Genomic DNA, 133321 nt, shown 5'->3' with positions numbered 1-133321 from the left:
TTTCTCATCCACCCATGATTGATTGGAATATTATTTTTGTATAATGCTGGGTACACACCAAAAGATAATCGGGCTGATTTTGCGCCGATTTCGCCCCTTACGACAATCCTAGCTCGGTCCCGATTATTTTGATGGTTCTAGAGATTATCTTATCAGATTTTCCTGTGGTGTGAAGTGTGTTAAGAGTGTCCGAACCTGCTCGGAAGAACGTCGGAGCCGTCCCGATCGCAAATTGTAAATATTCAACATGTTGAATATTTACGATCAGAAATCCTGATATGTGGGGGGAACCCCGAGGACAAACGCGTGCATACTCACGTGAAACAAAATAGTATCCAATCAGAAAGCACACTGAGAGAACACGGAAGCGTAACAAACACAGTCATGGCGCAGCACAAAGTGATGTGGACAGCAGAGATGGAGGATCATCTAGTTGATTTGTGGCAAGAGCACGAATGTTTATACAACGTGTCGTGTAAAAACTATCACAATAGAGTAAACAAGGAGAAGAGTTGGTCAGAAATAGCGTCTGCAATGGATGTACCAGGTAGCTATAGCAACAGAGTAGATTTTGTTTGTGTGTGGGTACTGGTTTGACCTACATGACGAGGACCCATATTTATTGAAATGTAAAAATGTTTAAAAAAAACTTTTTTGGCAAAACCATATAGTCAATTTGTGGTTATCATGGTTTAACTACAATATCCATGTTTAATTTTTGTAGTTAAACCATGGTATGTTTTAGTGACAGGGTCAGCGTGTGTGCATTGCCTCAACCTTTATCTGACAAGTTCACAAAATTTGCTGGTGAATAATTGCAGTGGAAGAAGTAAAGACGAGGGCCACAACTTTAAGAACCCAGTACTCCAAACTTCTTAAAGCCAAACCCAGTGGGAGTGGGGAAAAGCCACTCACAAGCAAGCAAAAGTGGCTGCTGCAGTCACTGATGTTTTTGAGAAAACATGTCATCCAACGTGCCTCTGAAAGCAGTGTAAGTGCTATTACTGTAGTTTTGTTTTCCTGCATTTTTTAAAATCTATTAATCACAGAATACATCACGTTTTTTTTTTTTTTTTTTTTTTTTTTTTTTTACAGCTTCATCAGTCAATTAAAGATGCCCTAGCTGCAGTGAATGACCCCACAAGTGATCCTGGTGATGACACATCTCAGATGTCTGAGGACATGACTGTGGAGCTGTCAGCAACTGTGTCTCAGCCATCTACTTTGCAGACTTGTGATGAAGTTTCTACTCCTACACTACCCAGCTTTACACAAAAGCGAAAGAAAAGCCAATCTACTGATTCTATTGAATTGGAGAAACTCAAAGTTTTGCAGGAAATGTCTACTGCTTTTCAGGCGGGTAGAAGCAGGCCAGCTGCTGATAGTGACAGCGCCTTTGGGGCACAAGTTACAGAGGAATTGAGGTTAATAAGAAATACTCTGATAAAAACTAGAGAAAAATTATGAATGATTTATATGAGGCTCAGGAGTTTGATCAGCCTGATGTTTTGCCATCTACCCAATACCAGATGCCAATTATATATCCTCCACCCCCTCAGTACAGATGCCCCCCTCACAGCCAGCCCCTCTACACACATACACACCTAGACAAGCACATCACCACGTCTCCACCATCTCATACTTACGCATCTACTCAAGTGCTTCAGAATCAGTACCAATCTCCTCCGAATAATCAAGACTAACTTGGCAAGAAAACAATGCTGATGAATATGCACTGTAGACTGTGCATAGCACATATTTAGATTATCAGCCACTCTGTTTTCTGATGGCTTGATTGTTCGTATTTAGGTTTAAACTAACCACTGTTGTGGCAAACAAAAAGGCTCCTAAAAACTAGAAATTCAGTTTTGATGTACCTGTGACTGTTCGGTCATGTTGTATACCAGTGTAAACCTTGTATTTCAACTGTTTTTGTAACTATTATTTTCTTAAGTTTAAGCTTGGTTTTATTTTAAGATGTAATATTGTTTGGAGAACTTTTTATACGTCCATTTCAGAAGACAAATTCAATGTCATCTTCAAATGTTTACATTTTATACAATACCAGCAAGAACAAAAGCACTGGAAATATTTTATTTTTATTTTTATATAAATACATTTTTGCAAAGTTAAGGCAGTTCAGTGTCAATTTCTTGCCTAGGTAGCACACTAATGTCATTCAGCAAAATAACATTTTTCCACAAAAATAAATACCTTTTGTGTCAAAAGAAAATACCATCTTTGCAGAGCTTAGAATGAATCATAAATAAGCCTGAAAAATCAGCAACCTAGCTGATTTTTTTTCTCCAATGTAGGTAACAAAATGTGCAACACTTGAATTAAAGTACAATTGAACAAAGCACAAGAAACTGTAAAGAAAACGTCTCAGGTTACGTATGTAACCCTAGTTCCCTGAGGGAACGAGACGCTGCGTCGAAACGCTGTGAGAACGCCTCTGTTTAAATGCGTCGTGAAGCGCCTGTAGAACCATTCCATCGGAAAAAAGATCGATCGTCGGCGTGATGACGTCATCGACCGGAAGCTATAAAACGTCCGTGAAAACAAACAGGAACTAACTTCTGATAAAGCCTGAAGTAAGTGATCACGGACACGCCGGGAGTATGGCAAAGCGACGCAGCGTCTCGTTCCCTCAGGGAACTAGGGTTACATACGTAACCTGAGACGTTCCCTTTCGGGGAACTCGAGCTGCGTCGAAACGCTGTGAGAACGCTTATACCCACATCGCCATAGGACCAAGTGTCTCGTATGTGTGAAGCCGAAGCGCACACGGTTACGAGAGTACCTGTGCCCCTACTGTAGATGCCAGGTCTAGTTCGTAGAACCTGACGAAGGTAGAAGGAGACGACCAACCGGCCGCGTTACAGATATCATGGAGGGAAGCCCCCGACAAAAGTGCTTTAGAAGCAGCCATACCCCTGGTTGAGTGCGCCCGGACAGCCAGTGGAGATGGCTGCCCGGTAGCTTCATAAGCAAGTGAAATGGCCTCGACCACCCACTTGCTCATCCTCTGCTTGGATACTGGGGCCCCCTTCTTAGGGGGTCCAAAGCAAACAAACAATTGTTCAGTTTTTCTCCACAGGGCAGCTCTGTGGACATAAGTATCCAGTGCCCTCACAGGACACAGCAGATTCAATCTTTCCTGGTCTGACGTCATAAATGGAGGAGGACAGAAGGCTTGTAGAGTGATGGGGCCCCGTGGGCTCGTAGGAACCTTGGGGACATAACCCGGCCTGGGATGCAGAAATGCTTTCACCATCCCTGGCGCAAACTCTAGACATGAGGGCTCTACCGACAGAGACTGAATATCTCCTATCCTTTTAAGAGATGATATGGCCAAAAGGAAGATGGTTTTTAGGGTGAGGAACTTATCCGAAACCTCCTCCAGAGGTTCGAACGGAGGTCCGGACAAGCCCCTCAAAACAATGGCCAAGTCCCATGCCGGGACCCTCGAGTGCATAACTGGCCTCAACCTTAATGTGCCACGAAGGAAGCGTGTAATTAGAGGGTGTCTTCCCAAAGACACTCCACTGCAAGGGACGTGGACAGCACCCAAGGCCGCCACGTACACCTTAAGTGTGGAGGGGGTCAACCCTGCAGAGAACCTCTCCTGCAGGAACTCCAGCACTGTACCAACCGGGCAGTTAACTGGATCCCACTGGCGTTCTCTGCACCATGCTGAGAAAAGTCTCCATTTCAAAGCGTACAGCTTCCTTGTGGACGGAGCTCTGGAGTGTAGGATGGTCTCTACGACCTCGGCCGAGAGACCCTCCTCTATGAGCCTAGCCCCCTCAGAGGCCAGGCCCACAGTTTCCACATCTCTGGGCGTGGGTGCAGGAATCTCCCGCCCGCCTGAGAGAGTAGATCCCTCCTGGTCGGAATCTCCATCGGAGAGCCTTCCAGGAGAGATATCAGGTCCGAAAACCATACTCGGGTCGGCCAGTTCGGAGCCACTAGAAGTACCTGGGCCCCGTCCCGGCGTACCCTCTCCAGAACTCCTGGAAGCAGGACAATCGGGGGGAAGGCGTACAGAGGCAGCCTCGGCCACTCCTGTACCATGGCATCCAGCCCCAGCGGGGCCGGATGGGTCAGAGAAAACCACTGCGGGCAGTGAGAATTCTCCGCCGAAGCGAACAGGTCTATCTCTGCCTTCCCATAAACCTTCCAAAGGAGCTCCACCACCTCTGGGTGGAGTCTCCATTCCCCGGGCCTCGGCCCCTGTCTCGACAGGCTGTCTGCTTCCTGATTCAGGGCCCCCGGGATATATACTGCCCTGATTGACAGCAATTTCCCTTGGGCCCACAGGAGGATCCGGTGTGCCAATTTGTCCAACGGACGAGACTTCAGACCCCCCTGGTGGTTTATGTAGGCCACCACGGACGTGTTGTCTGTTCTGACTAGTACATGGTGGCCCCTGAGGTCGGGCAGGAACTGTTTCAATGCAAGAAACACTGCGAGCATCTCTAGCCGATTTATGTGCCAGTGCCGCTGATGCTCCTGCCATAGACCCTGGGACGAGCGACCACTCATGGTCGCCCCCCAGCCCGTGAGAGAGGCGTCTGTCGTTAGCGTTACGCGACGAACATGAGCCCCCAACACGGGACCCTGAGATAAAAACCCCGGGTTTTTCCACATGACCAGAGCACGTAGGCATCGCCGCGTGACTTTGATCGTGCGGAGCGGATTTCCCCTCGGGGAGAACCCTTTTGTCTTGAGCCACCACTGCAGTGGCCTCATGTACAGTAGGCCAAAAGGTATCACGTTGGACGCTGCTGCCATGAGACCTAACAGTTTCTGGAACTGTTTCACAGTGACGGCTCGGCCTAGCTTCTGTTCTTTGGCGGCTGCCAGGATCGATGCTATGCGTGTTGGCGATAATTGCGCCCGCATAATTACCGAATCCCAGTTCACACCTAGAAAAGTGGTTCTCTGAGCCGGAGAAAGCACACTCTTCTTGGCGTTCAGCCTCAACCCCAGCTTCGACATATGGGCGAGAACAGCATCTCGATGCTGAACCGCCATCTGCTCTGTATTCGCTAGAATCAGCCAGTCGTCGATATAGTTCAGTATGCGGATGCCCTGTAGACGCAGCGGCGCCAGAGCTGCATCCACACACTTGGTGAACGTGCGGGGTGACAGTGCTAGACCGAAGGGAAGTACACGATATTGGTATGCCTCTCCCCCGAAGGCAAACCTCAGGAACTTCCTGTGATGTGGAAGGATGGAGACATGAAAATACGCATCTTTGAGGTCTATGGTGACAAACCAATCCTCCGATTTGACCTGCGCTACAATCTGTCTGAGTGTAAGCATCTTGAATTTTAGCTTGGCCACCGAGCGATTCAATAGCCGCAGATCTAATATCGGGCGTAAGCCCCCATCCTTCTTCGGCACGATGAAGTAACGGCTGTAAAAGCCAGACTCCCTGCTGGGAGGGGGAACCCTCTCTATAGCCCCTTTTTGCAGGAGTGTCTCTACTTCCTGTGCCATTACCAGAGCCTGCTCCGGGCCCACCTCTGTAGGTAGGACACCGCAGAAAGGAGGTGGCCGACTTCTGAATTGAATGGCGTACCCCCTTTCTATTATCTGCAGGACCCAACGAGATATATTTGGTAGACGTTTCCACTCGTCTAGAAAATCTACTAAGGGAACCAGCCTCTCGAGGCTGGCCTCTGGTGTACTTTGAGCAACAAGCGCAGTGCCCTGAAGCGGCGGACCGGCAGGGAACAACTGACTTGACTGCTCGGGGACCCCCCGAAGGGGGTGCGGACCACCCTCGGGTGGCCCGCGGAGACCGACTGCGCCCCGGCATTGCGGCAGGGTTGGCAGCGCGGCCCCCCGAGGGTGCCGTAGGGAAACGGGTACCGTAGGCAGGGGTAAGCACCGTTTCCCTACGGGGGGAACCACCCTCAGCGTCCTGACGCTTCTGGCGTCAGGAACGCTTCGACGAGGCCTTCTTGGCGATCAGGACTGTCCGCAGATCAGCCCTGCCCCTCGAAGGCCTCGTCTGAGAGCGCCGCCCCTCGTCCCCACGCTGAGGGGGAGCTCGGGCAGCGACGCTCTGTTTCTGCTGAGCCCTGTAGGAGGAGCTCGTACTCGGCTTGGGCTGCTTGGTGGTATCAGCAGCAGCCCCAGGGACCTGGACCCGGAGAGGGAGGAACTGCCTGAGCGCCGCAGCTTGCTTTTTCGACTCCTGGAACCTCTCGGTGACAGTGTGAACTGCGTCACCGAAGAGGCCTCCAGGAGAAAGCGGCGCATCAAGCAGAAAGGCTTTCTCCCTCTCCTTGATGTCTGTGGGGTTTAACCATAAATGCCTCTCCGTAGCCACCAATGCTGCCATGGAGCGGCCAACACATCTGGCCGTCTCCTTGGTGGCCCGGAGAGCTAGATCGGCTGATGATCTTAATTCAGCGATAATATCACCCCCCACAGCATCACTACCGTCCAAATCCCTTAGCAGGTCAGCCTGGTATGCCTGCACGATAGCCATCGTGTGCAGGCATGCAGCCGCTTGACCCGCCGCCGAGTACGCTTTACCCACCATCGCCGACGTTGTTTTTAGAGGTCTGGTGGGTAAAGTCGGGGCCTTCAGGGACGATGCCGAGGAAGGCGAGAGATGGCTCGCAAGCGTCTCTTCAACCTTTGGCATCGCCCCATAACCATACTGTCTCAGCCCGCAAATGTTGCTGTAGACCGAAGTCTGCGGGCTGAAGACACGATATGAAGCCGGTCTCTTCCACGATCTTGCCACCTCGGTGTGCAAATCGTGGAAGAACGGCAGGCCCCGTCGCTGAGGTTCTGAAGCGCGAGACGGCAGGAAGCGTTCGTCTAGCTTACTATGACGTTTTCTTCCTGCCTCAGATCTTTCAGTGGGCCAGTCGATGTTTAATCTGGCCACTGCTCGCGTCAAAACCTCAACTAGCTCCTCACTAGCAGGGGACTGAAGTGGCGAATCTTCAGTATCGATACTTTCAACGTCCACCTCCTCAGAGCTGGACAGATGAAGTACCGGCGGCTCTCTCGGGGGGGAAGAAACCGCCATGCGTGCTTCCATGCCCCGAGAAGAACCGCTGGATGGAGCAGGTGAGGGCAGAGATAAGGCAGCGCCCGTCTCTAACCCCTCTGCAACATCCAATTGTGATCCCCACGACTGCAGCCTCCGCTCCGCCTCGGCGGCAGCGGGACCAGAGCCGCGGGGAACACGAGCCGAGGCACCCTCCTCGAAGAGTGCCCGGCGGGAGCGCAGCGTTCTCAGTGGCATACGCTCACAGTGCTCGCAAGCAGCCCCCTCGAGGGCTGCCTGGGCATGCTGCGCTCCCAAGCATGCAACACAGAGAAGATGTGTGTCCCCGCCCGTGATGTAGCGTGGGCAGGGAGGAACACACTTTCTGAAATTGCTGCTTTCACTCGCCATTCTATCTATTTTATTTTCTCTTTTTTCTGTTAATATATGGAATATTTAACAAAAAGGGTGGAAAATCTCTGCTTTTTTATATAATAGACAGACAAAAACACCAAATAGACAGACAGGTTCACACAGATCGCTTGCTGAAGGCTCAGAAGCTAGTTCCTGTTTGTTTTCACGGACGTTTTATAGCTTCCGGTCGATGACGTCATCACGCCGACGATCGATCTTTTTTCCGATGGAATGGTTCTACAGGCGCTTCACGACGCATTTAAACAGAGGCGTTCTCACAGCGTTTCGACGCAGCTCGAGTTCCCCGAAAGGGAACAGAATAAGTAGGCTCTTGTATCTTTGCTCTAACAGTCTAAATGTAGTTTTCCTGCCAGGGAACCTGACCTGCAGGTGTAACAAAGTAGCTCTTCAATTTGTCTCTAATTTGTTTGGCAGCCATGGAGCTGTTACAAGGTCTTCCTGGTTGAAGTGGGAGCATGACTCCCAGACCATCCTTTCTCCAGGTACCCTCTACGAGTCTGTGGTCTGCATCTTCTGTATCAGCTAGGCCTGGGCCTGTGTAGGGGTCAGAACGAACATCACACAAATAGTTGTGGAGACACACACAAGATAAGACCATCTTCTGCACCTTGTCTGGGTTGAGCATAATTGTGCTGCGGAACACTCTCCATCTGTTGGCAAGTATGCCAAACCCATTTTCCACCACTCTGCGTCCTCGAGAAAGTCTGTAGTTAAACACTCTCTGTTGATGGTCCAACTGGCGAAAGGGGTATGGCTTCATGAGGTCAGTGCGCAAAGGGTATGCATCATCTCCAAGCAACATATAGGGGACTTCGATATTAGAGCCTGGCAGATGTTTGGCTTTCGGGATACAAAGGAGGCCCCTGTCGAAAGCTTGCTTGAAGTCTGACTCGGCAAAAACTCCAGCATCTGATGCTCTGCCCTGTGCTCCTACGCTGACCTTCCGAAACTGGTACTTGGCATCAACAACTGCCATCATCAGCACAGAGAATCATCCTTTGTAATTGTGGAAGGTGCTTCCACTATGTGCTGGTGGCTGAATGTTTATATGTTTCCCATCAATTGCGCCAATGCAGTGGGGAAACTGCCACTTTCTCTCGAAATCTTCTGCGATTTCCAGCCATTCTTCTTCTGTATTGGGAGTCTGAAATAATTGTGAAAAGTTAGGTCAATTTTAAATTAATGTGAAGATATAATTTGCAGCCCAATTTCATCTGAAGCATTAATCTTTTTAATTTTATCATTTATTTCTATAATATATGTAGCTTGTGGTTTTAGTGTTTTATTATTCATAACACAATAGTAAGTACGTGTAAACATTTTATAATGTCCATTATATAAAAAAAATAAAAGGAAATAAAAGGTTATCTTAATGTAATCCTGAAAAATTGGTTTTACAGTGTTTCTGAATTGCTAAAACATTTTTTTAAACCATCACTCGTTTCTCAAAACGTTAAACACAAAACCACATTTTCAAACTACATTTACTGTATGTACTATGACTCTTCTGACAAAATCAAACAATGCTACTGTCCTCTGTCTAGTTATCAACAATCTATAAAATATTGTCTTCTGTGTTCAGAAGAAGAAAGACACTCATACAAGTTTGGAACAATATAGTGGCAAGTAAACGATAAAAATAATAAATTTGATTTGGGTGAACTAACCCATTAAATATTATCATTGTTTTGTTGTACAGTAGTTTTATTGGTGTGATGCATACTTTTACACATTAAATAAGCTTACCTTCAGGTATTCATTGGCAAGAGTGTGGTGCAGGGCTTCACATGTTTGACTCACAATCTTGGAAATAGTGGACTCTCCAACCCTGAACTGGTAACTTAAGGATGCAAATGATTCTCCTAAAGAAAAAAAAAAAAAAAAGAAAACGTTAAAAATTAAAAGAAAAAATTAAATGTGATTTACACAGCAACCTTCAATATGAACAACAAACCTGTCGCCAAAAATCTGAGTGTAACTGTCAATCTCTATTTGACAGTAATGGCCAATCTCCACTTGGTGTCATGTCTGGTTATTAGTGGGGCCACTTTATTGAGAATAAATTCAAACTCCTCTGCATTCATTCGAAGAAGCCCCCTGCTCTGTCATCTACCTGTCAAAATAATGATACACATTTAAGTCAAAGGAGTTATAGACAAGTACCCATTGTGTTTATCCTAACGGTTCACTGATTTGTTAAGCTCAGGCTATGGTATCAACAGTTCTATTTAATTCTAACATATCTTCAAACATTCTCTAACAACATTACATAGTCATAAACTGTAAGAAACGTAGACTATAAAAACACTTTTTTAAAATGTATTTACTAAGGCAATTTCAAAGAGAATAATATCTATTTTCCAACAGACACCTGAGAACAACAATTATTTAAAAAAATAAAATAAAAAAACATAGCAGTGTGATTTTTTTTTACCATTACTCACCTCTAGCTCACTCTGTAACATGTACAGACCATGTTCCCGCCGTCTCCACGACTTCACCCAAACCCTTTTCTCTTTTTTTTGCGTGAATTTTCTGTGAAAATCATTCCAATCATTCAATCGCAATTTCTTCCTGCATATCATCCGCCATGCTTATTCTGAAGTCTCGCGAGATTTCCTGTGTTTACATCCGGGACTCTGGTTGAAAATCTGTTCGTGTGTGGTGTGCTGTCTTTGTCACATCATGGCACACCACACACTATAGGAGCAAAACGGTTAAATCTAGGATTATTTATCCTCATGTTTGTGGTCTATCACATTTTGAAAATCTTATAAGATGTAAAAAATCTTTTGGTGTGTACCCAGCATAACTTGGCCCACCCGATCAGTGGATATAAGTGCGAAACACACACACACGTTCAAAAAATAATATTTCACTATTTGAGATTCAGCGGCCTGTCGACTGGCTTACATTTTGGTAGCCCATCTGGAAAACACATAGCTACGGAACTATTATTACAAATAAAAGACATTTTACTCACATAAGTGTGTTGCACTATTGCTGTCAGATCCAATAGAAAAGGCACATCATTGTGTTTTAATCTCAATATGTCTGCAAATCTAGCTCGACCTGAGACTTGTTTACAAACGATTCCGCAGTGAATTTAAGCAAACGCGTAAAATGTTTTCACCACGTGAGCTGGAACTTCATTAAAAATAAATGAAGGATCACACATTCCTAATATTAGGATCTGAAGGAAGTTTATATGCAGCCACTGTGAATTTTCTCTTCCACAACTAGGAATAGCGCAATATCTTGTTATCTTCTTCGGCATGTTTATTGCTGGTGGCTAGCACAATCTGAACGGCTCCATGAGTTGGAGGGCAGGGCTAGTGATTTAGACGTTCTGTATAGGCAGTGTTTTGCCACACGATGACATCAAGAAGCAGCACACGATCGTTTTCTGGGCCTGGTGTCTTTTTTTTTTTTTTTTTTTTTGTCTAACAAGGAAGTTAGTTTCAGCTCTGAAACTTACAGGATATACTTATATTACTATGACCTTATATCAAAAGTTCAAGGGAAAGTTGATTTCTCAATTCATCACCCCTTTAAAAGTACTTCCTCTGCTCAGTTATACAGTACAATAAATACAAATAAGCACAAGTCAACCTGCCATACCAAACAAGACCACAGGGAGATGCCAATGGACTGCATATAACTACTATACATATCTGTAACGAGGTTCGTGGAATGTGTGGGTGTGGAACATAGACAGTAAAAGAAATGGACACAGCGATCCCATAGACTTCAACAGCGAGAACTGAAGTCAATTAGAAGCACTCACTTCCTGATGGCTGAGCATACTGCGCAGGCTCAGACTGAGCTTGACAACGTAGATGTGACATAAGCAACCTGTCGTACAGTTGTAAGTCTTCTAGTAGTTTTGTAAAAGGATATCTGAATAACATTGTTTAAATGTTTTGTCCCGTTGCTTCTGGCTCACTTTTGGCTTCTCCCCATTCTTCTCCCTTGACTTTATCGGACTTTGTCTTCACGTCCCCCTGACTGTCTGATAGACAGTAAAAGATTGCCTGTGAGCGTCTTCTCCTCTCTATACGGTAATTTCTCGACTGTATGACAGATGAGTCGCATTGGTTATGTGTATTTTTACAAAAACAGGTTCTACGGGGCAAGATACAAGGTAATGGAGCCTTTTATACATTGTCGTGTTTCTTTAGACATAAACAATGGACAAATTGAGTCTTTAAACACCAGAGATGTAAAGTTATTCACTGTCAGAGTGACGCAAAAATGAATGGGATTCAATGGGATAATAACAGCAGGTGATGGCTTGGTTAGCAATGGCCGCTCCTATGGGTGGTACGCTTTCTGACTGCTAGATTACCCCCTTGGTGTGTAAGGAAGAAGACCGGGTCGGCGTGACTGGGACTCGTGACTTAATAACACAAGTTCAATGATACAAACATAAAGGGCGCACAAACTCAATGACTCTCTCTAGGGATGCAACAATACAGTTAGTCCACGGTTCAATACATACCTCAGTTTTTTTACCACGGTTTTCGGTTCGGTTCAGTTTTTTGCTACTCTAATCTTAGACGACAGGAACAGAAAGGTGAAAAGAGAAAGATGTTAAGGAGAAAATTTTTTTATTGTAATACGCTTTTCTTTATTTTACTTAAATGACTTGAAAAACCTTACTTAAACTTAAAACTTTACTTAAAAAACCCTTGCACACATTCCTAGTGTATTGTATAATATAAAATAAATATATATAAAGATTTACAGTGGTAGCTCAGAGATGTACAGTAGCATTTAAGTATGAAATTGAATGAATAAATGTAGGCTAAAATTTAAACTTCATAGTCTTCAATATACAATATATATTGACTGAAAGCTACTGTATTATTACTTTATTCAAGAGCAGTGAGTGATTTTTTTTTTGTCCATTTTAATACCTCTATAATTTTAGAGGTGAACTGTCCCTTTAAGGATAAGCATTCACAATCACTAGTCTGCGCTGCTAAGATCTGCTCGCATCTCATACAGACAGGCGATTTTACTTTCACTTTAGACATAACCAACTGTGTTTATATGTTGTATTTGACAGTATTAGCGCAGTACGACTACTTAGTCCTGTAATCACATGTTTGACAGGCGCGCACGCACAGCACATGTAAAACGCCAATAAAATGTTTAACCGGCAAGGTTTTAAAACGCAGCTGATCACCCCCTAACTTTAGTGCATATGATTGGATACATCCCTTATATATATATATATCTCCCGGGCGATCACTCGGTTTTTGTTCCGGTCCAGCTCTCTCATTCATGGCCAGAACATGCGCAAAGTCCCAGTCTAATTCTCTCGTTCGACGCTTTCCCCACAGGGGCTTGAATGCGGTCTCCATGCCAGTTACTCCAATCCAAGGGGGTAATCTAGCGCTCGGAAAGCGTTCCACCCCTAGGGGCTGCCATTGCTAACCAAGCCATCACCTGCTGTTAGCATCCCATTGACTCCCATTCATTTTTGAGTCACTTTGACAGTGAATAACTTTACATCTGAGACGTTTAAAGACTCCATTTGTCCATTGTTTATTTCTAAAGAAACATGACAATGTATAAAAGGCTCCATTACCTTGTATCTTACACTATCGCCCCGCAGCAGCTGTTTTTGTAAAAATAGGCTAACGATTGCGTCATAACCAACGCGACCCTGTCGCACAGTTGAGAAATTACCGTATAGACCTGAAGAGACGCTCGCAGGCAATCTTTTACTGTCTATGACAATCGGGGGGACGTGGAGACATGTCCTGGAGACTAGTCTGATAAAGTCAAGGGGGAAGAATGGGGAGAAGCCCATAGTGAGCCAAAAGCAACGGGAGAAAATATTTAAACAACGTGATTCAGCTTTCGCTTTCCACATCTACTAGAAGACTCACAGCTGTCAGACAGGAGGCTCACGTCACATCTACGTCGTCAAGCTCAGTCTGAGCCTGCGCAGTTCGCTCAGCCATCAGGAAGTGAGTGCCCCTAGGTTGACTTCATTCTTTCGCCGTAGACGTCAATGGGAACGCTCGGTCCATTTCTTTTACTGTCTATGCTCCAATCAGACACCAGTGTTCATCATCTGCACTTGACCCACTTACTTACCGCGCTGCTCCGTTCTCCCCCCACCCTGGAGAGGAAGTCAGCCACAGACATCTTAGCACCTGGCCTGTGGACCACCTTGAACTTAAAAGGCTGTAAAGCTAGATAACAGCCGGTGATCCGTGCGTTGTAGGGGTGTAACGATACGCGTATTCGTATTGAACCGTTCGGTACGAGGCTTTCGGTTCAGTACGCGGTACGCATTATGTACCGAACGGTTCTCGGACTAATTAATTAGACTTGGAAAAATAAAAAAGAGTGTGAAATATAATAACATGCGTTCAACAATAACCAAAACGACATAACAGGCAATGCCCCTGACACCGCCGAAGTGAAAAAACAAAACAAACAAAAAAAAACACCAAATATGTTTTAGGCTGCTCAGTCAGGTGCTCGCTTACTCAGTAGGCTACGCGCTGAATGCTCGTGGCAAAATGGCTATTGCGTTTAACAAACCAGAAATAGAAGATCCTCCAATAGCCAACAGGTCTGGTGTTTGGGTGAACTTTGGATTCTTTGTAAGCTATGATGGTGTTGGCAAGAGTGATGTATAAAAAAACAACGGTATGTCGCATTTGCTACATGATGGTCCAGCAGCGGGAATAATTAATAACATGTCAACTCATTTACGCCGACAACAAGACGATAAAAAGGAGAAACAGCCACAAACTATCCCACAAACTATCCCCGCAGCATTAAGACAGACATTTCCAACTTATTCAAATGGCAAAAGACATCACCGCGGCGAGTGGCCCATTTATAGCCGCGGATATAAGACCTTACGCCCATTTTCACACAAACTCCGTCTGCAGTGCGTAGTCTATGCGGTGCGTATTTTTTCCGTACCCATGTTAACGGTTGCGGACTACAAACGCAGCATATTTGAAAGCACAACAGGGTGTGCGGCTCCTGCACCGCATACGCAGCGCAAAACGCACTGCAGACGGAGTTTTAAGAACATGCTTAAAGTAATTGAGCCCCGTTACAATGTTCCTTCACGAGCCCATTTCAGCCAGTAATTCCTGCTTTGTCCCAAAAAACAAAAGCACAAACATAGAACCAATTGGCCAAAGCAACAGCGGTTGCTCTGACAACAGACGGATGGATGTCAAGGGCTACACAAAACTACCTGACTGTAACGGCACATTACATTACCAATGAATGAGAACTGAACAGCCACGTTCTTCAGACACGCCCCCTTGAGAGTCAGGCAAGTGAGGATTTGGCCAAAGGGATGACAGAAGCAGTAGTGTGTGAAAAAAGTGTGGAGAGAGCTAATGTAAAGAGCTAATGTCTTATTCCTGTAACTACATAGAAGATTGGTAAAGTATAACTCCATCATTGTTCAATGTAAAAAAAAAAATTCATACTTTGTTAGTTTTAATAAAAAAATAATTAAAAAAGGTAATTTATCTGCCAATTTTTTTTTTTGCTGTATCTAAAACATACCGAACCGTACCGAACCGAACCGTGACACCAGTGTATCGTATCGAACCGAACCGTGAATTTTGTGAACCGTTACACCCCTAGTGCGTTGGTATCCTTCATGCAGTGGAGCCACAGCAAGGGGGTGTGATCCGAACAGAGGGTCAACTCCCGTCCCAGGAGATAATGGCAAAGGGTGAGAAGGGCCCACCTGATGGCCAAACACCTTCTCTATGGTGCTGTACATCGTCTCTCTCTTAGAGAGCTTCCGACTGATGTACAGCACCGGCTGCTCTGCACCCTCTATCTCCTAGAACAAGACCGCGCCCAAGCCACTGTCCGAGGCATTAGTCTGTAGAAGAAAAGGGAGAGAAAAGTCAGGAGCCTGTAGAACCGGTCCACCGCAAAGAGCAGCTTTTACCTGAGTAAAAGCCTGCTGGCACCGCTCCGTCCACTGAACTGTATCTGGTACCTCCTTTTTATTTCAATCAGTCAGCGGGCTGGCGAGGTCCGAATACTTAGGCACAAACCATCTGTAATATCCCGCCAACACCAGGAACTGTCTAACCTCTTTTTTTGGTCTTGGGTCTCAGACAGGCCGCAATAGCTGCCGTCTTATCAATTTGGGGATGGACCTGACCAAGACCCAAGTGGAAGCCCAGATACTTCCACCTGCCCAACTGCACACTTATTTGGGTTGGCCGTGAGCCCTGCCCTTCACAACCACTTCAAGACAGCTCGCAACTGCTGCATATTATGCTGCCAATCCCCACTGTAGATGATGATATCATTTAGGTAGGCAGCAGCATACGCAGCAAGTGCTCAGAGAATTCTGTCCATTAGACGCTGTAATCCAGGTCGCAGAAGCCCTGAAAAAGCAGAAAGAAAAGGGTGACAAATTGGTGTAATCCAAATGGCGTGGTGAAAGCTGTTTTTTCTTTGGACATGGGAGACAAGGGGATCTGCCACTATCCCTTTAAATCCCGAGTTGAGTAAAAACGAGCACAAGCCGATCAAGCAAGTCAATCCTTGGCATTGGATAAGCACCAAATTTCAACACCGTGTTGGTTACGATAGTCCACACAAAACCGGATTGAAACGTCAGGTATAGGCACTAAAACTATCGGGCTCGCCCAGTCACTGTTGGACTCCTCTATTACCCCCATCTCTAGGATTGCCTCTAAAAGAACAACTTTCTTTTTATGTTCAGGTAAGCAATACAGCCGGCTGCGTACAACTACTACCTCAACATGGTGCTGAATTTGATTGGTCCAGCCAGGTGGGGGAGAGAACACATCAGCAAACTCTGCCTGTAACCATTTCACGTCAGTGAGCTGCAAAGGTGAGAGGTGGTCTCAACCAGGGGCCAGGGGCCAGAGCGAGAGATTGAGGCTTTTGAATCGCCTCTGGCCTGAGATCCGCTTCTCCGCTCACTACTGTTGCTAGCATCACTGACTTCACCTCAGACCATTTTTTAAAAGGGTTGAGGTGGTAAATTTAATGTACCCCTTCCCTATCTGACCGGATTACATCAAATGTTCCACCAGTCCATCTGATTGTGGGTAATAGATGCTGGTGCGTATCGTTTAATGCCCAATAATTCATAAAGTTTGCGGATCATCCGTGATATAAACGCTGTGCCTTGATCAATGAGAATCTCTTTTGTGATTCCTATACCCGGGAGATTAACGAAAACAGTGTACCCGCAACACTTTTTGCCAAAATATTGTGGAGTGGAATTGCCTCAGGATATTGTGTGGCATAATCCACCAGGACTAATGCAAAGCGATGCCCTCGTGCCGACCTTTTTAATGACCCGATGAGGTCCATGCATCAACAGAAGCGGGCACAGTGGTGTTTTGGGTTGGCCAGTGGGTTCACCAACTAACATACACGACAAGATGCACACCACTTGCGTACATTCCTGTGAATGCCCAGCCAGAAAAATCGGGCCATTAGATGGTTTACTGTAGCCGTTTGTGCTAAATGCCCTGCCATTGGATTAGAATGAGCCATCTGGAAAAGCATTTCCCGGCAGCCTTTAGGTACCAACAACTGTTGTATCTTGGTTTGACTGGATGTCTTGGGTCACCCAATACAACTTGTCTTTTATAATTGCAAAGTAAGGATAGTAGAGCGGTTGGTCTTAGCGGTTGACCGTCGATGGAATGGACCTGACTAAATGGATGTTTGAGCATCTCATCCTGGAACTGTTCCAGGGAAAAGTCATCGTGGTCTATGAGAATGGGACTCAGTAGAGCGCTCTGTTCCCCCGGAAGAGCTCCCAGAGGTCCCTAATCCTCCTCCCCCACCTGAGCAACCGTCACCTTCCTTTTCCCTCTTTTTCCCCAAGAGACATCCGTGCACAAATGCCCCAATAATTTATAAAATACTGGCCAATTGGTTCCCAGAATTTTCGGATGCCGGAGGTGCGGGTTAACTGCAGCCTTAACACTATACGTTTGTCCGGGAAACAGTGCCCTGATGAACTTGCAGCCTAATGACAGGATACTATTTTTATTTTTATTTTTTTACAGAATACAACCGTAGATATGCATGTCATACTACGTTAGTTTAGTTGCTTACAGATCACTCGCTTGATCCTTCTAGCAAACGTCACCTTCTCCACCATATAAGTTAAAACGATGGTCATTTGACAAGGCTTCTAATCATTTTGTAAAAAATATATATTTATATTTTTGAGAAATTAAGTATGTTTTTGCATGCTTGTGTGGCAGGATGAGTCGCGTCATCTTATTGGTTGGTTGGAGTGTAGTTGGTGGACCAATTGGGTGATAGTAACTGCACTATTTAAGGACCCTTATTTTGACGGGTAGGTATGGGTGTGACTTGAGTTGCTTCTCTCTCTCCCTCTCCTTGCCGTTTCCGTTCCATTTCCCATTCAGGTATGTAGAGTTTTTGTTTGTGTAGTGATGCATATCACGAGGCTAATATGCGCTATTTATAGCTTAATTTAGAGCGGAGCTGGTGGTGTTTGCCGTTGTGGCGGAGTTAACTTGCAGGTATGTTTTAATGCTTAACTTGTAACCAGCACAGTTTTATTATTTATTGTGTGTTGCTCTCAGTAACAGCAACAAGGGCAGGTGTCTGTGAATGCTGGTTGCTAGATCAAATTGCGACACTGGTAGTGAGTAACCATACAGCTGTGCGTTCAGTGTTTGACATCATCCGTGAGTATGTCGCTCTTGTCTTTCATATTTGTTGTGTTGAAATGCTTCTAATTCTCTAATTTATATACTCTTTGGTTAAAGGGGAACATTTAAGTCAAGTTTCTGACTAGTCATCTCAAGTGACGCAGCTGCTGTTTTGCTTACGGGTCTTTTCTGGTTTTGATCGTGTCATTGACGGTCATTTGGACTGTGTACTGCTCTGGTGCTTACGAGTCGTCTGAGCTGTAAAGTGGGCTTCGGATGTGTCCCAAGGCAGCTTATCAGCCTATGTGGTGTCCTCTGGAGGCCTGAGTGTTAGAGCTGCAACAGTAACTGTATCATTTTGGTGTTTGGTGGATTTTGAAGAATTGTTATTGATTGTTGTTTTCTTTAATGGTTTTCTTTCTTTTTCCAGGGCCTGTGAGGTAGTGAGTGGAACTAGGGAGGCTAGCTGCTTCATTCTGCGGTGTTTCACAGTGTACTGTGTGCTGATACAACTTCCCTTTGGTGGGTGTGTGGTGTTTGCTTTTTTGTGACTTGAGGTGGGTTTTTGATGACCTCCGAGTTGCAGCTGGCCTGCCTGGTTCCCACTATTGCTGGCCCTGGGTTTTATAATCAGCTGGTGTGTGGTGAGCGTTCTGGCGCAAAATTCTTTTTAATTCTTTGCCTTCAGTTGGTGAAACTTATCTGTGTGTCTTTTACTGGAAGTTATTTTCCCTGGCCCCCCACCAGAGTGGCGTAGTCAGATACAATTTAAATGGTGGTTAACATCTCCCTCCATGTATTTCAGAGTACATGTATTTCACAGTCACTGTGTAGCCTACATTGTGATTACCCTTATATAAACATGCAATATCGTTGACGAAAAACGATGAGTATAAAATGTATTTAAAAAAATAAAAACTTAAACTAAAAGCACTGGTTTTGGTTTTGTTTGGGGAAAAGTGAGGTAGTGGCGCTCATGCTTGTGGACGATCTGAAAACACCAATAAAAAAGTAACCTGTATTTTAGCAATCACTATTTGAGATTTTCTTCTTAGTGTCATTCAGTCAGTCTGTGTTCTGTCAGGACTTACAAGACGCTTTGCTGAACAACTGAACTTGTGTGAGCTGCTAAAATAAGCCAATCAGAGCAGAGCTCAACATTTAATATTCATGACCCTTCCAAATAAGGCAAAAACAGCATTATATCCTAGGGACAATTTATAGGATTTTAAATGGACCTGTAAAACTGTATCTGGACAATTTTTGCCCTTAAATAAGCCACATACCCTCTATGTAGATATCAGAGAACAATTTAACAAATCGTTTTAACTCATTCTAGGGCACCTTTAAGCTTATCTGAACATAGCATTTATTGATTTAAAATCCAGATTTGGATTTAAATAAAAGACTAGATATACAAAGACGGTTCACTCCTATTACTTATGGTTGGGAGAAACTGAAATGCACAATATGTTGTCCTGCCTTATTGAAAGAGCCACTGGTGGAACAGTCTTACTTGGTTTAACTTGTGGTGCTGAGAAAACCGCATACGGCTCTGTCTGCTCTCTAATCACTTTTCTGAACTTTGTCATATGCTGATTGTCCTGTACAGCAAGGGTGGTAAGTAATGAAGTAAAAATACTTTGTTACTTAAGTTTTTTTTCTGGATCTGTACTTTACTTGAGTTTGTTTTATTTGCCTCTACTTTTACTCTTACTTCACTACAATATTGAAGACAAAGTTTGCTTTTTACTCTGATACATTTCTCCATGCCTGCTCCAAGTATTTATTACCCTTGCTTTCCAAACCAATGGAAAATTGGTATTCTTTGCGGGAAAAAAGAATGCGCAAGCTCTTTCACTGAAGTCAAGGGAGATTCTAATCGTCTTCACCCTAAAATCTGATTAAACGTATTGGGAGTTGATGTTACTATTGTTAGTCAAGGGATTTCAGAGGATTCCACAAAGGATGTACCAGCAGCCATATCACCCTGTACCCCAAGACTGGTTTCCCATTGAAGCTAAGCAGGGCCGAGCCTGATCAGTACCTGGATGGGAGACCAACTGGGAAAACCAGGTAGCTGCTGGTTGAGGTGTTAGTCAGTCCGGCAGGGGGTGCTCACCCTGTGGTCTGTGTGAAACGCCCCAGTATAGTGACGGGGACACTGTACTGTCAAAGAGCACTGTCCTTTGGATGAGACGTTAAACCGAGGTCCTGACACTTTGTGGTCATTAAAAATCCCAGGATCCCATACACTGACTGGCTTAATCACTCTGTCTCCTCTCCACCAATCAGCTGGTGTGTGGTGGTTGTTCTGGCGCAATATGGCTGCCGTTGCATCATCCAGGTGGATGCTGCACATTGGTGGTGGTTGAGGAGATTCCCCCTTCCATTATGTAAAGCGCTTTGAGTAGAAAAGCGATATATAAATGTAATGAATTATTATTATTATTATTATTATTACCTTGTAAACAGCTAGCTAACATTAGTCAAGTTAACTAACACATATTGATAGCTAACAATTTTTAGGCTTGGGGTTGTGTGTGATTAAACGGTAAACTGGATGCAGGAGAGAATCAAGCTAGTAAGCAGGTTCTCTCTGCATGTTGCCGATCGGTCATGGATGATCCAGTCACGGCTAGACTTGGAAAAGTTGACTAGTCAGGCTTGCCACACTAACATTAGCAAAATGTGTTTCCCAAACTTTTTTATTTTGTGGCACACTATTTACTTTTAGGGCTGGGCACCGAACAGTGATTTCGTGAACTTTAATGGTATCGAACGAAAAACTCTGATACTATGAGTACCAAAAAATGATTTCTTTCAGTACCAAATTTCGATTCCAAAAGCCAAGCAGCTGTGTCTGTGTGAGCCTGTAGCGTTGCATGTAAGGACCTAAAGCACCAGCGATTGGCTGTCCACCACCACGTGACGGAGGATTTCTGAAGATACTCGCAGTCACACAACAAAAGTGTAGTTGTTTTTTCTCATATGTTGTACCGCGTCGTTTTACAGTGCCAAAGAGGTCTAAAGTGTGGCTACACTTTATAAAAGCGAATGCCGAAACAGCAAAGTGCAACATATGCAATCAGTATTGCAACCAAAGGCGGCGGCGTACTCACGGTGCTCTGAACTGTGCCCAAGCGTGTTTGAGCCCCAAAGCCCGGTTCGTTTGACAAGTGTGAGTACTCTGTTCCATGCCCTGGCGCAGTTTGTTTGGCCGGCCCTGGTCCACAAGAGGTGGGCCAGAGCGTGGTTCAGTTGGGCTTGAGCTCAGTTTGCATGCAGTGCAAGCGCTAACCGCGCCAGAGCACGGAACAGTGGTGCACTACTGTCATCATTATGACAGCAAACAACAAATTATTACTACTTGGATACACTTTTCAATTAAATCAAGTATATATTTAGGTTTATAACAGTCCTGGTTATCACTTTAATGATTAACATGAAATTATGTTTTTATTAAACAAGGTTCAGGAGGAGCATGATCAAATAATTGACACAGGTGGAGAGTACTCAGCTAATCAACAAAAGAAGTGTGTATATACGCAGCCGGCTTACCTCCATTTTGTTGACAGTTTATCAGCATGGGCAGCATGGGCATTTCCAGCAGTTTCCGACTCAACGCTGCTCGAAGCAATTCTACAATGCTAAAATCTTTTCCTTTCATATTTATACACTACCCTAAACCCGCTTTCGGCCGATTCCATCAGAATTCATGGTAAACAAATATTTTTGCTTGTCCCTGAGATGTAATTGTGTCATTTGCCACGATTCATAATCACGATTCTGTTTTCTAACAGGTCTAATTGATTCATAAACTTCAATAAGTGATTTTCTGTTAATAACGGAGCACCATGATGAGAGAGTCAGCTGTGAGAACAGAGCTCGGACAGTGTGAGTGCACATCACACAGACTTGCAACAGGGAGAACTAAAACAGTTCTTGTCTTATGATGTATAAGGTACACATTAAGCTTTTCTTGCCACCTCTGTGTAAGTTACTACAGACATGCACGTAGTTGCTGTGGGGATGAAAAATAAACATACTTGCTGGTAAACCGAGTGAATGAATTGTGAGGCTAGACCACTAAAATGATGGCAATGCAATGGCGCCAAACAATCAGCCACTAGTTGGAATCAGCTGAATCAATACCTTTGTTTCAATACTTCTCAACTTGACGCATAAGCTCGGTCACAATAGGCTAGACAGTGCAACTATACTTGCAATTACGAGTATTCATAGATGTGTTCAAAATAATGTATTTTGAATCACGTTTTCTTAAATGTAACACCAATGCCTTACAGTATGGAAGGCTATTGTATAACAAGCGTATTATGATTGTTGTATGCCGTCTTATATTTTGGACACTGCAAAATTCAAAGGCTATTTAATTAAATAAATATGATGCAATCACATTTTAAAATCCGAATGTGGTGCAGTGTGTTCTACTAGCTTGCAAAACAATGCTTCAATTCAGAGCATTTTCAAAATCAATGATTAACTGGGGATGACTGACGCAAAACTGACGTTTTGACGCTGTGTCAAGATCCCAAAGCGCAGATGTTTTGCATATTAGGATATTTCATATATGAGACCTATATGTCAAAATATGTATTATACATATATAATATATGGGATACATTTATATGTCAATATATGGAATTGTTCCAATTTCTAATATGTTTCATATATGTTTTTACTTTATATATCACATATATCGCATATATAGATATTTCATATATAGACATATATTACATTTCCGTATGGGTGCAGTGTGTTCTTCTAGCTTGCAAAACAATGCTTCAATTCAGAGCATTTTCAAAATCAATGATTAACTGGGGATGACTGACGCAAAACTGACGTTTTGACGCTGTGTCAAGATCCCAAAGCGCAGATGTTTCGAAACCCTGCTGTGAACTGTGATTTGAAACGCTCATGTCACATGACTACCGCTAAATGAAGCGCCAAAGTGTTTCATCAGGTGCGCCTGACGAAACTTTCGAAGCTTTGATTGAAAGAGGTGGGAACAAACCGCACATTCATAGCTGATATATAGATATGGAGGCTCCACACAAGATATGTCATACATCTGTGGTGTGGGAGCATTTCCATTTGGAAACTCCCAATAAAGTGAGATGTATGATTTGTAATAGGCAGCTAGTCTACTGCAACAATACATCATAATAATGCGCCATTTGAGGAACACTCATCCTGCCATTAAGGGTGCAGAGGATGGTAACATTCCTGCTGTACCTAGGCCTGCTACTGACACTGCTGGGCCGTCTAAGCAACTTGTCTGTCTTGAAATGCGTTTCATCTTTTATCTTTATCTTCTTTCAAAAGGCAGACAGAGGGAATTGGATGAGGCTCTTGTAAACATGGTGGTGGAGGATGAGGGTTTCATGGCCTTTATGAACAAGCTTGATCCAAGCTATGTTCTCCGATCCCGGAAGGCGCTAAAAACGATGGTCACCAGAAGGTACAACGATACAAAGGAGACCGATATATGCTCCTCTGATATTGCTGCTCTGATATTGCTCCTCTGACAAGTTTTGAGTATGACATTATTGAAGAATCATTGTCACTACTGACACCTTTTAAAAAGGAGTTGAGTTGTCAGAGGAACAGAGGGTGTCAGCTTCGAAACTTATACCAAACTACAAGATGTTGCAGCACAAGCTTGCAGAGAAAAAAGGACATGCAACACCGGAATCAACTATACAATTAGGTAGGCCACAATGACCATTCTATGTAATTGGCTATAAATGTCATATTGTTGTACATAATATAATTCATTGTGGCAAGGGGGGCGTGGTTCAGCGAGGTCTGCAGCGGGAGAGAGAGCCGAGGGACGAGCGGTAAGTGAGTGGGTTGGAAGCAGATTAATAACACCTGTCTCTTGTTCCAGTAATGAGCGCGGAGAGGGTACAAAACACCGGTGGACCCGGAGACGAGGGAGAGAGAGAGACCGGACGGTTGATGCCACACACACCCAGAGACTGAGAAACCGGAAGCCGGAAGTGCCGACCCGGAAGTGATCGTTGTTTATGTGAATCCACACCGTTGTGTGTGTGACTTGAGTTTTGAGTAAAGAAATAAAGAGAAAGCATCAACCGTCCAGCCGACCCCCGTGTCCTCTTCCTTCCTCATACTATCGAACTTGTTACACTGGTGCCGAAACCCGGGAAGGAAGCAGGACAGCGCCGCCGCCATGCAAACGCCCTCCGCCTCGCCGTTTGCGGACATCATCACCTCCCTCGCGGCCCTCCACCAGGATCAACATCAGGCTATGCTGGACCTTCGGGCGGACCAAGAGCGCCGCTTCGCGGCCATAGTCCAAGGCCAGCAAGAGGACCGCGAGAGGTTCCGGAGCTGGATCGATCGGGAGGTTCGCGCCGAGGCCGCCGGGCTGGCCAGCGCACCGGTCCACGTGCCCCTGCATAAGATGGGGCCACAAGACGACCCGGAGGCCTTCATTGATCTCTTCCAGAAGGCCGCAGAGGCCTGCGGGTGGCCCCGGGCACAGTGGCCGGTGCGCCTGATACCATTACTCTCGGGAGAAGCCCAGGCGGCCGCCCAACAACTGCCGGTGGCGAACCTCCTGGACTACGAAGACCTGAAGAGGGCCATTATTCAGCGGGTCCCTTCGCGATGGCCCAACAGCTCCGGGACTCGTGCCACAAATGGCTCCTGGCCGGTGGAAGCGACGTGGACCACATTGTCGATCTGGTGGTACTGGAGCAATTCATCGCTCGGCTACCAAAGAAGACTGCCGAGTGGGTCCAGTGCCACCGGCCCACGTCGCTGACGACGGCCATCAACCTGGCGGAGGACCACCTGGTGGCGTGCCCGGGGGTCGGCGAACCCCTATTAACCTCTCCCTCTCTCTCTCCCCCCTCTGTCTCTCCCTCTCGCCCTGTCCTTCTCCCTAGGTCCCGCCCTCCGGGCCCTCCTCGCATTCCCCCCAGAGGCCGGGGTGGAATAGGCCCTGGGCACTTCGGGAGTTCGAGGGCCCCGCCCAGGGGGGCGGGGCTGCTGGGGTCAGGTGGGGATAATGGATCCGGTTCCACCCCCTCTCCGCGCTCATTTTCCAACCCACTCCCCTGCGGCGGGTAGGCCTGGGCTGGCCTGCTGGCGGTGCGGCGACCCGGACCATTTTGTGGACCGATGTCCGATGATTGACGTCGGGACAATGATCCGGGTCCCGGACATCCAGCGGACCACCCCCGATCAAGCAGAAGAGAGTACCAAATTCCTGTGAGTATCAAGGGGGGTACATATCAGGCCTTGGTGGATTCAGGATGTAACCAAACCTCGATCCATCAAAGCCTGATGCAGCCTGGGGCATTGGATACCGGCCGCGCGGTTAAGGTGCGGTGTGTGCACGGGGATGTGGTGGAGTATCCGCTGGTCCCAGTCACGATACAGTTTAGGGGAGAAAAGCATAGGGTTGAGGTGGCGGTTAGTCCACACCTCCGGCATCCGCTAATTCTGGGGACGAATTGGCCCGCCTTTACGGCTTTATTGGGGTCGTTATGTGCGGATGCCGCTTGGGAGAACAAGGCTAGGATCGGGGCGGCGCGAGTGCAGCTTGGCGAGACTGACACGGGACCCTTGGGGACAGCTCCAGAGGAACCGAGCGGGATCAAGAGACTGATTCTCTCGGACCGCGATGACTTCCCTCTGGAGCAGTCACAAGATGAGACCCTAAAAAATGCCTTCCAGCAGGTCCGCTCTATCGACGGCCAGTCTCTCCAACCCGCCTTGCCCGTCATGTCTCCTTATTTTGCCATAATTAAGGATCGGTTGTATCAAGTGACCCAAGACACTCAAACAAAGGTAGATACAACCCAATTATTAGTACCAAAGAGCCGCCGGGAAATGCTTTTCCAGGCGGCTCACTCTAACCTGATGGCGGGCCACCTGGGACAGGCGGCCACACTGAATCGCTTAATGACCCGATTTTTTTGGCCAGGAATTCATGACAACGTGCGCAGGTGGTGCGCGTCTTGTCCTGAATGTCAGTTGGTGAATCCACTGGCCTCCCCAAAAGCGCCCTTGCGCCCACTTCCATTAATGCAGGTCCCCTTCGAAAGAATTACGATGGACCTCATCGGGCCATTAGAGCGATCCGCACGCAGCCATCGTTTTGCGTTAGGTATCGTGGACTACGCAACACGATATCCGGAAGCAGTGGCCCTCCGCAACATCTCAGCGAAGAGTGTTGTGGACGCACTGTTTCGACTAATCTCCCGGGTGGGGATTCCAAAAGAGATCCTCACTGATCAAGGCACGGCGTTTATGTCACGTACATTAAGCGAACTATATGGATTATTGGGCATTAAGTCCATTCGAACAAGCGTTTATCACCCACAAACGGACGGCTTGGTCGAACGGTTTAATCGCACACTTAAATCCATGATCCGTAAGTTCGTACAGGAAGACGCCAAAAATTGGGATAGGTGGTTAGAACCCCTCTTATTTGCCGTGCGGGAGGTCCCCCAAGCCTCCACGGGGTTTTCCCCCTTCGAGCTTCTCTACGGGCGCCAGCCACGGGGGGTGCTGGACGTCCTGCGAGAAACTTGGGAGGAGGGGCCTTCTTTGGCGAAGAATGAAATTCAATATGTGCTGGACTTGCGAACAAAGCTCCACACCTTGGGGCGGCTATCTAGGGAGAATTTGTTGCAAGCCCAGGACCGCCAGAGCCGGTCATATAACAGGGGTACGAAGCTACGCAAATTCACACCGGGAGAGAAAGTGCTCGTACTACTCCCTACGTCGAGCTCTAAATTAATGTCAAAGTGGCAGGGGCCGTTTGAGGTCGCACGACAGATCGAAGGCCTCGATTATGAAGTGATACGATACGATCCGATAGGAACGGGGCACGTCAAATATACCACCTCAACCTCCTTAAGAAATGGAATGAGGTGGAATCAGTGTTGTTGGCAACGGTGATCGGGGGAGAGGATGATCTCGGGCCAGAGGCGAGCATCAAAGCACAATCGGTCGGGCTGGCCCCTGGGGGAGATCATCTCTCACCGTCCCAACTCACTGATTTATCAAAATTACAGGCGGAGTTCGCCGACGTGTTCTCGCCCCTACCGGGACGTACCAACTTAATTCAGCACCATATCGAGACCGAGCCGGGCGTGGTAGTTCGCAGCCGGCCGTATCGCTTGCCTGAACACAAGAAAAAGGTGGTTCAGGAGGAATTAGGGGCAATGCTCGATATGGGAGTAATAGAGGAGTCCAACAGTGACTGGGCGAGCCCGATAGTTTTGGTCCCTAAGACCGACGGCTCGGTCAGGTTCTGTGTGGACTATCGCAAGGTGAATGCAGTGTCGCAAATTCGACGCTTATCCAATGCCGCGGGTTGACGAGTTGCTTGATCGGCTGGGCACGGCTCGCTTTTATTCGACATTGGACTTAACAAAGGGCTATTGGCAGATCCCCTTGTCTCCATTGTCCAAAGAAAAAACAGCTTTCACCACGCCGTTTGGATTGCACCAATTTGTCACGCTTCCTTTCGGTTTGTTCGGGGCACCCGCTACCTTCCAGCGCCTCATGGACAGGATTTTGCGTCCCCATGCCGCATATGCTGCTGCCTATCTGGATGATATCGTGATTTACAGTCACGATTGGCAGCGGCATATGCAGCATGTCAGGGCGGTCTTGAGGTCGCTGAGAGGAGCGGGGCTCACGGCCAACCCGAAGAAGTGTGCGATTGGGCGGGTGGAAGTAAGGTATCTGGGCTTCCACTTGGGTCATGGACAGGTGCGTCCCCAAATTGATAAGACCGCCGCGATTGCAACCTGTCCGAGACCCAAGACCAAAAAGGAGGTAAGGCAGTTATTGGGGCTGGCGGGATATTATAGACGGTTTATACCAAATTATTCGGACCTCACCAGCCCTTTGACTGACCTTACTAGAAAGGGGCTACCAGATACGGTCCAGTGGACGGAGCCATGCCAGCAGGCCTTCACCCAAGTTAAGGCTGCTCTATGTGACGGGCCGCTTTTACACTCCCCTGACTTTTCTCTCCCTTTCTTGTTGCAGACTGACGCGTCGGACGGGGCTGGGCGCAGTCCTGGCCCAGGAGGTGGAGGGGGGAGAGCGGCCGGTGCTGTACATTAGCCGCAAGCTCTCAAAGAGAGAGGCTAAGTACAGCACCATCGAAAAGGAGTGCCTTGCCATCAGGTGGGCCGTTCTCACCCTCCGCTACTACCTTCTGGGGCGGGAGTTCACCCTCTGTTCGGACCACGCTCCTCTCCAATGGCTCCACCGCATGAAGGATACCAACGCGCGGATCACCCGTTGGTATCTAGCTCTTCAGCCGTTTAAGTTCCAGGTGGTCCACAGGCCGGGTGCTCAGATGGCTGTGGCCGACTTCCTCTCCAGAAATGGGGGGGGGGGGGGGGCCGGACGGCTCCCTGGCCTGAGTCGGGCGGTGGGGGTATGTGGCAAGGGAGGCGTGGTTCAGCGAGGTCTGCAGCGGGAGAGAGAGCCGCGGGACGAGCTGTAAGTGAGTGGGTTGGAAGCAGATTAATAACACCTGTCTCTTGTTCCAGTAATGAGCGCGGAGAGGGTACAAAACACCGGTGGAACCGGAGACGAGGGAGAGAGAGAGACCGGACGGTTGATGCCACACACACCCAGAGACTGAGAAACCGGAAGCCGGAAGTGCCGACCCGGAAGTGATTGTTGTTTATGTGAATCCACACGTTGTGTGTGTGACTTGAGTTTTGAGTAAAGAAATAAAGAGAAAGCATCAACCGTCCAGCCGACCCCCGTGTCCTCTTCCTTCCTCATACTATCGAACTTGTTACATTCATATGTTTTGAACAGGCTCACATCTGCAAGAAGGTCTACACTCCAGATATTGGGAGTATGAGTCCTTCAGAGCCTTGGCACTTGCCACACTGCTGGACCCAAGGTTCAAAAATGTTGCTTTTGGAAATGCTGCCAAAGCCCAGGAGGCTGAAAAGAACATCACACTGGAGTGCGCTTCGCTGATGCATTCAAACACAGCAACTTCTGATGAGCAGTTTCAGTCTTCATCTAACTCTATGGACATATGTCATGTGAATAATTATATCACTTATACTTTATATATGCTGTCAGTTTATGCTTTGTAGCTAATTGTTGATTTAATTTTCATTCAGAGCCACAAATGTCAACACCACGCCCATCATCATCATGATCATCAACATCATCTTCAATACCAACAGAAATCCATGGCAGTTTATGGGAACTGTTTGATAGCCGTATCCGTGAAACCCAGACGACACAGTGCAACAGCTGATGCAACATTAGAAGTGAAAAAGTACCTCAAGGATGCATTTTTGCCCAGAACGCATGATCCACTCACTTACTGGAAAGAGAGAGCAGTATTTTTCCCTCATTTGTATGTACTTGCTACAAAATATTTGTGCATGCCAACGACAAGTGTGAGAGAATTTTTTCAAAGGCTGGAGAAATTATATGTAAAAAAAGTCCTTCAAAAGCAGAGCAATTAATTTTTTTAATATGACGTAAAAACTGACACATTTTGGCTGTATTCATTTTATTAATACTAATTTTTCATGACAAAAACACTCAAGTTATTGACAACAAGAAGGCTACAGGTTACAAAACCAAGAAGTTGTCAGACAGATGTTAGGTATATATATATATATATATATATATATATATATATATATATATATATATATATATATATATATATATATATATATATATATATATATGGATCACTGTCAAGGTTATTTCAGAATAATACATGCAAGTGTCCACTAGATGGAAAAGGCCGCAACCCCTGCCGTCTTATTAATTTGGTGACGCACCTGCCCATGACCCAAGTGGAAGCCCAGATATCTTACTTCCACCTGCCCAATTACACACTTCTTCAGGGTTAGCCGTGAGCCCAGCCCTTCTCAGCAACATGATGACAGCTTGCAGATGCTGCATATGATGCTGCCAGTCCCCACTGTAGATGATTATATCATCTAGGTAGGCAGCGGCATAAAAATGAGCGGTACCCAGCCTATCAATCAATTTGTCAACCCGTGGCATAGGGTAAGCATCAAACTTCAACACCACGTTGACTTTTCGATAGTCGACACAGAACCGGACCAAGCCGTCAGGTTTAGGTACTAAAACTATTCTACTCAAGTAAAAGTACTGTGACTTCAATGAAATTTTACTTAAGTACAAGTAAAATTACTGGTCTAAAAATTTACTCAAGTAAAAGTAAAAAGTAGCTCATTTAAAATGTACTCAGAGTAAAAGTTACTTAGTTACTTTTTTTTAACCTTTTTTTAACAGTGGGTGTGGGGGACTCTCCCCTGTAGGGTTGTGATAGGATGAGATTTTCACGATATGACAACTATCTCAGAAAACATAAATTAAACATTTACTGTACCTATTATTAAATGATGGTTATTATCACTAGTTAAAATGATGTTAAATGAATGAAGAAGATTGGTCTTTTTTTATTTGGTTAAACAAATGCTTTATTATAACAAACTTAAAACCATTTGTTTATTTTGTTTATCAAAATTTAAACAAAACGTCTAATAAACTAAATTCAATAAATTACTATGAATTAGATTAACAACTTATTTTTATCATTAATTTGTAAAAATGTTTAAGAATAATAGAGTCCATATGTAGTAGACGGAGCAGCTCATTCACAGAGACAGAACAAGCAGATCATATATTCATATAGCAATGTTTTGTGCTTTAATGTTCACAGACCATGTCGCGATTTGATTTATTTCTAAGGCCTACAGCTCTACATTCGAGTTTTTCGTTCATCCTCCAGTTTGCACGTATTATGCCAAATCTACGTTATAATGTAAAGTTAATGTTCATGACTGGATTCCGGGATTCCCTCTGCATCACAGAAATCAATCGGCCTATGTTATAAACATAGCTTTATTTGCACAGAGGGATGTGCCCGAACATGTTCTATGTGTTTCTTCATTTGCATCCACATTTTGTGCAAATTTGATATATCCCAGGACAACACCACATTATTTTTTTTCTATATCCAAAGTATTTCCATACTAGCCAGGAGTTCACGACGGCATTTTGCTTTCACCTGGGTCTGCGTCACTGACGTCTGTCTTGTGCGTCTCCATCTGATATTTGCGCGCATGTTCTCTCCCGCGTCCCGCGCCCTCTATTCAATATTAGTCATTTCCGGATCGCGGTTTTTTTCCTCCCCTCTTTGCATTAATGATTTATATTTACTCAGTAACAGATGTGATTTAAAATGTAGCGAAGTACAATACTTTAATCAAAATGTACTTAAGTAAAAGTAAAATTACAGATTTTTAAAACTACTTTAAAAAGTAGAAGTACACAGAAAAACTACTCAATTACAGTAACGCGAGTAAATGTAATTCGTTACTTTCCACCTCTGCCAGTCACTGCTCGACTCTTCTATTACTCCCATCTCTAGCATGGCTTCTAATTCTGTCTGAACCACTTTCTTTTTATGTTCAGGCAAGCGATACGGCTGGCTGCGTCTCAACGTGGTGCTGAATGAGGTCAGTCATGCCAGGTAGGCATGAGAAAACGTTAGCAAAATCTGTTTGCGTTCCATAATCCACTAGGACTAAAGCAAAGTGATTCAGTTATTAATAACGTTCCAGGCTGTTGGCTATAGCGTTTTGTTTGAGGTAAAAAATGATATAAATACGGATCGATTTCTCACACAAACTGATCGTTTTGTGTCTTAAAGGGATGATGAATTGAGAAATCAACTTTCCCTTGAGCTTTTCATATATAAAAGGTCATGGTAATATAAGATTATCCTGTAAGTTTCAGAGCTGAAAACGTCTTTGTTAGTCAAAGAAAAGCTTTTATAGACATACCAGGCCCAGAAAACGATCGTGTTCGCATCTTGACGTCATCGACTGATGAAACACCACCTCTACAGTATAATAAGCACGTGTAATTCAGTAGCCCCGCCCACCGACTCATCGGATCACGCTAGCCAGCAGCAATAAATATGCTGAAGATTATAGCAAGATATTGCGTTATTCCTGGTTGTGGAAGCACCTACAGTGTATGGAAAGAACACAGTCGCTTTATAAGCTTTCCTTTGGATCCTTATATTTGGAATGTGTGGTTGAACTTTATTTTTAATGAAGTTCCAGCTGACGTGGGGAAGACATGGTGTTCACTTAATTTCACTACGGGATCATCTGTAAACAAATCTCACAATGCTATTTCTTCTATATTTGATCCGACAGGAGAAATGGTGCAACACATTTATGTAAGTAAATAGCCCAATGTCCCGGGGCTGTTTTTTCCAGACGGGCTGCCAAAACGTAAGCCCGCCAGCAGTCAGATGAATCTCATTATATTCTTTTCTTGATGTGTGTGTGTGTGTGTGTGTGTGTGTGTGTGTGTGTGTGTGTGTGTGTGTGTGTGTGTGTGTGTGTGTGTGTGTGTGTGTGGTTAGCGCTTATATCGAACGATTGTGCAGGCTAATATATCTAATCCAAAAATAGTAGTCCAATCAATCGCGGGTGGATGAGAAATAAATCATTGTGTTTGTTTTATAAAGACGTACTTCAATCATTCCGGTTGCTGCTTTCAAAACAACCCCTCCCTCATGTGAACTGAACTGACAGGGGCATAGATATGACAGGAGCTGAAGCTCATTAAATATGCAAATCTTATCCAATCCTTTCTGTGGGCATTTACTTCCAAGTCTCCAGTGCGGCACGCCCATCAAAACCCAGCATTTTGGAGAGACCCTCAAAACCAGTGTAGAAAATAGCTATTACTTATTAGTTATGATGTTTTTGAATGTAAAAACCACACAAATGTCATTAGTTGACCTCAGACAACAGTATAAAAAAATTGTAAAAGCCAGTTCATGACACCTGTAAGATATCAATGTGTCATCAGCCACAGAGATCTTTGTGTATGATGTGTAAGCATGCGGTTTTTTTTTTTTTGGTTTTTTTTGGTTTTTGGTTTTTTTTTGTTACCCATTCACTTACATTATATGACTGCCACACAGCAATGGTTGGAGTTAAACATCTTTATTTGTGTTCTACTGAAGAAACAGACGCATACAGTTCATGTTGGATGCACTGGGGGTAAGCAGATAAACATACAATTTTCATTTTTGGGTGGATTATACCTTTAAATAAATTGTCCACATGTGTACACTTCACATTAAGGTTAATGTTCACAGGTTACTAATGTTTAGCACTCGTTGTAACGCAATGCCCAATGAAGTGAGTTGCAGTGAGAACCCAAGTGCAGTTTTTTTACAAATGTGAAATGAATACAAACTAAGCAAAGACAAGCTTTGTCTTTGCTTAGTTTGTATTCATTTCACATTTGTAAAAAAAACTGACTTAAACATTAAAATAAAATATAACATTCACCAATAGAGGGTATGCATTGACGTCACTTTCTCGCTGGAACACGCCCCCTCAGGTGTCAGGCTGGGTGGAAGAAGAGCTGCTGCGTGACTGGAGTTAATAGAGGAAAACACTAGTAGAGCAAACTATTACCAGTTTAGTTTAAACTAAAGGTTGGGCTCCATATAGTGTTCCTTACAACTTATTAAAGATTCAGTGATCCATGGATAATGACATGAAGCCTTTCATGACATTTATAATATTTATAACTGTTAGTCATAAAAAAATTTGAGTGAATCCCGCATGTATATGCAGATGGGTCAGTGTGTTAAAGCGTGTATGTTACCGCTTGTCAAGAATGGAAAACAATTTATAATCACTAAAAGCTGTCACTCATTCAATAAACGCAATCTCACAAAGTTCCGCAGTGAAGCTGGTATGCAATGAATCTCTTATTTTCACAATAGCTGTGTCTCATTTCAGAAGGCTGTGTCCTCCGGAGGTTGCATTTGAAGGCTGCATATGTCATAAGGCTGTCTCCTTTCAAAAAAGTGAGAAGGACACTCCAAATGCGACATTCGAATGCGTCCTTCTTTCACAGGAATTCGGAGTGTGCATGAGGTGTATCCTTCACGGCTGGAGATGACCTACAAATCTTTGCGGCGCTGTTAACAACCGTCTTTTTTTTTTAATATTATATGAAAAAATGGCACCACTGCAAGATATACATGCAAGCGTAGGTAAGCTCTATTACTCTATTAGATAGTTGTGGTAAACAGGATTACAACTGTTTAGTGCTTTTTTTAAAAAGTTTTGAACAGTATATTGCTGTCAAGACAAGAAACATTTCATAGTCATTTTCAAGTTATAAATAATTTTCATTCCTATAACTGGCGTGAGAGCTCAACGAGGTTGAACGTGTTGGCATAGCAATGTGATACTTCCTGCCTGTGTCCCCTACGAAGGACGACTCGTTTAATTCTGATTGAGGACACTCCTTATACTGCATCCTACCCAGGATGTGTCCTATGGAGGACGCAGCCTTCGAAATGTAATGAAATGAGACACAGCTAATGTCTGCACTTACAGAGGATTGACATGCGTGTTAACTGAACTCAGCACCTGGACAAACACTTGAATGGTGAGTGGATTCCAACTTCAACACCTGTGATTGGCCAACTGCGTTGTAGATATCTACAAACATGTCTGTGATTGACTACATCACTCACCGAAGCAAAAACACGTTAGAAATGTATTCATTAAACGAGTGCAAATACAGATACACACTGGATCTTTTGCTAGCTCCTTTCCACTCATAATATGCTATTACGAATTCTTACAGAGGATTACATCCTAGACAAGCAGTTATGGGCAACTTTTCCCTCTAAAAGGGAAGCAGGTGGCAGTGGTTTGAGTGGGAAAATTGGACGCTATTATCAAGTCCGGAACAGCGGGGTCCGTGGACAAGCCTCCCCCTACCCCTCTGGCGCCGGGCTTGGTTTTGTGTGTTTTCGCTGCATTCATGCTGTAAACAAAAGCTGCCTCTTATTCTTTTTATCACTCAGTAGGGCATAATCGCAGTTGCTCCAGCTGACGGTGATGTCACATGTATTCCCTCTATAGTGAGGGAACAAAGCTAGACAAGAGATGATGGTAGCATGAGGGCTATATATACACTGAGACTGACATGGAACAGGTGTGAATGATCAAACAATGATCCAATAAGAAAACCGGACACATGTCTAGACCAACCAATGATAATAACACAATGAGACTAGGGAAGCACATTACATGGGCTGCGTCCGAAACCTGGAGAATGCTGCCTTCAGAGGACACATTTCAAGGCAGGAAGGCATCAAGCCATGTCCAAATCTAATGTTAGCGTCACTTCCTGTCTCCTGAGATACCTTCATCTGATCGAGTTTTTAAGGCAGCATATATGTATCCTTCCTTCACTTGCCTTTGATATCCCACAAACCTGTGCTTTTCATTCAGTAACAGTTCAGCTGGGAAAATAAGATGGTGTCAGAATGTTGCGTCTGCTGGTCAGTTTGTGTGTAAATGTAAGTTTTTTTTTCCCAACATTTCTGATGTCAATCCATTTCTGATGTCATTTCTAGCGTGAAATTACTAATGTAATATTTCAATATTTGTTTAGTTCTCACCAAAGCTTTCTCTATTTTGCTGTAGATCATTAAACTGTTACACTGCCTTAGAAGACCGTCCAAAATCAGTTTCGTGAGGTGCCTTCATTTACAAAACGCTGCCTTACAAGCCAATTGTCTGATAAGGCAACAAGGCAACGAGTCAGCTGCCTAGGTTTTCGAACGCAGCCATGATCACATAAGGACAAGGGAATCACATGACAAACAGGAACCATGGCTGTGAAATAAAATACATGAAACTATAAAAGTGAGCCCAAAACCTAAAACGGACTTGACTGAAATAGATTAGTTGGTTTATAGTAAATAAATGGTTCACAGGTGTCTACTTTACATAAGGTGCACTTTTTACAGGTAATTAATGTTTATAATACATGAATAAATGGTTCTCAGGTTTCCATCCTACATTAAGGTTAACTATTAATGGAAAAAAAAATATTCCAATATTAATGTCTTAAAAAAAAAGTTACAGTTGTACTTTTGTTTTTTGTTTGTTTGTTTTTTCTTTTTTTTTCTTTTTCCAAAATAAAGTTGGGGTTCTTGATAAACAAGAAGTCAGTTTTTATACATTACTGTGGAGAGGCATCATGACCTTTTTGCAGAGTATCATGGGCAGGGCTTGACATTAACACCCGCCAGCCCACCAAATTTGGGTAGATTTCAGCTGTGGCGGGTAAGGCAGCCCCTCCCACTAGTCACTTTGGCGGGTTGAAAATAATTTCAGCCTACAGCCAAATGAAATGCCAAGACCGTCGTATCACAAAATTAAAATTATATTATAATTCTTTATCGATCAACTTGCAGTAGGCTAAGTGAAGGCGGGATAGGCGGAATCGCGCTGAATGACACATAACAAAAGCGTGCAGAAGCCCTGTCACGCACAATCAGTTCTCCTTGTCAGTGTTGGGCAGTAGCGTTGCTACATTTCTGAAGATCAAGCTCAAATTGCAAACACAACTGCCGCGGATATACATCACTTTCTACGTTCCTTTCTGCCCAGACGCGCACAAATGCGCGCAAGCCTTTCAAAATAATCCTTTGGCAATGAGCGCGGAAAGACGGGTTTGACGAATGCACTGGATACGTGCACTAACTAGTTGACGTTTGTTCTCGAGCGCTCAGTTCGCTGTTGCACACGCGTCATCCGCGCGGTGACAAAAGAGAAATCGTCTTAAGAAGTTTTAAAAGAATCTATTGTGTCGCTTGAATAAACACCTCTTATTAAAAGCCTCGGGGTCCAGCCTGGCCACCTCTTGATATGAATGAATTAAACTTTTCCATGGAGATAGAACACACACACACACACACACACACACAAATATAGGCACGTTTTTTTTTTTTTTTTTTGTTTTTTTTTTTTCATATTGGTACTGTTTGGAGCAGGTCTTAATTCTTTTGCTACTGTACTTTGAGCTGAGTAAAGTTATAAATTAACTTACAGTTTCCTGCAAAAGTGCCCAAGTCTAAATTGCCCAAGGATTTTACTTCTTTTTTTTTGCATTCATTATCCTTTATATGAGACTGGGTGTGCACGGTAATTAGGGCCAGTGTATTTAAGTGTGTAGACAGGAAACTTTCGCACGTAGATTGTCATACCCGCCCCTCTTCCAGTTATCGGTGTCACTATAGAGGGAATGCATCGACGTCACTTTCCCCCCGTAACACGTCCCCTCAGCCGGGGTTGAGTGGCAGAAGAGCTGCTGCATGACTGGAGTTAATGGAGGTAAACACGAGTAGAGCAAACGATCCTTACAACTTACCAAAGATTCAGTGATCCATGGATAATGATATGCAGCCAGGAATCGTGTTTTCATGACATTTTTAGGAGCCTCATTTCGACAAGAATATTTATAACTGTCATTCATCACATTTTTCAAGTGAATCCAGCATGTATATGTGGATGGGTCAGTGTTTTAAAGCATGTAGTGGTGGTAATATACTTTATATTCACTAAAAGCTGTCACTCATTCAATAAACGCAATCTCACAAAGTTCTGCAGTGACGTTGGTATACAATGAATCTCTTATTGTCTGCACTTACAGAGGATTGCTGCGCGTGTTTAACTGAACTCAGCGCCTGGACAAACTCTCGAGCGGTGAGTGATTCCAAATTCAACACCTGTGATTGGCCAATTCCGTTGTAGAAGTCTACAAACATGTCTGTGATTGGCTACATTACTCACCGAGGCAAAAACACGTTGGAAATGTAATCATTTGACGAGTGCAAATACAGATACACACTGGATCTTTTGCTAGCTCCTTTTTGCTGATAATATGCAATTATTGCGAATTCTTACAGAGGATTACAGATCACAAACAAGCAGTTATGGGTAGCTTTTCACTCTATATTATCCAATATTATCCAATATTAGTAGAGAAGAGGCCCAACGGGTTAGGACATTGCTGGTTAAGTACCAGGCGGTGTTTTCAGCTCATGAGGGGGATTTGGGCTGTACCAGCATTATATCCCACGAAATCCCCCTGTTAGATAACGTTCCGGTCCGACAACACTATAGGCGGTTGCCACCATTGGAATACGAGGTCGTCAAGGCCCATATCAATAAGTTACTCGAGGTGCAGGTCATTAGGGAGAGCTGCAGTCCCTATGCGTCCCCCATTGTTTTGGTGCGGAAAAAGGATGGTAGCCTTCGCCGCTGCGTGGACTACCGCCAATTAAACCAAAAGACTCGTAAAGACGCTTTTCTGTTACCACGTATTGAAGAATCGTTGGATGCCCTTTCCGGAGCCTATTGGTTTTCTACTCTCGACTTAGTCATCGGCTACAATCAGGTTCCGGTCGTCGAGAAGGATAAAGCCAAGACAGCCTTTTGTACTCCTTTTGGATTATTCAAGTTTAACCGTATGCCTTTCGGCCTCTGCAATGCCCCAAGTACATTTCAGCGCCTTAAGCAACGGTTGTTTGGGGAACAGCACTGTCAATCCCTGTTACTTTACCTAAATGATGTGGTGCTTTTCTCTTCTTCCATTTCACAGCATCTGGAGCGATTAGAGGGAGTGTTAAGCCGATTGGGACAGGAAGAACTCAAAGCCAAGCTAGAGAAATGCACTTTCTTCAAGCAGGAGGTTGGCTATTTAGGACATTTAGTGATCTCCAGTGCTGGTGTCTCCACGGATCCGGGAAAAGGCCCAGTGGCGACGTCCAAGTCAGGTGGCGGAACTGCACTCGTTCCTTGGCTTCACCAGCTATTACCGTCGTTTCGTGGAGGGCAATGCGAAGATGGCTGCACCCCTACATAAGTTCGTAGCAGAGTTGGCTCGTATAAAGGCTCGGTAAAAGACCAGACGGGACTTCGCTGCGGCCTGGACGGAGGCCTGCGAGCAGAGCTTTGAAGGACTGAAAGCTAAACTTACCTCCACTCCAGTATTGGCTTATGCCAATTTTGCACTACCTTTCATCCTGGAAGTGGATGCTAGCCATAGTAGCTTGGGAGCAGTTTTGTCCCAAGAACAGGACGGTAAGGTCCGGCCTATAGCCCAGGTTCTAGTGACTGAGTGGTTCTGCAAGTTCGGGGTGCCAAGTCGTCTTCACTCCGATCAAGGTTGTAGTTTCGAGAGCAACTTGATTCAACAGCTCTTCCACACCAACCACACCTTACCATCCTGCTGGCAATGGCCAATGTGAACATTTTAATAGGACAATGCACAATGTGCTGCGTACCCTGACTGCCTCAAGGAAGAGGGACTGGGCCTCCTGCCTCCCGCAGCCAGCCCACCAAATTTGGGTAGATTTCAGCTGTGGCGGGTAAGGCAGCCCCTTCCACTAGCCACTTTGGCGGGTTGAAAATAATTTCAGCCTACAGCCAAATGAAATGCCAAGACCGTCGTATCACAAAATTAAAATTATATCATAATTCTTTATCGATCAACTTGCAGTAGGCTAAGTGAAGGCGGGATAGGCGGAATCGCGCTGAATGACACATAACAAAAGCGTGCAGAAGCTCTGTCACGCGCAATCAGTTCTCCTTGTCAGTGTTGGGCAGTAGCGTTGCTACATTTCTGAAGATCAAGCTCAAATTGCAAACACAACTGCCGCGGATATACTTCACTTTCTACGTTCCTTTCTGCCCAGACGCGCACAAATGCGCGCAAGCCTTTCAAAATACTCCTTTGGCAATGAGCACGGAAAGACGGGTTTGACGAATGCACTGGATACGTGCACTAACTAGTTGACGTTTGTTCTCGAGCGCTCAGTTCGCTGTTGCACACGCGTCATCCGCGCGGTGACAAAAGACAAATCGTCTTAAGAAGTTTTAAAAGAATCTATTGTGTCGCTTGCATAAACACCTCTTATTAAAAGCCTCGGGGTCCAGCCTGGCCACCTCTTGATATGAATTAATTAAACTTTTCCATGGAGATAGAACACACACACACACACACACACACGCGCACACACACACACACAAATATAGGCACGTTTTTTTTTTTTTTTTCATGTTGGTACTGTTTGGAGCAGGTCTTAATTTGCAAAAAAGAACTCAAAGCCAAGCTAGAGAAATGCACTTTCTTCAAGCAGGAGGTTGGCTATTTAGGACATGTGATCTCCAGTGCTGGTGTCTCCACGGATCCGGGAAAAATCAAGGCCCAGTGGCGACGTCCAAGTCAGGTGGCGGAACTGCACTCGTTCCTTGGCTTCACCAGCTATTACCGTCGTTTCATGGAGGGCAATGCGAAGATGGCTGCACCCCTACATAAGTTCGTAGCAGAGTTGGCTCGTACAAAGACTCGGTAAAAGACCAGACGGGACTTCGCTGCGGCCTGGACGGAGGCCTGCGAGCAGAGCTTTGAAGGACTGAAAGCTAAACTTACCTCCACTCCAGTATTGGCTTTTTGCACTACCTTTCATCCTGGAAGTGGATGCTAGCCATAGTGGCTTGGGAGCAGTTTTGTCCCAAGAACAGGACGGTAAGGTCCGGCCTATAGCCCAGGTTCTAGTGACTGAGTGGTTCTGCAAGTTCGGGGTGCCGAGTCGTCTTCACTCCGATCAAGGTTGTAGTTTCGAGGGCAACTTGATTCAACAGCTCTTCCACACCTTCCACACCTTACCATCCTGCTGGCAATGGCCAATGTGAACGTTTTAATAGGACAATGCACAATGTGCTGCGTACCCTGACTGCCTCAAGGAAGAGGGACTGGGCCTCCTGCCTCCCGCAGTTAGTTTTTTGATACAACACTACCTCACATCAGTCGACAGGGGAGTCTCCACACTTTCTGATGTTTGGTCAGGATCCCCAGCTCCCAGTAGACACTTTGTTGGGCAGAGTGCACGAGCCAGAGGCTGGTACGGTACATGACTGGGTTCAAGAACATGAGGCCCTGCTGCAGGTCGCATTTGAGGGGGCCAGAGAGAGACTAGCAAGCGCTGCCGCACGTTGTAAGGACTATCACGATAAGAGTGTGAAGGAAGCGCGAGGGGCAGCGAGTTTACCTGCGTAATGTTGGCGTAAGGGGCCGTAACAAAATTCAAGATCTTTGGAGCTCTGCTGTTTACCAGATATTAAAGGTGCCCAAAGAGAAGGAAGTGGTGTACTCAATTGCACCAGTGAATGATCTGGGGAAGGTACGACATGTACATCGGAAAATGCTGAAAGCCCGATTACAGTCAGAGCCCCAAGACACCCCTCTGGCTCGCCCATCAGTGACAGTTGTACCACCTCAGGAGGATGTTGATGATGATTTATGGCTATTAGTACCTAACTGTGGCAAGGGGGGCGTGGTTCAGCGAGGTCTGCAGCGGGAGAGAGAGCCGCGGGACGAGCGGTAAGTGAGTGGGTTGGACGCAGATTAATAACACCTGTATCTTGTTCCAGTAATGAGCGCGGAGAGGGGATAAAACGCCAGTGGAACCGGAGACCAGGGAGAGAGAGAGGGACTGTTGACGTAAGTGCCGACCCGGAAGTGATCCTTGAGTTTATGAAAAGTCACACCATTGAGTGTGTTGCTGTGTTTAGAGTTGAAAATAAAAGTTAATACGTCAACAGTCCAGCCAACCCCCGTGTCCTCTTCCTTCCTCACAAACGAACTTTGCTACACTAACACTTTGGATTGTCCCAGCACGGAGACTGGCCCTACGAGATATCCCTGTATTTGTTTAACAGTACCAGAGGTTTCAAGGTTGCCTCTGGTTACTCCAGATTTCCAGGGGGCAAGGCCATCGACTCTCACTGGTTTGATTGATCGTTTAGGTCTGACTTTGACTGAGGAGACCCGACCATCCTTACGATGGACGGCTCGCTCCACGGCCGGGCAACATTCTAACTTGTACCATCTTCCACAGACTGTACAGGGGGCCGCTGTTGGGACTGTTTGCTCTTCCAGGGCTGCGCCTCAGGCCGCTCCGGCTCTGTTGGTAGTAATGAATAATTAATTTTGCCTCTTTTTGTAAAAGTGTTCACATTTACTAATTGTCAGGGTGCCGATAAAAGAAAGGGGGGGGGGGGTGGAATGTAGTAGTAGGGGTTTTTATTTCTTTCTTTTTTTGCGTTCATTATCCTTTATATGAGACTGGGTGTGCACGGTAATTAGGGCCAGTGTATTTAAGTGTGTAGACCGGAAACTTTCGCACGTAGATTGTCATACCCACCCCTCTTCCAGTTATCGGTGTCACTATAGTGGAGGTAAGTGACGGAGGTTGTGCACGCCTTTGCTTGGTTGTAAAGTCGTTAAAGTATGTTTCTTTGTCTCTGAAGTGATCGCTGTAGTCGTCTCAGTGACGTGCCCTGGGAGTTGCGTTAAGCACCCATTGAAAGCTTTACGGTACGTCGGCGATCACTATTGTGGTGCGGGTTTTATTGTTAGTTGGGTTTAACCCTCTTGGTGCCACGGTCGAGTTTACTCGACAAGATGCGTCACTGAATAAAACGGCCGATTTTGTTAAATAGGGTGTCAAATTTCATTCAACCTCCCCTCCACTAGATGGTAGACATGTCGTACTTCATCCCTGACTCATTCAAACATCATTATTCTATAAAAAATATACGAGCAAGAGCTCATTAAATCAGTGTAAACAAAAGCGGAGCTGACGTGCGAGTGAGCTGTTTTATCAGAGCATTGTCAACGTCAGCGAGTATTTGCATTAGATTATTATTACTATTATTATTTTCTAATGGCATCAATAAAGCTTACCCGCAATGAAGTGTTGGGTCTTCTATTCGCGGACCCTGATTCTGAAGGGAAATATGAGATGACGGTGATTCTGAAAGTGAAACTAAACGTTACACTAAGCACAAATGGTGAATCATTTGCCCATTGTAGATGGTCCTTTGCCCAATGTCAGTGGTGGGAATAATGTTTCCCGGGGTCCAAGTGTTCATCGCGAAATTAGCAGGTGTGTTAGTGTTTGGAATGAGGCGGGAGATTTGCACCACCGACCTGTGTTCCTTTTCTATTTTCTTGGGTGTAATTCCCAAGGTGGCATAGTCAGTGATATCTGGATTATACTATATAATACCGTGCACAGCCGGTTACATTAATATTATGGATCACATGTTTTTGTTGCCAAATTGATTTTGACAATTTTTGAATAACTGAAAAAGTATCCATGTCTATCTGCTTGAATTTTATTGATCACTGAGATAGCATTGTGTAACAACAACGAGCTTATGAGTTTAATGTCTCGGGGAATAATTAACTCAAAAGGGGTTCAATATTCAATATTCATGAATTTATGAATATAATTTGCCAGTCATTCATTACGTATTAAAAATTTCCCGATAGGGAAAATTGTTTAATTAAATACAAGTAACCCTTTATGAAATTGCTTGAAATTATCCTACTAAGTTCGTCCACCAAATTAGTAATAGACTTTTCAACTCAATTCTCCATAAGGGATCACTGCTTTACGAGCGCATAAGAAACATTAACTTTACTGATCAGGACAAGTTCAATATTTCAAATGGTCATACAGTTTACTTTACTAACATAGTAGCATAAGCAGTTAGGTAACTTAGATCGCAAGTTTCATTGACTTTGTGTATGTGGGAGAACAACAGACCCAACTCATTAAATGTCTTTTTGGAGGTTTAATAAACACAGACTAAAAATAACACTACGATTCACACAGAGAGTACACACTAAATATGCATCAAGAACGTAGACATGTAGGTATTAACGAAAGAATACATAAAAGAGAATAATGAATAGACTGAAATTAGAGAGAGATAAAAGAGAGAGATGAGAGAGAGAGAGAGATGAGAGAGAGATGGTACAAAGCATTTAGAGGTAAAAACACAGCTTTCCTTCAGTTCAACAACTACGACCTTCACGGAGCTTGTCCCAACGGGAAAATACACACCTTCTTTACAGCAGTTTGGATTTTATAAGAAGAAGAATACTTGCATTTCTTTTGGTTTCGTTTTGGCTTCTCGCTTGTGTGTGTGTGTATATTTCTGCGTCTCAGGTAGTTCTCTCCGAGGTCGGGAGGTGACGTAGTTTTCCTTTAGCGGCGCTTCGGGTCTACCTCCTGAAGAAGCCCTTGGGCTTAGGTTGATGGGACGAGGAACAAAGGATTGTTGAAGACCGGATTGTAGAAAAGGAGTTTCTTGAAGAGGAGTTTCCAGAAGAGAAGAGTTCAGAGGAGAGTTTCAGAAGTCAAGCCGGGAAAAAGTTTCAGAAGCGAAGAGAGAGTTGTTGTGGTCTCCACTGGTCTTTTAAGAGAATTAATCCACGCCCCCTTCTGGCTAATTCACCCAATCCAGAGGGTGCATTCTGAGCGGGAAAAGTTCTCTTTGTCTCATTTTATGGCCTATTTTGCATGTTTCTGAGGTGTCATAAAGGGGTGTTGATTTTGTATGGTTTTACTCCCAAGTCAGCTAAACATATTAATGATACATTTCACAATCCCATTTTGTGCATCGTTGAGTAAGTCAAAGAAATAGGAATATTTAGATATCAAACACCTTATGGCTGGGAGATATTAAAACAGAGATACAATTTTACACAGGAATACAAGCATTTAAAATGAGCTTACATTGTTTCTATGCCATGACTGAGTAGGCCTGAGTCAAGGAGCATGCATATACACACCAAGCTACCTCGTATACAGTCTAGAATAGTCTTAATTAAAGCTTCATAAGGAATGTGTGTGTGTGCTTGTGAGTTTTGTGTATTGACAGGAGCCTTGGCGCCTTTCGGTCTGGGGAATGAAAAGGGGGGGGAAACAGGGTTCGAGTCGTGTGACCCGACCAGGGCCTGTGTTATTTGGACGGGGTCGTAAAACTGCCGAAGTTGTCACTTCCCCCAGACTCTGTGGCGTGGCTCTTAATTTACATGCGGCTAAAAGATACCCCCCCTTTTTACAATCAACATTGGGTTCCTCTTTGATCCTCATTGTAAGAGACCACAGACGCTACAATTGATTAGAATGAAGTTGGTTCAATATAAAATTAGAATAAATAAAAATTAGCTTAGATGTAGTAAACTACTTTTGCCAAGTTGCTGTAGCTTCGCTTGCTACATTTCCCAGGGGGTAGCTTCAGTGTAGTGAAGTTTAATTTAATGTAGAGTATCTTAGCTCACTACATTTCCCAAGTAGCTTGCCCAACCCTGCTCCTTGGGCCTGTATAATCTAATAGACGCATGCACACACAAATGTCCATTGTGTGTGAAGTATCTCGCATGAACACAGTTGGTTATGGTTTAATTATACGCAGACAGGTGGGTAATTACTGGATGTGTGTCAGAATATTACATCCATGCATTCGGCAGCCCAGTCTGTCATTTTAATCAAACAACTACAGATGTTAAATAAATGTATAAATATATAATAAATCTACCGTTATCTGAAAAAATGTTTTTTTATTTTTTTATTTAGGTCCTAGAATTTTGTTTTGGTGTAATTTCCTGTAACTTACCAGCCCTTGCCCATCTGCATGTAACGACAACAACTTATGAGTTTAATGTCTCGGGGAATAATTAACTCAAAAGGGATTTAATATTCAATATTCATGAATTTATGAATATAATTTGCTAGTCGTTCATTACGTATTAAAATTTTCCGATAGGGAAAATTGTTTAATTAAATACAAGTAACCCTTTACGGAATTGCTTGAAATTATCCTACTAAGTTTGTCCTGCAAATTAGTTATAGACTTTTCAAATCAATTCTCAATAAGGGATTACTGCTTTACGAGCGCATAAGAAACATTAACTTTACTGATCAGGACAAGTTCAATATTTCAAATGGTCATACAGTTTACTTTACTAACATAGTAGCATAAGCAGTTAGGTAACGTTAGATCGCAAGTTTCATTGACTTTGAGTATGTGGCAGAATAACAGACTCAACTCATTAAATGTCTTTTGGAGGTTTAATAAACAAAGACTAAAAATAACACTACAATTCACACAGAAAGTACATACTAAATATGCATCAAGAGAGTAGAAATATAGATATTAACGAAAGAATACATAAAAGAGAATAATGAATAGACTGAAATTAGAGAGAGATAAAAGAGAGAGAGAGAAAAAGAGAGAGAGAGAGAGAGAGAGAGAGAGAGAGAGAGAGAGAGAGAGAGAGAGAGAGAGAGAGAGAGAGATGGTACAAAGAATTAGGGGTAAGAAGCAGCTTTCCTTCAGTTCATCAAATACAACCTTCACAGAGTTAACTTGTCCCAACGGGAAAATAACACACCCTCTTTACAGCAGTTTGAATTTGGAAGAATAAGAATACTTGCTTTCTTTTTGGTTTCGTTTTGGCTTCTCGCGTGTGTGCGTGTGTTCCTGCGTGTCCGGTGGTTCTTTCCGAGGTCGGGAGGGAAGCAGCTTTTTCTCTAGCGGCGCTTCGTGTTCTCCTCCTGAAGAAGGCCCGTGGGGCTAGTAAGTTGATGAAACGAGGAGCAAAGGGTTGTTGAAGACCGGATTGTAGAAGAGAAGATTTCGGAAGAGAGGAGATTTTCAGAAGAAGAGGATTTTCAGAAGAGGAGTTTTTCAGAAGAGGTGAGGCCTGCTGGCACCATAGTGTGGTGGGCCTCGGTTTCTGGTCCCACACAGCACATGGCTCTGTGTCTGGAGCCCCTCCCTGCTTGGAGGGACTTGTTGGTTCAGCCAGGGAGAGAAGAAGAGAGGGAAGTAAGAGAGAGCGAGGGCATCCGAGCACATCCCTTTTAAGGGTCTGGAAGTAGTCCCACCCTCCAGGGTTAGACTTAACCAATGAGATTGTTGGGATTTCCAGGCGGGAAGTTCCTCAGAAGATTTTATGGCTCTTTGTTTCAAAACTTGAATCAGTGGGTCTCTGACCATTCATATTCTAATTAATGCAACAAACACACCCTGCATTTTCTGAATAAGTGATATACATGGAAGTGTAAGTCGTGAAGTGAGAATTAATTTGATAGGAGACATGACATTTACATTTACATTTACATTTAATCATTTAGCAGACGCTTTTATCCAAAGCGACTTACAAAAAAGGGGAGAGTAATAGAAGCAACGGAACAGACAAGGCCAAAAACCTGTAAGAGCTGTAAGAAATCTCAATTAATTAGCACAATACACAATTTTTTTTTTTTTTTTTTTTTTTTTTTTTTAAAAAGACAGACATCTACAACAAAAACTCACGTCCGCACAGTGCCGAACACTGGATTTTGATAGCTAAGATAGCTACAACCCATTAGGACTAAGGCTGTTGCCCCAGCTGTTGTCGTTAATGCAGATTCAGTGGCCCAATGGGTTGGTTTTGTATTCTAGCTAAACGCGCAGCAATAGCCATCTACAACAAAAACTCACGTACGCAATATACAGAACACTGGATTCTGATAGTTATGATTACTATGTAACATACCCGCCTGAAGGCGCAAATCCGGATGAGAGACGTAGATATGATCCCGGAGTGTACGCTTTTGGTCGTTGCTGTGGTGATCAGTAAGTGCTATTCTGTATTGGTCAAGTGCAAATGGAAAAGATGTGTCTTAAGATGTTTTTTAAGAATGGCTACAGACTCGGCAGCACGAATTGAGATCGGCAGGTCATTCCACCAAGTAGGAACGGTCCAGGAAAATGTCCGTGAGAGCGATTTCATGCCTCTTTGGGATGGAACCACGAGGCGCCGCTCGTTCGCAGAACGCAAGCTTCTGGAGGGTGTGTAAGTCTGAGCAAGTGAATTTAGGTATATTGGTGCCGAGCCAGAGGTTGTTTTGTAGGCGATAACTAGTGCCTTGAATTTGATGCGAGCAGCCATTGGCAACCAGTGCAGTTTGATGAAGAGAGGCGTAACATGCGCTCTCTTCGGCTCATTAAAGACCACTCTCGCCGCTGCATTCTGGATCAGCTGCAAGGGTTTGATAGTGCATGCTGGAAGCCCAGCCAGAAGAGCATTACAATAATCCAGTCTGGAGAGAACAAGAGCTTGAACCAGGAGTTGTGCAGCCTGTTCTGATAGGAAGGGTCTAATCTTTCTAATGTTGTATAAAGCAAATCTGCAGGACCGGGCTGTTGCAGTAATGTGGTCAGTGAAGTTTAACTGGTCATCAATCACAACTCCAAGGTTTCTTGCTGTCCTTGATGGAGTTATGGTCGATGAACCAAGCTGAATGGAGAAATTTTGATGAAGTGCTGGGTTGGTTGAGAAAACAAGTAATTCTGTCTTTGCAAGATTGAGTTTAAGATGATGCTCTTTCATCCAGTCAGAAATGTCTGTCAGACAGGCAGCGATACGAACACTGACTGTAGGATCATCTGGTTGAAATGAGAAGTAGAGTTGAGTGTCATCCGCATAGCAGTGATAGGAGAAGCCGTGTTTCTGAATGACAGAACCTAATGATGACATGTAGATGGAGAAGAGAAGTGGTCCAAGGACTGAGCCCTGGGGAACCCCAGTAGCTAGATTATAAGACTTAGACACTTCACCTCTCCATGACACCCTGTAGGACCTACCAGAGAGGTAAGACCTGAACCACTGGAGAGCAGATCCTGAGATCCCCGTCCTCTTAAGTGTTGACAGGAGGATCTGGTGGTTAACTGTGTCAAAAGCAGCAGACAGATCCAGCAGAATGAGCACTGAGGATTTGGAAGCTGCTTTTGCCAGTCTCAGTGCCTCAGTTACCGAGAGCAAGGCCGTCTCAGTCGAATGGCCGCTTTTGAAGCCGGATTGGTTGTTGTCTAGGAGGTTGTCCTGTTCAAGAAACCTAGAGAGTTGATTGAACACAACTCGCTCAAGGGTCTTTGCAATGAAAGGCAGAAGGGATACCGGTCGGTAGTTTTCTAAAAGTGCTGGATTCAGAGAGGGTTTCTTAAGCAGTGGGGTTACCCGAGCCTGCTTAAATGCTGTGGGAAAGGTTCCCGTGTGAAGAGAAGTGTTGACAATGTGAGTGAGTGCAGGAGTGATTGAAGAAGAAATAGCCTGAAGGAGGTGAGTGGGAATAGGATCAAGTGGACAGGTAGTAGGGTGATTGGAAAGGATGAGTTTAGAAATATCTGCCTCGGAGAGTGGAGAGAAGGATGGAAGCGTGTTCGTGTTAGTTGTTGAGATGTGCGTGTCAGTTAGTGATGAGGAGAACTGTTTGCTAATGAGAGCTGTTTTGTTGGTGAAAAATGATGCAAAGTCATCAGCTGTAAGAGTTGATGAAGGAGGGGGAGGAGGTGGACAAAGGAGAGAGGAGAATGTTTTAAAGAGTTGGCGAGAGTCAGAGCAATTGTTGATTTTGTTGTGGTAGTATGTTGTTTTAGCAGTCGAGACATTTGTAGAGAAAGAAGAGAGAAGAGACTGATAAAAGGCAAGGTCAGTATTGTTTTTAGATTTATGCCATTTCCTCTCTGCCGCCCTGAGTCCAGAGCGATGTTCACGGAGAACTTCAGACAGCCAGGGGGCAGATGGGGTGGGGCGGGCTGGTCTGGATGAAAGGGGGCAAAAACTGTCTAAGGAGGATGTTAGAGTGGAGCAAAGAGTGTCAGTAGCACTGTTAGTGTCCAGTGCTGAGAACTGAGCAGGTGGAGGGAGTGAAGATGAAACCATAGTGGATAGGCGAGAGGGAGAGAGTGAGCGTAGATTACGCCGAAAGGTAATCTGTGTAGGAGTATGTTTTGTATCAGGAGTCAGTATGAGGTTAAGAGTGATGAGAAAGTGGTCTGAGGTGTGTAATGGAGTAACTAAAGTGTTGTCTGTGGAGCAGTTGCGTGTGTAGACCAGGTCTAATTGGTTACCTGATCTGTGAGTAGCCGTAGTAGATACTAACTTAAGGTCAAATGAAGTCAGTAGAGTGCTGAAGTCTGCAGCTAGGTGTTTATCAAGATGGATGTTGAAGTCGCCAAGCAGAATCAGTGGAGTGCCATCCTCAGGGAAGCTAGAAAGTAACACATCCAACTCCTCCACAAAGTTACCGAGGTGACCTGGAGGACGATAGACCACTACCACATGGATTTTAACAGGGTGAGTAATAGTGATTGAGTGCGATTCAAATGAATTGGCCGGTAGAGACGGTAATGGATCAAATTTCCAATCATTTGAGATAAGCAAACCAGTACCCCCACCCCTCCCAATAGGCCGAGGAGTGTGTGAAAAAGTATAATTGCTTGAGAGTGCTGCAGGAGTGGCAGTGTCCTCTGGTTTGATCCAGGTCTCAGTTAGGGCCATGAGGCTAAGCTGAGAATGAGTCCCAATAGATGAAATAAAGTCTGCTTTGTTTACAGCCGACTGGCAATTCCAGAGACCAATTGGAATAAAGAGACATATATGACATATATGAGATATGTCACATGACATATATGAGGTTACCTGAACTAGTAAGTTGTTAAGACAAAGACAAAAAGATGCAAAATACCATACAGAAGAAACATTTTACAAAACAGTTATGTGTTTACATATAATGTCCTGGGGTGCATGTTCATTTATAGATGGTTTGTCTATAATTTGAGGCAAAAGCTCTGTGTCTTAAACTCTTTGTGTCTGAAACTTCATGTGGCCAAATTCTTTTGGGCCATAAAACATCTTATCAGATGCTTTCCAGGGTAACGAAGAATCTTTCTCTGTTGTGTTGGGGGAAGGTCTGTTAGTAAGCACAAAGCTTTCAAAACATATTTGTTAAATGTAACTGGCGATTGTGTGTTTGATTCGCCTGAGTTGCTACATGCACATCCCAGCTGATATACAATGTAGTCTTGATTTGGGTGGTCACTCTGCATGTGAAAGTTTGAAAGGGTTTTATATAGTCAAAATCAAGTAATTTAAGGATGCCAAAGTCAACTTTAATCATATAAAATGCAATTTCCATTCCGCAAAATTGTGGCCAGTGAAAATGCTGAGTGAAAACCACTAGCCACAAAAAGCAAAAAAGTTAATGTCAAGCCCTGATCATGTGTAAGACATGTAAGAGTAGCTTCGGGTAAGCTACATGGTAAGACAAGTGACAAGTCATGAGAAAACCACAAGTACAACATGCTTTATTCTCACTACAATAGTCTAGTTCCCTTTCGAAAGGGAACTCACGCTGCGTCAGCTGACGCTACAGGGAACGCCTTCAGCGTGACAGGTGTCTGAAATCGCTATCAAATCACAATCCTACTGACCGTCGGCAGCTGGTGATGTCATCACCGTGCGACCAGGAAGTATAAAAAGGCACCGTGCCAACATGACAACATCCTTTCGTCTTCAGGGACTGTTTTGTCTGGTTCGCTGGAAAGTCAAAAAAACATGAAGTGCACACGCAAAATGAAGGGAGCGTACAGGAAGTGCGCTGATCCGTGTCCCAGGTTTCTCACACCTGAGGACACACACACCCTTTGTGTGCTCTGCCTGGGGGAAGAGCACGCGCGGGAGGTTCTCGAGGGGGCTTCCTGCGCAAACTGCGAGCGTTTTCCGTTGAGGACGCTCTGCTCTCGCTTGGCCTTCTTCTCGAGGGAGGAAGAGCCAGCATCTGGGAGCGGTCCCGCTCAAGCTGAGGCTGAGCGGCGCCGTCTGTCCTGGGGCTCCCAGATGGACCTGGCTCATCGTCTGGAGAGTACAGTTCTCGCGGACGATCAGCCAGGTCGCGAGAGCAGGCTGACGGAGGAGGAGTCGGATGGAGACTCCTCCTCGTCGTCAGTCCGTGCTTTTCCGGTCGATCAGAGGATGGCTGTGGATGAGGAGGGAAATGAAGCTGAGGCTGAATCCTCCCAGCCATCCTGCCCCGTGTATAGGGAGCTGATAGATGTGATGGGGCGCGCGGCACTGAGACTTCAGCTGCCGTGGCAGAGAGCCAGGGGAGAGGCCGCCCGCCCTGACAGACTGGGCGATCGGTTTCTCCCCGACCATAGCCGCCCAGCTCCCGGGAGCCTTCCATTCCTCCCCGACCTTCACGAGCAGGTCGTGGGGGCATGGAAGAAACCCTACTCGGCGCGAATCCATCGACATCAGCGTTTTAACTTCGCTGATGTCGAGGGATTGGCCGAGGCAGGGTATGTGTCGATGCCGCCCATCGACGAGACGTTCGCGAACTATCTCGCGTCTGGGCGGCCGTCGACACTAAGAGCTCCTGCCCTGCCGTCTAAACCATTGAAGACGACCTCGCATCTTAACGGCAGGGCATACACGTCGGCAGGTCAGGCGGCGGCGGCCTTGCACACGATGTCAGTGTTGCAGGCCTATCAGGCCGATCTGCTGAGGGACCTCGATCAGGGGGAGGGCCTACCCCCTGATGCGATGGCTGAGTTGCGCCGCACCACGGATCTCTCTCTCCGGGCGGCCAAACACACAGCAGTCGCCATCGGACGATCGATGGCGGCTATGGTCGCCACGGAGAGGCATCTGTGGCTGAACCTGGCGGACATCGGGGGGAAAGAAAAGGCCTTTCTCCTCGATGCCCCGGTCTCGCCCTCTGAACTTTTCGGCACCTCCGTCGAGGCGGTGGTGGGAAAGTTCAGAGAGGCGAGGCGAGCTCAGCGGCGTATAGAACATGTATTCCGCTGAGGTCCGGGGTGGCGCCCAGGCAGGAGGGTGTCCCTGGCTCTTCGGGATTCGAGGATCACCGACTGGGCCAACGCAGCAGCGTGGCCTCTCGTGCGCCCCCTCCGTGGAGGAGTAGGACGCAGAAGAGGCGGGACACCCGCAACAGGAGGAGGGACATCGGGGAGAAGAATAGCTTCCAGCGCCGGAAGCAAAGAGGTGGTGAATCTCCGCCCCCGAGGGCGCGGAAGTGAGTTTAGTGTCCCCTCCTTTGTTTTCTTTTCTTTTCTCTCCCCGGGCGCGCTTTACACCAGGCCGCGCGGGCCGATGATGAGCGGATGTGAGACTCTGACGGCCTGCCAAGCCGGTGTGTGAGAGCGCCCCACCCTCAGGTTAGTGCGACGAAGCATGCATGTTACATGAAGCGATGAGGCACTGAAGACAGCGGGTGAGTCCCCTTTTAGGGCAAACATTCTTCTTTTCAATGCCATATGTTTGGACTCTATGCTTCCCTGAGGGATATTTTGTCGAAGGAAAGTATTAACAGATGGAAATGTGGGCCTGTAGTTCCCCGGCAAAGGTGGCTAGAACGATGTTTGTATAAACACAGTGGGTGTTTGTAGGCTGATGTTTGCTAGTGTAGCAACAGTAGGTTATAAGGCTGCTTCTCTTCTGGATATGTGTAATATGAGCAGATGAGGCCACCGCACATGCCGCGGGCATGTAGCGGCGATATAAACTGATGAATGTTCTCCTGGCGAACGTTTTTAGCTGTAGCCACCTCTGGGTAGCGGTGGCACCTCTGCTAGTGAAATATCTAGATGAATTTGTGAGGTTAGGCTAGCGCATGAACTACAGTAAGGTCTGTCCCAGTCCTTCTTAGGGCCGTTGTTGTGGGATTATCAGACCGATGCTAGTGCATCAAGTTGGCCTAGGCTGTTGATGGGATGACGGTGGCGTCTCGCGGTGGCATATCGCCCTGGCAGTTGCCCCGGGCTCCTGTCGGTATCCCCGCAGGAGCTTTTTATCCCTACCCGGCCTCCCCGTAGTAGGGTTGTCCGGCCAATGCCCACCCCCCTTCTGCATTTGGGGGTTGTTATTAATGCAAAAAGGTGTGTAGCAGAATGAATCGCGACTCAGCCAGTGGTCGTGGGGACGGGGTAGGCGTCTCTTCGCGGTGCGCAGTCAGACTGGTTTTGCTAGCCCCGCCCCCCAGAGCTAGTGCGGCCGCCACTTCGGGGCGGCCCCCCGGCTTGGTTCAGGAAATGGCCGGTTGTGTGTGTTCAGTATATTTCACTTTTTGCTCTGTGTCTTCTGCTTCACCTTTTAGGCTCGGGTCGAGCTGTACTTCGCAACCATCTGAAACCATCGGTTGGTAGGATGCTCCCCTGGAGTCGAAACCAGCCTGTCACGGCTGACGCCCTTGCGCGGACCTGGAGGCAGGTGGCGTAAGTTGTACTTCCCTCGCTTTAGAGGGTACAAGGCATTTTATGCTGAGTGCACTGCTGTGGGCATTGTGTTTTAGGTCCACGCTGGTAGGCGCTGCCTGAGAGACTGGGCCGTCGCAGAAGGCTGCTATGGGCCGCTGGGGCGGACCGACAATAGAAGGCGGGCTGGCGGGAGACGCCAGCCGAGGCAGTCCGGGCAGTTAACTCTGGGTCAGGTGGTAGGCCTCAGTAGGCCTCCCTGCGGGTGAGTGTCGGCTGCAGCAGAAACCTCGCCATAAGTAGGCCCCTAACGGCCTCCCTGTGGATGAGTCCCCAGGTAGTGACTGGATACCCAGTCCTCATCAGCCAGCAGACAGCCACTGTCGGCCCGACTTTAAGGGCTCGCTGAGTTTCAGCACGCCTCACATGGCGTCCCCTGAGGGGGTGACCTAGGGTTCCGACCATTGGTTGACAGGATCTAGGCCGCTTTTGGCCTCCTGTAGGGTGAGCCCCGGTTCCCAGGTCTTGCGACAGTGTGCGTGGGTGCTAGCCAGGCGGCTAGCATAGTCTGCTATCAGGGACGGGACGCTTCAGGCCGTCCTATGATCGTTTCCCGGCCCTGCGGGGTTTCCGGTGGGATTTGCCATCGGATAAGCACCGTATGTCACCGATCTAATAGGGAGCTGCCATTCGGCAATAGGCCTCTCCAGGCCGCCCTAAAAGGTGGGAGGGGATTCCCGGACCAGGTCTCGGTGACAAGCTAGCCATTAGCATAGGTGGCTTCTGGCGTTATGGCCTCATGAGCCCCTGAGGAACCAGTAAAGCCACCTTCCTGCGGCTCTTAACAGCTAGCACTGGCGGTGCCAGGTAGAGGCGCCTCCTGGCCTCCCTGGGGGGGAAACGGTTCCCCTAAGCGGGAACGTAGAACTGGCTTTGGGCTGACAACTAGCGGCTGCCTGCCGTTGGGTCCCGGCCTGGGCCGGTATAACTCAGTGGCGGGCTCGTGCCCTAGCACAACGAGTCTCCGTTTCTGCTGCGCAGTCCCTTCAGGACAGGGAACTGGCTAGCCTACAGCATGGTTTACCTACCAAGCTGGCTTAAGAGCTCCCCTCATTGAGGGTCGTCTGCGAGCTTACGGCCGCTTGAGTCTGATCAGACGGGCAGGCCCCCCTCGGGGCCTCCTGGGTAGATCAGTCCATAGGCCTTCTTTAGGCCTCCTGAGCACCCCTGTAATAAATGTGCTCAGTAGATCCTAGGATCGAGCAGAAGAGACTCCCCTCGATGGCAAGGGTAAGAAGCACTAAGCTGAGTACTGCTCTCCAGGATTCCCGTCTCCGAGTTCCGGTCTGAGGAGGACACTGCCACTTTGCAGTCCCTCAGTCTGGATGCTCATAAGTAGAGCGATGTCCGGAGGCTCTGTTTTGACAGACAGGGTTGGCCAAGCTGGGGTGTCCCACAGAAGTGATGCCAGGTGAGGCCTCCCTGGTGGCATTCGGTGAAGGGTTTTCCCGAATTAGTGACGGCTGGTGGCGCCCTCGGGTCCCCTAGCCACATTCCCTTAAGGGACTCCTTCCTTCGAAAGTAGTAGGTCCCAGGCCCTCGAGCAAGCCGAGAGTAGGAAACCTCAGTTAAAACTTGTTTAGGTTCTCTCTTAGGCATATAGCTCGGGCTATGACCGTAGGGAATGATGTCACTGGCAGCCTGTGTGGCGAGAGGGGGATTGGTTCAGACTTTCCGCGAACACTCGTCCAGTCAGTTCTCACTGCCAGTAAGGGGCGTGCACTCCCCTCAGCATGGCGGCGTGGGTATATCGTTCCCCGTAGCGTCAGCTGACGCAGCGCGAGTTCCCTTTCGAAAGGGAACGTCCCCGGTTACGTATGTAACCTTAGTTCCCTGAGAACAGGGAACGAGACACTGCGTCACATGGCCATGCTTCAAGGTGTGCCTGCCCACAGTCCCTTCAGACGAAGCGGATGTTGTCATGTTGGCACGGTGCCTTTTTATACTTCCTGGTCGCACGGTGATGACATCACCAGCTGCCGACGGTCAGTAGGATTGTGATTTGATAGCGATTTCAGACACCTGTCACGCTGAAGGCGTTCCCCGTAGCGTCAGCTGACGCAGCGTCTCGTTCCCTGTTCTCAGGGAACTAAGGTTACATACGTAACCGGGGACGTTTTGCTGCATCATGAAATAAATCAGGAATCTATTAGGTATTTATAAAATGTGAGTTAAAAATGTCTCACTATTTGGCAGGTATTGTGTTAAAGTCACCTTTTTATACATACAGTTATAACTCTATCAACAATTCATAATGCATTTCTAACTCAGTTATTACTCATTAATAGTAATTAATAGTACTCATTTATAGTAACTATTGATCTTTGTATCAATACATTTTCTTTTGCGGTATGATGTAATTGGATTTTTTTTTTTTTTTTTTTTGCCCAAACCCCCTAAAGGTTCTTTTTTAGGTTGTCCTCAGGTTATTACCTCATTGTGAAAAGGTAGGCCAAGTCTTTGAACATGGACAATGTGTCTTTGATGTATAAATTTGAGTGTGTATTAGCTGACTTAAAGTTCGAAATAAGCTTTTTGCAGTTACTGCTTCCATTACGGCTGAATGAGTGTCCACAGAAGATATAAACAGAATACCAGACCATCCGTTCTGGCACTACTGAAAGACTGTGTGTTAGATTGTGTGTTATATTCCATAACAATGTTCTCGCTTGCTATATATTGCTTAATTTGAGGTACCCAGTATGAACAGTTGTACGTTTTCCAGTTTGAACTGTCTTTAAGAGAACTAATCACTGTATATGATCCATTAACAGCAGAATGCATTTCCTGAGTTGATTGACTTGTTAGATTGACTGGTCCATGAAACCAGTGGATGTGTCCATCATGGTTTGACCTCTCAACCTTGCAGGTCACCCTTTTCCCATCTCTTTGTATCTGGACAATTTTCTGAGGACACTCTGAGGGAAGAAAAAGAATTCGATAAATATTGACTTGGGATGCTAAAATTAATCTTAAAGAATATAAACAAATATGAGGTTTGGCTAACATTTACCAATGCAAACAAAATAAATAAAAATGATTCCCTCAATTTTGCATGGACATACAGTACATCATCATGTTCTTAAAACCGCTTGATTTCATGATGAAGGATTTGTTGAAAGAATAAAAAAGTTCTCCAATCCCTATGATAACATTTTAGTCTACATACCCAGTGTCACATTGGTATCAGCACTTGTGTGTCCATGGGAGGATCTGAGTTTGCAGATATAGCGTCCAATGTCATCTGGTTTTGGGTTGGCAATAGTTAGTACCAGCTGTTTGTTTTCCATATATTGGCAGGGGAAGAAACTTCTGTTTGCTGTATTGCTTTCCGAGCATATTGTTTTATTTGATCCTTTAATCCAGCTTAGATGAGTAACCTGAAATTCACGGTCCTTTCCATTAGATAGAGATACATTGCAGTGCAGAGTGATGGCCTGGTTGCAGTAGGATACTACAGGTTTGGTAACTAGTACACTAACCATGCCTGCATAAGAGAAAGACAGGGTAACTTTTTATAATAATGTTTAGTTATACGTCATTTATAAGTTATTAGTTAATGATGAACTAATAATTTACAAAACATGAATATACATTCATAAATTATTAATAAGTTATATAATAACATTTTAAGTTTTGTAATTCAGTTATAAATAATTTATAAGTTATTAAGTTAATGATGTCGTAATAATTTATGAATGACTGTATTCATAAATGACCATTCACATTAGTTATGTTAAGTCCTTTCATTTGTCAACCCAGACTTGGGTTCTGTGTGGAGGTTGTGGGACTTAGCGATAGGATGTGTAGCGGTTGCACCTTTCACTGAAGCTCACATCCAGTTGTGCAGTGGTTAAAAGACTCCATGTGTGCCATGAGAAGGCAGCTGTCTATACCCTCCCAAGTCAGCACTAATATGATGTGTAAATACATGAATAAATAATTTGCAAAGCTTCCTGCATACCCTAATCTAGAGTTAGTAACATGTTACATATCATTTGTAGATCTTTATAAATTAAGTGCAAAATGCATTTTTTTTTTGGAACAGAGATGCCACATCGGAGTGTGGCATTTCTGTGCTTCTACCCGTTTGAGGTGAGGTTAGCGAGGTGCCATGTGTCAACGCCCAGGAGGATGCAACACTATCAGCAATTATATCACACTGTAGCCCAAGACTGGTTTTCAACTGAAGCTAAGCAGGGCTGAGCCTGGTCAGTACCCAACTGGGAAAACTAGGTATAAACTAGGTAAAAACTAGGTCCTGACTCTCTGTAGTCATTAAAAAGCCCAGTATGTCCTTCAAAAAAAGGGGTGTAACCCAAGCATCCTGGCGCAATATGGCTGCCGTCGCATCATCCAGGTGGATGCTGCACATTGGTGGTGGTTGAGGAGATTCCCCCCTTCCATGTAAAGCGCTTTGGTATTGTATGAGGAGGTCTGGAGTGGCAGAGAAGTATGTTAGAGTGGTGCAGGATATGTATGAGAGCAGTAGGACAGTGGTAAGGTGTGCCATAGATGAGACAGAGGACTTCACGGTGAAGGTGGGACTGCATCAAGGATGGGCCCTGAGCCCCTTCTTGTTTGCGGTGGTGATGGACAGGCTAACAGATGAATCTCCATGGACTATGATGTTTGCGGATGACATTGTGATCTGTAGTGAGAGCAGGTGGAGGAAAGTCTAGAGAGGTGGAGTTTTGCTCTGGAGAGAAGAGGAATGAAGGTTAGTCGCAGCAAGACTAACCATGAGAGGGAACCAAGTGGAACAGTGAGGTTACAGGGAGAAGAAGTAAAGAAGGTGCAGGATTTTAAGTACTTAGGGTCAACAGTCCAGAGCAATGAGGAGTAGACATGTGCCGATTTTTTGATAATGCGATTTATCACGATAATGAATATGCACGATATTGTTATCGTGGGCACTTTAAAATATCGTAAATAATTATTTTAGTAACAATTTGTAATTTTTTTATAATGCACTCAAGAATACTTTGCCCATCAACCGTATAAAAGCTCTGCGTCAAAGGGAAGCGCTCAGGTGTAAATGAGAAGCACATGAACAAGTGAAGGAGACGCGCTGCTGAAGTGCCGCTCACTGACAGCAGAGGGCGCTGATGAACTGCAGAATGCAGCGGTTACCTAGGAAACCCGCAAACAAACAAAAACAGCCATTCGTTTTTTGTAATCTCAATGTTGATCATCACACCACCAAATACTTAATACTTAAAGACTTAATAGGCTATTTATTTTCAAACTTAAACATTTTTATGTTTTAATCTGGACTACAACATCCCCTAATAATTAGAACTGTTCTAATTATTTGTTCTTGTTCAGTAAAACTTTGAGACATACGACTTCATTAGTTAACATGTTAATTCATTATTACCAAACTGACAATGAAAAATACTTATAAAGAATTAATAATTCTAAGAAATGTTAATTTCTTAAGGCTGGAATACACTACCCGATTTTTGCCCCGATTTTCCCCCGATTTAGAATCTGAACAAGTTGACGCTAGTTGACAAAAGTCAGAGCCAGTCTGCAGATTTGAGCCGACAGATTCCATGAAAAATCGCGTAGTATATCATGGCCATAGACTCCGATTTTTTAGCTTCAGATTTTGATTCCATCCAGTCGGAGGATATCAAACATGTTTGATATTTTGAGCCGATTTTAGAACACATGACGCATCGCTACTGAAACCGGAAATCACTGACTACAAGCCAACGAAAATCAACAAACAAGAAATGGAGACCAGCAGGATCACAAAGTGAAAATCCACCACGGAATAAAAACTTATTCAAGTCTTGCTCCTTCACCACGGAATAAAAACTTATACAAACAGCCCTAGTTCAGTTGTCAGGGCACTGATCACTGATCAGGGAGTCAGCCCATTGACTTATGTCCTGATCAGTGCCCTGACTAGTGAACTAGGGAGCTGATTGAGACGCAGAGTCTGTCTTTGCACACCAGAAGCCTCTGACGCGCTGCCTGCTGCTGTACATTTACAGGGAAGCCATATACTTCATGTTAAATAATATATTTGCCTATTGATACAGCAAAGATAAATAAAAATACTAATAATATTTAGCAAACCAAACTCTGAGGTAAACATTTGTCTTAATTTATTCATTATGTCACTTACCATTAGCCTACGGGTTTTACATTAACGCTTTCCCGGGATAACGTTAGCCTACAGGTTTAAACGTGATCAAAGCGCGTCAATAGCTGCGAATTATTAATTGTAGCCAGGCCTATTACAATAAATGTTAACAGATTATTAAATAACGTAAACAAGGTCGCGGTACTCGATGCTCACGCATCTTGTCTGTGTGGGACTCGTGTAGGAATCAAAACAGCAAAACTATTGTATAAGTAACTTCAATATTGTCAACGAAAGTAGTTCCAAACAAAGCCACACCAGAGCATGTGCTTCTTCGAACAACAGTGTTTCTTTAATAAAAAACTTAATGTTATAAATAAATAAATAATTTAATTATCTATTTATTCATGAATCCGAAGCTGTCCTATATACATGTGTTGCAATAAAATAAAATAACAATAAACGAACAGAACACGCTTACAGATTAGACACAATATTTTGACTTACTGGCCACGTCTAGTGCGTTTTGGTTCTTTTTGTTGACTTTTTGCTCAGCGCACAGATAGTTGCTTCAAAAATTACCGCGCTCATCTCCTGATCATCGCATGCTTGCTGTTATGTCTGTTATGCGTGCATCTCCTAGCAACCAGGTGCTTGTTTCAGTTTGTGTTCCAGGCGTTTTTAAAGTCTGGTAGTGTATGATGCCTAGCTTTTCTCTGTAACCATTTACAAAGTCGGCAAGTGTATGATGCCTAGTGTTTTTGAAATCTGTTCAGATTTTAAAAATCATGTAGTGTATTCCAGCCTTTAGTTACTGTTTAATAACATTAAAAAAATAAAAATAACTTTTTAAATGGACCTAAGATAAAACTAACAATGATCAGTATTTCTTAACTAACATTAACAAAAACATTATACTTTCTGTACCAAATGTAGCTATTGCTCAATCTTAGTTAATGCATTAAATAATGAGACCGTATTGTAATTTGTTAGCCTACCAGATGTTCTTTATAGCCTAATTCTTTTGCACTTTAATCTGTTTGAATATTGTACTTTTACAGCTCTGAAAAAAATTAAGACTTAACATTGATTTCTCATTGATTTCTCAATGAGTGGTCTCTTAATTTTTTTTCAGAGCTATATATATTTTTGGTGCATTATTGTATTTAAACATACAGTTATTTTTGTTCTTACAAAAATAGTTCTTAAAGCTGTTATGCTATAGCAACACTTTTTTTTGCAACGTATTTCAATATCGTGATAATAGCATATATATCGTGATAAAACTTCAGCAATTAATCACAACATGAAAAATTGATATCGGCACATGCCTAATGGGGAGTGTGGAAAAGAGGTGAAGAAGCGTGTGCAGGCAGGTTGAAATGGGTGGACAAAAAGTGTAAGGTCTGTTGTGTGATAAAAGAGTACCAGCAAGAATGAAAGGAAAGGTGTACAGGACAGTAGTTGTGAGACCAGCGATGTTGTATGGTTTGGAGACAGTTGCACTGAGGAAAAGACAGGAGAAAGAGCTAGAGGTAGCAGAGCTGAAGATGTTGATGTTCTCTTTGGGAGTGACGAGGATGGATAGGATCAGGAATGGGGACATCAAAGGGACAGCACATGTGATATGTTTTGGAGACAAAGTTAGAGAGGCCAGGTTGAGATGGTTTGGACATGTTCAGAGGAGGGAGAGTGAATATATTGGTAAAAGGATGCTGAGGTTAGAGCTGCCAGGCAGGAGGTCAAGAGGAAGACCAAAGAGGAGGTTTATGGATTTAGTGAAGGAGGACATGAAGGTAGTCGGTCTGTGAGAAGAGGATACAGAGGATAGGACTAGATGGAGGCAGATGATTCGCTGTGGCGACCCCTGAAAGGAACAGCCGAAAGAAGAAGAAGAAGAAGAGGAAGAAGAAGACGAAGATGAAGATGAAGATGAAGATGAAGATGAAGAAGAAGAAGATGTAAAGTGCTTTGAGGACCCAGAAACGTTGCTATGTATTTGTAACAAATTATTATTATTACTCCTGGTAGAGTGAGCTCATAACCTGAATTGGCAGGGGGGGAATCCCTATCCAGGGGGCAATCCTCTGCTAAGAGACAGCCTTTTCCTTCTGCTGGCCTCTGTAACAGACAAAGAGCTTCTTTGAGGTCCTAAAACTTTGTGTTCTGTCCACATACAGATGCAGAGCATGGACACGGCAGAGCAAAGCCTGGGATGGGTCTGCCTCTTCCCGAGGCAGTGCTTAGCCTATAGGTGCACCACTTGGTCCCTAAAGGGAGTGGTAGGACCCTTGGGCACATAGTCAGACCGAGGTCTCGGTTCCATATGGGTGTCACCCAATCCAAACTCTAGGCATTATTCGTCGACCAAAAATACATGCAGGTCCCCTACCCTCTTGATCGAGGCCAGTGCAGTCAGCAACAAAGTCTTCAGGGTATGGAGGGAGGTCGAGGAGGATTTAACTGTCTCTTTGGCTCCTGTGTCAATATCAAACCACACATCGGTACATTTGAGCAAGTTTTCTCAATGATATTCACTCATCTGGGAGGGCAGGGTACTGTCAAGTTTTGAGTTTGTTTTTATTCATGTTTATATTTCTGTTTAAGTGTTTTGAAGACAGTTTGTTAATTTGTCTTCCTTCACCCCTTGCCTGTCTGTCTCCATGGTTTCTAATTGATTGTTTTAGCTATGTTCAGGTGTGTCATGTTTATTTGCTTCTCAGTTCTGTCTATTTAAAGGGTTAGTTTACCCAAAAATGAAAATGATGTCATTAATGACCCTAATGTCGTTCCACACCTGTAAGACCTCTGTTCATCTTCGTAAAAAAGTTTAAGATATTTTATATTTAGTACAAGAGATTTCTGTCTCTCCATAGAAAACATATGCACAGTATACTGTCCCTTTTCAGAAAGACCAGAAAGGTAATAAAAACATAATCAAAGTAGTCCATATGTGACATCTGTGGGTTACCTTGAATCTCTTGAAGAATTGAAAATATATTTTGGTCCCAAATAGGATGTGACGGTTCCAAAATTCAAGTAGTCAGTACAATACCATACAAATTTGATGGTGCTCTGTACCAATTTTGGTACCGCCGCAAAATTATATATATTTTTTTAATTATTAAATTCAATGAGTTTATTATTTATGAGGATACTTATTATAAGTAAATAATACATAAACATTTAAAGACTGAAGCCTATGCTGTTTAAAAATTTAACATTGTTTAAAGAGCAAGTGAAAAATAAGCAACCATCTAGGAATAATTATTAGTAAAGGTGTATTATTATTACATAGAGACGTAGCTTAATCTAAGCTACAACAGTAGCCTAATATATTTTGTTAATTTCTTCATGTTACACCAAACTTTTATTTTGACGGGTTGCCGTGAAGACCTTTGAGTCTGTGTTCATGATATGAACGTTTTCTCAAATGAAACGGTAAATTCTCATGAAGTGATGGTTCATACGTTCATGTCCTCATATAGTGACACACGGCAGTTCATGTCCTCATATAGTGACACACGGCAGTTGGCAGATAATACAAGACAGCGAGCGTCACGCACGCACGTGCATCGGCACCCGTCATTCACACAGAGACGCAGAATATGCAGGAGTACTATTTAAATAGTATTTTGCAGTTTAGTATTCACAGACACAAGTATATATTTGGCTACAGTCTGGATCCCTGCACTTAGATAAACACGGAAGCAAATGAACGCAGCTGCGGGTACCGGATATACTCGGGAGTCAGTACTACCGTTACTACAGAAATGCTGGTATTGTCACGTTTTGTAAATTTCAGTACCGACTTGGTACCGAAGTACCTCGACTTGTGACATCCCTAGTCCTAAAATAACAAAAACTAAAACTTTATTCAGCATTGTCTTCTCTTCTGTGTTTGTTTTCAATCCGCGTTTGCTGAATATAGTCATAGTTTTTGTGGTGTTGTGCAAGCTACTTGGAAAATGTAGTGAGCTAAGCTACCAGTTACTCTACATTAAATTAAGCTTCACTACACTGAAGCTACCCCCTGGGAAATGTAGCGAGCTAAGCTACAGCAACTTGACCAAAGAAGTTTACTAGATCTAAGCTAATTTTTTTTTTTTTTAATTTGATATTATATTGAACAAACTTCATTCATATCAATGCTATCTCAGTGATCAATAAAAGTCAAGCATATCGACATGCATACTTTTTCAGTTATTCAAAAACTGTCCGAAATCAATTTGGCAACAAAAACATGTGATCCATAATATTAACAAAACCAGGTACTGATACTTTTAACAAGAGGTGTTTATTCAAGAGACACAATAGATTATTCTCAAACTTTGCAGTTTCTCTCGTCACCGCGCGGACGATGCGCGTGCAACAGTGAATTGAGCGCTTGAAAAAAAAACGTCAACTAGTGCAAATGTGCATGCGCCGAACCCGTCTTTACGCGCTCACTGCCAAAGGAGTAGTCTGAAAGGCGCGCGCGCGCGTCTGCACGAGGCAGAAAGAAACGTAGAAAGTGAAGTATATCCGTGACTTATCAGTTGTATTTCCAATTTGAGCTTGATCTTCGGAAATGCTTGGGAAAATGTAACGTTAGCTTGTTGTGGACGCTACCGCACTACTTCAACAAAAGAGCTTCGCTACTGAAAAGCTATTTGATTGAGAAAACAGCGATGCTACTACCACGCTACTGGAAAATGTAGTTAAGCTAGTAGCATCATTACTTGTAGCGACGCTACGGCCCAACACTGAGTTCCCTTTCGAAAGGGAACTCGCGCTGCGTCAGCTGACGCTACGGGGAACGCCTTCAGCGTGACAGGTGTCTGAAATCGCTATCAAATCACAATCCTACTGACCGTCGGCAGCTGGTGATGTCATCACCGTGCGACCAGGAAGTATAAAAAGGCACCGTGCCAACATGACAACATCCTTTCGTCTTCAGGGACTGTTTTGTCTGGTTCGCTGGAAAGTCAGAATGAAGTGCACACGCAAAGTGAAGGGAGCGTACAGGAAGTGCGCTGATCCGTGTCCCAGGTTTATTACGCCTGAGGACACACACACCCTTTGTGTGCTCTGCCTGGGGGAAGAGCACGCGCGGGAGGTTCTCGAGGAGGGGCCTCCTGCGCGAACTGCGAGCGTTTTCCGTTGAGGACGCTCCGCTCTCGCCTGGCCTTCTTCTCGAGGGAAGAAGAGCCAGCATCTGGGAGCGGTCCCGCTCAAGCTGAGGCTGAGCGGCACCGTCTGTCCTGGGGCTCCCAGATGGACCTGGCTCATCGTCTGGAGAGTACAGTTCTCGCGGATGATCAGCCAGGTCGCGAGAGCAGGCTGACGGAGGAGGAGTCGGATGGAGACTCCTCCTCGTCGTCAGCCCACGCTCTTCCGGTCGATCAGAGGATGGCTGTGGAGGGGGAAAATGAAGCTGAGGCTGAATCCTCCCAGCCATCCTGCCCCGTGTATGGGGAGCTGTATGATGTAATGGGGCGCGCGGCGCTGAGACTTCAGCTGCCGTGGCAGAGAGCCAGGGGAGAGGCCGCCCGCCCTGACAGATTGGGCGATCGGTTTCTCCCCGACCATAGCCGCCCAGCTCCCGGGAGCCTTCCATTCCTCCCCGACCTTCACGAGCAGGTCGTGGGGGCATGGAAGAAACCCTACTCGGCGCGAATCCATCGGCATCAGCGGTTTAACTTCGCTGATGTCGAGGGATTGGCCGAGGCAGGGTATGTGTCGATGCCGCCCATCGATGAGACGTTCGCGAACTATCTCGCGTCCGGGCGGCCATCGACACTAAGAGCTCCAGCCCTGCCGTCTAAACCATTAAAGACGACCTCGCGTCTTAACGGCAGGGCATACACGTCGGCGGGTCAGGCGGCGGCGGCCTTGCACACAATGGCAGTGTTGCAGGCCTATCAGGCCGATCTGCTGAGGGACCTCGATCAGGGGGAGGGCCTACCCCCTGATGCGATGGCTGAGTTGCGCCGCACCACGGATCTCTCTCTCCGGGCGGCCAAACACACAGCAGTCGCCATCGGACGGTCGATGGCGGCTATGGTCGCCACGGAGAGGCATCTGTGGCTGAACCTGGCGGACATCGGGGGGAAAGAAAAGGCTTTTCTCCTTGATGCCCCGGTCTCGCCCTCTGAGCTTTTCGGCACCTCCGTCGAGGCGGTGGTGGGAAAGTTCAGAGAGGCGAGGGCGCGCTCAGCGGCATATAGAACGTGTATTCCGCTGAGGTCCGGGGCGGCGCCCAGGCAGGAGGGTGTCCCTGGCCCTTCGAGGTCCGAGGATCATCGATTGGGCCAACGCAGCAGCGTAGCCTCTCGGGCGCCCCCTCCGTGGAGGAGTAGGACGCAGAAGAGGCGGGACACCCGCAACAGGAGGAGGGACATCGGGGAGAAGAGCCGCTTCCAGCGCCGGAAGCGGGGTGGTGAGTCTCCGCCCCCGAGGGCGCGGAAGTGATGTAAATGTGTCCCCTCCTTTGTTTTTCTGTTATGTTCTTTTCTCTCCCCGGGCGCGCTTCACACCAGGCCGCGCGGGCCGATGATGAGCGGATGTGAGACTCTGACGGCCTGCCAGGCCGGTGTGTGCTCTGCCCGCACACAGTGCATCGTCTCTGGGAATAGCGGGATTTCACGGCCGCCTCCAAAAGCGGCCTTGTTTGAGAATGAAGCGCCCCACCCTCAGGTTAGTGCGCCGAAGCATGCATGTTACATGAAGCGATGAGGCACTGAAGACAGCGGGTGAGTCCCCTTTTAGGGCAAACATTCTTCTTTTTAATGCCGTATGTTTGGACTCTATGCTTCCCTGAGGGATATTTTGTCTACAAAAGATGAAGAAAAGTGTAACAGTGGGCCTGTAGTTCCCCGGTAAAGGTGGCTAGAACGATGTTTTGTATAAACACAGTGTGTTTATGTAGGCTGTATGTTTGCTTGTGTAGCAACAGTAGTTTATAAGGCTGTTTCTCTTCTGGATATGTGTAAATATGAGCAGTTGAGGCCACCGCACATGCCGCGGGCATGTAGCGGCGATATAAACTGACGTATGTTCTCCTGGCGAACGTTTTTAGCTGTAGCCACCTCTGGGTAGCGTTGGCACCTCTGCTAGTGAAATATCTAGATGAATTTGTGAGGTTAGGCTAGCGCATGAACTACAGTAAGGTCTGTCCCAGCCCTGTTTAGGGCCGTTGTGTGTGGGATTATCAGACCGATGCTAGTGCATCAAGTTGGCCTAGGCTGTTAATGGGATGACGGTGGCGTCTCGCGGTGGCATATCGCCCTGGCAGTTGCCCCGGGCTCCTGTCGGTAGTCCCGCAGGAGCTTTATATCCCTACCCGGCCTCCCCGCAGTAGGGTCGTCCGGCCAATGCCCACCCCCCTTCTGCATTTGGGGGTTATTATTAATGCATAAAGGTGTGTAGCAGAATGAATCGCGACTCAGCCAGTGGTCGTGGGGACGGGGTAGGCGTCTCTTCGCGGTGCGCAGTTAGACTGGTTTTGCTAGCCCCGCCCCCCAGAGCTAGTGCGGCCGCCACTTCTGGGCGGCCCCCCGGCTTGGTTCAGGAAATGGCCGGTTATGTGTGTGTGTGTTCAATATCTTTCACTTTTTGCTCTGTGTCTTCTGCTTCACCTTTTAGGCTCGGGTCGAGCTGTACTTCGCAACCATCTGAAAGCATCGGTTGGTAGGATGCTCCCCTGGAGTCGAAACACTGTCACGGCTGATGCCCTTGCGCGGACGGCGGACCGCTGGACGACCAGACGGCCGCCCTGGAGGCAGGTGGCGTAAGTTGTACTCCCCTCGCTTTAGAGGGTTCAAGGCGCTTTATGCTGAGTGCACTGCTGTGGGCATTGTGTTTTAGGTCCACGCTGGTAGGCGCTGCCTGAGAGACTGCGCCGTCGCAGAAGGCTGCTATGGGCCGCTGGGGCGGACCGACTATAGAAGGCTGGCTGGCGGGAGACGCCAGCCGAGGCAGTCCGGGCAGTTAACTCTGGGTCAGGTGGTAGGCCTCAGTAGGCCTCCCTGCGGGTGAGTTCCGACATCGTGGCCCATGTGAGCGGGGAGGGTTCTCCCCAACGATGTCGGTTGCAGTAGAAACCTCGTCATAAGTAGGCCCCTAACGGCCTCCCTGGGGATGAGTCCCCAGGTAGTGACTGGATACCCAGTCCGCATCAGCCAGCAGACAGCCACTGTCAGCCCGACTTTAAGGGCTCGCTGAGTTTCAGCACGCCTCACATGGCGTCCCCTGAGGGGGTGACCTAGGGTTCCGACCATTGGTTGACAGGATCTAGGCCGCTTGAGGCCGCCTGTAGGGTGAGCCCCGGTTCCCAGGTCTTGCAACAGTGTGCGCGGGTGCTAGCCAGGCGGCTAGCATAGTCTGCTATCAGGGACGGGCCGTTTCAGGCCGTCCTATGATCGTTTCCCGGCCCTGCGGGGTTTCCGGTGGGATTTGCCATCGGATAAGCACCGTATGTCACCAATCTAATAGGGAACTGCCATTCGGCAATAGGCCTCTCCGGGCCGCCCTAAAAAGACCGGACTGTACGTAGGCATCAAACAGGCCTCCCTGGAGGCGAGCCCCGGGAACACAACAGCTCCCAACAGTTTGCACGTTGGCTGACAGGAAGTAGGCCGCTCTAGGCCGCCTGAGGGTGAGCCCCCGAGCTGGGACGCTCGGTAGGCCAGTGTATTATGCTGTCAGGCCTCTTTTGGCCTTTTTGGGAGGGATTCCCGGACCAGGTCTCGGTGACAAGCTAGCTATTAGCATGGGTGGCTTCTGGCGCTGTAGCCTCATGAGCCCCCTGAGGAACCAGTAAAGCCACCTGCCTGCAGGCCACCTGAGGGTGAGCCCCGAGCTGGGACGCTCGTTAGGCCAGTGTATTATGCTGTCGGGCCTCTTTGGGCCTTTTTGGGAGAGGATTCCCGGACCAAGGTCTCGGTGACACGCTAGCCATTAGCGTGGGTGGCTTCTGGCGTTATAGCCTCATGAGCCCCCTGAGGAACCAGTAAAGCCACCTTCCTGCGGCTTTTAACAGCAAACAGCTAACACTAACGGTGCTGGGTGGAGGCGCCTCATGGCCTCCCTGGAGGGGAGACGGTTCCTTGAAACAGGAACGTATAACTGGCTTTGGGCTGACAGCTAGCGGCTGCCCGCCGGTGGGTCCCGGCCTGCGCCGGTATAACTCAAGGGCGGGCTTATGCCCTAGCACAACGAGACTCCGTTTCTGCTGCGCAGTCCCTTCAGGACAGGGACTGGCTAGCCTACAGCATGGGTTACCTACCAAGCTGGCTTAAGAGCTCCCCTCATTGAGGGTCGTCTGCGAGCTTACGGCCGCTTGAGTCTGATCAGACGGGCAGGCCCCCCTCGGGGCCTCCCGGGTAGATCAGTCCATAGGCCTTTTTTAGGCCTCCTGAGCACCCCTGTAATAAATGTGCTCAGTAGATCCTAGGATCGAGCAGAAGAGACTCCCCTCGATGGCAAGGGTAAGAAGCACTAAGCTGAGTACTGCTCTCCAGGATTCCCGTCTCCGAGTTCCGGTCTGAGGAGGACACTGCCACTTTGCAGTCCCTCAGTCTGGATGCTCATGAGTAGAGCGATGTCCGGAGGCTCTGTTTTGACAGACAGGGTTGGCCAAGCTGGGGTGTCCCACAGAAGTGATGCCAGGTGAGGCCTCCCTGGTGGCATTCGGTGAAGGGTTTTCCCGAATTAGTGACGGCTGGTGGCGCCCTCGGGTCCCCTAGCCACATTCCCTTAAGGGACTCCTTCCTTCGAAAGTAGTAGGTCCCAGGCCCTCGAGCAAGCCGAGAGTAGGAAACCTCAGTTAAAACTTGTTTAGGTTCTCTCTTAGGCATATAGCTTGGGCTATGACCGTAGGGAATGATGTCACTGGCAGCCTGTGTGGCTAGAGGGGGAGTGGTTCAGACTTTCCGCGAACACTCGTCCAGGCAGTTCTCACTGCCAGTAAGGGGCGTGCACTCCCCTCAGCATGGCGGCGTGGGTATATCGTTCCCCGTAGCGTCAGCTGACGCAGCGCGAGTTCCCTTTCGAAAGGGAACGTCCCCGGTTACGTATGTAACCTTAGTTCCCTGAGAACAGGGAACGAGACGCTGCGTCACATGGCCATGCTTCAAGGTGTGCCTGCCCACAGTCCCTTCAGACGAAGCGGATGTTGTCATGTTGGCACGGTGCCTTTTTATACTTCCTGGTCGCACGGTGATGACATCACCAGCTGCCGACGGTCAGTAGGATTGTGATTTGATAGCGATTTCAGACACCTGTCACGCTGAAGGCGTTCCCCGTAGCGTCAGCTGACGCAGCGTCTCGTTCCCTGTTCTCAGGGAACTAAGGTTACATACGTAACCGGGGACGTTTTTGTTATTTTGGAACCAAAATGTATTTTTGATGCTTCAAGATATTCTAACCCCTGTGGGTTACACAGATGTCACATATGGACTACCTTGATTATGTTTTTATTACCTTTCTGGTTCTTCTGTAAAGGAACAGTATACTATGCATATGTTTTCTATGGAGAGACTGAAAGCTCTCGGACTAAATATAAAATACCCTAAACTGTGTTCTGAAGATGAACGGAGGTCTTTCGGGTGTAGAACGACATTAGGGTGAGTCATTAATGACAGTTTTCATTTTTGGGTGAACTAACACTTTAAGCTCTGTTTTTTCGTCCTGTTTAGTTGTCTGTCATCGTTACTGTTTTAATAAATTAAACTGGGAGCAAACTGCAATTGCCAATTACATCAGTCATGGAGGAATTTAAGACCGGTGGCCAAAGTACAGTTGGCTATGATGTTGCATGATAGTGATGATCAGGCTGTGTGACAAGCGAACATCATAGTGAAGAGACGGGATGGAAGTGGAAGGCGAGCAGAGCTCTGAAGGAAGCAGAGGAGCGCATACAACATGCAGACATCATGGGCGCGGTGACTCAGGGGAGGCTGGGCCTTAAAGTCATCACCTGAGCAAGCTGGAAGGAGGCAACAGCAAAGGACCGGAAAGGAATGGTGCAGAAGATTGGGCTGTGGAGGAAGAGAGCAGACAAGCCAGGGCAGTAGCCAGGGGGCAAGGTGTCAGAGCTGAGTGGTGAAATCCTGAATGGCAGAAAAAGCTGCTGTCAAGACCCATGGAGGTGTCATGGGCTAGGTGATGAAACACAGGTAAGGTGTAGTAGCCACTTGGAAACCCAGTGAAGTCAACAGATCTAAATCATTAAGTTCCTTCGGGTGAAGATGTCTGAGGGGAGTGACTTCAATGCAAGCCATCCACATAAGGAGCAAGACTTAACTCCTGCCAAGCATTGTGGCTGCGATATACCCTATCGTTTAAAGGGGGGGTGAAACACTCAGTTTCAGTCAATCTCATGTCAATCTTGAGTACCTATAGAGTAGTATTGCATCGTTCATATCTCTGAAAAGTCTTTAGTTTTATTATATTTATAAAAGAAAGATAGGCTGTTCCGAGTCTTTCCAAAAAAAAAACGTGGATGGAGGCGTATCGTGTGGGCAGAGCTAAAGAATCACGAGTGCGTGTAGCTATTGCATGAGAGTGTCTAATAAACCATGGCTATCAATCAGATTCAACTAATGCATATATGATATGAAATAAATTGAACAGGAGAAGCAGCAACCGCAGGACGTCCGTCTCTGTGGTATGTACTGTATTTAGTGACTTGTCAGCATTTGTGTGCTTTTACTCATGGTTTATGGGGACATGATTTGGTTTATGGACTATTGTATGCAACTAAACCTTAACAGTAGCAAGCAAAACGGTTTTGCACGTCAGACTAGTGTATACATAGAAAAAAAATGGAGTAGCGCATTTAAATGAAGAAGCATGCTTTGTTAGAACGTACCCTAGGTTTATCTTTGGGGTGGTTTTACAATAAACAAACAGACAGATAGTGGTCAGCTAAACAAATGTATTTAAACACACACCATACATCGCATGCTCCATTGATAAATTAACTATAGACGATCATGTTGTTTAATGATGTTTACTTACGCGACGATAGCCAACAACATAGACATTTGAAGCAGTTTTACTCACCGCCTGCTTCCAAAGCAGGACCATGAACCTTTATCGTTGGGACCACTCCATCAAAAACACACTTCTTTGGTGACATTGTTGATTTCGTGAAGTCCTGTGACAGCAGCGAGTGCAGCGTTTATGGGCGTGCATTTGCTCTCTCGCTATGGTGGCTGGTCTGCGCACCCTTCCGGGAGAAGAGCCCATACAAGGAAATTCCACCCCTTCTATGTCACACAGACCCATACTCAAAAAAAAAATTCCGAAACTTGTGAGAAACCAGAAGGAGTATTTTTGACACAGAAATACTCCATCAAACGTCCAACTTATTTTTTGAAACTTTTTCCATGTGTAGTGGGATACCCCTTTTAGGAAGGTGTTGGTGTGAGTAATTGGATGGCCCCTTTAAGAACGGTGTGTGGACTGCAGGGTTACGTCAGGTAATTACGTACCTATATAAGCACAGGTGAGATTGGTTCCCTCATCTCATTGTATTGATGTGACCTGTTGGTGTAGGTCTAGTATCTCCTTCACTCCTCTGAAAGGTATGTGTTCACTTCGAGGTTCATAGATGGGAGGGAATTATGAATTTGGAATGTGGTTTTTTTTGGGGGGGGTTTATTCACTAAATTGGTGGTTTTAATGTGGTTGTTTGTGTAATTTTAGATTAGGCGGGTGCATCCAGGCATTGTTAATGAGTATGTAAGTGTCCTGTACACAAAAGGTAATTTATTTTACTTTTGCCTTACTCTATTTGTGATAAACTATCGAGAGAGAAGCGTGGGGAGGGAGAAGAGAGCAGACGAAAATGTTTATTTGTTGTTTTACAGAAATTGCCAGCTGCTGCTTTGCTGTGGCTTTAAGTCGCGATTCCAGTGTTGGGACGCAGGGCTTTCGCCGTGTGCGCGATCGCATTGAACATCCTTGGTCCGCTATTATCCGGACACCGTTACTGTGAATACGCTGAAACAGCGTCGCCTGGGTTCTGTCGCCACCTGGTGTCCGCCGGTGCAATTTTTCTATGTTTGGGTAATTGTTTGTACATTGTTTAGATGTGTGTACCTGTGTGTGTGTATTGAAGTGTGACTTATTGTGTTCACTCTGTTACTTGTGTTCTGTGAAGTTTTTTTTTTGTTTGTTTACTTTTGTTATTTGGTTGGTTGTTTTATTTCCTTCTTTGACTTCACTTTAATACTGCTCAGTTAAAGAACAGAGAATTTCTGGTGGGGGGGATTTTGGTTTTGTGTATGGTGTTGAGTTGGTTTGAGGAATTAGATTTTTTTTCTTTTGTGGTTTGTTGTTTGGGTGGTTTGACTTTTTTTTGTTTCATAATTTGAGCAGTTTGTCTTGTGGAAAGATCTAACGTCAAGGAAAGTAACCACCGTTATTTTATTTTTTATTTTTAATATTTATGTGTGAGTTAATTTGAGTTGCTGTATATTCATTTATCATCATTGTTGTTCTTTTTTTTCTGCTTATTGGTATGTTTGTCCAGTGTAAGGGTGGTCGACTAAGGTGATTCGATCAACCAAAGCCCATTGGGTTGCTGTAACAACAGGACTGGTATTCTCGTCCCCATATGTGAAAGGTTTGGTTAATACCAATTAATGTTGCTTTGGCTTACGCCTACTGAGTGACATTTTAGCATAAAGTGTTTTATTATTGCTGATGTTGAGCTCAATGTGTTTTTAGCAATTTTTGAGAAATAAATTGATTTGTGGTATTGTCTCTGCTTGTCCCATTTCATTCAATTGAAAAGCCTGTTATTGGGAGGGTCCTTGGTATGGGCCTTATTAGTGTAGGTTGAGATGGCGCCCATCACATTTGGCGTAGTCGGGCAGGGTTTGTAAGAGACAAGCAGAGACTTCCACAAAAAAAAAAAAAAAAAAAAAAAAAAAAAAAATTGTATGTTCTAATGTGGGAGGGTGTTTTCGTTACAGCAAAGCAGTAGCTGGTAAGACGCAGACTGGACTGTGGTAGTGGATTAGACTCGGGTTAAGTGGTAAGGCTTCATTTTGTTTTTTCCTCTCCCTCTCCTTTCCTTGGGATCTGGTGGACATGGAAGCAGAATTGGAGGAGTTGCGAAAACAGGTGCAGTTACTGAAGGGAGAGAATGAGCGGTACCAACAACAGGCAGGTCAGGCTGTGGGAGTGGCAGGCCCGTCAACTGCATCTGTTCCACCTGCCCCTAGCCCTATAGTGGAACGGGTGGTTTATGTCCCTAGGGAACGGAGGGGTCGCATGTTTAGTGGCAGAGGGGAAGATAATGTTTTTGAGTGGGTGGAGGAGATACAAGCTTGCTTACGGGTCCGACATCTGCCTCTGGTCGAACAAACCTTATTTATTTTTGACCATCTAGAGGGTCCGGCCAAGAATGAGATCAAGTATAGAGCAAGGGAGGATAGGGAGACGCCAGAACAGGTCTTCGCAATCTTAAAGGAACTGTATGGGTGTCCACAGTCCTATATTGCCCTGCAGCAAAACTTCTTTTCCCGTAAACAGCTGGAGGGAGAGTCTTTGCAGGAGTATTCCCATGCCCTTTTTGCATTAATGGATAAAATGGTACAGCAGACCCCAGGGGGTATGACTAATTCAGTGGTTCTACTTAGGGATCAGTTTGTAGAGCATGTGCTTGATGGTGGCTTGCGACGGGAGCTGAAACGTTTTGTTAGATTAGACCCTGAATCCACTCTTTTGGATGTTCGTAAAGAGGCCATTAGATGGGTGGAGGAGGGGTTTCATTATGAGATGAGGGAGAGGAGTCATTCAGTTCCAGCTTCTTCTGCTCTTCAGTATAGAGTGCAGGGACGAATAGATTCTTCTGGTCCATCGGACACTAATGTTTCAGAGCTGACTGAATTGAAGAAAATGATGAGGGCCCAGCAGGAACAACTTGATGAACTGACTCGAAGTTTACAGCAAATGCAGTCTCAGAATGTAGGCAGCTATCCTAGGCGGCTGGGCCCTATAATTTGTAGGCGATGCAATCAACCTGGGCATATTGCTCGGAATTGTACATTAGGACAAACTCCATTTCGAGACCAGCAAGTTCGTTTATCAAACAGTGGTGTAATGCCTTCTAATGGGCAGGCGGAAAACTGCAACCCTCTGAACTGATGAGCCACAGTTCAGAAGGGATAGGGCCTGGCTCAGTGGCTTCTGCCCCCAGTCGTAATGGACTTTCCACATTGTTAGGTAAATGCCCCTCTGTTGTAGTTAATATGGGTGGTGTTAATGTTCCATGTTTATTGGATACAGGCTCCATGGTAACCACCGTCACAGAGAGTTTTTTTCTAGCACATTTTGAACCCTGGGGTAAGGAAAGGTTGAATGACTGTGGATGGTTACAGCTTCGGGCTGCTAATGGTCTATCTATTCCGTTTGTAGGCTATTTGGAGCTAGATTTTGTTATCTTGGGTAGGCACATTTACAACAAGGGTGTCCTGGTCGTAAAGGACCCTCCCCAGGTCCTTTCAAAGTCAGGGTTGCCAGGTCTATTAGGGATGAACGTGATAGGGGAGTGTTTTCAGGAGTTGTTTAATCAACATGGCCCAGACTTGTTTGATCTCCCTATAGTAAAAGAAGTTCCAGCATGGACATTGGCAATGCAGTATTGTCAGAGTGATGGCTTTCGGCAGCAGGAACTCACTGGGGGGCCAGTTCGTGTTAGAGGTAGACAAGTAGTCCGTATTCCAGCTAATTCTTTGCAATTTGTCCCAGTTACTTGTGCTGCGCAGTGTGGGTTCCTGTCCATGGCTCTCTACGAGCCCTTGAGTGCAGGGAATCCCCTTCCATCTGGCCTACTGGCATCCATATCCCTGGTTCCAGTGAGAGGTGGTATTGCTAAGGTCCCTATGGTTAATATAAGCGAACTTGATGTCTTCCTGCAACCACGTCTAGTGGTGGGAACGTTGTGCCATGTCCAGCCAATTAGCTGGCCAGAAGTCATTGCTACTCGTCCTGGCGCGACTGATGACCCGCAGGCCGTAGTCTCCTCCCAGGTGGGATGTGTCAGTGGGGTAGAGGAGGTGATCCAAAATATGGATCTGTCGTACCTCTCTGTAGGGGAGCAGAGTCAAGTGAAGGGTCTGTTAAGTAAATATAGGTCTGTATTTTCAGAAAACGATTCTGATTTGGGATGTACCAACTTGATTACACATGAGATCCCATTAGTGGATTCTGCCCCTATTCGACAGCGGTATCGTCGTATCCCTCCATCTGATTATGCTGCGGTCAAAGAACATGTGCAACAATTGCTTGCAAGTCAGGTGATCAGGGAAAGTAGCAGTCCCTTTGCTTCCCCCATAGTCGTGGTTAAGAAGAAAAATGGTAGTATACGGCTGTGTGTCGATTATAGACAGTTAAATCAGAGGACCAGGAAGGATGCCTTCCCATTGCCCCGCATCGAAGAGACCTTGGATGCCCTTTCTGGGGCTCAGTGGTTCTCGACTATAGATTTGGTGAGTGGGTATAACCAAGTCCCTGTGGCAGAGCAAGACAAGAGTAAGACCGCTTTCTGCACACCCTTCGGGCTATTCGAGTTTAATCGGATGCCCTTTGGGTTGTGCAATGCCCCAAGTACATTCCAGCGATTAATGGAACGCATGTTTGGGGACCAACGATTCCAAACATTGCTGTTGTATTTAGACGACATTATTGTCTTCTCGACATCAGTAGCCCAACATCTAGAGCGCTTGGAGTTGGTGTTCAGTCGCTTGCAGCAGGAGGGGTTGAAGGCTAAGCTAGAGAAGTGCTGTTTTTTCCGTCAGGAGGTCCACTACTTGGGGCATGTGGTCTCAAAAGAAGGAGTTTCTACTGACCCAGATAAAATTCGCACCGTTTCTGAGTGGAGGCGGCCTAGCAACGCTGCAGAGTTAAGATCTTTTTTAGGCTTTGTGAGTTACTACCGGCGCTTTGTAGAGGGATTTGCCAAGCTGGCTGCCCCTCTGCATCGCCTGGTGGCAGAGTTGACCGGCACAAAGAAAAAGAGGGGTTCGGGTAGACCCATAGAGAGCTGCTGGACTCCAGAATGTGAGCAAGGGTTCCAGTGTCTCAAGGAGAAATTGGTAACTGCTCCGGTGTTGACATATGCTGATTTTGCTAAGCCTTTTGTCCTTGATATTGATGCTAGCCATTTGGGATTGGGGGCTGTGCTTAGTCAGGATCATGGTGGGAGGTTACGGCCAGTAGCTTATGCTAGTCGAGGGCTTAGGCCTACAGAGAAGAACATGGAGAACTATAGCTCCATGAAACTAGAATTTCTTGCCCTTAAATGGGCAATGGCAGAAAAGTTTAAGGATTATCTTCTGGGCCATCATTGCACAGTCTATACAGATAACAACCCATTGAGTTACCTGAATTCAGCAAAGCTGGGTGCCACTGAGCAGCGCTGGGTGTCACAGTTGGCAATTTTTGATTTTGAAATAAAGTACCGCCCTGGTCGGGTTAATGGAAATGCCGACTCATTGTCAAGGCAGTATTCCTCTGGGATTTTGTCACAGTCCTCTGGTACACCACTGCCTGAAACACTCCGCACAAGTGACATCCGCCAGGGGGTAGATAGTGGGCTGATAGGGGTGGAGCAGCATGTGATTGCTGCCTTCCCAGTCCGATCTAGGCAGGAGCTCCAGCAGATGCAGTTGGCGGATCCAACTTTGAAGGTATTTCTTGATTTTTTTTCCCGGAGTAAGTACCCATCTAAGATGGAGCGGCAGTCAATGTCTAGGTTGGGGCTGGAACTCTTGCGTCAGTGGGGCCGGTTGTTCATTAAGGAAGGGTTGCTGTACCGTCGCCTCCAACTTCCTGATGGCGGGGAGGAGATAGATCAACTGGTATTACCAGAGGTTTTATGGAACGAGGTTTTTAGGCAGTTACACAATGGACATGGCCATCAAGGCAGGGAACGAACCTACGAGTTAATTCGTAGGAGATGCTATTGGCCAAGCATGAGTGCCTATGTCCAGGAGCATTGTCAGAACTGTAGGCAGTGTACCATCTCAAAGTCTAGTTATCCAGTGGCTCGGGCCCCTATGGGCCACCTGTTGGCAGCCAAGCCTAACCAGATATTGGCCGTTGATTTCACCTCTTTAGAACCATCTAGCGATGGCCGGGAGCATGTTCTAATTATGACGGATGTATTTTCTAAATACACATTGGCGGTGCCAACTAGGGACCAGAGGGCAACCACGGTAGCCAGTGTCCTTGTCCAGGAGTGGTTCTATAAGTTGGGTGTGCCAGCCAGACTTCATTCCGATCAGGGTCGGAATTTTGAGAGTGCAGTGATATCCCAATTGTGTCAACTTTATGGGATTCAGAAGACTCATACGACCCCATATCACCCTCAGGGTAATGGGCAGTGTGAGCGCTTCAATCGAACACTGCACGATCTTCTCCGTTCCCTTCCAGCCGAACAGAAACGTTCCTGGACTCGACATTTGGCACAGGTGGTTTTTACATATAACACCACTTGCCACCATACCACGGGTGAGTCTCCTCATTTTTTAATGTTTGGACAGACTCCACGGTTGCCTGTAGATTTTCTCCTGGCAGGGGTGGAAGACCCTACCCGGGGTAGTGTGGAAGATTGGGTGGTTACGCACCGGGAGGGGCTAAGAGTAACCTATGGAAGGGTAAAAGCCCGTCTGGAAGCAGCGGCAGAACAGAGGAAGACCCTGTATGATCAGACAGTAAGGGGTCAACCCTTAATGGAGGGCCAGTTGGTACATTTGCGTGAGTGTGGAGTTCGAGGCCGGAATAAGATTCAAAATCATTGGTCGTCTGCCCTGTATAAAATTGTGAGAGCTCCCCGAGAAGGTGGACAGGTGTATAGTGTATCGCCATTGGATGAGCCATCTCGTGTTAAACATGTACATAGGTCTTTGTTGAAGCTGGCTCCTGAACCAGTACAGCAGGTTTATCATATGGATTTGGGGCTTCAAGGACAAGATTTTGGGGAACATTTGTGCGATGGGGACCCTGTGATAGTGGTTACTGAGCCTTTACCGCCTACCCATATAGATAATGCTTTGGTGGAAATAGTTCCGAATGCGATAGCTGGTCGTACTCTTCCCTTGGCCTCGGTTCCAAATTCAGAGGTTGGAGAGCCCTCTGTCGTGGGGGCAGAGGACTTGCGGAGATCAACTAGAAGCACAGCAGGGAAGCACTCAAATCGTTATCATTTACCTAGGACCCTCATTGGTAATGTATCTGCTAGTGTATCTATACGGGCTGAGAACTCCCTCCCAGAACACAGTGTGGAAAGCCCTTTTCGTCCTTGGCTGTAGAAGTTTTAATCATTGGGACAATGATTGAAAATTTGGGGGTAGATTGTAGTGGGATACCCCTTTTAGGAAGGTGTTGGTGTGAGTAATTGGATGGCCCCTTTAAGAACGGTGTGTGGACTGCAGGGTTACGTCAGGTAATTACGTACCTATATAAGCACAGGTGAGATTGGTTCCCTCATCTCATTGTATTGATGTGACCTGTTGGTGTAGGTCTAGTATCTCCTTCACTCCTCTGAAAGGTATGTGTTCACTTCGAGGTTCATAGATGGGAGGGAATTATGAATTTGGAATGTGGTTTTTTTTGGGGGGGGTTTATTCACTAAATTGGTGGTTTTAATGTGGTTGTTTGTGTAATTTTAGATTAGGCGGGTGCATCCAGGCATTGTTAATGAGTATGTAAGTGTCCTGTACACAAAAGGTAATTTATTTTACTTTTGCCTTACTCTATTTGTGATAAACTATCGAGAGAGAAGCGTGGGGAGGGAGAAGAGAGCAGACGAAAATGTTTATTTGTTGTTTTACAGAAATTGCCAGCTGCTGCTTTGCTGTGGCTTTAAGTCGCGATTCCAGTGTTGGGACGCAGGGCTTTCGCCGTGTGCGCGATCGCATTGAACATCCTTGGTCCGCTATTATCCGGACACCGTTACTGTGAATACGCTGAAACAGCGTCGCCTGGGTTCTGTCGCCACCTGGTGTCCGCCGGTGCAATTTTTCTATGTTTGGGTAATTGTTTGTACATTGTTTAGATGTGTGTACCTGTGTGTGTGTATTGAAGTGTGACTTATTGTGTTCACTCTGTTACTTGTGTTCTGTGAAGTTTTTTTTTTGTTTGTTTACTTTTGTTATTTGGTTGGTTGTTTTATTTCCTTCTTTGACTTCACTTTAATACTGCTCAGTTAAAGAACAGAGAATTTCTGGTGGGGGGGATTTTGGTTTTGTGTATGGTGTTGAGTTGGTTTGAGGAATTAGATTTTTTTTCTTTTGTGGTTTGTTGTTTGGGTGGTTTGACTTTTTTTTGTTTCATAATTTGAGCAGTTTGTCTTGTGGAAAGATCTAACGTCAAGGAAAGTAACCACCGTTATTTTATTTTTTATTTTTAATATTTATGTGTGAGTTAATTTGAGTTGCTGTATATTCATTTATCATCATTGTTGTTCTTTTTTTTCTGCTTATTGGTATGTTTGTCCAGTGTAAGGGTGGTCGACTAAGGTGATTTGATCAACCAAAGCCCATTGGGTTGCTGTAACAACAGGACTGGTATTCTCGTCCCCATATGTGAAAGGTTTGGTTAATACCAATTAATGTTGCTTTGGCTTACGCCTACTGAGTGACATTTTAGCATAAAGTGTTTTATTATTGCTGATGTTGAGCTCAATGTGTTTTTAGCAATTTTTGAGAAATAAATTGATTTGTGGTATTGTCTCTGCTTGTCCCATTTCATTCAATTGAAAAGCCTGTTATTGGGAGGGTCCTTGGTATGGGCCTTATTAGTGTAGGTTGAGATGGCGCCCATCACACATGTTTAGGATATGAACCCAAGTCTTTAACAGTGTAAAAAGCTCAGTATGCATGAAACAGCATTTCACCTCCCCCCATTAAAAACAAACCATTCTAAAGTCCAACTGAAGAGCCACAAACCCTAGTCATCTCTTGTTTAAAATGCATTTCCCAAGGCACATTATACAATGCACATTTACACCATCACGTTAATAATAAAAAATGTATTAATAATAATGTATATGATGCACCATAATTACAATGTTTCAAAAGTCCAGTAAAAATGTTACTGCCACTCATCAGCAGCAGCTGTCACAGTTACTAGGCAGCAAGAACAATCCTCCAAAGGTTGGACCATCCCATTTAACAATGCTCGTTCTGACCTTAGTGGCTTTCAAAGGTGTGTCCTTTTAAGTCAGCATCCTTCGAATATCTGTATTGGGACGCAGTTCCTAAAGGCCTAATGAAGTGACTTGAAATTACGCATCAATGTGTTGATGTAATTTCCCCTGAAATGGTTAGAAGTTCCTCCCCTTTTTTGAAACAGTCAATAGCGTTTTGTTAATGTACAGTTTGACTAGAGCCTTTCTGTTTGGTTAATTCAGTTTCCTCTAACTGTTTATCATCATAATCTCCTCCATATCGCTTTGAAATGCAGCATTCTGTGCAGAATTCAAATGGGTGCAATGTTTTGTTGTCTGCACTTTAGTGGCAGGCAAAACAGTTCATAGTTCACATTACCGATAAATCCCACACACTTCACACAAAACCCAAGTCTGTATTGATGAGTGAAAGGACTTAAAATAACCCACTGGAATCCCATGACTCTAAGTCAGTGGGTGCGTTTACATGCACACCATTAAGCTGATAACTCACAAATATCAGCTTATTGAAAAAAAAAAAACAGTTTTCCCCGTTTACATGCATACCAGTAAATTGTCAATGCAAGTAAACCGCATTAACATGCGGGTTATTTCCTTGTAGTGACGTCAAACATAATAATGTCCGTATCTGACTCGGAGTATTCCAAATGTTATGTCAGTGGTGATGTTAAATAAAGCATGCACTGTTTCAGTGGGAGATTCAAGGCTCATATTATCCCTCATGTAATTACAGATGCAACGTTTCTACTGAACCTCTTCTACTTCTGCTGCATGAGATCAGAACACATCTTTACAATTTTCTGGGTCTTAAAAGAGTCTGGGTTTGTGATATATATGTCCTTATTTCATACAAAAGGTTAGCTCGCTCTGTCTGGATGCATTTAAATCTGCTCTAAGTTTGCGTTTTTGTCACCTATCACACATGCACACTTCAATAAGCAGACAGAAAGCAGGTTAATGTGTTTACATGCAGCGCCAAATCAGGGTAAGAGGCAAAAAAATACCTGTCCCGACCGGTTTATGCTTATGCCGTATATAAGCCTATTCAGATAAAAGAAAATGGGTTACCGTGTTTACATGACCATGTTCGTTGTCGGCTTATTAGGCATAATCGGCTTAAGAACGTGCATGTAAACGCACCCATTTATGAATGAATGAATGAATGAATGAAGCATTTAGCCATTGGCTTGGCTTGCTCAGTTGGGGACACTAAAATTATGATCCAAATTATTTAACTAAATATACAAATAAAATTAATTAAAGATGCACTATGTAGTATTTTTGCAGTAAAATATCCCAAAACCACTAGGCCGTGGTTATTTATATTTTGTTCAGTTGAGTACCTACAATATCCCAAATGTTTCCAACTATTTGTAAATTGTGAGAAAATTGCTATTTTAACTAAGGACTGGGACGTTTCAGCATTGCGTTTGAGGGAGTCGCCTGTCAATTGCTTCATATCTGCACTACCCTTGGTTTCGGGTTTTACTTGCCAGGAGCGCTTTACTCTTAGCAGTTTGAACAAGTGAACGCATGGAGTAACGTCATAACATCATTTTAAACACACTTAAAAGTATCTAATATGATCAACAGAGCTCCATTACCTCATAATCATAACCGCAAGAATGGATCAGTGCAGGCGCCCGGCGAATGTGTCCCGTCCCGTCATAATAAGAGTCCTGGTATTTGTTTAACAATCGCTCCAGCAGCTGTGCTCAGGTCCACAATACTCGGCCCTGCTTTGCTTTACACTACAGTAATGTTAATAACCACATGCATGAACGTGATTTCTGCCCGAGTCCTATTTTCCACCGGCTGTGATGTGAAGACTACAAGTCCCAAGATGCTACACTCAAACTTTGCATCATCAAACTATGCATTTGTTTTGAATAGGCGCCCTCCAGTGGACGGAAAGCTGCATAGTGCACCTTTAATTCTTATTTAATTCTATAAACTATAATACTGATCTGCCAACATTGTCGCTGTATGATAAATTAAAATAATCTGATAACATCACTGTTTTCTCCAGAACGACTGTATAGTCAAATAAAATTTTGTTGCAATATTGTCCTGTTTAACTTTGTGAAGTTGCTTTGAAACAATCATCATTGTAAAAGCGCTATATAAATAAAGTTGATTGATTGATTGATTGATTTATACAGCTCTTTTTATATGTACTACTGTACATATAAAGCGCTTTACACTCATGACAGGGGTCTCTCCTCAACCACCACCAGTGTCAGTGGCGGTTCTAGACAACGGGAAATAGGGGGGACAGGCAGGGGCCACTTTTGCTTTTAGAGGGCACACATTAACATTTACCTTGACTAGTAGTTAAATAGGTAGTTCACATAAAAATTAAAATCACCCTTTACTCATCCCCATGTCATTCCAGATATGACTTTCTTGAACCTAATATCAACATATTTATTTTGTATAAGTCTCACATTTCTCACATGCTATTCTGGGTAGAAAAACAGAACTTGTGTGATTTTGGACTCGTTACTCATGTTATATTGCTTGCACTGTCAGTTTAGTTCGAAACAGGGCACGGTTCACATGAATAATTGGTAATGTGAAAGTTGTGATGGGGACTGGGGGAGCTGAGCTCAGGGTAACAGAATTCGAGACTGCCTAAAGGAGGTGGTTGGAGTTTGGTTGCGCAAATTGCGCTCGAGCTGTGCCGCATTTGAATGTTAAAGGAGTACTTCAGCACTGGGAAGATGAATCTATATTTAAACTGGGTCATTAATGTAGTAGAAATGTGAAATATTTTTTTAATTTGATGTAGATGGAGATGGAGAGACAGAAAATTTATTTTTGTCTCATGGGGATGAAGGACAACAATTCCCAGAAAGTTTCGCTGCCCTACTCTTAGAAGAAAAGGTTCTATATAGACGCTACGTAGTTGGAACCCCTAAAAGGTTCACTGCAAAAAAATGCTTTTCTTACTTAGTATTTTTGTCTTGTTTCTAGTCCAAACATCTAAACATTCTTAAAGCAAGAAGTATTTACTAGACAAGCAAGAGTAATTGTCTTATTTTGGGGAAAAATAACTCAAAATTAAGAGAGTTTTTGCTAAGATAAGAAATGCATTTTTTCTTTGATAAGAAATTATTATTATTATTATTATCATTTGCAGTGTTCTACATAGAACCCCTTTTAAGTGCCAAAAGGGTTCTTTCTTGTCATTATAGAACCCTTTTAGCATAAAAGGGTCTTAGAAGTATACTCAACTATACTTCTATATAACCTTTTAAGGGTTCCAAATATGTAGCGCTGATAGAACCTTTTCTTCTAAGAGTGTACCAGGCCACTCCCAAAGTCACCGCTACTAGATTACTGAATCACTTTCACTTTCCCACAGCGACCAACCGCGTTCATTTTCATAAAATCAGTTCAGTTAGAGAACAGACACTACAATTCATAAAATGTCTGTTCAATATAATGTGATTTAGCTGTTGAGGAAGTGTCACAGCTCAAACGCTGCAGGAGTCAGATTACATTGACAGTCATGGATGAGCTCGTGATGAGAGCTGAGGTAAACGCGACTGGGGCATTAGTGGTGCTGCGCTTAAGCGTGCATATTTGGTTCCTTAAAAGGTTGGTGCCATACAATGGTGCCATTGTACTGTGGCTGCCGTCACATCATCCAAGAGGACGCTGTACACATCTGGTGGTTAAGGAGAGACCCTGGACATGAGTGTAAAGCGTTTTGAGTGTACGGTAGTACATGGGAAATGTTCTACATAATTCATGTCGCTCGCACGTTAGCGGTTGGATGTGCACCTCTTCTGATGGTGAGGATTACATCACACAGACAGTTCATGGATTGTCGGGGAGTTCTCGCATTCCACTCCATCTCGCACACAGTTGACAGTGTGAGCTTTTTAAAGTATACTATTTTGGCCTTGAAGGCCCAGGTATAATTCATTTTCCACATCCAGACGTGTCTCACGCACAATCGAACGAACACAGATGACTGAGTCCAATACGCATGCAGTATAATGGTTGTGACCCTTCTGTTACTTCTGTTGTTCTTGCACATGCGCTGTTGTATGCGCATTTTCCGTCCAGTCTCAAAAGTTGGGCTGCATGCTGATGGGATGTTTTCGGCTTAAGTACAGTTACATTTGGAATGCGTGCTTCTAAGTGAACTTTGTGCAAGTCACTCATAAGCTGTGGTATGCACACTGTAGACCCTCAGGTTGACGAGAATTACGTCACGCGGATGGTACACAGAATGTGGACATCCAAAGTATACCTGGAGCTTAGGTCTGCATTTTTAGGGTCGTTACAAACTGTAATGGTGCCATCATAACCTGATGGTAGGTCTGGACTCTGGATGCTAGTTTTTAACCTCTGTTTGAGCCTTTAGAATCCTTTGAATATAAGGATGCTGCATTGTGATTGGTACTGGTATCAGTAAAGCACATTTGGTGATCCTCATGCACTATTGGTGGCTCCCAAGCTATGCTTGGTGGTGTTGCGCCCAAACGTGGCGTATATGCCTAAAAGGCATGTTGGTAGTACGCTCTCGTTCGAGCGGCCTGCCCTGTAAAATCTCTGACTCAGAGGAAGACAGGAGACTTGCTTTGTGCTTGTGCCATTTGCAAGTTGTAAGCAGGTGCATTGGGCAGTTGTAGGCTATGCACTCACCTGACCAGCCTTTTTGTCACGATTTCCAACTTAGCCCATGGGGAGCCACTCTCTGAGCGGGCGTGAATATAGGTCCCATAGTCATGTGTTGTACCGAGTGAACTGACTGAATGGAAACGTTAAACGTTAAGTTATGCATATAACTAATGTTCCCAGAAGGAGGGAAATGTGGTACAACAACTCTGGGCCCTGCGCAGTCGGGGTACGGTGAAGAGCTGGACTGAACAAAGGGAATGACACATAAGACGGCATTTATATGCTGTGGGCAGGTGACCCCACCCACGTTGTCATGCGTCATTGGCCTTTCAAGCGTGAATAAAAGGTTTCTTCAGCAGATGGCGCTAGAACGAAATATCCCAGTAGTCATGTGTTGTAACTAGCTATTCTAACTAGCTAACTAGCTATTCACTGCCCAAGCCCCTGCTGGAGAGAACGGGCACTTGCTGCGCTGATGCTTACTAGCTTTCCATTACCAGTGCCCCTGCTGGAGAGAATGAGAACTTGCTGTGGTGATGCTAACTAGCTTTCCCTATCAGAGCCTCTGTTGGAGGGAAAGAGAACTTGCTGCATTGTTGTTAACCCCTTGCCTGTCACCCCCCATTTTGGCAAATGAGGCATTTTGACATACCCCACATAAAAAGACTGGTGCTCGCAAGCCTTTATGAGTAAACACATAAGTAACATATATCTAGAAAGCCAATGCTTAAGAGTTTAAAATTCAAGACTCAGAATTACTCAGACTGTTAGACTGTTAAATATGAAGACATATAGGCTCAAAAAAAAATTTAAAATATATTTTTAAATGTATACAAATATTATGTGACTTCTAGTATAACAACTTATATCCACAACTAATGTGAAGCCAGAAGTGTGGCCGTGCTTAATTTCAAATCTGAGGATGAAATTTCTAAAATCATGCATTTTATGAAGCATAGTGTAAGACTATGTCATGTGAGTGTTTAGCAAAGGCTAAGAGAAGATGCTAATCATTATGTTATTGGCCTGTAAAACACATACTTGCAGTCTACTAACTAGTCTTTCAACTGCAATTCACAGTCTATTGTTTTCAATAGACTCATTATTCTTTTACAGTAATTCTTTATCGACCGATATTGATTTTTATAACCGATACGATGCCGATAATTTGCATGTTTATGTGCTGATAACTGATATGTAGAACCGATATTTACTTATTGTGTTATTTCTGTTTTTTTACAATTACAGCAACAGCACTGAACTGAACTTTTTAAACACTGTAATTTTTGCAGTTTCACTCCCTTGCATACAGAACAAAAGACATTTACCGATATTTTTTTTTTTAAATACAGTGTTGTTTTAAATACAAGTCTTTTTAACATTAATGCTGTTTTACCTTTTTATTTATAAATACAGCCATATTAACAACCGGCAAAATACATTTATAAAGTCTAGTGATTTCAAATGGAGAACATAAATGAGACCCATAACTATGAGCATAAATATAAGCATTCATTTTAAACTACAGTTTTAAAAGGTTTATATGTTTAATAGACTAAAGAGTGAATATTCTCTGGAATATGCAAACACTGGGTGCATTTACATGCACACCAGTAAGCTGATAACTCCAAAAAATCAGCTTATCGAAATAACCAGTTATCCAGTTAATATTCCTTGTTATTATTAATAATATTCCTTGTCCTAAGGTTATTTCCTTGTAGTGACGTCAAAAATAATAATGTCCATATATCTGACTTTGAGTTTTTCAAATGTTACGTCAGTTGTGATGTTAAATAAAGCGTGCACTGTGTCAGCGGGAAATTCATGGTTCATATCCCTCATGCAGTTATGCAGCGTTTTGACTGATCCTCTTCTAGGCTACTTCTGCTGCATGAGAAAAGAGAACACCTCTTTACAATTTTCTGGGTCTTAAAAGACTGCATTTGTGATATATGTCCTTATTTCATGCCAAACGCTAGCTTGCTCTGTCTGGATGCATTTAAATCTGCTCTAAGTTTGCGTTATATAGCGCATGCGCACTTCAATAAGCCGACAGAAAGTAGGTTAATGCGTTTACATGTGGCGCGAAATCAAGGTAAGAGGAAGAAAACTACCTGTCTCGACCATTTTATGCTTACGCCGTTTATGACATTATAAAAGAAAACGGGTTACCGCGTTTACATGACCATGTTCATTGTCGGCTTATTGAGCATAATCGGCTTAAACGCACCCAGTGTAAAAGCTATGATGTATTCGTGGGTTTGTTTATTTTGCTTAAAGAGTCAATCTCATTTAGTACGGTATCAAAATTAATGTTTGTATCAGTCTATGAAATGCTGATTTCAGAGCGCTGTTTTCATCTCTGTCTTTAACTTAAGCCCCTTTCACACTGCGATTCCGGCAAATACACGGATAATGCGACCCGGCATTTGTTCCCGGGCCGCTAGATTTGGCCCATTCACACTGCCAGCGAAATAACGTAATATGTGCGCTTTCACACACAACCCGTAACGGTCCCGGGTCGAGTTGACACGTGACATCCGGATGTGACGTATAATGGCGAGCGATCTCAGCTTCAGTGCGGATAGTAAGGAGCTCCGTGGTCTCGACTTGTGTCCAGTTTGCGAACATTTCTGCTTGTTTAATTTTAGTTTCTTTTGTATCCAAACACTCTCTGCGTTTAAAACACTGACTAGCTCTTCTGGCACTGCAGGGTTGTATTATTGAAAAAACAAGCTCTAGGAGTCGCACGATAACTACGTACACGTTGCGGCATTAGTTTCAGCTTTTGTTCACACAGCGCTCGTCCCGGGTCGAATCCCGCAATATTACTAGGTCCCCGACCCGGGTCGAATTCGGTAATCAATCCCGGGACATGGTTGCTTTCACACAGAAGGCGACCCGGCAATGTTCCGGGAATATTGCGGGTCCGACGTGCAGTGTGAAAGGGGCTTTACACGTCTCACAGAGATATAGGCATAATAATTCATTTTCACAGAGCTGTAATTAATTCAATGTTTATTATAAAACATTGAAATGTTATATAATGTTAAATGTTATATACAGTGACTAGCCTATATGCTGGAGGAACGACTCGGTGAGAGAACGGCTGAACGCAACTGAGAATAAACACAGAGAAATAAATCAGTTTGGCGCTTTTATTTCCAACATGCTCTCATTCATGGCGTAATAATTCATTTTCATGGAGCTGTAATTAATTAGATGTTTATTATGTTTATTATATGTTATATAGCAGTAATTTAAGGAGTTTTAAACAAGTTCATCTTGTTTACATACGGTGACTAGCATGTTAAAGCAACAACTCGGTGAGGCTGAATGCGACTGAGGAAGAAATAAATTTGTTGCTTTTATTTCCAACATGCTCTCATTCATGGCTGTTTTATTTCATTCATGTGAAGTTACGTCTTTCTGACGGATTACCTGACTGACTCCGTCAGTAAGTTTGTTTCTACTCAGGGCCAAGTTTAAACTACATAACTATACATAATCATCTCATAACATCTTATTTGGTCATCTCAATTGTGCATTACTGTTATGTTAAACAAAGTTTATTAATTAAGGGATGCAGGTTATTTTACCTTTGAACACCGCTGTTGACTCATCTCCCCTCAGACGCAGTCCTATAATGGCGCACCTGTGTGCAATTCTCAAAACGTCCACAAGATGGTGCCATTTATCAGGAAATCCGATATTGCAAACCGATACCCGATTATGGGAAAATGCTTAAATATCAGGAATCCGATATATCGGTCGATCACTGTTCAAGAATAATAACCTATTCAGGCATTCTGGATTGGCCATCAATCCCACATTCATTCCAATTTACATTAAAACCTACTATCTGAAGTATTTTGGCAACCAGACAAAGAAAAAAAAGCATGCTGTTGGTACCTTATGTGAAATAAAATATAGCTCCTGGCGTGACAGGTGCATTAGAGCTATAATTAGCATCAAGCTACATAACACAAAATAAAAGTTTAAAGTTATATTTTAACTCCAAACTCTCTTTAAACAGCCAGCGAGTGTTTGTATTTACTTCCGATCGCGACATACTGTGGGATTCAGTGATGTTCAATGATGTTAAAATGTTTATTTAGCAATTTATATAGAGCTAATCGCTACACCTGGTTAGCATGTTAATGGACACATTCTTTATACATATGAAAATACACCAAATCACATGCAAAACGGCTCGGGTTATGTATATAACCCTTGTTCCCTGAGAGGGAACGAGCACTGCGTCGGAACGACGAAATGGGGATGCTCCCTAAGCATCAGCGGCTCTGAAGTCTGAATAGAAACTAGACCAATCCGATTGGCGTGCGTGATGACGTCATTGTGACGTCAAAATAGCCTTTACTCCACCCGGGGCAAACTCCAGGCAAGTTGGCGTTACCGCCAAGGCCTGGAGATCTCCCACTCTCCTAAGAGAGGTAATAGCGAGGAGAAAAGCTACTTTAAAGGTCAGGTGTTTTGGTTCCGCCAGCTCCAATGGTTCGAAGGGGGCCTCAGCCAAACCTCCGAGAACCACTGCCAAGTCCCAAGTAGGAACTCTGGACTGAGCCACAGGCCTCATCCTCCGAGCCCCACGGAGGAACTGTACAACCAACTGGTGCCTACCCAAAGGCCCATCACCCAGAGGTGTGTGGAAAGCCGCAATGGCAGCCACGTACACCTTGAGTGTGGACGGGGTCAGACCCGCGGAGAAACGATCTTGGAGGAACTCCAGCACTGAAGCCACCGGGCAGTTAACTGGGTCCACCTCACGTTCCCCGCACCAAGTGGAAAAGACATTCCACTTGAGGCTGTACAGTCTTCTGGTAGATGGAGCCCTGAAGCTGAGTAAGGTCTCTACCACCCCTGCCGACAGGCCAGCCTCTAGGTACCTGGCCCCATCAGGGGCCAGACCCAAAGGTTCCAAATCTCCGGACGGGGGTGAAATATCGTGCCCGCCGCCTGAGACAGGAGATCCCTCCTCAGAGGAATCTGCCATGGTTGACCTGCCAGCAGAGCTATGATATCCGAGAACCAAACCCGGGTCGGCCATTGGGGCGCCACTAGCAGTAGGCTGACCCCTTGTTGACGGACCCTCTCCAGGACTCCCGGGAGCAGAGCGATCGGGGGAAAGGCGTACAGACGCAGCCTCGGCCACGTCTGCACCATGGCATCCAACCCCAGCGGGGCTGGATGCGTGAGAGAAAACCACAGTGGACAGTGGGACGTCTCGCGAGACGCGAACAGGTCCACTTCCACTGGGCCGAACCTCTCGCATATGGCCTCCACCACTTGCGGGTGGAGCCGCCACTCCCCGGGCCTCTGCCTTGACAGGATGTCTGCTCCCTGATTTTGAACCCCTGGGACATACATTGCCCTGATGGACAACAGTTTCCCTTGGGACCATAGGAGAATCAGATGCGCCAGTCTGCATAGAGGGCGCGATCTCAATCCTCCCTGGTGATTGAGGTACGCTACAACAGCCGTATTGTCTGTCCGTACCAGGACATGTTGGCCGCGGAGGTCCGGGAAAAAGCTCCTGAGAGCTTTGTAGACCGCCATCATCTCCAGGCAGTTGATGTGCCAGGAGGAATGACGGCCCTCCCACGGGCCCCTCGCAAAGCGGCCGTCCATGACCGCGCCCCAACCAGTGAGGGAGGCGTCTGTTGAAACGGATCTCCGGCAACAGGACGCTCCCAACACTGGCCCTTGGGACAGAAACCAAGGTTTCTTCTATATGACTAGGGAACGAAGGCATCTGCGCGTTACCCTGATCATACGGAAGGGATTCCCTCTGGGGGAAAACCCCCTGGTTTTCAGCCACCACTGGAGGGGTCTCATGTGCAGCAGGCCGAACGGTATCACGTTGGACGCTGCCGCCATGTGCCCCAGCACTCTCTGAAAGCGCTTCACAGTGACGCTGTGGCCTAGCCTTATTCCCGAGACCATCGCCCGTACGGTCTCGACTCGCGCGGGAGACAATTGTGCCCACATTGTAGTCGAATCCCATACTATCCCTAGGAACGTAATCCTCTGGGATGGCGTCAACACGCTTTTCTTCGTGTTGAGTCTCAGCCCCAAGCACTTTATATGGGTCAGAACGACATCTCGATGCCGAACTGCCATATCGTACGACTGGGCTAATATGAGCCAGCCGTCGATGTAATTCAATACACGGATGCCCAGAAGCCTCATTGGAGCTAGAGCTGCATCCATGCATTTCGTGAAAGTGCGTGGGGAGAGGGCTAGGCCGAAGGGAAGTACTCGATATTGGTATGCTTCGTCCCCGAAAGCGAACCTCAGATACTTCCTGTGACACGGAAGGATGGGGATGTGAAAGTATGCGTCCTTCAAATCTATCGTGACGAACCAGTCCTCGGACTGGATCTGACTCACGATGGTGGGGATCGTGAGCATTTTGAATCTGAACCTCCTTAGAGATCGATTCAAATGCCGTAGATCTAGAATTGGACGCAACCCCCCATCCTTTTTGGGAACTATAAAGTACCGGCTGTAGAACCCGGACTCCCTTTCCAGCGGAGGAACCTGTTCTATGGCTCCCTTCGCCAGTAAGGTTTTTACTTCTAGTTCCATTACCCGAGCCTGCTCTGGTACCACTGCAGTCCAGTTTAACCCCCTGAATTTCGGAGGGGGGTGACCGAACTGCAGTCTGTAACCTCTCTCTACAGTCTGCAGGACCCAAGTAGAAATACTCGGAAGGCATTTCCATGCGCCGAGATAATCTACTAAGGGAACCAGCCTCTCGAGGCTGGCGTCGGGTGTTTTACACGAGGCTCGTCCCCAACCCCCTGAAGCGGCTGACCGGCAGGGAGAAGCTGGGAACGAGTCTCTATGTGCGGACGCGCGAACTGTCCCACCGCAGGTCTTTCCAGAGGCGGATGGGACAGCGTGCGTTCGGAGGAAATCGATGTGGCCCGAAGCGTCATAGACGGCGGGATTACCACACTGATTTCCCCAGGGCGCCCCGAAGAGAACAACCTCGGTTGTCTCTTCGTGGGGGGGACCGCCCTTCCTGCCGTGGCTAGGACTTCTTCCCGGCAGCCTTCCGCGCCTGAAGGACGTTCCTTAGATCGCCCTTAGGAGCGGTTGGCTGCTGGTGAGAGCGCCGCTTCTGTTGCCAAGCTCCCGGAGGAGGGGCTCTAGAGGCGACGCTCTCTTTTTGCATCTGCCGATGCAAGGAGCTGGCAGACGGCTGAGGCTGCCCGCTAGGGCCAGCCTTTCCTGATTTAGAGCGGCGAGGGAGAAATTGCTGGAAGGCCGCTGACTGCTTCTTCGCCTCCTGGTGTCTGGAGACCACGGCGTTAACCGCGTCCCCAAACAGTCCAGAAGGCGAGATCGGGGAGTCAAGGAGAAAAGATCTATCTTTCTCCTTTATCCCCGACAAATTCAGCCAGAGATGTCTCTCCACAGTTACCATTCCGGCTAAGGAGCGGCCAATGGCACGGGCCGTCTCCTTGGTAATGCGGAGAGACAAATCTGCGGCCTTCCGCAGCTCTAAAATGTCCTCCGGAGAGGGACCTTCCCCCTCGTCTAGCTCCTTCAGGAGGTCGGCCTGGTAGGCCTGCAGAATGGAAAGTGTGTGCAGGGAACTACCAGCCCGACCAGCCGCCATATAAGCCTTGCCCACCAAAGCCGAGGTGTCACGACATGGCTTGGTGGGCAGCACCGGAGCTTTCAGGGACGATGCCGATTCGGGCGAAAGATGGCCAATCGATCTTTAATTTGGCCACCGCCCGGGTCAACACCTCAACCAGCTCCTCATGGGCGGGTGGATGAAACGTGCAGAGTCCCGCTTCATCCCCCGCCTCGATGCCCGCGCCCTCCGGCTCCTCAGAACCGGAGAGAACGAGCATCTGACCCTCCACCCCGGGGGAAGATGCCGCAGAGCGGGCTTCCACACGGGGAGGAAGATCATCGGAACTGTCAGAGGAGGATTGGGAAGGTGCCGCAGCAGTCCCAAAACCCTCTGACAAATCCCGCTGTGAGCCCCATGATCTGCGACGCCGAGCCGCCTCAGCGACCGCGGGTCCAGAACCACGGGGCTCACGAGGCTGGCCGGCCTCATCGAACACGGCCAGCCGAGAGCGGAGCAGCCTGAGTGTCAGCCGCTCGCAATGCTCACAGGCGGCTCCCTCGAGAGCCGCCCGAGCGTGCTGAGCACCCAGGCACTGCACACAAAGCATGTGTGTGTCCGAGCCCGAGATGTAGCGAGGGCAAGGATGCACACACTGCTTATACTCTCTCTCCATACTTTCACACTTTTTAAACTAATCACACACACAACTCAATCGCAACTGGACAGAACAACAGTAAATAGACAGACAATGTAACATAGAGCGCCTGCTGAAGAGCAAAGACTGCCGCCATTATGCGCCGGCTCCCCTTTTATACTTCCGGGTACGCCGTCACAATGACGTCATCACGCACGCCAATCGGATTGGTCTAGTTTCTATTCAGACTTCAGAGCCGCTGATGCTTAGGGAGCATCCCCATTTCGTCGTTCCGACGCAGTGTGAAGTTCCCTCGATATAGGGAACACACACAAACCATATGCCATCGTATTCGTGTATAATAACAAAAAATAACTTAATGTTTAAATACAATAATACAATGCACCAAAAAATATATACAGCTCTGCAAACTTAACATTGAGAAATCAATGTTAAGTGGTCTCTTAATTTTTTCCAGAGCTGTAAAAGTACTATTTTTAAACAGATTAAAGTGCAAAAGAATTAGGCTATAAAGAACAACAGGTAACAAATTACAATAAGGTTTCATTATTTAATGCATTAACTAAGATTGAGCAATACCTACATTTGTTACAGAAAATATAATGTTTTTGGTAATGTTAGTTAAGAAATACTGATCATTGTTAGTTTTATCATAGGTCCATTAAAAAAGTTCTTTTGATTTTGATTTATGTTATTAAACAGTAACTAAGAAATTAACATTACTTAGAATAATGAATTCTTTATAAGTATTTTTCATTGTCAGTTTGGTAATAATTAATTAACATGTTAACTAATGAAGTCGTATGTCTGAAAGTTTTACTGAACAATTACAAATAATCAAAAAAATTCTAATCATTAGGGCATGTTGTAGTCCAGATTAAAACATAAAAATGTTTAGGTTTGACAATAGCCAATTAAGTCTTTAAGTGTTCAGTATTTGGCGCTGTGATGAACAACATTAGGCTTGTTTGAGATCCATTAGCGCTGCGCAGGCCGATGACATCAAAGTACTGCGAGAGAGATTCAAAAGCATAAGGAGTAGTTTGCTCTACAATCGTTCTCGTGGTACTTTAACGTCATATGCTGATCAATCTGCGCAGCGCCAATGGATCTCGAACAAGCCTATTGAGATTACAAAAAACAAATGGCTGTTTTAAAAACGTCACTGGCGCAGTTGCTTTTATTTGCGGGGTTTCCTGGGTAACCGCTGCATTCAGCAATTCATCAGCGCCCTCTGCTGTCAGTGAGCGGCACTTCAGCAGCGCGTCTCCTTCACTCTCTCATGTGCTTCTCATTTACATCTAAACGCGTGTCCCTTTGAATCAGAATACAGCAGTGTTGCGCATTTAAGCAGTTGATGGGCAAAGTATTCTTGAGTGCATTATAAAAAAAGTAAAAATTGTTAATAAATTATTATTTACGATATTTTGAAGTGCTCATGATAACAATATCGTGCATATTCATTATCGTGATATATCGCATTACAAAAATCAGCAGGTCTAGTAATATGATTGTCAGCTCTACAGCGAATGAGAAAGCTCTAAGATCATAAGTGACATGCAGCAGGACGTAAACAGACTCATAGATCGCTCTTCAGAGAAACAGCTCTTCAGATCAGCATAATTCAGTGAGAAATTAATAGAAATGTTATTTTATATGACAAAATATTTTGTGAACGTGTTGATAAATTTATATTTGTCCAAATATGTGCAAGTTTTGACTAAGTGCCAATGGATGTTGTTTAGAGCATGTATGTGATCAGAAATAGAACGGAGAACACGTGACAGGCTTTTGATTCTTGTTGATATTCCATTCAAAATATCGTTCATAATGGATTGATTATAATACAATCCTGACGTAAGTTAAGAAATGATTGTCCCTGCAACCTTATTTTTTCATAAACATTGGTCAAATAACGAAGCTGAAGGCTTTAATCTTTATACCAAGTTTTTTTCAGATGAAGTTAGTGTGTGATGTTTTAACGTGCATTGAATGTTGACATCAGTAATCTGAGGCCGTCTGCGATCTTTGACTGGTAAGGAGTTAACTAGCCATCCACTGCCCAAGATGGATGGCAAAATTGCACACAATTCCATCGCATATTTCTGCTGGAGAGATGTGGTACTTGCTGCACTGATGTTAAATAGCTTTTTGTTGCCAAAGCTCCTGCTGGAGAGAATGAGAACTTGTTGTGTTGATGCTAACTGAAAGCCTGCTGCTTAAGCCCCTGCTGGAGAGACTTGAGTACTTGCAGCACTGAGATTAATTGGCCTTTCAATGTCCATGCCTCCCCTACTGCTGTGCTGACACTCACTAGTCTTCCACTGTGCAAATCCCCCCTCTGTCTTCTGTTGGAGGAAATCTGTAGCCTCTGCCCTGGTATCAACCATCCTCTTACGGCCCTAGCCACATACTGGCTCAAATCAGGAACTGCTAGATTGGCATCGATTAGGCTTCTATGGCCTAGCCCTTTGGAGAGTAACTCTCATTCTTAAGACTCTTTTTAATAATTTAATAAAAATAACTGTTTTTGGAGTTGTCTCTTGAGTCTGACTTCTTTTGTGGGGATATGGTTTGCTCATGTTTAGTTTTAGGTATAAATGTGATTGATTTCAAGAATGTATAGGCTATACATTTATTAATGAGTGTAACTCACCAACTGCTGCTGATATATATGAGATGAAGAGCATAGCCAAAAATTGCATACTGAAGATATGTCGGCTTTAGGACCTGAAACAAACAAAACAATAAATACATTAAAAACTACACAAATGGAAAAACTCATTACTCCCGTATGAATCAACGCCCCTGCATTTTTAGATAAAAGATGCGTCTAAGTTGGACTAATACCATACTAACCTGAATGACAAGCAATTAAATGCAGTTCCCTTTCAGTCAAGTTTAACGTTACGTTGACGTCACCGGTGTACTGGGAGCACTTCTGGGAGCCCTATCAGCTTCGAGTGTATATAAAAAGAGCCAGTGCACATTGGTGTGCGAGATTTGCATCTCATGCTCCCCTCCGCTGTCACATGCCTGTCCTGTCTTGTGTGCACATGTGGGTTTTGTCATGTCTCCGGTCTACTGTCAACCCCGCCCTTCTTGTTATCTGATTATTGGTTAATTTGCCCCACCTGTTCCCTCTTGATTTCTTCCCCTTATAAGCTCCTTGTGTTTGTCAGTCTGTGTTGGATCCTTGTGTAATGTCTGCGTCTCCCGTCCTCCCCGTGATTCTGTTCTGGTATGTTTTTGAGTTTATGTTTTGATTACGTATTTTTGCCCCCTTGTGGGTTTTGTTTTGTATTTATGTTTTATTTTATAATAAATTACCACTTCTTTGCACATGAGTCCTCGCACCATTTTCCTCTGTGTTTGTGACGTGACAGAACGATACCACCAATTAGAGGACTCAGCAAGATGGAAGTCTTCCATCTTTCCCATCTCCCTGCCCCTCTGCTTCACCGATGGCAGGACGACGGCGCAAGCTCCTCTCCCTCCGGCAGGAGGGAACCAGCGTGAAGGAGTTTGCGCACCGGTTCGTATTTGCAGCAGAGGGGCTCAACATCAGCGCGACATAGCTCAAGGACATCTTCAACAACGGACTAAATGAGCCTGTTAGCGCTTGGGAGATGGGAATGCTGGGGATTTTATCATTTTGGCAGTTTGTGGGATTTATGTACAATCGTGGTGGTGGAGGAGAGTTATGGAAGGGTGGCCTTCCTCCGCTTGGTCCTCCTCCACTTATCCTCACAGACTGCCAGGTCCCCAGTCCTTCGATGACCCCTTCGGGGAGAGGGAGGAGGAAGAGAAGGAGGGCTCCTTCGGTGATTGTTCCGGTGATCCCAGTGCCGGTGGATTGTGTTCCGGTGGTCCCAGTGCCGGTGGATCGTGTTCCGGTGATCCCAGTGCCGGTGGATCGTGTTCCGGTGGTCCCTGTGCCGGTGGATCGTGTTCCGGTGGTCCTTGTGATGGTGGATCTTGTTCGGGTGGTCCCTGTGCCGGTGGATCGTGTTCCGGTGGTCCTTGTGCCCTGAGGCGTCCTGCTCTCCGTGCGCCGCTGAGGCGTCCTGCTCTCCGTGCGCCGCTGAGGCGTCCTGCTCTCCGTGCGCCGCTGAGGCGTCCTGCTCTCCGTGCGCCGCTGAGGCGTCCTGCTCTCCGTGCGCCGCTGAGGCGTGCTGCTCTCCGTGCGCCGCTGAGGCGTGCTGCTCTCCGTGCGCCGCTGAGGCGTGCTGCTCTCCGTGCGCCGCTGAGGCGTGCTGCTCTCCGTGCGCCGCTGAGGCGTCCTGCTCTCCGTGCGCCGCTGAGGCGTCCTGCTCTCCGTGCGCTCTCCGTGCGCCGCTGAGGCGTCCTGCTCTCACCGCGCCGCTGAGGCGTCCTGCTCTCACCGCACCTCCCTGGCGCCCCCTGCACTCACCGCACCACCCAGGAGTCCTGCTCTCACCGCGCCGCCCTGGCCGCCTGAACTCTGCGGGCCGCCTGAACTCGGTGGGCCTCCCGACCTCGGCGGGCCGTCCTGGCCATTCGAACTTTGTGTGCCACCATGGCCTCCTGAACTTTTTGTTTTCCCCATGTTTCCCTTGTTGACCCCTCCCTTGTCTGTTCCTTCCTTGTTTGTTTCCCCTGTCCCGCCCTGGTCTGTCCCTCCCGTGCCCCCCTGGTCTGTCCCTCCCGTGCCCCCCTGGTCTGTCCCTCCCGTCCCGCCCTGGTCTGTCCCTCCCGTCCCGCCCTGGTCTGTCCCTCCCGTCCCGCCCTGGTCTGTCCCTCCCGTCCCTAGTGGAGCGTCTGGTAGCCGCTCCTTAAGGAGGGGGTAATGTCACATGCCTGTCCTGTCTTGTGTGCACATGTGGGTTTTGTCATGTCTCCGGTCTACTGTCAACCCCGCCCTTCTTGTTATCTGATTATTGGTTAATTTGCCCCACCTGTTCCCTCTTGATTTCTTCCCCTTATAAGCTCCTTGTGTTTGTCAGTCTGTGTTGGATCCTTGTGTAATGTCTGCGTCTCCCGTCCTCCCCATGATTCTGTTCTGGTATGTTTTTGAGTTTATGTTTTGATTACGTATTTTTGCCCCCTTGTGGGTTTTGTTTTGTATTTATGTTTTATTTTATAATAAATTACCACTTCTTTGCACATGAGTCCTCGCACCATTTTCCTCTGTGTTTGTGACGTGACATCCGCAGTGCGGGTATAAATACAGAAGCGGATGCAGCGCACATTTGTCATTCACTTCGAAGCAAATGTTACTGTGCTGCTGAAGAGTGTTCCAATTGAAATGTACAAAGAGAACGAGAAGGACAAGAAGCTCAAGTGCTGGGGTTAAGGCCTGCAATCTCATTGGAGAGAACAAACTGCTGGTTTCACAGCAAATCTCTGTTGGTTCAGTGAGTGCATACACAGGGATCCACTATTTCCTGGTGTTTTGCCGCAGGCATCACCCTGAGTGCTTCAGCACTCTTTAAGAGCTTTTTCCCCCTAAAAGAGTACATGGATGTGACACTGCATCTTTTTTAAGATGTCATTCCACCTGTGTTTTTTGGATGCGATCGTTCTATATCCTCATTATGACGGCCATGATCACTGTCTCGCATGTCTGTGCATAAGTATGCTGAAACTGCGTTCGTGGGTGGCTCATGGTTGAGAGACCTCTCAGGCGAGCATGACCACGTTGGCGCTCTGTTCCTTTTCACCCTTCTTGTAAGGGCTTGAGTGTGCCGTGTGCCATTGAGCTGACAGCTGACAGCTGACAGCGCGGGTTGTCACGGCAACCCAGCGCATCACTGAGTGTTCTAGATGCACAGTCGAGACTATGAAACCTCAAACAGAGTGCCTTCGCCTTATTCCCTGATCTAGTTTCTCTTTGGTGCACTAGGAAAGGGCTTCTTCGGCTAATAAGCCTTGGTGACCTGAGTATTACAGTGGGGCTTTTCCTGCTGAGTATGTCTCCGTGGGCCCTCACTCCTCTATTGCATTGCAGCATGCTGAGACTGTGTTTTTTTTGTGTTGCTCATGTTCTCTCATGAGAGCATGACCACATCGGTGCGTTGTTTGTCTTGCCTTTTTTAAAAGGGCTTGATTGTTCAGCACGCCGTGTGTCATCAAGTTTGACAGTCATGCTCACTGTCTCTCATGCCTGGCAACTACCTAACGTTTCGTTCGGGGCTCCCACGGAGGATCAGATGTCGATTGCTGCATCGGAGAGAGGTCTGTTTTGCTCTGTAACCCATATGGAAAAGTTTAGCTAAAAACTAAGGATAGCTAAGGATCATATATGCTGCAAAAACCACATATACAAATTGCACAATATTAATGTATTTTCAATCGTATATGTCCTGTATATGCCCAAAATATATATGCTGGATTATGTTAAATACAACCCCTGCAAATCAGTTATTTTACTTTAGTAAATTAGTTAGCAAGTAAAACAAATAAAAATGGGTAACCCTTACACAAAGAAAATATATTTCCTTATGTGAATGATATTATTTAACAGTATATTAAAAGTATACATGAAAAATATATTAAAATAGTTTATAATACATGAGGAATTGCTGCTTTTCATATATGTGACCCCATCTGTGAAACCCCGGCTAAAGTCGCAAAATTTAATTATGAGATTTTGATCGTCAAAGTGTCATAGCCATAAAAAAGACGAAAATAGGTAATTTGTGTTTATTGCTGTAAATTATAAATTATACCAAGGGGTTTGAGATACAATACTCATTTTTTTATTCATAACATTATAAATACTGAAATTAGTGATTTTATTGACACTACACTTTATACTTTTGCACAAAAAAATATCGGATGCGGGCTCCCTGAACGTCGATTTTAATCATCTCAGGGGGGTTTTATCACAACAAGACCAGCTGATTCGTATGTTATTCAGTTCAGGAACTTCTTTTTTTTACCATTTGGAAGAGAAAGACATCAATATCAATATGGCATGAGCGGCAATCAGGTCATTGCGACTTTAGCCGGGTTCAGATGTCTCTGGAGATATTTTCGTGTCATCGCCAATATTTTTATATTTTCTTCTCTGTTTTGTAGCTCAACAATGTGCCAATAATAACCATATTAATTTAAAGTCATATTAGGCCTGCTATGTGTCTATTTAAAAAATGTTGTGGATGGTGGTGCGTCAGATTGATATTGAGCGCGGGGTGCCGCGTAAAGGTACATTCACACCAAACGCGAATGGAGCGTCGGGAGCGAATGATTTCCATGTTAAGTCAATGGAAAGGCGCGTTGACGCGCGTCTGGAGGTCCTGTGGCGCGTTAGACGCGCTTCGTGCGGCGCAATGGACGTGATTCCGCCTCATTTGCATGTCCAGTTCGCGCGAATAACGCAAATTTGAAGCGAATTGAGCATCTTGCGCGAGTGGTGAACTTTGGCGTCAATTCACGCGTTAACCACGTTGTTAACCAATGAGGAGCCTGCTTGCTGCTGCCACGTGATGAGAAACCCTGCATATAATTAAAAAATACTGATATTTTGTCACTAAATATAGTTTTAATGCTTTTCAGTTGATAATGTAATTGTTTAAAGCTGAAATATGTGGTTTACCTAGGATGTTTTACTCATTGACATAGCATATGAGCCTATTTAAAAAGAACACTCTTACGTTTTTGGAGTTGTGAGATCCAGGCGATCTCCAGGCGCTCAGCGCTCATCTCCATGCCCAGAGCGGCATTAACTGTAATAACTCCGTGTTGCAAGGACCAATCCGGTTAATTTTTTTTTCTATAGACTGTACTTAAAAAACGTAAAAATTTGTCGGAGTTGTCCTTTAATGCTATTTCGCTTCAAATGCTCGATTTCTATGCGCGTCCAATTAGCTGCGGACGCGCGAATGGATTCAAAATGTTCACGCGTCAAACTAGATGCAATAGATGCGATTTTGATGCTCAATTCGCACTTGGGGCCCTATCTTGCACCCAGCGCAATTGACTTTGTACACCGACGCATGTGTCATTCCTATTTTGCACCCGCGCAAAGCGTGCTTTTCCCTCCACAGAAGCACGTCGCTAAACTAGTGAATGAACTTGCGCTCCCTGGGCGGTTCAGCGCAAAAAAGGAGGCGTGTTCCGGCGCAAACAATCCCTGGTGCTATTTTGCTGTTCCATTAAACAGTTGCGCGTTGCACGTTGTTCATTATGCTATTTTAAGGGCGCATGCTTGACCATAATGTATAGCGTGCACAACGCGCATACACTTTGCTCATGAAATCTACACAGATGCAACAGTTATTTTTGCAAATCATAAATTGTTACACTAAAAAAAAATATTAACACATTGTGGTGTGCCACGAAGATGTGAAAAAATAGGCATAAATCTAGCTTACAAATTATTCAGGCTTATTGTAGTAATTAAGGATCAGACCTGTTTGCCCAATAGTGGCAAGACATATATATATATAAGGACATCTGACAAATTGGTTTGTCCGTCAAGAACCAGAAAAAAAATCGACTGAAAAAATAAAAAAACTGTTTAACCGACGCTATTTCGGGTGGGTTTCTCCCATCCCCATACAACACAACTTCTCTGTCTTTCACTCCCTTACGAAAGGAAAATATATTTACCAATTAGTTGAAATATATTTTAATATATTGTAAATATATGGAATAATATATTGATGCTATTATAAAATATATTATATATTCATGTAATATATTGCAAAATATACAAATGATTGCCGCTTTCAATATATTGCAATATATTGAAAGATATAAATATTAATTCCCATATATGTTAATATATTTCCTAATGTATTGCATGACATTTTCCAATATACTGCAATATATTTTTGTTTCGTAAGGGCTGCTCTTACAAGAACATCAGGCTCCTCGGCTGTGAACCGCTGCTGGCGTGCGCCTGGTAAATACGCCATAATAATAGCAATCCATAATGGAACTTGCGCACCTGCTTTTAAAGGGAATGTTGGATGCCGCTCTGATTGGTTTATTCACGTTACGCCCAAACCACACCTATGAATAATGAAGCTACTTCAGACCAACCCATTTTAGATTTGCGCTGGGCGCAGGAGCCATTTATCCCGCCGGGAAAATAGCAACAGCGCCGAGACCCGCCCACAAAGTTACTTGCGCTCTGCGCTTTGACACTTGCGTTTCAGATTGTTAAAATAGAGCCCTTGGTGTGAATGTAGTGTAAAAGGTTTCAGCGCACACTTTGCATCGCTGTTCATCTCACATCTGATGTCGCATCTTTAATATAGGTTGTAACTTGAAAATAATGCTTTATGTATGTTTCTGTCAATGGATACACGTGCTGGCTCCTCAGTTATACATTACAACAACAGCGATAATAAAAGAAAAACATGGGCAAATGGTCTCTCTTAGTAAACTTTGTTCAGTGCATGTGAGTGCTGCCGTATCCTCGAACATGAATACGGGTGTAGAGCCAGAAGATGCGATTGAGAACTCACGTGCGATCGTGATGTGAGAAGATTTGTCTCTGTGCGGTCATCCGAAAGCGCGCACATGCACGTCTCAGTGCGCAACTATTGAGTTCTCTTTCAAGTTTTGCGCTTGGACGGACAAACTCACACAAGAAGTAGCCGATGTCAACATGTCCATCTTGATGAGTATCCAAGCAGACATAGTCTGAATATGCCTTAAAGGGTTACTTCAGCGATTAGCATATGGCTTTGTATCAGTAGAAACCCTGGAGTATATTCAAATGATTGTGCTTTCCCCCCTCATATCTCCCTGAGACAAGAGATTTATGCATTTTATTTCTAGACAAATTCCTCCTATGATGCAAATTGACGATTTTTGCATCATAGGAGGAATGTTTGCCCAAAGGCTAAAGACTACAGCCAGCAGAGGGAGCCATTTCCGCATGTTTTGAACTCGCGCATGGGGGATGGGAGATACTCAGCTTGCAGGGAGAGCTCAGCTGGCAGGCACTCATTTAAACGGAGCAATGGTGTGCAATGTAAGTCTTTTAACTTCTCAAATTAATTTCTATGAAAGTTAAGCTTGTAAAGGCATGAATTGAAACGCGCCAGACTGAACTCGCGTTGTGAATGTATGCCGCGAGTGTAGTCTCGATTACCTCAGCTCTCATCACTCGTGCAGTTAGTGCTCAGTGCTGTGATACTCGCGCGGTGACTCACTCCTTATATTGAACAGACACGTTCAGTTTTTAATTGTAGTGTCTTCTCTAACTCAGTCACTGTAATTAAGTTGGTGGCGTTGGGGAATGGCACAGGGCAGCGAAGCATTCTGGGAATTGTAGTCTTTCATCCCCATGGGACAAAAATACATTTTCTGTCTTTTCTCAGTCTAGAAAGCACCAAATTCAAAAATAATTTCACATTTCTACTGCATTGATGACCCAGTTCAAATACAGATTCATCTTCCCAGCGCTGAAGTACCCCTTTAAGTAAACATACAGTCGAGAAAGCGATACCCCTGGGTCTCAAAGGGGCAGTAGCCTTTACTGCTGTCTGTTTAATGTAAAAGAAGATAAGGACATCACTCACTGCTCTTGATTGAATAGCTTTTGTAAGTTTAATAAGGATTAATATTTAATTTAAACAATTAAATATGCAGTAATTTTTCATTTGATTATTTTATTCAATTTATTTACCTAAAAACTAATGTTAGACCTACCTGAAAAGAAAAGAAAAGAAAAAAGCCTTATTGGTAACACTTTATAATAACGTTCAGTTGTAAGTGGTTAGTTAATGATGAACTAATCATTTACAAAACATTCATAAATGGAGGATATGACCATGGAACTTCACTTCTTTGACCTTAAATTCCAATTTTTTTAAGCTAAGCCTCTCTGCAACGCTCCAACAGGGCCTGAAGCTTGAGATCATGATCATTTTCAGCTTGCTGGTCTGTGTCACCACAGCCAACGATAAGAATATTATCAGCAATGGGCTCAATCCCCTTTAAACCTGTTAACAGTTCATGCTGTTTCCGTTGATACACCTCAGGTTGCCACTGAGACACCAAATGGGAGCTATAGCCACCGTTTCCTGCCCCATGGGGTCCAGAATGTGGTCATGAAGCTGCTCTCTTGGTCCAGCTTGCACTGTAAAAATGTATGTTTGGCATCAACCAATGTGAAAATCCTTGCTTTAGGCAGTTTGTATAGCACATCCTCCAGAGTTGGCATTATGTAATGAGAGCGTTTCAGAGCTTTGTTCAGGAACTTTGGGTCCAAGGAAATCCTCAGCTTGTCTGTTTTTTTTACAATTACCATGTTGCTGATCCAATCAGTTGGCTCTGTTACATTTACTGGTCTAACACTGGTGTCCAGCTCAAAGTGGACCTCACCAGGCAGAGATTCTACAAGAGAGTTAAACACATCACTGTATTTGTCAATTAACTGTTCCTTAGTCAGAGGCTCGGAGTGTTCATGTTCCATTTTGAGCACATCATCTGGGATTGTAAACTGCATCAGGCCTAGCTGTTCATAAGTAGAGCCTGAAAGAAGTGGACTTTGATTTGTCTCTACTATCTCAAATGAAAGTTGATATCTCTCTCCTTTGACTAAACATTCTGTGTTAAAAACACACATAGAGTCCAGTGACTTGCCTGAGTACAGCCGTAGTTTGACGTTACTGGGGTGAAGTGGTGTGTATGGCGCCACCCTTACTTTGTCTTTGTAGCTCATGACATTGCATGTTGCCCCTGAATCTAACTAACAGCGTAGTGACTTGCCATGTAATCACAGGGAAGCAAACCATTTCTTCCCTTTCATCAGCACTGTGCTAATGGATTCAACTGTGTAAATATCACCATCATCACTGTCCCCCAACCGGCTCTTCCTTGGAATATTCAATGCAGTGAAGCTTCCCCTCTGTAGATCTGCTTTTGCTTTTAAGGCACACTTTAGCAAAGTGATTGTCAGTCCCACAGAGTCTGCATGTTTTGCCATATGCTGGACAATGATCCCTGCCTCTTGAATGCACATTACCACAATATCGGCATGTCTTGCTTGTGACTAAGAGTCTGGGTGAATTACTCTGCTTCCACTGGTTAGGCCTGAATGGTTTCCTAGCAACAGCGTGAACCGTTTCGGCTGGCGACATGCATGCCGTATCCATTGCTCTCATATGCATAGCGGTCTGTTCAGCTGTGCGACACATCTCAATGGCTGTGAGCAGTGTTAAAAAAAATTCACTTAGCAACCTGTGTCTGGTCCCTTCATTTATAATGGCCAGTACAATTTTGTCACAAATCATTTCATCCTTCAATCCAGCATAATCACAAGTTGCTGCTTTTTCTCTCAACCGAGTCACAAAATTGTCTATCGATTCACCTTCCTCCTGTTTACAACAACCGAACACGTACCTCTCATAAATTACATTTCTGGCAGGCTTGAATTATGCTTCCAATGCATCTAGGATGGTTTTAATGTCTCTCTGTTGCGCCGCTGTGAGGTTCAAATTGTGCCGGTAAACATGTCTGCATTCAGATCCCATCACACTTCTCAATGTTGCAGCTTGGACCTCCCTCGACTTTTCAGCCAGCCCCGTGACCATTGCGTAATCCTCAAACTCTGCTCTAAATAATTCCCAGTTGGCGCTCCAGTCTCCGTTCATGTTCATCGGTGATGGCGGAGGTATGTTAGCCGCAATGTGGGTCGGTACGCCGCTAAGCCGGTGAGACGCGGCCCCCACATTATCAGCGTTCATAATCGAAGATTTTTTTCAGAATCAGCAGTTAACGCTTAAACTTAAGGATGAACGCGCTATGCATCTTCTGACACCATGTTTATGCAGTACTATCGGCATAAATAAAAGGCAGACACGTGAGTGCACATCAGTGACTGTATTCACAACAGAGCGGGCTGCAGAGAACAACGAGCCCAAAGCAATCAACTGTCGATCACATGAACCATTACATCCTGTAGAAGATCTTATTACTGAAAGCATTTAACTCCTATTTGTCACATAACCAGTCTCTTCCCTAAACCTACCCATTTGTGTTATATATATATATATATATATATATATATATATATATATATATATAAACAGGCAGATACAACTGCAGGAACAATTTATTCAATAAGTACAAATATTCCAAGTGTCCCGGGGCCAAACGATTGGTTTGTGTGAAGTAAATCCCCAGAAGCGATCAGCAGCATCAAGTCCATCAACCGGCCGATGATTAATGATTAAAACATTTCAAAATTTGCAACCCGGAACTTCCGGAAGAAACGTCACGTCATGTCAGCTTTGACAGCATTGGCTGTCGTGTGTCTCGTGACCAATTGCGTCATTACGTCAGCTTTGATTGTAAAATGCCATTGGCTCTCATGTGTTATGTGTCCTATTGTGTCCTGCTAAAGAGTCAGGACAGGAGTATTATTTGAATGAGAAATATGAGAAATATGCGTTCATAAAGGGATCATCATTTCAATGATTAAAACATTAAGATCAACTCTGTTCTTCACATAAAGATATCGTATGACTTCAGAAAACTTTGACTGCAACATGAGCTAATACTTTTATACTGTTTTTGGTCAGTTTTTGCAATAAAAAGTAACCTATTTATATTTATAAAATCATGTCTACTTTTACAAATGCAAAGAATTAAATGCATCTTGATCTGATGCATTGGGATATGCATCAATACATTATATAGGCTACTCATTATTTACTAATGGTTTGATCATCATTTGTTCATGATTAACAATTTATTGAGATAATGGTATATTGACATTTCAGTGATTAATAATATATTAACTAGTAACTAAACCATTTACTAAGGATCTGTTTAATTATTTTATGAAATTGTATTTTTTTTTAAAGATAGGCCTAACTTATGACAGATTTGTAAATCGTTAGCATATTATTCATTTATGAATGTATAATTATGATATGATTTGTAAATTATTAGTTTATCATTATCTAATAACTATTAAATAATTTATAACTGAATCTACAAAACTGAATCTACAAAAAAATACAAAAGCGTAACATTTATGAAATGTATTGTCATGTTTTGTAAATCATTAGTTCATTATTAACTAATCAATTGTAAATTACTTAAAACTGAATCTACTAAATATAAGTAAAATAATTAACAAATCACTCATTAATCAGTTATGAACATGTAGTCATCTTTCATAAATCATTAGTTAATTATTTACTAATCACTTGTAAATGACTTGTAACGGAATTTACAAGACATTCATAAAATGTTAGCATATCACTTGATAATCATTTATGAATGTTTTGTAAATTATTAGTTCATCATTAACTAACCACTTATAAATGACTTACAACTGAACGTTATTATAAAGTGTTACCGTTGTGGGTAACTGTTTAGTCCATTGACTGAAGTGATATCATTTTAGTACCTTGACCTTGACCTTTGAATTAAATTAAATAATCAAATTACATTTGAGCAGTTGTTATTTTTCAGTAGTTAAGTTGTTCAAACACATGCAGATATTACTTTTTTTTTTTAAATCAAAATCTGAATTAGGAAAACATTATAATGCAGCCAGGTTTATTTTGAGAAAAAATTATGATTTGTTTACCTCCCAAGACCAACAAATAACTCATAATTGACAAATCAGTATTTGATAGTTTCACATCGTGTGCATGTATTACAGAAATTCCAGAGAAAAGATATACACTCTAAAGAATCTTTAACAAGTTGTTAAAAACAACTCAAGTTGGGTTGAAAATTGACAAACCTAGAAATTGGGTTGTTTGAATGGATCCATTCACTGTGGGTTCAAACAACCCAATTTCTGGGTTTGTCCATTTTCAACCCAACTTGAGTTGTTTTTAACCCAGCATTTTTTAGAGTGTAAACATAAAATTTCAGTCTTGTTCACGTATAAGATATAATATCAATCTATCTGGTCTGGTGTTGCTTTTTAGACAGTTGAATTACGCACTGAATTGAAAATGTTTCATTCTATAAACATATAAAACAATACTGGCAAACTTAGCAAAAACTGATATCAGAGAACAGATGTATTTGATTTGATTTCAACATAACATGCAAAAGAAATAGCTTATTTATAGCTTATTATAATTATTTTTTAATTATCAAAACAAGAGGGATCGTAAAAATATAGTGTTGTTATTATTTAGTACTGCCCTGATGAAGCTATTACACATAACAATAACATATGTTAACATACTATATAGACAAAATTATGGCTGAATTTAATGCTTGACGTCCCTTCTTGAGCATTAAGTATCAATGTAAACTTTTGTACAGGCATTGCTTTTGCTGCTTTATTATTATTTTGTCTAGTGGGCAATGAACATAATCTTCATCAGGGAAGTACAAAAAAAAATATTTTTTCTACCCCTGTTATTTTTTTTACAATTATTAACATTTTGCTGATTCATTTGAGCATGCATGATAATGTTACAGATTAATTCGTTTTTCTAAGTTAATTTATGTTAAATTAAATCTATTTTAGGCCTATTTGTAAGATTATGCAGCAGATTTTTGTATGTATTTTTAATTAGTTGTGTTATATAGTATATGTCAAGTTTACATGTGCAGAAGGGTGCCTAGATGTTATGTCACCACTGCTCTTTATCACACTATAATACAAGATTGTTATCAAACAAATAATTTAACTTTAAATCATTTTAGTTTATGTGTAAAGATTGCAGAGTAAAACGTGGCCTAGTAAAATTACTTCCAATAATTCTAAAATTAGGTTAATATAAAACAGATGGCTCCTGCCAAGTTACTATAATCTAGATCTGCCACTCCATACTAAGTTTCTCATTCGTTTGTTAACATTTGTGTGAAAGTAAGAAAAATATATATATTTTAAAATATTTACATACCTTTATAAAAGATAATAATGCAACTCCAGCGTTTTCTGTATTACTGACAAGACTTCTGACCATAATCCACCTTAACAAGCTACTCTTCAAGCTAGTAATAACTGCATTGTGCTGGAGTGTGCAAACACCTTTCCTGTTTCCTGAGTAAACTTCCTGTACATTCCTACTTTACACCTTTTAACATAACAAGAAGGAGGTCAGTTTAAGAATAAAAGTCTGACCCTTAAATCTGTTTGTGATCTATATTCCATCTGACTAACAGTAATAAGTACAACAACCATCCCCTGAATTACCAGAACTGAACCATTTCATTGTTCAAGACATTTTCCAAGGCTTGGTCCAGGCGACCCTTACTGTGTCTTATATTGTCCAAGCAGATTTTGCAATAGTGCACACTTTTCTGTGTAGGAAAAGTATACTTTATAGTGTATCAACAGAACCTGTTATATAAGCCTGTATATGCTTTAAGTCTAGTATTGTGACATTTTTAGGTAGGGCCTACACCTCCAAGAATTTCTCTTAAGGGCTGAATTTGAAACAGATAAAATTATTATAATGATAAGAGTAGGGCCTTAAGAGAATTTTACTCTCTCTCTCTCTCTACTAGTTTTTACTGGGAGCATGGCGACTCCAGTTGTTGCAGAATCTTAGGTTTTTAACGAGATGACGTGGTTAAAATTGATTCTGTTTTTGGTGTTGAAGAATGTAGTTTAGCGAATCAACTGGTGGAAACCAGTGTTGAAATTCACGTAAGCACAAAGGGAACGTACTGGACAGAGCAGTGCCAAGGCTGGGCAGTGCTTGCAGGACCTGAAGGGAGTGGTAGGAACCTTGGGCGCATATCCAGGACGGGGTCTCAGGATCACGACAGTTAGCCAGCCTGAATTCCAGGCACGATTCGTTAAAGGGGGGGTGAAATGCTGTATCATGCATACTGAGCTTTGTACACTGTTAAAGACTTGGATTCCCATCCTAAACATAGTCAAAGTTTCAAAAACTAATGTTGGACGTTTGATAGAGTATTTCTGTGTCAAAAATACTCCTTCCGGTTTCTCACAAGTTTCGGAGTTTTTTTCGAGTATGGGTCTACTTGACGTTAAAAGATCGGAACGTCCTTGTATGGGCCGTACGGGCTCTTCTCCCGGTAGGGTGCGCGCGTGCGTCACTAGCGCGAGAGAGGAAATGCACGCTGTAAACAGTAAACTGCTCTCAGCTGCAGATCCAGTCGTCCGTGAACACTAATGTCGGTTATAGTCCGCGCCGCGCTCCACTTCATTTCTCCACTTTGACATTAAGGCGACTTCAACGCTTCAGCACAGCATTCCGGGAAGGCAGCGCTGCATTTGAACCGATTTGAACGCAGAAATGCTTCAGTCGCATCGCAAAGTGGATCTCCACACTCCAAGAAGTGTGTTTTTGGCGGAGCCGTCCCAGCGATAAAGGTTCAGTCCTGCTTTGGAAGCAGCCGGTAAGTAAAACTGCTTCAAATGTCTGTGCTGTGCTTATCGTCGCGTATGTAAACATAAGTAAACAACACGATCGCGTGCTTCGTCATTCAAATGCACTAACGGACTTCATTGCTGTTCTATGTAACTAATAGCGTTACACTACTCTGACGTGCAAAACCGTTTTGCTTGCTACTAAGGTTTGTTCGCTTACAATAGTCCATAAACCGAATCATGTCATGTTGACAGGCCTCTAAATACAGTACTTACCACAGAGACGGACGTCCTGCTGTTGCTGTTTCTATTTCAGCCTCCGAATTAGATTCTGGATCATATCTATTAGCTGAGATAGCTGAGATGGGTTTCTCCACGCTTGAGGACATCACCGCTTTGCGCATATGTCATTCTTTAGCTCCGCCCACACGATACGCCTCCAGGCGCTCGTTTTTTTCCGGAAAGACTCGGTACAGCCCATATTTCGTTTACAAATATAATAAAACGAAAGACTTTTCGGAGATATGAAGGATGTAATACTACTCTATAGGTACTCAAGATTGACATGAGATTGACTGAAACTGAGTGTTTCACCCCCCCTTTAACCAAAAATCCCTGCAGGTCCCCTACCCTCTTGATAGAAGCCAGAGCAATCAAGAGCGCTGTCTTCATAGACAGAAACGTCAGCTCTGCGGATTGCAAAAGCCTCAAGTATTGCAGAGGGCAGATAAGACCACTGCGAGGTCCCAAAAAGGTACTTGTAGAGGGCGAGGTGGATTCCCTTACCTCGCACCTCTAAGGAACCTGCGGACCAGGTTGTGCTGTCCAACCATGTTTGAATCCAACAGGTCGTGGTGAGCCACAATTGCGGCCACAGAGACCTTCAGGGTGGAGAGAGAAAGCCTTCTCTCCAACCTTTCTTGGAGGAAGGAGAGCACAGACCTGTTCGAGAATTTTGTGGGGGTCTTCTCCACGAGAAGAGCACCAAGTGACGAAGAGGTTCCACTTCAGTGCGTAGGCCTGTCTCATAGACGAAGCCCTACCGGAAGTGATGGTAGGTTTGAGGGGGAGTGTCATGCCACACTTTCATTTATTATATCTTGGCACCATCTTGTGGCGGTTTGGTGTAACAGCAAAAGGACATTGAGCATTCTTAGTGGTTGGTTGAAGTCATGTGGCTCTTAGGTTAGAGGTTAACCAGGAAATAACCGCAGTGTTCCAGAATCTTGCCATGCGATTGGACAAGAGATCTCTTCTCTCTGTTTTCTTTACGTTTTGTGCCTTGGAAAGGCTTTGCCTGTAAGTTTGTTACACTTTTTTCAGTATTTGTACAATGTATGTGCATTTATACAGTTGTAATTCATAAGTTTGAGTTTAAAAAGGAACTATTCTACAGTGATGGCAATTTGTTAACAGCAATAACAGTATCCAGAGCTGTATGTAGCCTTTGATGTATGTGTTCAGAGAATATTTGTAAATAATGGAACTTCACCTGTGTTTATTTTAAGAACATTTTGTAACTAGACATATGTAATCTTTTCATGTTTCAGTTTTACAAAAAAGAGAAAGAAGAGGAAAGAACATTACAGTAAAAATCTCAACTTTACTTCTGCGTCTGCCCCTTTTCTGACTCATGTTAGCTATTGGTCAGTGTTGCGTAGATGGGACACGCATCTAGGGCAGAATAGTAAAAAGGCAGCTGCACAACGGGCACTTCAGTTCAAGGAAAACAAACTCCATACCTCTTTCATCATCACGCCGTGTGCTGATGGCGGAGAAAGCTACGGAGGCTGAGGAAACTACAGAACGAAACCAAGCATTAGAAACGAGATCTATAGCCTCCCCTTCAACTAACAGATCAAGAAGCTCAACGGCTAGCATAGCTGCGGCCAAAGCTCGTGCTAAGTTGGAAGCTGCATGGGCCAAGACTGAATTCCTTAAAAAAGAATCTGAAATCCTGATTGAAAAGGCTCAGCTGAAAGTTACAGAGACTCGCATGGAAGTGTCACTATCAGTTCTAAAGCATGAGAGATAAGTGGCAGCAGCCGTCGCTGAAGCTAAAGTGTTGGAGGCAGCCACAGAAAGTGAGCTCGGTGAAAGGATTTCCGATGTGAGGGAAGTTTCTGATCGCACTAGTGATTAGGTCATGAACCAGTCTCAACTAGGATTGTCTCCTCTTGTTGAAAATGAACCATATCAACCACCTCTATCTGACGCAACAAACTCCGCGTCAGGGAGAAGTTTGATGCCAAGCCTCTGCCTGAGATATCTCTAGCGTGTGACACCTTCATCTTTGATGACTATGCTATAGGGGATACCATTTTTGAGCGATCAAAAGATGAATACAAAGTCAGTTTGTCCATTGAAGACAGATGTTTTCTGGACATCATGCATAAAGAGATGTTCATGGATGAGAGCAATAGTTGGGTTGCACCACTCCCCTTCAGAACACCTCGCCAGCGACTTCCGAGTAATAGAGAGCAGGTATTGACATGCCTAAACTCCCTTTTGCGCACACTGGAAAAGAAACCTCAGATGAAGTCTCATTTTGTTACCTTCATGCAAAACATCTTTGATCGTGACCACGCAGAAGCAGCCCCTCCTCTTCGAGAAGGCCAGGAATGTTGTTATTTCCCTATGTTTGGGGTGTACCACCCGCAGAAGCCCGGTCAGATCAGAGTTGTCTTTGACTCCAGCGCGCAAACACAGGGCATCTCCTTGAACGATGTTCTTCTCTCTGGTCCAGATTTGAATGCAAAACATCTTTGATCGTGACCACGCAGAAGCAGCCCCTCCTCTTCGAGAAGGCCAGGAATGTTGTTATTTCCCTATGTTTGGGGTGTACCACCCGCAGAAGCCCGGTCAGATCAGAGTTGTCTTTGACTCCAGCGCGCAAACACAGGGCATCTTCTTGAACGATGTTCTTCTCTCTGGTCCAGATTTGAATGACAGCCTCTTGGGAGTCTTACTGCGTTTCAGAACGGAGCTGGTAGCTGTAACTGCGGACATCGAGCAGATGTTTCACCGCTTCATCGTGAAAGAGGAAGACAGAGACTTCCTTCGATTCCTTTGGTTCAAGGGCAATAACACCAGGGAAGAGATAATGGAATACCGCATGAGGGTGCATGTGTTCGGAAATAGTCCATCTCCTGGTGTAGCCATTTATGGTCTTCGACATGCAGCGGCTTATGGTATGGAAAAGTATGTGTAACAAAGTTTAATCGGGATAAGGAAGGAAGAAGGCAGGGTCTCTCCCCACTTGGGTTTGTTGCCCCTGTCATCATTGAAGGGAAATTCCTTTTACGAGAACTCTCAGGTGAGGCTCTTGACTGGGACTCTCCTCTCCCTTAAGATAAGGAAGAAGTATGGAATGCGTGGAGGTTATCTCTACAAGATCTCAAACAGCTCTTGAGATTCCCAGACCATATGTTCATACTACTCTCTCTACGGCTCTGAGAAAGGAACTCCACATATTCTCAGATGCTTTTGTCAGAGCGATTGCAGCAGTGGCATATCTTCGTGTCATCAATAGCGAAGGAGCATGTCATACCGGGTTTGTCCTAGGGAAGACGAAGTTGGCTGCGCAAGCTGCACATACCATTCCTAGACTGGAACTAGGAGCGGCGGTTCTAGCTGCAGAGATAGCGGAGACGATCATGAACAAGTTGGACTTCACTCTAGATGCTGTGGAATTTTACACAGATAGTAGAGTCATCCTGGGATACATTTATAACCAGACAAGACGTTTCTACATCTATGTAGCCAACAGAGTGCAGCGAATTCGCAGAGTGTCAAGCCCAACACAATGGCACTATATCTCTACGAAGCATAACCCTGCAGACCATGTCACCCGCTCTGTTCCAGCAGCTCTGTTGAGCACCACCACCTGGCTTTCGGGACCTGCCTTCCTGTAACGAGTGGATAAGAATCCATCACTGGAGGAAAAGGAATTCGACCTCATTGGGCCAGAGTCGGACACAGAAGTTCGTCCTCACGCTACTACTCTATCCACTGACAATTCTCATCTCGAATGTCAAAGATTTGAGCAATTCTCTTCTTGGAGGTCATTAGTCAGAGCCATAGCTTCTCTCCTACACGTCGCTCAGACTTACAAGTCGTCTGATGATAGAGAAAGATCCTGTAGATCATGGCACTACTGTGCTAAGCATCGTACAGTGAAAGAGTTGTCGCAAGCAGAGGAAGTTGTAATCAGAAGCGTTCAGAGGGAAGCCTACCAAGAAGAGCTTACCTGCATTGCTGAAAGTAATGACATCCCAAGGCACGGTGCTCTGAAAACGGAACCCTTACGTAGATAGTAGAGGCCTTCTTAGGATAAGAGGTCGGCTTAAGAACGCGACTCTGGATCTCGAAGAGAAATTTCCTTTGATCCTCCCAGGACGCAGTCATGCTGCAAAACTACTTGTGAAGCATTAATCAATCAATCAACTTTATTTATATAGCGCTTTTACAATCAAGATTGTGTCAAAGCAGCTTTACAGTGTCAAACAGGATAATATTGCATCAAAATCAAAATTAGATTTGGCTGTACAGTCGTTCTGGAGAAAACAGTGATGTTATCAGCTTATTTTAATTGATCATATAGCAACAATGTTGGCAGATCCGTATTATAGTTTATAGAATGAATTAAAACCTAAATCATACATTTTATCTGTATAAATAGTTGAATAACTTTGATCATAATTTTAGTATCCCCAACTGAGCAAGCCAAGCCAAAGGCAACAATGGCAAGGAACCAAAACTCCATCGGGCATGATGGAGAAAAATAAGCCTTGGGAGAAACCAGACTCAGTCGGGGTGCCAGTTCTCCTCTGGCCTATTAACACACCGTGTATGATTATTATTATGGCAACCTTACAGGTCAGAAATCATATTAGATCGGATTATTCAAAATTTCAGGGTATCACAGAAGAGAAGGGTTTATTTAGGATGGTGCGTCGATTACACAATAGTATGAATACATGAAAGATCGGAATTATTGCACCGGAGACGGGTTTTCTGAGCATGACTTGCCGGTGAGGCAAATTCAGAGGAGACACCAATTGACACAGTCTCAGCAGACACTCCAGGATGCGTTGATCATGTCCAGGCGCAGGTCCACCGTCCAATCCGGACACGGCCCGGATCCGGGATAAACCTTGGGAAAAACAGAGAGACTAACATTAGCGTAGATGCCACTCTTTTTATGATGTAACAAGTACATCAGGTGTTATGGGAAGTGTCCCGGTTCCGGCTGACCTAGTTAATGCAGCCTAACAATCAGTCAATTGATTTGAATAATGAAAGTTAAAAATGTTCTATGTGTATGCCATAGTAAAGAGATGTTTTTAGTCTAGATTTAAACTGACAGAGTGTGTATCTGCTTCCCGAACAATGCTAGGAAGATTGTTCCAGAGTTTAGGTGCTAAATAGGAAAAGGATCGACCGCCTGCAGTTGATTTAGATATTCTAGGTATTATCAACTGGCCAGAGTTTTGAGACCGCAATAGACGTGATAGAGTATAATGTGTTAAGAGCTCGCTTAAGTACTGGGGAGCTTAACCATTTAGTGCTTTGTAAGTAATAAGCAAGATTTTAAAATGTATGCAATGTTTAATAGGGAGCCAGTGCAGTGTTGACAGAACTGGACTAATATGATCATACTTCCTGGATCTAGTAAGAACTCGAGCTGCTGCATTTTGGACTAACTGGAGTTTGTTTATTAAGCGAGCAGGGCAACCACCCAGTAGAGCGTTACAATAATCTAGCCTTGAGCTCATGAACGCATGTACTAACTGGTCAGCATTTTGCATTGAAAGCATGTGCCGTAATTTAGATATATTTTTAAGATGGTAGAATGCGGTTTTACAGATGCTAGAAACGTGGCTTTTAAATGAAAGATTGGAATCAAAGAGCACACCCAGGTTCCTCACTGACGACGAGGGCTTGACAGAGCAGACATCAAGTGTTAGACAGTATTCTAGGTTACTACTTGTGGAGCTTTTCTGTCCAATAATTTAAAATTCAGTTTTATCTTAATTAAGTTGCAGGAAATTACTATTCATCCAATTTTTTATATCAGCTATGCATTCCGTTAATCTTGTGAATTGGTACGTTTCGTCAGGGCATAAGGAAATATAGAGCTGAGTATCGTTAGCATAACAATGAAAACTAACGCCATGCTTCCTAATGATATCTCCCAGTGGTAGCATATACAGGGTGAAAAGCAACGGTCCTAACACTGAGCCTTGCGGTACTCCATACTGAACTTGTGATCGGTGTGACATCTCTTCATTTACTGCTACAAACTGATAACGGTCAGATAAGTACGATTTAAACCATGCCAATGCAGTTCCACTAATGCCAACATAATTTTCGATTCTATTAAATATAATATGATCGATAGTTTCAAATGCAGCGCTAAGATCGAGTAACACTAATAGAGAGATACAACCACGATCAGATGATAAGAGTAAATCATTTGTAACTCTAATTAGAGCAGTCTCAGTACTATGATACGGTCTAAATCCTGACTGGAAATCCTCACATATACCATTTCTTTCTAAAAAGGAACATAATTGTGAAGACACGGCCTTTTCTAGTATTTTTGATAGAAACTGTAGATTCGAGATTGGCTTGTAATTAACTAATTCTTTAGGATCAAGTTGCGTTTTTTTAATAAGTGGTTTAATTATAGCCAACTTATGAGTGTAATTTTTCCTCAGTGACACTACAATGCTCTGTCTGAAGTGATACTGTAGTAGGCGGCTCCATGGTTATAATTTTATTCCTAATATTATCAATCTTACTAGTAAAGAAGTTCATACAGTAAAGTCATTACTGCTGTGTTGTTTACAAACATCAGAAGTTGAAGCTTTATTTTTTGTTAGTTTAGCCACTGTATCGAATAAATACCTAGGGTTGTGTTTGTTTTCTTCTAAAAGAGTTGAGAAATAAGCAGATCTAGCAGTTTTTATGGCCTTTCTATATGCCATCATGCTCTCTTTCCACAAATTGCGAAAAACCTCCAGTTTTGTTTTCTTCCAGCTGCGCTCCATTTTTCTGGCTGCTGTTTTAAGTGCCCGAGTGTGCTCGTTGTACCACGGTGTTGGATTATTTGCTTTAATCTTCTTTAAGCGCTGGGGAGCAACTATGTCTAAAGTGCTAGTAAAGAGAGAGTCAATAGTTTCTGTTGCAACATCAAGTTCCTCCTAGCTATCTGAAATGCTGAGGAGATGGAACTGATGAGGAAGATTATGTACAAAGCAATGTTTAGTCGCAGCAGTTATCGTCCTGCCATATTTGAAGCGAGGGGATGGCTTTGCAGCCTTAGGTAAATTAAGTATACATGATATTAGGTAATGATCTGAGATGTCATCGCTCTGCTGCAGAATTTTAACAGTATCAACATTTATTCCATGTGACATTATTAGATCTAAAGTATGATTAAGGCGATGAGTGGGTCCCGATACGTGTTGTCTAACTCCAATAGAGTTTAGAATGTCTTTAAATGCCAATCCCAATGCGTCTTATTCATTGTCTACATGGATATTAAAATCACCAACAATTAGTACTTTATCTACAGCTAATACTAACTCTGATACAAAACCAGCAAATTCTTTGATAAAGTCTGTATTGTGCCCTGGTGGCCTGTATACAGTAGCCAACACAAATGTCAAACGGGATTTATCATTTACACTACACAATGTTACATAAAGCACCAAAACTTCAAAGGGATTATATTTGAAACTAGACTTCTGAGTAATACTGAAAATATTATTATAAATTACAGCAACACCCCCTCCCCCCCTTTACCTTTCAGACGTGGCTCATGTTTATAACAATCATCTCGGGGGTGCACTCATTTAAAGTAATGTAGTCGTCAGGTTTTAGCCAGGTTTCTGTCAAACACAGCACATCTAAGTTATGATCTATAATCATATCATTAACAATAAGCGTTTTTGGAGAAAGGGATCGAATATTCAGAAACCCAAGCTTTATCAATTGTTCATCCGTATTATATCTGTTGTTTATTTTTTGGACATCAATTAAATTTTTACTGTTGAATGGTTTTGATGGTTTTTTGTATTTACTAATTCTGTGAACAGACACAGTCTCTATGTGATAATATCTAGGTGAAAGAGAGCTATGTGCTGGGCTTTAGCTGACTTTGGTGACAGCTAGCAGACGGTTGGTTTAGCCAGTTTGTCTGCTTCCTGACCTGGGTCTGAGTATAAAGCGCCAGGAGAAACGGAAGCAGGGAAGAGAGAGACACGGACTGCTGACGCACCCACCTGAGAGACTGAGATTACCGGAAACCGGAAAGGCCGCAACCCGGAATTGAAACTGTTCCTGAGTGTTTATGAGAAAGTCACACGCTGAAGTGTGCACGCTGTGTTAAATATTAATAAAAGTCGTCAGCAGTCTCGCCGACCCCCGTGTCCTGTTCCTTCCTTCCTTACCGAATCGTTACACTTCTCACAAACAAATCATTACTATGATCAGGTCAAGCATCGGGGTCGTGTGTTCACTGAATCTTCTATCCGCAGTGCAGGATACTGGATTATTGGTGTAAGGAAGCTTATAAACAGCACTCTACACAAGTGCGTCATGTGCAACAAGCTTCGTGGAAGAGTAACTGAGCAGAAGATGGCAGACTTGCCCATCGATCGCTTAAGTACGGAACCCCCCTTCACGTATGTTGGTCTTGATGTTTTTGGACCTTGGACAGTCGTCGCAAGGCGCACACAAGGAGGTCAAACTCAGACTAAAAGATGGGCTGTTCTTTTCATCTGTATGAGCACTCGTGCCATACACATTGAGCTGATTGACTGCATGGATTCATCTACCTTCATAAATGCCTTGAGAAGGTTTTTAGCTCTGCGAGGACCTGCTAAACAAATTCGTTCTGACTGTGGGACTAATTTTGTAGGAGCTTGTAAGGAGCTGGAAATTGTGTTAACAGATTCTCAAAAGCCTAGTGTGAAGAGGTATCTGAGTGGTGAAGGTTGTTCCTGGGTCTTCAATCCCCCTCATGCATCCCACATGGGAGGAGACTGGTAGCGGATGATAGGGGTCTCCAGGCGTATACTGGATTCCATGCTCCAACAGATCAGTCCTTCCTGCTTGACACATGAAGTGTTATCTACTCTGATGGCAGAGGTTACAGGAATTGTCAATTCAAGACCTCTTGTTCCTATATCTACAGACCCAGACTAACATTTCTTGTTGACGCCAGCCATGCTTTTAACTCAAAAGACTAATGCAGTCCTCTCACCTCCAGGCAATTTCAAGGAGACTGACCTCCACAGACAGCAATGGAGAAGGGTGCAGCATCTTGCCAACGCCTTCTAGAGTAGATGGAGGCGAGAATACCTTGCAACACTTCAAAGTCGAAGTAAATGGCAAAAGGAACGACGGAATCTAAGAGAGGGCGATGCGGTCCTTCTCAAGGATGCTCAAGCCAAGCACAATGAATGGCCTATGGCTCTTGTGACTAAGATTTTCGCCAGCAGTAATGGAAAAGTGAGAACAGTTGAATTAAGAGTTGCAAGGGATGGGACAATCAAGACGTTCCTCAGACCTATAACGGAAACGGTCCTTCTCATGCAAACAGAGGACTGATGCTTTGTGGGGTCTACTTATGTTATCATTCCTTTATCCCAATTGGTTATAGTGGTATCTAAACAATACCAGACGGGGAGTGTCATGCCACACGTTCATTTATTATATCTTGGCACCATCTTGTGAAGGTTTGGTGTCACGCAAAAGGACATTGAGCTGTTGGTAACACTTTGCAGTAAGGGTACATGAATTATCATGAATTCATGGATTAATTAATGCATGACTTATGCATTACTACATGCATTAATATCTCATGAATCATCAGGAACTAACAGGAATTCAATGTCTTTCATTCATGACTTCATGGATTAACAACACCTTAATTAAAACATTAACTAAGGTGAGTAAATCATCATACATTATGGATTATTACTCATGATCATGATGTTTTCTATGTTTAAAAATTGGTCTAATTCATGCATGTAAGACTACTTTCGAAACCGGAATTTATGTATGTTTGAATGTATTTATGTAATTTGTGTATATTTTACCTACTATGATGTTGTTGTTGTAGTTACAATGTAACATTTTAGAATGGACCCCAGGAAGGCTGATTACATAGACTTTCAAGCTATCGGATCCATTAAAATAAACAAATAAATAAAAATAATAATAATACTTGCTCTAGTTGAGTAATGTAAGTGTGAACTTGTGAATTATTAAAGGAATATATTCGAAAATCAACGTTACCTTATGCACAGGCTAGACCAGTAAGTTATATAAACTAATGTGATTAACTAAAGTTTTTTATTAATCATGATCTCTGAGTTAGGCATGTTCATGTCTTCTTCATAGTAGCCTGCAGGTAAATGGTCAGACCCCAAACTGTCCCCAGGCTCAGCACATAGCACATGAATTCTGCATTCTATGCAATAGTTTGTTAAGCCTTTTCTGTAAACTATTTTAAGTATAATAACAGGAATATTGAATCATCATCGTGTTGACTGTCATAACGTGACGCCGTAGCAGAGGGAGGGAAGAGTTTACGTGAACTTGAATTTATTGACTTCAATATTCATCTGTACATCACATTAAACTATGAAAAAACTTACGATAACTGTGTGTAAAGGCTTGAACTTTCATGTACATATCAGTGTCATTTCACAATGCCATTATTAATAACACATTCATCATTGTTTCAGAGGACCATGTCACCACTTTAGTTGAGGGGCCACAAACATGATGAAGTCATGAGAAGCTAATGCTTAGTTAATGATGACTACTGTATTATAATGGCAACAGAATTCAGGGCGCCTCAGCGGCGCATTAAAGCAGGGCGCCTCAGCGGCACAGGCAGAGCACGGCGCCAGGGAAACTTCTCCGGTCCAGCAGTGTCCACCGGCACTGGGACCACCGGAATACGTTCCACCGGTACTGGGACCACCGGCATTGGGACCACCGGAACACGATCCACCGGCACTAGGACCACCGAATACGATCCACTGACACATGATCCACCGGCACTGGGACCAACGGAATACGATCCACCGGCACTGGGACCACCGGAATACGATCCACCGGCATTGGGACCACCGGAACTCGATCCACCGGTACTGGGACCACCGGAATATGATCCACCGGTACTGGGACCACCGGAACACGATCCACCTGTACTGGGACCACCGGAATACAATCCACCGGCATTGGGACCACCAGAACACGATCCGCACTCGTTTAGGTACAGGTGATGCACCTCCTTGAGGAATTGGCATGGAAAACTCCTTTACACCCGCCCCCTGTTGACGGATCTACTTGGAGTTTACCTGCCACATCACCTGTAAATGTCTGTCCAGGTCCATCTCCACAGAGAACAACAAAAAAAATAAACAAAACACCTCCTGCTGAGTCCTCCTAGTAGGGTTGGATCCTTCTGTCACGTTACACCCACGAGAAAACAGGTGCAAGGACTCAAGTGCAAAGAGTGTATTTATTATCACAAAAAGAAACAGAAACACAAAACAAAACCCCACAATGGGGCAAAACACAATCAGACAACACAAATAAACTCAAAAACCATACCAGCGGGGAAACGGAAGACATAGACATACAAGGATCATACAACAGACTGACAAACACAAGGAGCTATAAAGGGAAGAAATCAAGAGGGGAATCAGGGAACACAGGTGGGGCCAATAACACTAATCGGATAACAAGGGGGAGGGATCTGACAATGACACGAGCACATGCTCAACATAACAAAACCCACATGTGCACACAAGACAGGACAGGCATGTGACAATAACTGAATCTACAAAACACAAAAAGTAACAATTTATTAACATTTATGAAATTTATAATTATATAGTTCATCATTAACTAGTCAATTGCAAATGACTTATAATTGAATCTACTAAATATATGTAAAATAATTAACATATCACTCATTAGTTAATCATTAACTAATTACTTGTAAATGACTTGTAATGGAATTTACAAAACTTACATAAAATGTAATCAATTGATAATTATTGATAAGACAGCTTATTGATTCATGATTTGGATGGTGTGTCAAACTGCCAAACTCCTGAAATCACGTGACATTGGCGATCCAAATTATTGATCGATTTACTGATTCATGAACGTTTGAATCTTTATTTGAGGTTTGAAAACAAACACGGAAGAGACGACAATGCTGAATAAAGTCGTAGTTTTTGTTATTTTTGGACCAAAATGTATTTTCGATGCTTCAAGAGATTCTAACTAACTAACTGATGTCACATATGGACTACTTGATGATGTTTTTATTCCCTTTCTGGATATGGACAGTAAAGTGTGCATGCACTTGGATACGCTCTCGGACTAAATATAAAATATCTTAAACTGTGTTCCGAAGATGAACGGAGGTCTTACGGGTGTGGAACAACATTAGGGTGAGTCATTAATGACATAAATTAAATTTTTGGGTGAACTAACCCTTAAGTGTTACCTAGTATATAGTATAAAATAATGGTGATCTGAACCATTATTTTAAAGTGGAAAACATTGTTAGTAGATCACTTGAAGTTCTTAAAAATTGTCATTTTTTTACTCTGAATAAAGTATTAAAATGCATCACTAATTACCTTGTTTTTTACTTTAAAATAATGGTCCAGATCATTAGTAGCTCCTGAATAATGACTGGGTAACTCTTAAAGGTCACAGGGCATGACATTTTTATTTTACAAGGTTTTTCAACATTAATGTGAGTTCCCCTAGCCTGAATATTGTCCCCAATTGGCTTGTAAACCGAGTTCTGGCTGCCTTTCTCTGCATTTGAGAAAATGAGAGCTCAGACAAGCTGATCCTGAATTCTCCTGTTATGACATCATACCAGGAAAAGTTTCCACCCCTTCCTCTGCTTTGCCCGCCCTGAGAATTAGTAGAGAATGGATTCAGTTTATCAGTCTATGTCAGCAGCACAGGCTTTACCATATGGATTTGATATGGAAGCAGAAAAGACTCATTAATAATTCACGGAAAAAAACACAATGCACATGTGTAGAAAAAACCCAGTTTGCTGGACACACACACTGGACTAGAAACACAGGGAGACTTGAAAAGGGACGTTGGTGATCAGTAGATATCTATGCGGGAGTCCTGAGGAAAAACAGAGCATTAGTACCTTCTCTAGACAAGACCGGACAGTGACTGAGAGTGTGTGTGTGTCTTTTGTGCTGGTGGTGATTGGGGTGATGATGAGTAGTAGATGTGCGTGATCAGAACTCAGGAGAGGGTGTGCGCTGTAAGTGGCTGGCGTTGGTTGGTTGCACGTCTGTTAGGATGAGAGGCATGGAAATGTTCAATCAGAGTGGGATCAAGAATGTCATATTTGGGTACCCAAGAGCGTTCTTCTGGACTGTAGCCCTCCCAGTCCACCAAATACTCTAGGAGACCACCACGGCGCCGGGAGTCCAGGATCTCCTTTACACTGTAAGCTGTTCCTTCCTCGACGATGAGTGGGAGGGGGTGAGGGATGAGACGACAGGACTTAGAGAAATGGTCCACTACCACTAGGATGCAGGTATTACCATCGGAGACAGGAAGGTCGGTGATGAAATCCACTCCTAGGTGTGACCATGGACGATTGGGAACAGACAGCGGGAGGAGTTTTCCTGCAGGGAGTTGCCGGGGGCTATTGGACATGGTGCACTCCCGACACCCTCTCACGTACCTTCTGACATCTCCCATGTTGGGCAACCAGAAGAGATCTTGCAGCAGCGAGAGGGTTTCATTTACCCAAGGGTGGCCAGTGCCCAATGAAGTGTGAGCGGTGTGAATGAGGGGGTGTGCCGTGCTCGTGGGATGTACTGGAGGTCGGGGGGACAGCCCGGCGGGGCATTGGTGGAGGCATTGGAGGAAGGCAGGGTCTCCTCGGACCAGGAATTTGGACTCATGAAAATCTTACTGGGTAGTATGGGTTCGGTGCGTTCGAGGTTCTCTTCGGAAGCGTACAGGCATGAGAGAGCATCCGCCTTCACGTTCTTGGGCCCAGGACGATAGGAGATGGTAAAGTTAAACCGGGTAAAGAAGAGGGCCCAACAGGCTTGGCCGGGGTTCAGTGGCTTGGCGTCTCTCAAATATTCTAGGTTCTTATGATCGGTGAGGACCAGGAAGGGGTGTTGAGCACCTTCTAGCCAATGCCTCCACTCCTCTAGGGCGAGCTTGATGGCCAGTTACTCCCGATTCCCAATGCCATAATTGACCTCCGCCGGGCTGAACTTCTGGGAGAAGAAGGCGCATGGATGGAGCTTACTGGGCGTCCCCTGCTGTTGTGACAACACCACTCCCGCTCCGGTGGTGGAGGCATCCACTTCCATTACGAAGGGCTTGCTGGGGTCAGGATGGACCAGGAGGGGAGCGGTGATGAAGGCTTCCTTGAGAGCGTTAAATGCCTTTGTGGCCGCTGGATTCCAGGACAGAGACTTGGGCTTACTGCACAGGAGAAGAGTGAGAGGGCTGGTGATGACACTGTAATTCTGGATGAATCGACGGTAGAAGTTTGCAAAGCCAAGAAATCGCTGGAGCTCCTTAATGGTGGAAGGTGTGGGCCAGGTCCGTACGGCTTCCACCTTCTCCTCGTCCATCCGGATGCCCCTGCTGTCGATGGAGTATCCAAGGAACTGCACTGAGGGCTGATGGAAGGAGCATTTCTCAGCTTTGAGGTAGAGCTGGAACTCCCTCAGGCGTTGCAGGACCTCCGCAACGTGACTGCGATGTTCGGCCAGGCTCCAGGAGTAAATCAGGATGTCGTCGATGTATACCAGGACTGATTTGTGGAGGAACTCCCGTAGTACTTCATGGATGAAGTCCTGAAATAGGGAAGGGGCATTTACAAGGCCATAGTGCATTACCAAATATTCGTAGTGGCCTGTAGGGGTCACGAAGGCGGTCTTCCACTCGTCCCCCTCACGTATCCAGATGAGGTTGTACGAGCTGCGGAGGTCCAACTTGGTGAAGACAGTGGCACCACAGAGATGTTCTAGCGCGGACGGGACGAGAGGAAGGGGATATCTGAACTTGACTGTAATCTTATTAAGGGCTCGATAATAAATAAAAGCCTCCGTCCTTCTTGGCCACGAAGAAAAAGCTGGAGGCAGCAGGGGATGTAGACGGTCTGATGTAGCCCTGGTCGAGTGCTTCCTTGATGTAGTTCTCCATGGTCTTCTCCTCCGGTAGGGAAAGAGAATAAATCTTTCCCCTTGGCACTGGCTCACCCGGAAGCAGGTTGATGGCGCAGTCCCATGGCCGGTGGGGAGGCAGCTTGGAAGCCCGGTGAGGACAGAAGACATCTTGAAAGCGTGAGAAACAGTCGGGGATGTGAACAGGCAGCGATATTTCTGGAACGAGACGTGATGGGGATAGGCAGAGCAGATAAACATCCATTAAAACAATTTTCTCCCCATTTGAGGACCTCACCGGACTTTCATGAGATGAGACAGGATTGTGCTGCTCTAACCACAGATGCCCTAGTACCACGTCAGCGGTGGATTCCTCTAGAACCAGTATGTGAGTTTCCTCCACGTGTAGGAGTCCAACCTGAAGTTTCAATGTACCGGCCAGGAGACCGACATGCCGCCTGCTTAACGGACTGCCGGTGATGGACTCAATTTGGAAGTTTGTCGGAGTATGCGTCGTTGGGAGGTGGAGCTGACGACAGAGGGCACCGGAGATTAAATTCCCAGCGGAACCGGAATCGAGGAGGGCTGATATTGGCAAGGAAACGTCTGCGGTAATGAGGTTTACTACAGTGGTCAATGGTCGACTCTTATAGGTAACTGGATAAATCACACTCACCAAAGGTCTAGGTGGACGTGTAGGGCACTTGGAGATGTAATGGTCGGAAGCACCACAGTACAAGCACAGGCCGTTGGCCAACCATCTTCTCCGTTCCGCTGGGGTAAGTCGGTGATTGTCGAGTTGCATGGGCTCGTTGACTGGTTCTGGAGGGCTGACGGGCTCTGGTCGACGGAGGGACGGCAGGCTCAAACACTGGTCCTGGTGCTCTTCACTACACGCTTGCATAAGAGTGGCAAACCGGATGGAGAGTTGGATGAAGCGTTCAAGCCCGATGGAATCCTCGTATGCAGCGAGATGCAACCGCATGCGGGGATCCAATCCTTGCCGATAGGTAGTCAGAAGGGATTGTTCATTCCATCTGCTTGCGGCTGCCAATGTACGAAACTGCAAGGCATACTCATGTACAGACATATTATTTTGTTTTAAATGATAGAGTTGCTCAACAACCAAAGAATCCCATGCTGGTCTTCCAGAAACTTCTTTGAAGTGAGCCGTAAAACTGGAGAGGGAAATCGAGGCTCTCATTCTCTTGGGCATACAGCGTTTCCGCCCATCGTAATGCTTTGCCGTTCAGTTGGGATACAATGAATGCAACTCTAGATCGTTCGGTGGGGAATAAGTGTGGTTGCATCTCCAGGACCAGCGAGGACTGCAGGAGAAATCCGTTGCAGTCCTCCGCCGATCCAGAGAAGGGCGCTGGTTTGGCCATGGGACTGGCGATCAGGGGTACTGAGGAAGGTGTGCTGGTGGATGCGGAAATAGGCGCCAGTGGAGGTGTGGGTAGAGAGTGGCGCACCGCATCCACCAGCTCTTGGAAGGGATACGGGGAACTCATCTGGTGCTCACGGTGTTGGTCCGGTCTTCTGTCAACGGTACAGAGACTGCAGAGACAAAGATGTTAGTTAGCAGAGTTTATTGAGCACCAGAGAGTATAACGGGGTGAAGTGCAAGTGAGCAGGTGAGAGGAATGTCTTCGTGCGGGGATGGGAAAACGCTGGAGAGTCCGCTGGAGAGATCGCTGGAGAGAATCACTGGAGAGTTCGTTGGAGAGTTCACTGGACACACACACACTGGACTAGAAACACAGGGAGACTTGACAAGAGAGACGTTGGAGATCAAAAGATATCTTCGCGGGAGTCCCGAGGTAAAACAGAGAGCGTTAGTACCTTCTCTAGACGAGACCAGACAGTGACTGAGAGTGTGTGTGTCTTTTGTGCTGGTGGTGATTGGGGTGATGATGAGTAGCAGGTGTGCGTGATCAGAACTCAGGAGAGGGTGTGTGTTGTGAGTGGGTGGCGTTGGAGCCTGGCGTGTCTGTGACATATATATAATTTCTCTGTACTATATGTTGTGCTCCTTCATACTTGAGATTGTCAGTTCATCATTTACTCATCCATAAGTTGTTTGTTCCATACCTGTAGCCTATGTATGAATTTCTTTGTTCTGCTGAACACAAAGGAAGTTATTTGGAAGAATATTTGTAACCAAGCAGATCTTGTTATCCCTTGACTACGATAATTAATAAAAATCTAATTAATAAAAAGTATACATCAACTGTAGCAAATGTCTTTAAACCTTTTAATTCTGACATAAAACAAGAGCATTTAATAATGCATAGCAGAGTTTTAGTCCTTGAATGTGTACATTAATTCAGTAACAATGCATGACTTTCAACCATGACAATGTGTGGTGGACATAACATGCAGGTACAAGCACACTGCTGACACTGCTTTTTCCTACAAGACCACGTGGAAATATCCAAAGACGATTATTTTTTTCATAATCGTCTATATATACACCATCTTTCATCATTTAAACTATTGTTGTGCTTTCTGTAGAGTTTATGAATCTAAACATTGGTATGCACATGAATGCTTCTTTATGAAGAATCATCCATCATTGTTGTCTCAACCAACCCAGCACTTCAGCAGAATTTATCCATTCAGCTCAGTTCATTAACCATAACTTCTTTCAGGACAGCCAGGAACCTTGCAATTGTGATTGATGACCAGTTAAACTTCACTGACCACATTACTGCAACAGCCTGGTCCTGCAGATTTGCCTTATACAACATTAGAATGATTAGACCCTTCCTATCAGAACAGGCTGCTCAACTCCTGGTCCAAGCTCTTGTTCTCTCCAGACTGGACTATTGTAATGCTCTTCTAGCTGGCCTTCCAGCATGCACTATCAAACCCTTGCAGCTGATCCAGAATGCAGCGGCAAAAGTGGTGTGTAACGAGCTGAAGAGATTGCACATCACGCCTGTCTCTTCATCAGACTGCACTGGTTGCCAATGGCCACTCGAATCAAATTCAAGGCACTGGAGCTCGCCTACAAAGCAACCACAGGCTCTGCACCAATATACCTAAACTCGCTTGTTCAGACTTACACACACTCCAGAAGCTTGCGTTCTGCAAATGAACGACGCCTTGTGTTTCCATCCCAAAGAGGCATGAAATCACTCTCACTGACCTTTTCCTGGACCGTTCCCACCTGATGGAATGACCTGCCGATCTCAATTTGTGCAGCTGAATCTGAAGCCATTTTCAAAAAGCATCTTAAGACACATCTTTTCCAACTGCACCTGACCAATAAAGACTAGCGCGTCAGTAAGTAATTCAGTCAGTAATTATTGATTACTTAATAAGGAACTATCTCCTAAATTCAATGCTACTTACTGATTAGTTCAGCTTGTTTCTATATTAGTTAATAGTAGTAGCTGAAGTGTTAATGTAGTGTTACTCATTAGTCCTGCATTACTTCCTGCATAGTTATCTATTAATAGCGGACCATTATTCTAAAGTGTTACCAGAATTGGCGATGAGGATTTTGCTGTCCTCAAACAGCTCACTGCTCTGTCCTCAAAGAGTTTGAAACTGCTGTGCAGTCTGAAACTGCACTTTATTCCTACAATGGTATGTTGTTGCTGAGCATCATGCATTCAGAAAACGAATTCAAGCGTCGAAAGGGAACCAATTCTGCAGTATGTCGCTTCACTTCGGGACATAGCAACCACATTTGAGTTTGCATCTAAGAATGATGAAATGTTGTGAGTTGAGATCATTTAGTTGATAATGATAACAAGGCTATTAGGCTATGCAAATGGAGGCTGCTGGAAACCTTGAAACCTCTGTCTGTGCCTTCAAAGTCATCTGCTACTTCCTTGACTCATGCACGTTATCGCTGTGGATCTACCAGGCATCTTGCAAATGATTCCAGATGTCCTGCAGTCTGTAAAGTGCAATAACTGTCAAAAGTTGGGACATTTTTCAAGAGTGTCATCCACCGCAAATATGTACCGTACATGAGATTGAACTGGCTGAGCTTCAGACCCTTTACATGCATGATTCAGTATTTAATAAGATAAAGTTCATTGCTACTACTCTATCTTATTAGTGGAGTTAACTCCTGTGGAGTTAATTGTGTATTCTGGTACTTTAGCTCTTGTGGAGTTAATTGTGTATTCTGGTTCTATTCTGCCAAAATTTGTGTATGAAAAACATTTTAAACAAGACTCCTTGCTGCCTCCTTCTGTTAAATTGGTGATGATCCACTGTCAAGTCCAGATTATCTGTATGTAGAAGAAAATTTTGACCCCAGAGGTAAGTTCTCCATTTTTCAACAGCCCAGACACATGATAAAGCTTCCTTTTCAAGCGTTGAAAATATTTGTTCAGAAGTATAGACAGTGTTCTTGAAGCATTTGCAACAATACACTGACAGAGTACAAACAAACAAGTACAGAGGATAAAAAAAAGATTTGAAGAGACTGGAGACGTTTTTGACAAGCCCAGGTCAGGCAGACCCCGCAAGACAACTGCTCGAGAGGACCGTTTGTTGGCTCGAAAATCCAAGGCCAGCCCATTTTCCACTGCAGCAGAGCTCCACGAGACCTGGTCACCTGAAGTCCCTGTGTCAACCAGAACAGTTTGTCGGATTCTGTCTCGAAATGGCCTCCATGGTCGAATCAGTGCCCAGAAGCCAGCACTAAACAAAAGACAATTGAAAAACCGTGTGGCATTTGCCAAGGCCCACAGCCTGCTAAAAGGATGGACGCAGGAAAAGTGGCAGAAGGTGGATTTTTCAGATGAATCTTCTGTTGAATTACACCACAGTCGCCGCAAATATTGCAGGGGACCTACTGGTGCCCGAATGGATCCGAGATTCACCCAGAAAACAGTGAAGTTTGGTGGCGGAAAAATTATGGTCTGGGGTTACATCCAGTATGGGGGTGTGCGAGAGATCTGCAGGGTGGAAGGCAACATCAATAGTCTAAAATACCAAGAAATCTTAGCTACCTCTTATATTCCCAACCATAAAAGAGGCCAAATTCTGCAGCAGGACGGTGCTCCATCGCATACTTCCATCTCCACATCAAAGTTCCTCAAGGCGAAGAAGATCAAGATGCTCCAGGATATGCAAATGGAGGCTGCTGGAAACCTTGAAACCTCTGTCTGTGCCTTCAAAGTCATCTGCTACTTCCTTGACTCATGCACGTTATCGCTGTGGATCTACCAGGCATCTTGCAAATGATTCCAGATGTCCTGCAGTCTGTAAAGTGCAATAACTGTCAAAAGTTGGGACATTTTTCAAGAGTGTCATCCACCGCAAATATGTACCGTACATGAGATTGAACTGGCTGAGCTTCAGACCCTTTACATGCATGATTCAGTATTTAATAAGATAAAGTTCATTGCTACTACTCTATCTTATTAGTGGAGTTAACTCCTGTGGAGTTAATTGCGTATTCTGGTACTTTAGCTCTTGTGGAGTTAATTGTGTATTCTGGTTCTATTCTGCCAAAATTTGTGTATGAAAAACATTTTAAACAAGACTCCTTGCTGCCTCCTTCTGTTAAATTGGTGATGATCCACTGTCAAGTCCAGATTATCTGTATGTAGAAGAAAATTTTGACCCCAGAGGTAAGTTCTCCATTTTTCAACAGCCCAGACACATGATAACGCTTCCTTTTCAAGCGTTGAAAATATTTGTTCAGAAGTATAGACAGTGTTCTTGAAGCATTTGCAACAATACACTGACAGAGTACAAACAAACAAGTACAGAGGATAAAAAAAAGATTTGAAGAGACTGGAGACGTTTTTGACAAGCCCAGGTCAGGCAGACCCCGCAAGACAACTGCTCGAGAGGACCGTTTGTTGGCTCGAAAATCCAAGGCCAGCCCATTTTCCACTGCAGCAGAGCTCCACGAGACCTGGTCACCTGAAGTCCCTGTGTCAACCAGAACAGTTTGTCGGATTCTGTCTCGAAATGGCCTCCATGGTCGAATCAGTGCCCAGAAGCCAGCACTAAACAAAAGACAATTGAAAAACCGTGTGGCATTTGCCAAGGCCCACAGCCTGCTAAAAGGATGGACGCAGGAAAAGTGGCAGAAGGTGGATTTTTCAGATGAATCTTCTGTTGAATTACACCACAGTCGCCGCAAATATTGCAGGGGACCTACTGGTGCCCGAATGGATCCGAGATTCACCCAGAAAACAGTGAAGTTTGGTGGCGGAAAAATCATGGTCTGGGGTTACATCCAGTATGGGGGTGTGCGAGAGATCTGCAGGGTGGAAGGCAACATCAATAGTCTAAAATACCAAGAAATCTTAGCTACCTCTTATATTCCCAACCATAAAAGAGGCCAAATTCTGCAGCAGGACGGTGCTCCATCGCATACTTCCATCTCCACATCAAAGTTCCTCAAGGCGAAGAAGATCAAGATGCTCCAGGATTGGCCAGCCCAGTCACCAGACATGAACATCATTGAGCATATGTGGGGTAGGATGAAAGAGAACGCATGGAAGACGAAACCAAAGAATATTGATGAACTCTGGGGGGCATGCAAGACTGCTTTCTTAGCTATTCCTGATGACTTCATCAATAAATTGTATGAATCCTTCCCAAACCGCATGGATGCAGTCCTTCAAGC

The 133321-nt window shown here is 44.7% G+C and overlaps 3 long non-coding RNA genes across 3 annotated transcripts; 2 read left to right on the top strand and 1 right to left on the bottom strand.

Annotated features, from left to right (window-relative positions):
• Window positions 1–23674: 23674 nt before the first annotated feature.
• Window positions 23675–29648, top strand: LOC137093543 (uncharacterized). Its single transcript, XR_010908483.1, has 3 exons — window positions 23675–23875; window positions 28993–29228; window positions 29310–29648. It is a non-coding gene; the product is annotated as an uncharacterized lncRNA (long non-coding RNA).
• A 26526-nt stretch (window positions 29649–56174) lies between these two features.
• LOC137093542 (uncharacterized) lies at window positions 56175–110140 on the bottom strand. The gene is made up of 4 exons (XR_010908482.1): window positions 110052–110140; window positions 96899–96972; window positions 57223–57540; window positions 56175–56971 (listed from the first exon to the last, which is right to left on the bottom strand). It is a non-coding gene; the product is annotated as an uncharacterized lncRNA (long non-coding RNA).
• A 2459-nt stretch (window positions 110141–112599) lies between these two features.
• Window positions 112600–113096, top strand: LOC137093541 (uncharacterized). The gene is made up of 2 exons (XR_010908481.1): window positions 112600–112789; window positions 113041–113096. It is a non-coding gene; the product is annotated as an uncharacterized lncRNA (long non-coding RNA).
• The last annotated feature ends 20225 nt before the right edge of the window (window positions 113097–133321 follow it).

The sequence above is a fragment of the Pseudorasbora parva genome, chromosome 12 (assembly GCF_024679245.1).
Source record: "Pseudorasbora parva isolate DD20220531a chromosome 12, ASM2467924v1, whole genome shotgun sequence".
In the NCBI taxonomy this organism is placed as follows: Eukaryota; Metazoa; Chordata; class Actinopteri; order Cypriniformes; family Gobionidae; genus Pseudorasbora; species Pseudorasbora parva.
Note: the sequence above shows the minus strand (reverse complement) of the source record. Positions and strands in the feature narration are given on the sequence as shown.